This window comes from Nannobrachium achirus (assembly GCF_963921795.1).
Source record: "Nannobrachium achirus genome assembly, chromosome: 9".
Lineage (NCBI taxonomy): Eukaryota > Metazoa > Chordata > Actinopteri > Myctophiformes > Myctophidae > Nannobrachium > Nannobrachium achirus.
The window spans coordinates 20,116,982-20,261,160 of NC_137818.1; the positions used below are offsets into that span (position 1 = coordinate 20,116,982).

General features: G+C 42.6%; 3 protein-coding genes and 1 long non-coding RNA gene across 4 annotated transcripts in view; all 4 read left to right on the top strand.

Annotated features, from left to right (window-relative positions):
• The first annotated feature begins 2,778 nt into the window (after positions 1-2,778).
• LOC308291492 lies at positions 2,779-8,122 on the top strand. The gene is made up of 8 exons (XR_013962337.1): positions 2,779-2,891; positions 3,119-3,233; positions 3,898-4,098; positions 4,234-4,395; positions 4,509-4,635; positions 5,217-5,333; positions 5,777-5,951; positions 6,442-8,122. It is a non-coding gene; the product is annotated as an uncharacterized lncRNA (long non-coding RNA).
• A 5,735-nt stretch (positions 8,123-13,857) lies between these two features.
• On the top strand, positions 13,858-26,292 carry b4galt3 (UDP-Gal:betaGlcNAc beta 1,4- galactosyltransferase, polypeptide 3; the record flags this gene model as incomplete). Its single annotated transcript, XM_080732610.1, is given in 7 exon segments — positions 13,858-14,149; positions 15,218-15,453; positions 17,543-17,733; positions 18,408-18,530; positions 24,984-25,088; positions 26,023-26,170; positions 26,173-26,292. Coding segments are annotated over 7 exon segments (1,215 nt in total).
• Positions 26,293-26,341: 49 nt separating this feature from the next.
• On the top strand, positions 26,342-80,058 carry LOC308290701 (V-type proton ATPase subunit S1-like; the record flags this gene model as incomplete). The annotated part of the gene is made up of 8 exons (XM_080732611.1): positions 26,342-26,457; positions 66,683-66,770; positions 69,145-69,182; positions 71,179-71,233; positions 75,109-75,347; positions 77,849-77,899; positions 78,704-78,947; positions 79,822-80,058. The coding sequence occupies 8 exons, from the start codon at positions 26,342-26,344 to the stop codon at positions 80,056-80,058; spliced, it is 1,068 nt and encodes a 355-aa protein (XP_080588737.1).
• A 35,045-nt stretch (positions 80,059-115,103) lies between these two features.
• The window catches only part of LOC308291136 (voltage-dependent calcium channel subunit alpha-2/delta-3-like), a gene marked incomplete at both ends in the record, with an annotated part of 340,367 nt that continues 311,291 nt past the window's right edge, over positions 115,104-144,179 (top strand). Inside the window, one exon of the mRNA XM_080733078.1 lies at positions 115,104-115,151. Within this exon, the coding sequence (XP_080589204.1) occupies positions 115,104-115,151 (48 nt within the window). The remainder of the gene's footprint in view (positions 115,152-144,179) is intronic.

Consider the following 144,179-nt stretch of genomic DNA (forward strand, 5'->3'; position numbering starts at 1 on the left):
GTGCTTCAATACACAATGTCACATCATGCATGTATAATTTGGGGGGCTGCGTCCACGACCAACGTGAAACCTCTCTCTCTCTCTCTCTCTCTCACACACACACCCCGACACCACACACACACACACACACACACCCACACACACACACACACACACACACACACACACACACACACACACACACACACACACACACACACACACACACAACTAGGCAGGAAATATTATTCATATTAAAGAGATGGAAAATTCAATGGAGTTGGTCCTGAATGACTGCGACACTTGTAAGTGTGAAAGGTCACTGAAAATATTGAAAACGTGACCTTTGGGCCTAAACAAATCATGAGATATTAGAAAAACATCAAAGGGATGGTGGGGGTGATCATCACTTGGATCTCAATACATAAATATCACAACACTGACCTCATCAAACCCTACATAGTCATACATGGAGATGACTGGATCATCACCTAGATATCCATATGGAATGACAATGACTCAACATCTCATGTCACCCTCGGGGATCTCCAAATATGGGCATATATGGGCCCATATATAGGTAATGTCCATATGGACACATTCGGAGATCCCTTATGTGTCTCTCCATAGATGGAGCTGACTATAATCACCTGCCATATCCCTGCCCATATATGTTTCTATGCATATATGGAGCTGACTATCTGATCCTCATATATGAAGATCACGTCACTGATCTCATCAAACACTGGCCTACGTCATGTTGTAGTCATCAGATGGACTACACTTTAACTTTATGCATCGGGTGGAAGCAGTTTACCCTCAAATACTTCCATGTGTTCAAGGGCATGGTCATTTTAGTTCCTACAAAATAAAACAGATGAGGTGTAGTTTAGCTTATTCTTTTAAGATGCAAAAATAAATATATATGTGAGTGTACTTTTCAGAGTAGCAATTGATTGCTGTTCAGGTGACAACAGATTGAATATTAACACAATATCTTAATGCTACTAAGTCAAAGAGAGTCAGTTAGTGTATAAAACGACTGTTTTTCGGTATAAAAATGAACTCTGCTCTGGCCAGGAGAATTTGGCAAATCTTTTATGGCCTGGGAACAAGTTTATTAATGGCCAACTATTTTCCTATGTTGATTCAACCATATTTTGCTATCTGGGTAGTATCAATATTCAAGTAGTAGTAGTATTAATATGCAGCTGGAACAGGGGGTCCCTGGAGCTCCGGGGGTCTTGGGAGGGGTGGAGGTTGTGGTTTGCCAGGCAAGGACTGTGTGTGCAAAGTTTGGCATGGTTGGGGCAACGGTGGCAGAGATATGAGTTGGGGAAAAGTGTGACGTGACGGACAGCCAGCATTTTCACGCGACAGGACCAACTACATCGGACTCAATGTCAAAAATCAAGTCAGAATAAGTGTATTTTATCTGAAAAAATATATAATTGATGCTGTGTGTTTTTTTATAACATTCCTATGTAAAATAAAATCCGGATTTATTAATATAATTATAGGCTATTAATGATATTATTAAAATTATTTATAGTATGTATTATAATTATAATAGTTGTAATAATTATTGTTATTATCATTATCAATCAATTTATTATCTAATATAATCTTTGCATAAGTGTTGTTCATCACATGAGAAACAATGCATTGTTGCATCAGCAGTTACAGGGTTAAGTTCGCAAACTTGGTTAGACCAGTGACATCACACAGAGTGACATCACAGGTGCTTTGATGTGCCTGCAGAGTGAAACTGGATTGAACCGGTTTGTTTGAATTGACTCAGTGACTCACTGCCACTGCTAGTGAGTGTGAATGCAGGCTGAAGGCTCTCTCATGGACTATATTTATATCTCCTTTTGGTAGGTGAAATTTAAACAATACTTAACCACTGGATAATGTATGTTAAGAATGTTGTCTGTGGTGTTTTTGTTTGTGGTGTTTCCTGAAGGGCCCATGCTAACCAGTAGACAAATACAAAGCTAATGCTAACTGATGCTAAAGTTACAGTACATCCTAAAGGAACTGAATGTTCCAACTGTGTTGAATAACTTATACTATGCCCTTTTGATAGAAGTGGCAGTTTTTTGGTTTTGTGTTATCATAGGTGCTTTGCTGTGTACTGTAGTATGTGTGGCTAACAAAGCTAACATTAGTTAGCAATTGTTCCATGTTAGCAGCATGTGTTGTTTGTAGCTAGCTAGCTAATGTCAATGTGCTAGTTGTTCAATGGTAGCAGAGAGTGTACAAATGGAACCAAACAACTCCTAACAGGTTAATTTGGTTCCATTTGTACACTGTTAGAGTTAAGGGGAGACCTTGACATTTTAATCTGTTGTTGACTGTTAGCCCCCAAAATAATCACATTTGAACTGCATGGGGAGTTTTGGGGACCTCCCAAAATATTCACATTTTATGGGGACCCTCCACCCACCAAGCACTTGGACTGCAGTGAGCTTGTAGATCTGCTATTTTCACATTGCCTCTTTCTTATATCAGCTGACAATTTGGCCAATGTTTGACCAGTTTGTATTTAGTGTTGTTTACTTTTGATGTTAGATCTTATAGTGGAGCTGATGTTAACACCACTGACACCAGCCAGACAAAATGACACATCTGACACTCAAAGGAGGCATGTGCTTGATCCATCATCATTTGTCAGATCATTTCATTTAATTTCTGGAATCAAATTGGTTTAATTAATTGATAATGTGTGTGTGTGTGTGTGTGTGTGTGTGTGTGTGTGTGTGTGTGTGTGTGTGTGTGTGTGTAATTGATAATGTGTGTGTGTGTGTGTGTACACTGTAGGAAGAGTCCTTCAAGGCGTGTTAAAGAGGACTACGCAAATCACTGCCTTGTTTCCATACCTGGCCGATCCCTAGGGCACTTTGGGCTATGTAAGTACATAATACAAGTCTAACTTCTTTACTCCTCACTCCTGGAATTGCTCGAAAAGACAAGAGTGAGATTTCAACTAAATTTCAACAAATGTTCTATATGCTGACCCCAACAAGTTGATCGCCACAGATGTCAGACCTGTTGACCTTGATTTTAGCAATTCTCCAGACAAGGGCATGTGTTTAGTTTTTTAAGGAGAAAAATAAAACACGTTCTTGTTTTTTAGGAGCAGTATTACAATCCAGTAGATGGGAGTGGGTTTCTTGCATGGAGAGTTAAAACACTTCAAAACGAAGCCTCAGAGGGACAAAAGAAGAGAAGAAACACTCAGCCACTGACAGGTATGTGATTTTGATTATAGTTTGAATTTCACATGTTAAGTTATTTTTTAATGTGCAGGCCTATAGTGCATTTTTGCTACTGTGGTGGGCATCGCAAGGGGGTCCAGTAAAAAGACAAGTGGCCCTCTGGTGTAAGGGGTATAAACTGTCTTAACGTTTTTGAGAAACTAAACCCAACATCACATTGTAGCAAATCGCGTGGGTGCCCACTAGGCCACTTGTTCCCAAGCAGTGGGTCGGGATCCATATGTGGGTCGCAGACAATTTTTTTAACGTCCCTTATATTTGTATAAAAAAGTAGTTAGTGAAAATGGCCTAAACTAGTGAAAACAGCAGATCTACAAGCTCACAATGCGTCGCACCGCATTGTGAGCTTGTAGATCTGCTGTTTTCACTAGCTTGGGTCCTGGGCAAATGTCTAATTTCTCTTGAGCTAATAGTTTGGGAACCACTGCTCCAAGCCATGGCCCATTGGTCAGAACTAGTCCCAAGTCCCAACATACCTTTCTCCTAACCCCTACAAGTACATACCTTTCTCCTAACCCCAACAAGTTGATCGTCACAGATATCAGACCTGTTGACCTTGATTTTCGCAATTCTCCAGACAAGGGCATGTGTTTAGTTTTTTTAAGGAGAAAAAATAAAACATGTTCTTGTTTTTTAGGAGCAGTATTACAATCCAGTAGATGGGAGTGGGTTTCTTCAGCTAACGACAGAAACCCAGTGTCTTGAGGGCATCGCACTGATGATGGTCAAGGAGAAGATGAAACAGACCTTCACCCATCGCCAAACAATGGTTCATGACCCAGTGAAGTCCTCTGAAATATTCACCACCTTTACAAGATTTCTTGACATTGCAGGAATGGTATGTCGCTCTTGAACTGTCTTGCCTTAAAGTCAAACTGAAATAAAAAATGACTTTAAACAGATCACATCCCTGGTCATAGGGTGAACCCATTAAAATGTATGCCATGTTGTTTGTATTCCATCCTGTCTGCAGATACAGGATTTTCTGATGTTTGGTGATGACATCGCTGCAGAAGTGGCCTACTTACTCACTACATGCAGTAAGTCCTTGAACAAAGCTGTGGACTCGCCCAGACAGGCGACCATGTAGATCTGCTTCATAATGCTGAATCCACAACAGAAGAACTGGAAAATGGTACGCTGGAATTAAAGGAATAATACTAATGGAAGAGGGGATGGTTTTGAAACCAAAATGTAAACAGATTTTAGTAAAAATGTCTTTGTTTCCCCCCACCCTTTTATTTTCAGGATGGGACAGTGAGATGTCCTCCATCTTGCCTTATCCACCACATGCCACCCTCACCTCAAGGCCGCAACGAGACCAGGAAAGCTCTCAGCCCGACAAGCCATTGACCACCTTTTGAAGTTTATCTAGGTAAGGTTACAGTTCAATTAAAGTTTTTAAGATGGCTCACTGTACTGTCCCTAATATTCACCCTTAAAACTATACTTTTCTGAAATTATGCGATGACCATGCTCATCTGTAATCAGCGACTGCCCTGTGATATGTGTCTGCTTCTAAATCTAAATACAGAATGAAGAAATTCAAAAACTGTCCTGGGTGTTCCCAAAATTAGATGCTAAAATGACAAAAAGTAATTTTGAAATTGGAATATCTCTTTAAGTTACTCTAGACCCCCGGGTGTGTTGTTATAAATATACCCTACCCTGGCTGGGTCACCCACCATTCACAAAAAATGAAGCATAGTGTTGCAGTTGTCAATTCTGTCAGCTCATTTCTTTGTCTCACTTGAAACTTTACATTTTCTGTTTACTGGAGAGATGGGGAGAGAAGGTTGCCATTGAACAATCCCTGCTACTGAGAAAATAAATATTCCATAGCAATGGCATAGCAATGACTGTTATCAGAATATAGCGCTATTTAACACTTATTTGTTGTTACTCAACCTTTGAATATGTTGGGATTGCCATAATATTTTTTCCTCTTCATTCCAGGCATTGAACACCTGCAAGCTCTACAGGGACTTGTTGAGATGGTTGGGGACATGGAGATGGCAGATCCAATGTGAAAAGTTTATGTGTTGGCCATTGAGGTGCAAGAGCTATATCCAGGTATGTATAAATGTATTATGGATTTTACATTTTTGATGGTACGATTATAGTCCAGGTAAAAAATTGGGAGGTAGACGAACATGTTCAATATACATTTCACACTACAGTGAGAAGATTAACTATCTTAACTATATCCCATACTACGCGTTGTGATCTGTTAGAGCTAGAAAGTTAAGTTTCCTTTAGGCCTGTTTTACACTGGCAGTCAAATCCAGCCTAAATCAGATCTGAGTCACATTCAGATTGGAATCTGATTGGCTTAAATGGTCACATGGAACCAATCAGATTCCAACCCGGATGTGACACAGATCTGATTCAGGCTGGGTTTGGCTGCCAGTGTAGTCTGTTTCCATGGTCCACTTGAAGAGCAGAAACTTTGTGAAATGTGTTAATCATGGAATCTCTGTTCACTGGCTGTGGACTCTGTGTTCTCGTTGGAACAGGTAGCCATTCACCACAGTGCTAAGAAGGACTGCAGTCGCCTGTTCCACCAGTTGTTTGACAAATTCTTCACGACTGAAGAACTGAAGGATGCAGTTGTCACAGGGAGGCATGGTGTTGTTCCAGAGCTCGAGGGCAAACATATGCTGGACCCCACCAAAGTGGAAAAGATTCAAAGTAAGTTTATCTTACACTTACACGTTTTGTAAAGTATATTCCGATATACAGTATGATGTCACCATTGCATTGGTTATATGTGGGAAATAATGTGTCTGATACATTGTGCAGTAGTTAGTAAAGAAATGCTGCCCAGCTTCAACATGATGTTGCAGTGGTGAGAGTCTCTCCCAGTCTAGTCAAATACTTTTTAATGTAATATTGTAACATCCCCCACTGACTGAGCAAAGGACCGAACATGGGGACAACTAGCCCCATATAGAACCTCACTCTCCCCTGCATACCGTTGTGCTCCTCGAGATGAGGTCGTAAGCGGATATCCCTATGCCTCCACAAAAAGTAAAGGTAGTTCCATGCTCCCAGAGTATGATTTTCCATCCCGCGGTGCATAACAGTATGCAGCAGAGGTTCTATATGGGCTAGGGGAAAACATGTTTAATGTGCTATTATAGCTAATTTCATCTTCTCTGTCTCCAATCTTACGGTATAGCACCGAAGCTGGATGGAAGGCAGTATCGGTGGACTGGTTGGACAACGCTGAGGTGATTCACCGCAAGGGGAAGAGCAGGCTGTTCTTCCTGAGAAGACTGGGATCGTTTAGCCACCAAACTGTTATGCCAGGGTTTTTTTTTAAATTAATGTGGAATAACGTGCTGGGGAGGAACTGAGCGAGTGACACCTTCAACTCAACAGACTGGTGAGGAAGGCGGGCTCCGTTGTTGGGTTCTCCTTGTAGGGGGTGGAGGATTGGCCAGGGTGGAAGCTGGACACAAACTTGAAGAAATCCTCCCACCCCCTCCACCTTAAGACAGAGGAGCCGATAGATTAATCTACCCAGGACGGAGATGTGAGAGACTGGGAAAGTCCTTTGTGAATGTTATACAATGAGAGAGAGACACAGCGGTCGTTTGGACAACTGTAACTTAACTGGAATAATTGTTACTGACTGTTCCTGTGCGGCTTTGCTGGGAGTCCAGCCCATGTCACTTCTGCTTTTTTGCACTGACCAATGGACATTTTGCATTCTCTGTAAGTATGTGCCTGTATGTTACAGTTTTTTTCGATTGCTAAAACACATTTTTCAAAACTGTACGTTTGTTTCAAAACTGCACACACAAAACTCCAAACATCAAACACAAATTGCTAAACCCTGGCATCCCTTTGCAAAACAACTCTTTGCCATCAAATCTCTTAACATGTTCACAAAATGGAACTCGTGTTTTCATTTGGTAAACACAGCCATATTTTCACATGACACACACATGCATTCATTGAATAAACACAACTAGCTTTTGGCTGAACACTACCAAGCATGAACAGAACACTGAAGAGCAAAATTGAAAACACAATTGTCGAAATGGAACACACTGAATGAATGTCAATTACTCTGGTAAATGAACCAATTCCCTTTTTGTAAAATGACCCAGTGTATGCCCACTTCTCTCATAGACAAACATAAAACAGCACACAAATATGCAGACAAAACATTTTATTGACTGTAGGTCTAAAGGTTTACCCCCAAACACTCCAAACAAGCCCACAACGCGTTGTGTGCTTGTAGATCGGCTGTTTTCAATAGTTTTGTGCGATAGTCTTGTATGATGTAGCAGGGCTTTTCTTTACCAAAAGCCGTACACATTTGAAACTTGGAGATACAAGTTTTCTGCCCGACAGTGACGATATTTTAGTGATTATGTTGCGAGGAAAACGTTGAGCCATTACATAATAGCCATTTTGGTTAGAACTGACTGAAAATAACTTTGTACTTCAAGTTTAAAATTATACTAAATAATATTTGAGTGTCCAAATAAATTCCAAATATTATCAAATGATCTCGCGGCACCCCTGGACTGCCGTCGTGGCACCCCAGGGTGCCCCATCACCCACTTTGAAAACCCCTGGCCTAGAGTGCCGCATGAAGCCCTGACAGGCCTCAAAGCCCACATCTCCACAAGCCTCCTCCATGGCCTGAAGCAGTGGGACCTGGCTCTGAATTGCTCGCCTGACCCGAAAGTTTAGAGATTTGAATATTTGTGTGTTGTGGATTGATGCTATGAGATTTTATGTGAGAAGTGTGTGCAAACCTGAAAAGTGTGTCTTGTGTTTTGACAACAAGGTGATGTGAAATTTGTCTTAACCCATCTAGACCGGGACAGCGTTTTGTTTTTGAACTTGGACTTTTTTTTTCCTTCTTTTTGCAGATTTATAACCTTGTATGTTCTATATTTCATCTGTTTTGTTCTATATATCATCTGTTGAAGCAGTTCAAAGCAGGACTAAATGCCTTCAATTCAGTTTAATAAATGTGAAGATTCTAATCTCATTGTATTTTTATATTTTCACATTTTGGGAAATGTATGGTAATTTTGAACAAGATCTAGCCTTACAGTGATCAGCATACACATAATTTAAAATGTACATGCAGATTACCATTAGGTTGTTGGATGATCAGGATAAATATTGATTCCTAACATGATTCAGTATGATCAATTTATAAATTAAATCTGTGTTCTATTCCTGATGTTGATTCAACATAAAATCAACTAAAATGTGCATGCAGATTACCATTTAGATGATGGTTGAATCAATGTTGATTCCTAATGTTGATTCTACATTAAATCAACTAAAATGTGCATGCAGATTACCATTTAGATGATGGTTGAATCAATATTGATTCATAACGTTGATTCAACGTAAAATCAACTAAAAATCAGCTTGCAGAATACCATTTAGATGATGGTTGAATCATGGTTGAATCAATGCTGAAATAGTGCTTAAACACCAATGTTGAATCAATATAAAATGGCGTTGTGATTTCAGCATAGTTTCAACGTTGGTGTTGAATATTGATTCAACCGTTCTGGCCAACTATTTTGCTACGTTGATTCAACCATATTTTGCTATCAACATTTTCACGATTAAAAATAAATAAATAGCAGATCTACAAAGCTCGCAGCGCGGCACTCGGAGCCCCCCATGAACTCGGTGTTCATGGGGGGGCCCCACAGTGAATCTTTGAACCCAGGGCCCAGAATTTGGTGCGACACCCCTGTGCACATACTGTGCACAGTGCACTTGTCACAGTGCACTGCACTGCCCGCTTTCAATTTGCCCCGCTCCACAGCGCGTCATCACCCTGCCTCTCTCTCTCTCTCCTCACATACACACACACACACACACACACACACCCCACCATGTCCGTCTCACAGCACAGAGCAGCGCACCACCAGCACTTGTCCATGTTGACATCGGATGGAAACGTAGCGATGCTCTCGCGTGTCAAAGTGTCTGATGATGATGCAGCCGCAGCTGATCGAGCAGCAGTAGAAGCCGTGGTGGTCTCTTCTTGCGGTGGGATTTCTGCTCGGATGAGAGATTAGAACGAACGAGGAGGAGATCGGAGCAGAGCAAAGCACCCAAAAGCATCATCAGAAACAAGTGCGTCTCGATCTGTCTTCCTCCGAACCATCGAATGTGTTTTTGTGTGGCAGTTAGCGGCCCGTTAAAGGCTACTCTCTCTACAACACTGAAGCCCCGGAGTCTGCTGGATTTTAGAAAATGTCGCAGGGACATGCTGCTGCTGCTGGTGTGGTGGTGAGTGAGTGAGTCTGAGGCTGCTGGTGGACGTAGAGAGAGATCACATTATTGCCCCAGAAATGAAAGGCTGCGCTAGCCTGCCTGCCAGCCAGGAAGGCGAAAATTCTAGAGAAACGAGAGAAGGTCGATCAGATCAGCTGAGAAACCCGTTTAGATAAATGTCACATTGACTCACACATACACACAAACGCTGCTTCATGTATTTTGCACCAGCAAGCAACAGCATCGGAGCTGATGATTTATTTATTGCTGCTTAGCACTAGTGTGTCTCAAACATGTTCATGATGTCAGGTATTAATTACAGACCATAGACAGCACGTCGCGTACACCCGTTTGAAAAGATGTGTCGCCACTCCAGCCACTAGGGACAGATCTTGTTAGATTATTAAATACATCATTCTGTGTCTATATAACTGTCTCTGTGCTGTAATGGGGAGAGAGAGGCAGTGAGAGAAACCTTATAAGTGTCAGTGCATTGAACTGCATTCTCTCATTGCACTGCCTCCTCTAGCTCATGACATGGACCACTGTACCCTCTGTTAAACAGGGCTAGCCTAAAACATTTCACAAATGGTGAAACATTTCCAGATTTTCAAGCTCTTTGAGCTTGCGGATTCTGAAATGGGGCTAAGGTGGTAAAACTGTTCCTAATTTACCTGGGGACCCCCCCCCCCCCCCCTGCAACCCCCTTAAGGGCACCATGGGGGGTCCCTGGACCTCCCACGGTGAGAACAAGTGGCCTACATAGTATCTTGTTCACATGTTAGACATGTTATAAAGCAACTTGACCATGGCTATAATGTGATCTAAATGCTGATATTTTACATTCGGTCTTTTATCAAGTTGCTCTAGCACGCCTGGCTCTCGATGTGGGGGTCCGGGGGGACCACCATGGGAGTCCAAATCTACGGACCCTTCACGGGCCTGTGACTCTCAGAGTCAGAGTGTACAAAAGCGTACAAGTTGAATGAAACACAGGATTTTATTTTACACACTAGATTGGTTTCTCAGAGATAAATGTTAATATCAAGCGGGGGTCTCGGCCGTGGCCCCTAATAATGCATCAAACTGGTGGTCCTTGAAATTAGAAAAAGGTTGAGTATCAGCACTCTGTTGTCTAGGCCATCAAAACCGAGAAAGCGTCTGTGTAATTGTAGATATTTTAGCATTGGCTATTCAAAAATAGGAGATGTACAAGCTCACAGCGCGGCACGAAGCTTGTACATCTGCTATTTTTGAAAAACGTTAGAAAGATCTTGAAAGCCTGAGAACTGCCTAGGGATGGACATTTAATCGGGGTCATCATATTGGTATCGGACAGTGTTGGCCTTAAAATGCAATATCGATATCGAAACAATAATATATCTGTAAGCCTTTTGTGTTGATGTTTTATTCTGGGGATGATTTCAAAAGGGTCATCTAGTTGGAATATAGGACACTGTTTCGTAGGAACAGTTATTATTTTAAATACAGAATGAGATCATATCGACATCGGTTTATATCGGTCATTGGCCATGACAGCAATTAATATATCGGATATCGATATCGGCCAGATATTTCATGTCGCCCATCCCTAGAACTGCTGATTTAGGAGGCATTTGTAGAATGGGGCCTCAGGCCTTAATGGGCTACAGCAGTAGGAGCCTCCCCAGTACAGTCCAGTAGGTGAACTGGAGCAAAGCAAGTCGCACCAAAGCACAGTCTGCACTCAGTGTCCATGGCATGATGGAAATCATAATGTAGGACAGGCAGGAAATGAGAGATGTTGGATTAATTTGATCCGCTAGCCATCTTCTTCGTGCATGGGGGAAATTGCCACCGTAGAAAATCAGGCAAGCAACTAAAAATAGAAACAAACAACAACAGCATGACATTGTGTCTGTGGGTCTAGCGTAGCGTTATTGACAGGTGTTTAGCCGTTCGGCATGCAGTCAGAGCAGAGTGTGCGGCAGCTGGACGGGGTTGTTCAGACACATACTGTAATGGTGCAGTGTTATTCAATCATGTGTGTTTGGTTTGCAGAGAGCCTGATGACATGACGGGAGGCAGAGGGAGAGAGATGAAGAGCAAGCACTTCCTGGTCCACGACCTGCTCTAATAAACCCAGCAGCCAGATACAGTCAAGGTAGGGTGTGAGCATGTAGATCTGCTATTTTCACAGTAGAATCGTGGTATACAAAATGTAATGACTCAACTCTTTGTGCTCGTCAGGGTGGGGGTCTCCAGTTATAATATGATTATTTTGGGGGTCCCGGCCTGAAAAGGCTGAGAACCACCACTGGTGTAAAGCAACGCACGTACGCGCAGTGATGGAAGAAGATGTACTTGCATGTTTTACTTGAGTAAAAGTGTCATTACTGCATTTTACAGTCCTGTATTTGAAATGTATTCGAGTATAAGTATAACAGCAGCAGCATCAAAATATACTTAAGAAATGCCTCAAAATTGTACTTAGGTACAGCACACACACACACACACACACACACACACACACACACACACACACACACACACACACACACACACACACACACACACACACACACACACACACACACACACACACACACACACACACACACACACACACTGCACTCCCACACACTGCACTCCCACATGCACGTAGGCACGCACGCACACACAGAATAATGCATTGTCAACCTCAAGATGTTTACAGTTGGGTGCTACGCACTGGCTGCTATTGTGTATATCTGTCAGACAACTCTTGGATTGAACACAAATATTTATTGAGCATGAATATGAGACACAGCTGTCTTCATTTATTTAAAAATCTGACATTTTAAAATAGTAATGATACATACATGCCAAATTGATTGATTACAGGGAATGAAATGACAAATACCTCATTAAGATTTTTTTTTTTAATCAAATGAGGGTTCCGTGGCGTACTGCCTCAAATCAAATTGGTGGTCAAATATTTCTGTGGGGGTGTGTGTGGTAAATGTAGTGTCTGTGGGGTGCAAACCAAAACTAAACTGAAGAGAACCAAATGCTGCTGCCATCAGTGGGAAGAGAGAGAGAGAGACAGAGTGACCAGCTGGGATCTTTTTAAAGGGAGGACATGGGACCTCCACCCAGGTGATCCCAATCCCACCTGATTGGAACCCCAATGTCCAGCCTGCACAGCCTGACAGACATGACAGACAGACAGACAGACAGACAGACAGACAGGGGGAACCAATAAACATTTACCCTACGTTTTAACAGCGGACAACTGCCGGCGACTCTGGGCGATGTTGTTCAAAAATTTGATTATTTTCATGTTTTTGGGGCAACATTTTCCAGTTTCCACTATCACCTCATCGCCTGATATTGCCCATATAGTTGCCGGGTCCCATTGACAAATAACCCACTTCCGGAAAATACAGCCCGCTGTTGCCCGCAGTTAAAACGAGGGTCTTGTTAATCAAATGAAGTGACAAATGAAACCGACAGGGGGAAAACACAACACAGGCCCTGACAGGCCAGGCCAAGGTGCTGTGAGAACAGGTTGCCAAGACCGTCGGTGTTCATTGCGTCAGAGTCAAACAGGACAACTTCAAGCTTGCCTTCATTCAGCTTTATAAAGTGTTGTGCCATCCGTAACTTGATGCCCTCAAAGACATTTCATGAGCCCTACAGCTTAGACAGGACAGTTTGTTTGGTTTAAGGCTTCATCGTCCAATCACTCTTCAGGCATTTGTTTTGACTATTATTATGTTTTTATGGTTCCATTTCCACATCTTGCTGACATAACTTGATCTCATCCAGTCCTCAAGTAATACTGTACTCTGCAAAGCCAGCAATCAAACCATTCATTATATGTGTAATAATAACTACTATGTGTCGGCACGTGCCGACATCATTGATGATTGGCCGAATAAAAGACGTGCTGTGATTGGCCGGAAAAGAACAAAAGACAATCTGTGATTGGCCAAATAAAAGGCTCGAGTCTATGTGGCATGCGCCTGGACCAGCAGGCACCCCAGCCTCAGGTCTTTCAGAATTAGTTATTATAAGTCGCTCTGGTCAAGTTAATTGTGGTCTTTCTGCTGTTCGTTCACACAGTGTCTTGTGTGTGTGTGTGTGTTTTAGGAAGTGATGGCAGTGCTGACCGAGCTACATCGCTACTACTTCCCTTTCCTACAGATGAAGGGGCCTGTCCTCCTCCACCCCTGAACCTCCACACGGCACCACCACCACCTTACCCACCCCTTCCTCCTCCACACCCCCCCCCCCCCCACCTCTCTCTCTCTCCTGCTCTTTTCATCCGTCTCTTGTCTGTGCCTCTGGCCCCTCCTCCCCCCTCATGGCGTTGAACCTGTGTGGCCGCTCGCTGGACTCTCCGTGCACGCTGGCGCTGCTGGTGGGCTTCCAGTTTGCCTTCGTGCTCTACTTCTCGCTGGGGGGCTTCCGGGGCCTGGTGTCCGTGCTGGTCCGCACCGCCGAGCCCCAGTTCGACTACACGCGGCCGCACGACGTCTACACCAACCTCAGCCAGCTGGGGGCGCTGCTGCCGCCGCCTGCGCGCAACGCCGGCACCGGACCGCCTGGCAGCGGACCACCGCTGAGGCTCTGCCAGATCCCCTCGCCACTGCTGGGTGAGAGAGACAGTGTTCATTAGGCCTGTGCAAAAAAATCGATTCACTATATTATCGTGATGTTAATGCTGGCGATTCAATTAATCGATTTTCAAAGTTCAGAATCGATTTTCCCGATTTTATTTATTTATTAAAAAAAAAAAAAAAAAAAAAAAAAAAAGGTGAAATTCACCTGAAGGTGAATTTGGTGAAATAACCACTTTCAGTCAGAGTAAGTACAGGTCCTAAAGGAACAGTTTTAGGTCATGAGGATGTCATGTTATGGCTAAAGCTAGCACAGTGCTGTAGGCCTGCAGCACAGCGATCTTTTTTAATGTTTTTATGACTGTTGTGTTCTGTGTTTTCTGGCATCTTGACCAGGAACATGTTGTTGTAATGTTGTACCACTGGCACTTTGGCTGAAATAAATGTCAGAAAGATTGACTGACTTTATTTGGCTGCATTGATTTGAAGTATATGATTCAACTTTTAATGATTTATATTGTTTAGAATTGTTTTAAAATGTTTCAATATAAAAAAGCTGTAATTTTTGGGGAAAAATCGCAATAATCGTGATTCGAATCGCAAATCGCAGGAAAACGCAATAATCGTGATATAATCGAATCGTCACCCTATGAATCAAAATCGAATCGAATCGGGAAAAAATGAATCGTCACAGGCCTAGTGTTCATTTCGTTTACTAAAACTACCTCTTTTCACAAATAATAATGAATAGAGCACTGGTTCCCAAACATTGGGAACATTTTGGGTTGCGGACACTTTTGTATGGGTCCCTTAATTATGTTTCCTACATTTTGGCAACTCAAAACATTTACAAAAAAACATTCAAAACTAAGATTTTTATTTAAAAAAAAAGAAAAGAAACTATATCGTGATTTTTGAAAATAGCTGATCTACAACCTCACAACGTCCCAGGCAAAGGTCTAATTTCTCTTCTGGGTCTCGAGCTGAAAAGTTTGGGAACCACTGGTATAGAGGGTATGCTCTGCTCATGCATAAAGTGAATGGCAAATCGAGTGGCAAAGTGAGCGGACCCCTGATTTAAATGATTCCATTTCCCTCCTCCAGTGGGTCCTGTGTCGGTCCACCTGTCCTCTCCTTTGTCTCTGGAGGAGATCAGACAGAGGAACCCCCTGGTGACGGCAGGAGGCCACTACAGCCCGCCGGACTGCGAGCCCCGCCACCACACGGCCATCGTGGTGCCGTACCGCAACCGGCAGACGCACCTCCGCGCCCTCCTCTACCACCTCCACCCCTTCCTGCAGAGGCAGCAGATCCACTACAGCATCTACATTGTGCAGCAGGTGTGTGTGTGTGTGTGTGTGTGTGTGTGTGTGTGTGTGTGTGTGTGTGTGTGTGTGTGTGTAAATAAATATAAATAAATATCAGTTTGGGGGTCCTTCACATGAAAAGGTTTGAGAACCACTGACATAGTAGTCTCTCAAGAACAGACTAACTGAGCTCCAGTTAAGTGAAAAGGACCTTTTCTTTGACGATGGCTGGCCAGGTTGCTGACATAGAAAAATCTTAGAAGGATTCAAAAGGCACTTATAGAATCGTGTCAAAATTCTAATTTTCAAGATTAAAAAAAAAATAGCAGATCTACAAGCTTGCAGCGCGGCACTCGGTGCCACGCTGTGAGCTTGTATATCTGCTATTTTTCAATAGTTAAAGCATAAAATAATGATACACAATAATGTGTACCCGTTCTAAATGGGTATTAAGGCTTGAATTCATGGCTACTTTTTTGTTTTTGTCGCATTCCTATCCAATAATTGGATGACCGACAGCGGTTCCCTATGGAGACACAAAGGAGACTCTTTTTGTGTCTCTCTAGGGAACCATTGCCGGTTATTTTTGGGGTGAACTGTCCCTTTAAATGTCCTACTTTTTTTGCAGCATTTAAAATGAGATTTGGTTATTTGATTCTTAAATGAAGCGTTTCCAGACGGCTCTTATATAATCTCTGTTTCCTGTAAGTCGTGTAGTCGTGACAAAAGCCTTGTTCAAAAGAAATGAGCTGTTGCTCACGTCCCAAATAGTGCACCCCAGTCACCACTGTGGAGGGCATAAACCTCACCCCTGCGCCCCCTGGAGGTAGGTAGCGGTATAGTGTCTGCTTGGGAATCAGAAGGTTCGCGATTCGATTCCCCCGGCTCCCCTTGAGTTAGTGTCGATTTGAAGTGTCCAAGACACTGAACCTCTAACTGCTCCCGATGAGCAGGTTGCTGTCTTACACAGTTTCCTCTGCCATTAGTCTGAATGTAATCTACGCTTTAAAGCACTTTGGATAAAGGCTATAATATAAATGAACCATTTACCGTTTGCTCCATAGAACAACGGCGTGTGGCTTACCTGACAGAACTGTTCTTCAAACGAATGTGTTGGATTATCCTCAAGCTAACGCAATTTGAAGATTAACATGTTGCGTTATCAGTTAGGCAAGCGACATATCGAGTGATGAGAGTACTTTAAGCTTTAGAGAAGAACGGTTTGTGTGATGCTGTAGCTACACCTGTGGTTTTCAACCAGTGGTCCGGGGACCACCAGTGGTCCGGGGACCACCTGTGGTCCTTGAGAGTGTTCCAGGTGGTCCCCAGCTAAATGGTGGAGAGTTGGTAACCAAATGGACCCAAATGTAAACATCTGCATTACTTAATTTACAAGAAATCTTCACAACATTATGTGAAGAATTTATATTTTGATCAACATTTGCCTGTTATCTCTCCTATGGTACCAACATCAATACAGCATGGAATTGTGAACAGAATCTTATCCAACGATAACAAAAATCTATGTTTTGAGTCTAATGCCTCATTCACACTACAGATATATAGTTGAACGTTTTGCTTGGTAATTCAATGTAATCTCAATGGAAACCAGCTTTAAAGATGCAGGAGATGCTCAGAACAAAGCTTTGAAAGCTTTAAAGCTGGTTTCCATTGAGATTACATTGAATTACCAAGCTAAACGTTCAACTATATATCTGTAGTGTGAATGAGGCATAAGAGCCTACATCTCATCAAATGGTGGTCTGTGGCTCAAATGCAGAATAAATAATGGACCTTGATGTGATAAAGGTTGAAAACCACTGCTGTACACCAGGGGTGGGCAACTTTGATGATGGAGAAGGGCCACAATATTTTCACACTCACTCCAGGCCACAAAGCATTATACAGTACAGCCGATCTACAAGCTCAAAACACTGTGACTGCTATTTTTGCTATTTTTGAATCAATAATATATCAGCATTCTGGTATTAACCTGCGGGCCGGTGAGGGCTGCATGTGGCCCCCGGGCCTTCAGTTACCCATGTATGCTGTACACTACAGTGTATACCATGATCCTGCGCGACTGTGTGTAACCACCACCTCCCTCTGACTCTTCCTACAGTGGGGCAACAGCACTTTTAACCGGGCCAAGCTGCTGAACGTTGGGGTGCGAGAAGCCCTGCGAGACGAGGACTGGAGCTGCATCTTCCTTCATGACGTCGACCTGCTGCCAGAGAACGACCACAACACCTACACCTGCCACAAGCAGTTCCCCACACATCTGTCTGTGGCCATGGACAAGTTCAGATACAGGTAGAGTGTGTGAGACTGTGTGTGTGTGTGTGTGTGTGTGTGTGTGTGTGTCTGGAGGAATATGGAATTATTTTCCGATACCCGAGCAGCACCGAGAGATGTCGAACCATACCTGTACAAAACCTGCGGTCCCGAAATGACCGAATGACAACCTTATTATTAAGAGTTGTATTGCATGTAAACCAGTAAGACGCCTAAGGGCGAAAAGCACCATGTCTTGGCCATCTGGCCAGTGATGATTTATATCGGACCAGTTACCCATATATGGAGACCCCTGGTATCCCATAGATATTCACAGATATGGGCTTGATGACATCAGGGATCTCCATATATGGGCGTAAAAGGGATTTGGTTCCCCTGGCATCACAAGGATCTCCATATCTCCATATGTGGGCATAAAAGGGATTTGGTTCCCCTGGCATCACAGTGATGTCCCTGCTGGTTCCGACCCGGTTCAGAAGTCACTTCTTGTGAATGGACCTGGCTCGGTACCGGGTCGGATCCCGGGTCATTTCGGGGCTCGGGCCTCCCCGAAGACCTCCAGTGTGAATGGGTGAATGTAATGAACAATCATTGTAGCTTGCCAAGCCGCTATATAAATGCACTATTTACCATTTATTTACCATTTTTGGAGACATAGCAGGTATCGATGTGCATTCTGTGGGCTGTTCCAGGTTGCCGTACCCGCAGTATTTCGGGGGGGTGTCCGCAGTGACCCCAGAGCAGTACATGAAGATGAACGGCTTTCCCAACCACTACTGGGGCTGGGGCGGCGAGGACGACGACATCGCCGCTCGGTAAGGAGCCAGGGGGGCGGGGTAGGGCGGGGGAGCCGCCGGGACGCTACCCGGTGCTAGGGATGGGACGATATGAACATTTCATATCACGATTATTGTGACCAATGAAATCGCGATTTGCGATATTATCGCGATAATCAAAATATCTCCAACATCCATTATGCTGGGGCGGAACATTTGAGCTTGTAGATCGGCTATTTTTTGGCAAAGAGAGTGAAAAAAAAAGACTGTATCAAGTACTTATAACTATGTTTTACCAATAGAGGGTTTAAATGGACCGGATATGCAGCTCGGCAAATAAAAGGTGAATTGATCCCAGTGCATGACTGAGGACGATTTCACGATAAATGTAATCTCCACGATATGATTATCACGATAATATCACTTATCATCCCATCCCTACCCTGTGCATGTCCATACTATAAAAAATGCAACTCTTCGTGGTGACTGCGAGACATGCATGAGTACAGCAGCAGGCAGGAGGAAGCATGATGGTTGGTGCCTTGGTTCTTGTTTTTTTCTTTCAGTTGTAGTACTGATGACAAGCTACAGCCCACAAGAAGGCTGAGTTGGACAGTCCATCCCCGCCCACACCTAAAATATATCGTCACCCTCACAATTGACAATTTAGGCATTTAGTAGATGCTTTTAATCTAGAGCGATTTAAAGCGACAGTTTTCTTTGCTACTGTATGTTAGCAGTGCTCAAACTTCTTCATGTCAAGGACCCCCAAAATGGCTGTGGACCTCCTTGTCAAAATATTATGTTCCAGGGACCCCCCAGAAGCAAAGATTTGAGTAAAAAAATATATACAGTATATATATTCAAAGATCTGCACAGACTTTCATGATAGAAATATAGCAGATCAGATCTACAAGCTTGCAGCGTGGCACAGAGTAATGCGTTGTGAGCTTGTATATCAGCCAAAGTCTAAAAAAAGTGAGTTTTGCAGAAGTGAGTGACTATCTGTTCTGTTATTGGAAATGAGTGCAGTGGACCGTCTCCTTGGGCTATGGGATGGAAACTAAACTACGCTGTCTGGGAGATGGGATCCAAATAAAGCTGAGCCCTGTTCTTCAAAGGGATGATTTAGAGCAGACAAAAGCCTTTGATCTGCTCATATCCGACTGATGTAAACAACAACGCAATGCCTGCTTGTGTGTCTGAGAGTGAAAGTGTCCCACTTAATTAAACTGGAAGAGATTCTGAAGTGCATTTATATATCTGACTAACAGTGATCAAAAGCTTCTGAAGCAACAAATTAAATAATGGTTTGATCGTTTTAGTTTTTTTTACACAATCATGCTGTTTGTTGTGCATGGGTGTGGAAGGAGAATGCTTGTGAAACAGCTGAAATCATAAGCACATAAGAGAGAAGAAATACAGCATCCGTCCGATATACCATGGGTCTTCAACAGGGGGTCCGGGACCCCTGGGGGGTCCTCAGAGTTACTACAGGGGGTCCTCCAAATCTTTGTGTGATAGAAACTTTTTTCCTCCTTTTTTATATTAACCACTTAAACCCCTATAGCGTCCATATTTGGCAGATCTGCGTTGTGAGCTTGTAGATCGGCTATTTTCGGCAAAGAGGTTTGGTGTAGAGGGGAAAAAGAGCAGACTAAGTACAGACTGAAATGCCAAGTACAGTATTGACGGTTCAAGTGGTTAAATATCTGAAAACACAAATTGACATGAATCCAAAATACACTGATGATTGTGCTGTCAAACAATGAAACTATATGGAGTCTATGAACAGGTTGTGAGGGTCCCTGCTTCATCCTTGGCCTGAAAACATTGAAGACCCCTGCAATATACAACATGACATCTGCAGGACAGAGGAAGTGAAGAGGCAGGAACTTTAGTATTGTAATGTGTATTGGAATCAGTCCAACCTGCTTTTTTCCTTGCCTCCTCACTCTGACAAGCGGGTCTAAGTGCCGCAATTTGACCATGCTGGCCTCATGATGCAATTTGTTGGTCCTGTTTGTGCCAGATTATATTTTTCTGCCATAGTGTGTTTTCTTCAGAACACACTTTTTGCTGCTACTCCTACAAAGCCGCACAAATCGGTATAAACATTACCTCTGGGGTCATGTGATCAAGATGTATAAGTTTGATTCTTTAGATCCCGTTCCAAGTGGCTATCATGACCACGGTTTAGTGGGCCCTGGCTAGGCAACCCGGCCTGGCGGAGACCTGTGCTCAGAGGAGCACACTTTACTAGTTTAACCTTATCTACCCAGGGGAGGTTCGCTGAGCGCAGATGCTCTTTTTCAGCAGTTGTTATAAAAGCTATGTACAAATAGATCCTTTTCACAGCAGCCATATTGGCATGAAATAGTAGTGTAATGTTACTTCTTTCAACTGGTGTATCCAAGGTTGCTCTCTCTTCCATTCAGGTCGTGATGCTGCTAATGTGCACATTGGCTCACTGGTCTCTGCTACATTAATGGAACAAAGACTTCATTGGTGTCATTGATAGCACCTGTGAAGTGAAGCACGTAACATTACACTGCTATATCATGCCAATATGGCAGCTGTGAAAAGTGTCAGTTGCACATGGGGGAGGGGTCTTAACCTCGTCTTTGTGCAGCCTGGCAGGCTGAAGAGTCTCAATGGTTCTAGATGTCAGGTCCGGGGAAACACCAGCGGTCCAAATGGGGCCCTTAACTCTTGAGAGCGTACAAGTGCACTGTTATTGGTACATTTGGTTCAATTTGTACACTGTCAGAGTTATATTAAACATTCAGGAGTTTAGATTGTGTTCCCAGAGATTATTATTATTATTTTTCTTTTTATCAATGAGGTCCGTGGGCTAATACTGTGTTTCTCAACCACTGGTCCGTGGACCACCAGTGGTCCTTGAGGGGGTTTCTAGGTGGTCCCCACCTAAATGATGGAGAGTTGGTAACCAAATGGACCCTCATAGATCTTTAACTCTTGAGAGTGTATGGTTTCATTTTACGCTCTCAAGAGTTACATTATTGTTAAACATCTGCTTTACTTAATTTACAAGAAGTCCTCACAATTAGAGAAAGTAGAAGAATTGTTATTTTTTATCAACGTTTTGCCTGTCAGCTCTCCCATGGTAACACATCAAATACAGCATGGAATTGTGGACATTCACTATCAAGAAACCACACCTTCTGCTCGAGTTAAACAGACTTTATTATATAAAGTGAGAAGTGAATGTGCATGCGTGTGTGTGTGCGTGTGAGTGCGTGGATGAGGAGCCCGTGGCAGGGCGAGACTCAGGGTGGGGGAGCAGTCTTAGGAGCTGACGACCACGGGTTGCTCAGCTCGGGAGCGGCAGGTCGCTTCGGCTCCAAACGCTGCCCCACCTCGGGACTCCTAGAGGATGGAGAAAAATAAAATGTTAGTAGAGAAAACGGATTGGAAAATTAAACATTAGTATTAGTATTGAGGTATGAGGTGATTGGGGAGGGGGGAGGGATTTTTGGCTTCTACGTAGCAGAAACAAACAGGTGAGTGAATCGAAACGGGGGTGTATTTATACTGTGACGTTAACGTGCAGATTGGCTGAGAGATAAGGCCAGGTGAGTATGATAAGATAGGGAACGTGAGTGGCTAAGGTGAGCGAAGGGTGGTCTCCACTACTGAACTTACGTTGCATGCAACTTACATAAATCTTATCCAACAACAACAAAATATTCTAAGTCTTGGGTCTGAGAAGCTAAATCTCATCAAATGGTGGTCCGTGGCTCAAATGCCAAATACAAAATAGACCATGATGTGAAAAAGGTTGAAAACCACTGGCCTATATGCAATTATGCATAGTCAAACTGGGGGTCTTTGAAGTGAAAGGGTTGAGAATCACAGGTATAAAAAGTAAAAGTGTACTCTGTCAAGAAGAAGGTGTGGGGGTTAAAGTTATCAGTCCTGGGGACTGATTTCAGTCTTGAGGGTTCCATAGGGGCTATTTCTGAGATCAGTGCAGATCAGCTAAAAAAAGAAAAAAATAAAAAAAAATAAGGGTGAGGTGTAGCTTAAGATTTTAATTGGCCAGACTAGCAATAGAATACAACAGAACTTCAGAAGATACTTCTATAAAATGAAGCATGGATTGTCACACACACATTAAGTGAAGGCAGTTCAGAACTTCAGGGAAGCCCAAATATTGGTGTGCGCTGCGCGGGGACATGGTCTGAAAATATATATTTTTTGGCTTTAACCCTTGAGAAGGTGACATGTTTGATGTGGGTGGGGCTGGAGGTCTTTCTGCAGGCAGCAGCCATTAGCTTATTTTTGCAATCTTTTGCTTTCTGTTTTCATCACACTGTAATATATTCTCCCATTTCCCATTTCAGCTTTCCATTTCCCCCCTCGATACTAGACCTGTCACAATTATTATGTAATCGCCCAATCACAATTATTTGAGATTATCGCAGTTATTTAGCATAATCTTCATAATTATTTCCATTAAAAATGTTCATATTATTTTCAAACATTTTCAAAAACGGTGGAAATGGCAGATCCACAAGCTCACAACACGTCACATTGCGGCATGTTGTAGATCGGTTATTTCCACTGAATGTTTTTTTGGAAGTATCAATGCCTGTCATTTCTTTGTACTGTATATTCAAAGTTATTGTGTTACATACTTTCCAGTGTTCAACGACAAAAAACACAATTAAATCGCTAATCGCAATTATTTGCATGACAATTGATCACCATTTAAAATGTGATAATCGTGACAGCCCTACGTGATACATGCTTTTCTGTTCTTAACTTAGTTATGTTTCTGTTTGCTTTGGTTGTTGCAACCTCATCATCTTTCATGCCATCTACCTTTCCACTGTCATTGGACTTTGTCTTCTGAAGTGAGTAACGACAATGTGCTGTTATGTTAGGGCTGGGCAATGTGGATAAAATCAAATATTGCTGAAAATGTGTGACCATATATATCCCTCTTATCGATATTATGACGGCAATATAATCATGCTTGAGTGATTTAAAACTGGGTAAAGAACCACGATATTACGATATGCAAAACCCCAGACAATGATCACAATATCCATATAGCGATATATTGCCCAGCCCTACTGTATGTATGTATGTACATACATGTACTGTATACGTACTGTAGGCATGTATACTGTACAGCTACAGTATGTAGATATGTATGTATGTTTGTACTGTGTGTAGGTAGATAGGTAGGTAGGTAGGTAGGTAGGTAGGCAGGCAGGCAGGCAGGTAGTACTAGGGAGGGAGGCAGGTAGGTACAGTAGGTATTTATGGAGTATTGTTCTCAGTCGCCACGACTCATTCCAGTCATTTGGATTCCATAGAAGCCAGCATGCATTCAGAGCTTGTAGATAGTTATTTTAAATAAGCATTTGCAGCAAACCATATAATGTTAATTGTCTCAGATATGTCATACTTTGCTGTATAAAAGCAAAGGTTAAAGCATCTGTGACTTCCTCAACTGGTTGACAGTATGAACAGCAGGAACAGTATTACTAAAACGTATAATGTTACATAGTGTGTTTATTGTTTAGGAAACAGTGCTATTGTGTGTGGTCTCCTTTCACATTGTTTCCCAAATCGCACATTAGAACTTGGTCATAATAACGTTGTCAGTTGTGAGAATGTATTTCGCTTTAATCTGTGTGCTTTAAACTGTATGTAGTACTAGTTCTACACTGCAGAGACTGAGCTGGGCTGCGTACGGTTGGATCTTAAAGGGCCAGTTCACCTCTGGCAACCAGATCTTATTTTATTGTTGTTTGGGACACGATCAACACAATCCTGAGTTATTTTTTCTGTTCAATCAGTGTTTTGAGATATTTTAGTATTTCAGCATGAATGATGATGCATTTTGCATCATATGATGCAGCATGATGACTCATATGATGCAAAAGGCATCATCATTCATGCTGAAAACACTAATAAATAGTGTGTATGCAGGTCTGTCCTGATGCATCACAAACATGCACATTTTAACCTCACACAACCTGGCCAAGCTGTTTTGGGCATGCCATTATAGGCAAAAATGCTCAGTTTGAAGATTTTTCCCAAATTCCCAAACTATTGAAAATAGCACAAGCTCACAACGTGTCATGATGAGGTGTTGTGAGCTTGTAGATGTGCTATTTTTGTAATACGTCTAAAGATGAAGTACAGTATTAGGGCTTAGGTAATCAGAGTCATCAATCAAACAGGACTATTGCACAAACTGTTGCTATGGCTCACTCTGTCAAGCTCTTCTCGCCCCCTTGCTTTATTTTGTCTCAGTGAAGTAGAGTCGTACTCGTAGCCTGTCCTTTGCTTTGTGTAGCTGGAAATCCATCTAGTATTAGAATAATTACACAAAATGCATTTGATCCACTTCATGGCTGTTAATATTTTCTTGACTTCCTATTGAGTATTGTGTTCTACTGTTATGGACTGGTTCCCAATAATGCACTCATAACTGTGTTCTGTGTTGCTCAGGGTGCGTCTGTCTGGCATGAAGATAGTGCGCCCCCCTGTGGCCATTGGCCATTATAAAATGATCAAACATAAAGGAGACAGAGGCAACGAGCAGAACCCACACAGGTGAACACGCACGCACACAAACGCCCACGCACGCACGCACGCACACACGCACACACACGTTGGTATTACTGTACTTGTGAGGACATTGAATGTTTAGGAAGGCAATAAAAAAATGCAAATTTGAAAAATAGATTTCTTTCTCCAAGTTGTACTCACATGCACACCGGGAATAGACGATTCACCAGCTGACATTGTCTCACAGCGTTATCTTCTGTGTGCAAAGAAGAATATTTTTAAATTGTGTTTTTTAGCCAATAAACAAAAATGTGTCTTGTGAGCACCAGAAATAATTACCTCACAATCAATGTCTATTTCTCATATTCTGAGAGGCAAGTAAAGAACTACAAGTACACACACACACACACACACACACACACACACACACACACACACACACACACACACACACACACTAGGGATGGACGATAAGTTATATTATCGTTTATCGTGATAAAAAACACTCACGATAATCGTATTGTGGAGATTTAATGTATTGTGATATCATCCTCCGTCATGCAGTGGGATGAATTCATCCCACTGCAATTTATTTGCCGAGCTGCATATCCGGTACCACTTAAACCCTCTATAATTGGTAAAAGGTACTTATAATATACGTACGTACTTGATACAGTCTGTTTTTCACTCTCTATCAAATGTCTTTGCCAAAAAATAGCCGATCTACAAGCTCACACCGCTTGTAGATCTGCTATTCTTAGGCAACTGTTCTGCCCCAGGATATAATGGATCTTGATTATCGTGATAATATCGTAAATCGCGATTTCTTTTGTCACAATAATCGTGATTATATGACATTTTCATATCGTCCCATCCCAAACACACACACACACACACACACACACACACACACACACACACACACACACTCAAACTCACAACGTCCCTCCGTCCGTCCGTTCTCTCCCATTCCCCACAGGTTCGACCTCCTGAAGAGGACGCGTCTCAACTGGCGCTCGGACGGCTTCAACTCGCTGACGTACGAGCTGCTGTCCAAGGAGCTGCAGCCGCTCTACACCAACCTGACGGTGGACATCGGGGACGACCCCCACCTGCCCCAGAGGAAGCTGCACCACCCCGCCCCGCCGGCGCTCCACCACGGAGCAGCAGCCCCCTCCTCCCCACCACCTGCTGCCCTGAAACACAGCAGCAGGGCGGGAGGAGGAGGAGGTGGCGCGGGCGGAGTTAAGGAAACGCCAAAGGACAAGGAAGTATCCGCGCCGGCGGCAAACGTGAGTATGGCCAGTTCGCCGCTAGTCCGCGAAAGCGTCCTCCGACAACGTCCTCCTCCGCCTCCTGCCGCCACGTCTAGGAGATCGAATCGGACGGCGGTGGAGAAGCCGGGCGTGGTCAAGTAGGAACGAGACGACGTTGAAAAACTTAAACGATTGAACTATAGCTTTTGCATCTCGTTCCGGTGCAACTAGTGGGGTTTTTACCCTCTCTGTTTCAGCATAGTATGGGGAATTCAAAATGGTGGTGGACGGGTGGTAAATAGCGCAGGGAAACTCAAGCCTTTTCATTTCAAAGGCCCACCGGGTTGATATTCGTGAGGCCACAGACCCACGTTTGATATATATTTTAAAAAATGTATTAACTATGGTTTCCCCCGAACTACACTGTAAAATCCTCAGTGCTGATTTAACTCTTAAGATTGTGCAAGTGGAACCAAATGGACCACATTTTGTGTGCACTCTCAAGGGTCCATTTGGAACCCCCTGGTCACGTCTGAGAACCGACGGCGTAGCGGTGTTCCTGCTGCTTGCTAACTTAGAGAAGCGCTATAAAGGTTTTATGTAGGTTAAGGACGAGCGGTCGAAGAGGAGGCCACTTTAGCCCACAAGGAATGCATCCACGGACACCTGCTGATATATACAGTAACTGTTCTGGAGTGGCGGTCGATCCACTGGATGTCACTGTCGTTCTGGTGGCGTTGGGACAGGACTCGGGCATCTCTGTACAGGGCATACCGTAACACATTATTTTTCTCCCATAGAGATTTTTGAAAATATTTATATGAATTATTTTAGCCCTGGAACCAAGCCACCCAGGTGAATCATGGCCATAAAACGTTTGATTCCCTGTCAAAACGATATTTGAATGTTTAATGATATTACTATAATACTATATTGAATAAATATACTTTTTTTAAAAGATATATATTTTGGACACAATCAAATGCTTTATGGTAATGATTCACCAGGAACGTGGTTTCAGGTTTAAAATAAACAATTTGTATAAATATTTTCTGAAATCTCAATTGGGGGGGATGAACTGGGTTTTCTATCTGTGGCACAACAAAATGGCCACCACTGTCATGCCCTATTTGGACCGTGAGCAAGTACGGTGACACAGACTGGTCATTATCCGTTGTACCGCTCCGAAACTCTCGATGGGTAAACTACCTACAGCACATGAATCTGTGCTGTTTTCCAGACATGTTGTGAAGGCGCTGCCCTCAGCCAACGCACTCCCAGATAAACTACTACTACTACTAGTACTGCTGCTGCTGCTGCCTGTCCACCGCAACGTGCAGTGGACGGGTCATCTCTGTGCCTTCTCTCTTCTAATGTGCGTTTTATAGACTGCGACGGTGGCTTTTAGACGTAGATCTGGGAATAGTTTCGCTTGGTCTCTCGCGACAGTTACGTAAAGGTAGTGTAAGTGATATTTTTGGTTAAAAGAAACATTCTTTTATGGTTAAAAAGTTATAGTAACCCTATAGAGTATTTGTTCAGTAACAGGCATCCCAAGTGGGACCCATATGGATCCCGCGGACATTGCCCACTTGGGGCCCATGCAGTTAGCCCACCTTGTACCCATATGGGACCCATGTGGGCGTGCTGGCTGGGTCCCAAATCTCTCCATATCTTTAATAAACAGAAAATATATTTTTTTCGAATGGGTTTGCAGTTTCATCCAATCAGGATAGAGAACCCATTGTTGTGATTTTGTTTGCGTTATCACTTCCAATTTCACTCGTTTGTTCAGTCTCCTGTATGAGTAAATCTCTCTGAATTGAAATATACAGCTATTTAACATGTATTCTAAAAAGAAAATCACTTACTGCACCTTTTCATGTTAGAACAAAGAGAAACCAAAGCCGATTCCACATTGAAGAACAAACAAAAACGATTCGTCCTCTGGACCGCCGTTCTATATTTGCACGCATCGCCCAGCGTCGACCAACTCCATACGTATCGGACATTATCTAGAGTTTTATATTTCTATAGAGGGATTTTGTTTTATTTGTTTTACCGGTTTTGTTCGAACCGGTCCTTTCATTCCTGTCCTGTGCCTCTCTCTCTCTCTCTCTCTGACTTTTAATTTCTAGACAATCAAACCATATGAGAACTGAACTGTGTTTCCAAGCAAACCTAACGTGTGTACCTGTGTACGTGTGTGTGTGTGTGTGTGTGTGTGTGTGTGTGTGTGCGTGTGCGTGTGCGTGTGCGTGTGCGCGTGCGTGTGCGCGTGCGCGTGCGTGTGCGTGTGCGTGCACTTGTATTACTACTGTATACTTACGAGGGCCAAATCTCCCCACAGGTTTTAGAAATTTGAGGAATAGACATACAGTAGTGAGGACTATAGTTGTCCTAGTCCTAGAAATGGTTGTTTTATGATTGAAACATAATTATTTGGGTTGTTAGGCTTATAATTAGTAAAATATTCAGGTTAAGGTTAGGATTAGGCGTTTTAGAAGTATAGGTTTACGGGTTGGGATTGTACAATGTACATGCTTGACGCTTCTCACCGGTGTTGCGCGTAGAAAATAGCCGATCTCCAAGCTCCACAGCGTGGGCGTCAAGCGTGCGTCTTTTCAAAAAGAATAATGTTAAAGAAAAATTGAAAATATAAAGCCTTGGGTTAAAAAAACAACAACCCACGGAACTGGCTGAGGGAAATTATTTGTTTTCCATACCATACAAGCTCACAACATGTCACAGTGTGACGTATTGTGAGCTTGTACAGTAGATCAGCTATTTTCTGTTATCAGTCATTTTAAGATTAAACGTGTTTTTGAAGTGATCAAACTAGCATGAATGGTCTCAGAAATGTCATAATTATGCAAAGGCTAATGAAATCTGTGATTTCTTCAGCTGGTTGTGGTTTTACGCGGAACAGCAGCAACATACGCTTAGAACGATAATACCTAAACCTCATCATTAAACTTAAATTTTTGCTTTATTCCATACCAGTAAGACAACCTAATCGGGAGATAAGCGACCGTCAGGTCGCATGTAAAAATCGGCCTGATGGTAGAGCTAAATGGGACAGATCCATGTTGATGACATGACTGTAGACATACTGTGTAGATTTTAGGGCAAAATCTGTAGGAGCAGTGTCCAAAAAAGTGTTTTAAAAAATCAGCCTGATGGTGGCACTAAATGGGACAGATCCACGTTGATGACATGACTCTAGACATACTGTGTACCGCTTGTTTACACCTTTGTAGCTGCAGTTGAAGCCAGCTCAACTTGGAATAGATCATATTCGCCTAGATCATATTCGCCAAGCGGACATGTTTTGCATTGAAAAACTGGGGTGGCAACGGGGTGGCATTTCATTCACTTAATGGAAGATGGCTGCCGTGTAAATATGGAGCAGAGCATTTCTGTCCAATAAAATGGCACATAAACAAAGTAGACATGGCATTTATCACGTTTCAGTCCTAAAATTCCTCACAAGTATACTGTAGTAATACAAACGTGCGTGTGTGTGTGTGTGTGTGTGTGTGTGTGTGTGTGTGTGTGTGTGTGTGTGTGTGTATGTATGTGTATGTGGGGGTTGTCACGACTTATCTTTACGCCTATCTGATACCATAGACTTGGCATGATAATATGTCGACTAGTTTGAATATACACTCGTTCCATGACTAGATGTGTTTTTCTGCTATTATTACTCGTGACTTTTGAGTTTTTAGAAAGACAATATTGCAGACTATTTGCCAGTCGTGTATGATTGAGTTTGTGAAAGTGGCTGTAGTTATGAGTTATGATGACACACTGTTTCTGGCTGTAATGCAACGCAACACAGCTTTTTTTACAGCAGGGCCCAGATCTCTCACAAAAGATAGCTGCTTCGTGCTTAGGGTTGGGATCCGGAACTGGAGGAACTGGTGAGGAACCCGGATCCAACATTGAGGAACCGCAATTGGTTCCATCACATTTTGGAGCTGTTTTCAGGAACTGGGTTTTATCATTTCACGAACCGTTTTTTTTTTGGGGCGGCTGTAGCTGAGTGGTTAGGGAGCCTGCCTGGGGAGCCAGAGCTCCTGGGTGTCGCAGTTACGATTCCCGGTCGATGGGTCCCTGAGTAAGACCCTTAACCCCTAATTGCTCCCCGAGCGCCACATACTGCTGCTCACTGCTCCTAGTTGTTATAGGATGGGTAAAATGAGAGAATACATTTCACGTATGTGCAAATGTATTGTGACAAACAACTCCCCAAGGCGTGGGGCCTATATTATTATGTTATTATCACACTTTCAGCGCTGGTTATGTGGAGTTCATGTCTGCTATACAATACCAGTGGTTCTCAAACGTATCAATTTCATGGACCACCATAACGCTGAGAGTGTACAAATGGAACCGAATGGGATGTCACCGACACGGTGTGGGCTTGTAAATCTGCTGTTTTCACTAGTTCTGGTCCTGGGTCTAATCTCTCTTTTGAGTCTCAACCTTAAAACTTTGGGAACCACTGACCTATAGGAATCGTTAAAGGGAACCGTTAATGAACCAGAATCTTTACAATCCTAAAGGATTCCAACCCTACTCTTCATGCTGTGTTTTCTCCTTCATTAGTCAGAAACTCTACTCTCGATTTTATTGAATATAAAAAAATATATTTTTTTTAATAAAATCGACTTTCATAAATGGCAAGAATGGAACTCACAACGCATTGTATCACGACACCTTGTGAGCGTTTAGAATGTCTGTTTTTGCTATTTTCGTGTGACGATTTGTTCGATATACAAAAAGTAAATAGTAATTGATCAAGAACGTGGATAGGCTATTTGTGGGCCTATGGAACTCATTTGTCAATGAAGGAAAAACGCGCAGAGGAAGCAAGCAGTTTTGTGAGACTTAATTCAGTTGATTTTGGAATGCTTTTGTGTAAGGACATGCATATGGATAAATACTTATGTGTAGATACAGATGTGCCATTTCAAAACTTCACTTGGCAGAACATTGACCTTTTTAGGACCTTCTCTGGCTTCGAAGTTTAAATCTACCTATGAAGGTGGATTATGCTTTTCAATGGGAATGGAGGGTTTCTTGCCATTTGCGGCAAAATACGCTCCATTCTCCATAAAAATTAGAAAGGTAAAACGGGAAGAAACCTGTGGAAAAAATGCATTTGCAGGAAACTTTCAGGAAAAGAGCAGTAAAGCCTGAAGACTTGAAACGGCACATCTGTAGATAGAACATCATCTCTATATGTTGATCTGACAGGCACCTGTAGGACATCCCCAGTGGTGGTACAAGTAAGAATTGTTAAGTAAAAGTAACAAACGTCCTGTACATCAAAATATACTTTAAAGTACCAAATCGGCTATTTTCAAATAGACTTAAGTATATCCACAAGTTCCATGGTCCCATCGTGCATTGCGCAAAAGGTGGGCGACAGTTACGGCGTCGCAGCCAAGCCGAATGTGATCTACAAGCTCACATTGGTCGCATCTGCGACGTGACGTGAGCTTGTATGTCAGCTGTTCTCTACACGCTTACCGGTCCCACACATAATTCTACAGTAAATTCCTGCGGAAACAGGTAGAGAACAGGACTTAATTGGTCAATGTATGTTCTGTAATAATCTAAATATAAAAGTTCACTTTGTAAGTTTGTGCGTTTTTAAATAATTGTAGTGGAGTAAAAAGCAACATTTGCTTCTGAGATGTAGTGGAGTAGAGGTATAGCAACTATTGAAAAATCCATGAAATCTAAAGTAGTCATTGAGTAAATGTACTTACTGTAGTTTACTTTCCCACCACTGGAGGTCACATATCAACCAATGTGGAATGTATTGCGTTGACTCATCATAATCATGATAACATTTCAGAGCAAATATTTTTATGTAAGGGAACGTTTATTGGGGTTTACGTGGCCAATTTCTGTACGGATATCAACACATACTATTATAGGCCACGGAATTTGCTGCTGCTATTTCATTGGTGAAGTAGTTGATTTCATATCAAAAATGCTTGAAAAAAAAAGAGAAAAACATATTGTAATGTTAATTTTGTGTGGTGGTGGGATCATGTGTTTTTAGAGTGTATGGATTATAATAGCAAGTAATGCTAATTTGAATGTAATTGTATTTATTTATTTATTGGATGATTCTAGAGTTAAATGAGTCATTGTTTTTTGGGGTGATTTTTGCGATGCATATTTAATTGTTAGTGGGGCTTCTCTGCATCGTTGCATCTTGTTCCATTTTCGTCGCTGTCGGGTGGAAACCTCATATGTCCGAAACTGTTCATTTCAGGATTCAAATAAAATGAAAAATAGTCGATCTACAAACTCATAACTGCGATGTGACGTGTCACGCGTGAGCTTGTAGATGTGCAATTGTGTGCAATCTTTTGTGAATTATGAAGAAGTAAGGCATTAATTTAAGAATAATTTACAAAAGAAATCTAAATGTGGTGATACGAGGTTTCTGCCAGACAGTATCCATATTAGTTACTCAGACATTGTGCCTCAGTCATGATGACATAATCCTGTTTAGATAGGGAATTCAGGTACAACATTGTAAATTCTACGTCGGTGCCCTCAAGTGGTGAAATAGGGTATAGCACCAGCCACCTAGCTCCCAAGGAGTGAATGAAACGTGTGGCGGTGATGTGTCCTGAATGATAACGGCTCATAGCAGTCATTCACTGGCTTCCTCAGCCAATCACATCCTTACCCTGCTCTCTGTGAAGCATTCATCTTTATAGATCCCATAATGTAGAAACACTCTGTTAAGTAAAAGCCCTGCATTAAATGTTTTTAGTGCAAAGGTATTGGCATCACAATCTACTTAAAGTAATACAAGTAAAAGTAGTCGTTATGCAGAATCTTCTATTTCATGCTTTGTTTTCCTCCTCCGAAAGTGTTCAAAAAAATGTGGGCTTGTAGATCTGCTATTTTCGAATGGACTACGTATAATCGAGGGCGTCTCAAAACCATAGGCTCCACTTACTGTAAGTAAGTACTGTGAGTAAATGTTTAAATGTAAACCTTCCGCTTCGAGATAAGCTTGCCTCCCTTTGTGAAGAAAAGGGTTGGATGTGATGAAGGAGTTTGTATTTGCCCTTTACTTTCACCCACTGGAAAAACACATCTGAAACGATTTATGTAATCGTGATAGTGGTGGGCGATATGGAAAAATACAAATACATTATCACGATTCTTTTTCACTTTGGTTTTGATGGTTATTTTTCAAGTTACTTGACAACAACTAGACCGGGGGTCAGCAACCCGCGGCTCTTTAGCGCCACCCTAGTGGCTCCCTGGAGCTTTTTCAAAAATGTATTAAGGGAAAAAGATAGGGGGAAAAGTAAAACATATATATTTTGTTTTAATATGGTTTCTGTAGGAGGACAAACATGACACAAACATTCTTAACGCTTTCCAATGCTGTAAAAATGTGTAGAAAATATTAAATGTAATGCTCATTATGTATTTGTAGCTACTTAGTCATTTTGACAGTAGGCTAATATAGCTAATATAGACTTTTAATATATTATCACTGTCGGGCAGAAACCTTGTATCGCCAAGTTTCAAATTTGTATGTTTTTTTTTCTTTTCTTTTTTTGCAAAGTAAAGCCCTGCTTCATCATACAAGACTGACGCACAAAAGTAGTGAAAACAGCAGATCTACAAGCACACAACGCCGCGTTGTGTGCTTGTAGATCGGCTGTTTTCACTAGTTTAGTTCATTTTGTAAATGATAAAGACAAACAAAGTTTTGGACATACAAGGTTTCCACCCGACAACGACGATATATAGGCTTTTATAATTTTTTGCGGCTCCAGACAGGTTTGTTTTTAGTTTATTTGGTCCAATATGGGTTGCCGACCCCTGAACTAGACTCTCTGGGTTCCTTTTGTGGAGGTCTAAATTGAACTTTACAAGTATGTAACTCTGACAGTATACAAATGAAACCAAATGGACCCTTACGGGTCCATTTGGTTTCATTTGTATACTGTCAGAGTCAAGTGGAGACCTTGACATTTTAAAGTTTGAGAACTACTGATTTAGACCAAAATGCAGGTTTAAATTGAATTCTGCAATGAATCTCTGTATTAACGATTAAACAGGGTTTTGTACAAGGCTCCCTCCATTGTATCACGATATATACGATATCTCTGAAAAGGCATATCATGGAGACATTGTATCGTCTTCACGATAATTATCACCATATCGCCCACCACTAATTCGTGACCCATATCACTGAAGCAGTAACTCAAGATAGCGTTGCTGTCGTCGTGGCGGAAACATCTTATCTCCATATTTTATAACTTTTTCTTTTCGTAAAATGACGCCCCCACTTGATTACCCCCCCCCCCCCCCCCCACTACAGTGTCACACAAAAGTAGCAGATCCGCCAGCTTAAAACGCGGTGCGAAGCGATGCATTTCGAGCTTGTCGATCTGCTACTTTTGATGCTTTTTGAATTTGAATCCCGGAAAAGTAACAGTTTCGGACATATGAGGTTTCCACCCGACAGAGACGATATGTTAAACCCTCAAAGACCTGGAACGTGCCCGAGTCGCGTTAGATTCTAACCACTTTAACCATTACTTTGTGCGTTAACTATTGAAAAATAGCAGATATACAAGCTCACAGCGTGGCACCGAGTGCCGCGCTGCGAGCTTGTAGATCTGCTATTTTTTGAAAGTCTTTGAATATCTTTGACCCGATCTTTGACCCAACTTCTAAATCCTTCCTCTAAATCAGTGGTTCTCAAACGCTTTCATGTCAAGGACCCCCCAAATTACATTTATGTGGCCACAGACCCCCATCTCAAAATATGTTGTTCCAGGGACCCCCCAGAAGCAGAGATTTGAGTTACAAAAATTTGCACACATTTTCACGATTTAAAAAAGATAATAGCAGATCTACAAGCTCGCTGCGCGGCACTCTGTGCCGCGCTGTGAGCTTGTATATCTGCTATTTTTCAATAGTTAAAGCATTAAATAATTCTAGGCTTAAAAGGGTTAAATAGCCTTCTATCAGAGCATTAAATGCTATTATGTAGTTTTGTTCAGGAAATCTATAGGTTTATTGAGGAATATTGAGCTTTCCGCAAATAGTGCTGCTCAAACAAAATCCATTAGACGAGTACAGAGAGCGAGAGATAATAATAGCCTAATTTCTGGATACTTACTTAATAAATAAACTATCCACTCATATTGACTGGGTAATTTCTTAACGCATGCTACACTTTGAAAGTGTGGTAAGACTATTATTAAGGTTGGGTCCATGAGGCATTGTAACACATTCATAATGCAGTATAATGCGCCTATAAGGCTCTACATCACTCGTTATACCTGTTTACAATCATGCGCATTACCTTTTAACAAGGTTTATGTATTATCATAATTGCTGGTGGTCTTAATGCATTATGAACTCAGTGGACCAGCACATAACTACCAGGTAACACTTCACTTAAAGGCATCATAACGCGTTCTCTAAATGTGTATAATTTGCATAACTTATAACAAAGACGCTTTATAACCGACTAAGTTAGGGTAGTTATACTGTGCTGTTCCCCTGAGCTTATAATGCATTATGACCAGAGCTTATAATACAGTATGTCATAAACGTAGTTACAAGTTGTCATACATGATTAATATAAACATTTATAACGAGTGTTAAAATGCCTTGTAAGCACATTATAATGCATTATAAATGTGCTTTTAATGTATTATAGACCCGACCTTAACACACAGTATTACCGAAAGGGGTTTAAGGAGGTTGAAATCTCTACAGATTAGTTAAATAGCGAACGATTCCTGTGCTTTGTTTTAGATTTAATAAATAGGCTAGTTTTATATGGGATGTATGACAATAAATGTTAAATGCAGAAACCTCTTAGCTCCATATATTTCGTAAATGATCACTCTACAGCGTCACACAAAAGCATCAAAAGTAGCAGATCTGCAAGCTCAAAGCTTGCAGATCTGGTTCTTTTGGATGTATGAGGTTTCCACCCAACAGAGACGATATACGCTCTTAAGTCTTATAATGCAAGTGCTGTCAAAACCGATTTTTGACATTTTTGACAACATGCTTTTGTTTTAATATGGTAGAAATTATGAATTTGGGGTTCTGTTGACATGATATTGTGAAGCATAATCACGATTGCTATTAATGGCCTTTGCTTTTTTTCTATGGTTATGTTGTCCACCGTGTGACCATGAGAGAGAGAGAGAGAGAGAACATGATGTAGTTATAGGTGGTCCTCAACCGTGTCTGGATCAGGGCTCCCCAACAATCTCAAAGGCATTCGCGGCCCACCCATCTGGACCACTTAACACGGCAGCCGAGATGGTGCCAACGTGCATTTCCTTGTTGTCGGGTGGAAACCTTGTATGTCCAAAACTGTTCATTTTGTATTTATCATTTTAAACATGATCTAAAAACTACTGTAAAACGTCTATTTTCACTTTTTTGTGCGATAGTATGCACGATGAAGCAGGGCTTTACTTACTTACTACCTACACATTTGAAACTTGGAGATAACGAGTTTTCTGCCCGACAGTGACGATTTGCAATATTCGTCTGGGCCTACTAAATTTTTTCACTGACGGAAACGAAATAAAAACTAAGCCATGATGACTAAAACTCAAAATATATTTGAACATTTTTGTCAACAAATAAAAAAAACAGATCCAGTAGAACAAAAGACATGGCATTTTATGCTTGGTTGCGCTCAGTGTTGCGCTCTGAAAATGGCAGATCTACAAGCTCACGTGTCGCGCTGCCTTCAAGATGATTTCACGCCAGCCCTGATCCAGAATAGCGTTGGGGAAACCAGTGGTTTAGTGTGCTTGTTCTAGTGTGCAAAGGCCAACAACGACTGCTGTACGAAGCGATGCGACTGTGACGGACAGTAGTTTTGTGACAGAGATCAACTGATGTATAGAGGAATAAAAAAACAACTAAAAGACACATTAACCATAGATATGTGATGTCTTCCTGTATTGTTTTTGAAGAACCTCATGAACCATTGCGTCGTCCCAATTCAGAGGGGGTCAGAGTATGCAAGCATTCAGCAAAAATAGAAGATCTACAAGGGATACATACTGGACATTATGAGCTTGTAGACCTGCTATTTTTGACAGATCTGGTGTAGACGGTTGGACAAAGGAGGGGAACCCCGTTCAACATATTAACATTACCCCAAAACTAATATGTATTTGGAGACCCCCTTCTGAAAATATTCCCTGCCAGAGACCCCCATAGAAGATTGATGTGGTTAAATATATAATTTTTTCCCCCAAGATTATTTGAAAATAGTGAGCTTGTAGCTGTCTTCAAATGCTCTACATAGGGTTTAAAGTGGTTAAGCTGGCTTTGATGCCCTGGCTGGAACGCCCCTCCCAAGGACCCCTGGTGGACCCCGGACTCCACTTTGAGAACCACTGTCCTATAACACGGCAGAAAAAAAGATCTGCTGTGTTAATCTATACATTATGGTGATTAATCCCGCTGCTCCCATAGTCGAAAGTTTAAGTGTTTGTGTGCAGAGGTCCGAGCAAACGCTATATGGTAGATTAGCAGTCATATGTCCCCATTAACACACGCTATAATCTGCATATCATCGCCGTCGCGCGGAAACCTTGTATCTTCATGTTTCAACTTTTTATATTTTTTCATGTAAATGAATGCCCAACTATTTCATCATACAAGAGCGTCGCACAAAATCACTAAAAATGGCACATCGCAAGTGAACTCGTAGAAATGCAATTTTTGCTATTTTAAAATGCTTTTAATACGATAATGAAAAAAAAAATTAAAAAAAAGGGACGGTTTTGGACATACAAGGTTTCCATACCCGGCAGCGGACGATGTTCTGCACTAACCCATTACGTCACCCTGTTTGAATCGCAATCCTAATGTCCTACATGGGCCTAAAGAACAGGATTATAAGCACGATGACATACTTCTGAACAGACAGCGACAGACCCCAGCTCCCACATACTGTAGGCCTTATATGCCGTATTCACTCTGTTTCATAATCGTGAACAAGTATGAGTCACCAACCAGAATGTCAATGACACAGATTCATATTCATAGTCGATATCAGGTTATGTAACCGAGTCAGTCCTCATAGAACAATCACTGATGAAAGCAAACAGAACAAACACGCAAACCCTGCTTGTTCTGCGGTGAACATTTGGCCAAAAAATATACATATATATCTAAAAAAATTGCAGATTTGCAAAGTGTTGCGAGCTTGTGGATTGGGCATTTTCGGGAAAACAGGAGAGAGTCTAGTGTAGAGCTTTGGCTGGCTCCAGTCAGCTAAGTAAGCTCCATATTACAATAGTAATCATTGATTCATTGCTTAGAGCAGGGGTCTTCAGTGTTTTTCAGGCCAAGGACCCCTTAGCTGAGAGAGACATGAAGCAAGGACCCCCCACTACCAATGATACTAATGAAGGCTCTGTTCCATTTCATGTACAGTAGCACAGTGGTTCTCAAACCTTTTATTTCAAGGACCCTTTAACTCTGAGAGTGTACAAATGGAAACAAATGGATCCTTACAGTTCCATTTGGTTCAGTTTGTACACTCTCAGAGTTACACACCTTTTAAGGGGTCATTTGGAGCCCTCAAGGAACCATGAGGCTCCCTGGACCACACTGTGAGACCCACTGGTGGAGCAGAGTGTTTCCAGTGAGCCAACATGCACAGCATCAGCACCCTGACTCTGTTTGACCAGAATGGAACAGAGCCTTCATTAGTATTATTGGTAACACCTGTGAAGGAACTTCTCTCCAAAATGGCTGCTGTGCATATAGCCTATAGTGTTGCAGATTCAACTTTTTCATAGATTTCATAGATAGATGCATAGACTTAGTTTGACATCAGTCTATTTTCAGACATTCACTCAGTACTTAGTAAACTTGACTTTAGGCTCTGTACTTTGTCTGCTCTTTCCCCCTCCACACCCAAAATCTGTGCCGAAAATAGCTGATACAAGGATGAGCTTGTAGATCTGCTATTCTCTGCTAATGTTCCCCTCAGAATATACGGATTTGTTCAAGTGGTTAATGTAAATAAAATAAAAAGGTTCCTATAACACAATTTGGAGACACCCCTGTGGTAACTCCGAGGACCCCCTATAGGAGTCCCGGAGCCCCCGTTGAAGACCCATGGCCTTAGGGTGTTTGTTCTCCCCTTCTGTCCAGCTTTTTAATAAACAGAAAATACAGTTTCAGGTGGGTCATCAATTTTCATCCAATAAGGAGAGAGAACCCTTTTATCAGCTCAATGTTGGCGTTCCACTTATAAGTGTGCATTTCTTAACTTCCAATTACACTTGTTTGTCCTGTATCCTGACCAGTATTAGTTCTCTCCCCTGATTGGTTGAAATTGGATTAACAGTAACGGTAACACTATAATTATAGAATCTAGTCTACACTACAGCAACGATTACTAAGGATATAGAGCTATTAAATTTTTTTTAACAAGAAAGCATCCCTTAATACCCCTTTTAATGAATGGCAACAGTACCCTACAATTTACAAATTTACAATTTAACATACGTTCTTAGTCCAGAGCAACCCATACGTCAAATGCAAAGAGACAGTGTAGTGTCTCGAGTAATTTAGGATAGGTAAACCAAGAACTGTACATTGAAACTATAGGATGGCAGGTAAAAAAATTAACCTGGCATCCTTTTACAAGAATTGAGGAGGACACCCATGGAATGCGGAGTCAGCGTTCACTAGGGTCTCACTGCACACGCAATGCATATGCTCCAAATAACTCCACACACACACACACACACACACACACACACACACACACACACACACACACACACACACACACACACACACACACACACACGCTCAGCAGCAAATAAAAAGTCAAACACTTTCTCTTTTGTTGCAATGTTGCAAAAAAGGCCATCCAATTTGTATTTTCATGTACTGTAGACAGTACATATAATATCCGTCTTTTTTAATAAGACAATATTGAATCCTTGCATTTCAAACGCATATCCTTTGATATAACGGTGATATACTGACACAAGGTATTTCTAAACATAGCCTAATTGTGTGGATTACGGATACATTTGAATTAAATCTTGATCAGGGAGGTCGGGTCAGTGTATTTTTCGGCCGTTTGCGGTTCAGTTTTATTTGTGTTAACTTTTAATTCAGAACACAGTCCAAAACGGCCCGTTTCTGAATGCTGTTTTGAAGTGGCAAAACAAAACTTAGAATTAGGTATTGTAAGAACAAAATGAGACCCGGTTCGAGCTTCTCATTGCTGTGGTTCAAAACAGAATGCTGGTCGTCCAGCTGTACTAGAGAAAAAGCAATCGGTTTTGATACACGCTGCTCCTAGAGGTGGGACGTTCGCGAACGAATCAAGTCTTTTGAACGGCTCTTTGAAATGAACGATAGGATTCGGTTCACAGTAGGGAGACGTTCCTTTCTAGTGAACAGTGGTGGGAAAAGTACTCAATTTCTTTACTTAAGTAAAAATATCAATACTGCAATCAAGTAAAAGTTTGGAATGTTAATGTACTTGAGTAAAAGTAAAAAAAGTATTGCTATCAAAATGTACTTAAAGTACCAATATTAGAACGTACTCATTATGCAGAATGTCCTGTTTCACAGGTTTTCCAATGAGTAAAATGTAGAAAAATCATTTGAAAATAGCCGATCTACGATCTACTTTAAGTACATTTTGATAGCAATACTTTTTCACTTTTACTCAAGTACATTAACATTCCAAACTTCTACTTGATTGCAGTATTGATATTTTTACTTAAGTAAAGAAATTGAGTACTTTTCCCACCACTGTTCACTAGAAAGGAACGTCTCCCTTCTGTGAACCGAATCCTATCGTTCATTTCAAAGAGCCGTTCAAAAGACTTGATTCGTTCGCGAACGTCCCACCTCTAGGAGCAGCGTGTATCAAAACCGATTGCTTTTTCTCTAGTACAGCTGGACGACCAGCATTCTGTTTTGAACCACAGCAACGAGAAGCTCGAACCGGGTCTCATTTTGTTCTTACAATACCTAATTCTAAGTTTTGTTTTGCCACTTCAAAACAGCATTCAGAAACGGGCCGTTTTGGACTGTTTTGGACTGTATTCTGAATTGAAAGTTAACACAAATAAAATTTAACCGCAAACAGCCGAAAAATACACTGACCAGGTAGGTACACTTCTGTTGCAGTGTTGAGGATTTCTTTGTCAGACATGTGGATCTTTTTATAAACCAGCTGCCCGCAACCTTAAACATCGTTCCTCTCCGCTCACATGCTCTGGTGCTGTGCTGGTGCAGGCTACTTGATTTGATAGGCAATTAAATGTCACCGTCAAATATTCTGTCCCAGCCCAGCCTTGCTAAAATACATCCCCTGACAACACTGGCCACCTTACAGATTTCTACAAAACCTGTATACTGTATATCCACTGATAAGGTAGTACCATGCATGTTAAAATCATGGATATCTCACTCTTCTCATCTCTGCTTATAGTCATACAACTCGGGTCGAATACATACTATGTATATGTATGTCTATTGTCTGTTACAAACAAACAAGGGGCTAAACACATATAATACTTTCCCCCCTTAATTACTTAAGTACATTTAAGGCCCAATATTTCCGCACATCTTCCTATATTAAAATTGCCTTAAAGGAGTAGTTCACCCCCAAAATGACTTTTTTTCTATTGATTAGTCACGCCATGGAGAGTAGAGTTCAATAATATTTTTTGGTTTTTATCACATTCCTAAGAAAAAAAATTGATTCGAGTAAATTTACCCCCATTGATTCCGGATGGGGACCCGTTTCGAAACTGGTCCCCATCCGGAACGAATGGGTGTACATTTTTGTTATCACATTTTTGTCTTAGGAATGCGACAAAAAACAAAAAATATTATTGATCTCTAGTCTCCATGGCGTGACTAATCAATAGAAAAAAAGTCATTTTGGGGTGAACTACTCCTTTAAGGTGGGATGGGCAGGTGGACGAACCACGTCAAGCTCATGTCACCATGATCAGCCATAACCATATATCGCCCAACACCCCCACTGACAGGTGCCCCCCTCCCTCCCCCCTTGCCTGTGGGATTACGTGCAATGACAATTATCACCCTCCCCGCCTGGCTTCCCTCCACCGAACACGGGCCAGTTTTGTTTCTTGTAGACACCTGACAAAGCTGGTTGCACCATCATCTGGTATTTGGCCGTGGACCCCCATCTCAAAATATGTTGTTCCAGGGACCCCCCCACCCCCAGAACAAAGATTTGAGTTACAAAGGTTTGCTTTGAAAATGATGTGTTCAAAAATGTGCACATCATTATTTTCAAGATTTTTCAAAAATAGCAGATCTACAAGCTCGCAGCGCGGCAGCTTGTATATCTGCTATTTTTCAAAAGCTAAAGTATAAAATTATTCCAGGGCTTAAAGGGTTCTAACATTATGTCTCTAACATTATGTCTCCAGAGAGCACCTGCCTGCGGGGGTCTTGCTCTGGAGGGGTCTGTGTGATCCTGTCATCTTATGACAGAGGTGGTGGCATCTAGCCTCCAGTGGACTGACTGACACACTGGCCTGTTGAAATGACAGAGGGCTGAGGCAGCCTCCAGTCACCTCTGCTTACTGTACTGTACTATACTGTACTCTACTTGTGGACTGAGCATTGGTTCGACCTCCCTCTGTTCCGACCAGGTTAGCATTCACCAGCGTCGGCAGGTTAGTTGTGACCGAAGGTCGCAGTTTGCCATGAAACATGTCACAGCTTATCCGCGTCTGTGTAGACATGTAGACGTGTACATTTTATTCTATGGGTTTGCCGCTCTGACATCACGCTCTGGCTTCACTGTGATGTCACACTAACAGAATCCCTTTTATGCCCACATATGGAGTTCTCTGATGTCCTCAATATTAATGATGCCCTGTTAGAGAGATCCCTGTCATGCCAGGGGGAACAAATCCCCTTTATGCCCATATATGGAGATATGGAGATCCCTGTGATGCCAGGGGAACAAATCCCCTTGGCTTTATGCCCATATATGGAGATCCCTGATGTGTCCACATCCCTGATGCCCACATCACTGTGGCCCTTTAGGGGCGAGGTCGCTTGTCGCCCTGAGGCGTCTTACTAGTTTTACTGAGGTTAGGGTTAAGGTTAGATTTAGGTGGTCAGAAAATTGGGTGGTCGGAAAAATGACATGGCACTCTCTACTCTACTGTACTGTTCTGTACTCATTGTTGTCATCAAAAAGTACCAAAAGAAAAATACAAAATGTTAGAAAATAGCAGATCTACAAGCTCACAACGCGTTGTGACACGTTGTGAGCTTGTAGATCGGCTATATTCAAACAGCCCAGGTATAAAATAGGGCCGAAGTGGTTTAAGTATGTTTTATAATATCAAAATGCATATCTGCAGAGTAACTAGTAACTAAAGTTCTCAAATAAATGTAGTGGTCTGGTATAACGTTACTAAATATTCAGTGAATTGTGCATAACAGAAGCACTGAGAATATAAGCTACGATAAACAATGCTGTGTTGTTGTTATGGAGATGACACATCACTATTGTGACGCAGAGAAGTTGGCTATCATGGATCACACAGCATATCCCTGCTTCTTGGGGCAGCAAATGAAATAAATGCACCCACAACATGTACAGTCAGTCCACTGAGGCGCGTCAGACACAAACGCAGAGTGAGAGTGGAGTGTGATTGTGGGTCCACAACACTGGGTTACATAAAACGCAACACTTAATGTTCTGCCCAGAGTTAACATGTATACACTATACATCGCATAACATCATCAACATGTATACATGTCAAAGATATGAGAGAAATGTCTTGTGCAAGATGGTAAATGGTGCATTTATGTAGCACCTTTATCCAAGGCGCTTACATTGTGTATTACATTTACCCATTCACACACACATTCATACACCGATGGTGGAGGAAACCCAGCAAAGCACCAACCTGCTCACCGGGAGCAATTAGGGCTTCAGAGTCTTGCCCAAGGACACTTCAACACCAACTCTGGGGGAGCCCGGGATCGAACTGGGAAGTTCAAAATATAAAGTAAAACTAGCCTATGCAGAATGGCCATTTCAGAGTCTGTATCCTCTCAATAGATCTGCTACAGCTATTAAAAAAAAAAAAAATCTAAGTAACTAGTAAATAAGCAGTCAAATCATTAGTGGAGCAAAGATGTATGACATTTACCTCTGTAAACGTGTCGCTTCGCGCCGCGCTTCGAACTTGTGGATCTGCTACGTTTGATGCTTTTGTGTGACGCTGTAGCATGATCAAGTAGGGTTTAATTTACTATATATACAGTATATGGAGAGTAAAAACATGGAGATGGGAGAGGTGTCTGCCCCGACAGCAGCGATATCAAAGATGTTGTATTGAAATGTGTTTATGGGGCCAAACACTGGAGGAGTAGGAGATGGGATCAGCTGCTGTAGGGGGGGGTCATCATCAGCCATGGACGGACCCTGGCTCCCATCTCCAGCCTCCTCCTCCTCCTCCTCCTCATCTGCCTCCTGTCATCAGTATTATATTTGCAGCCTGGGTGGACAATTTCCTGGGCCGGAGGCCCTTTTCAGCGTTCAGCAACAACACATAGATCAAGTGAATTAATTCTGCTATTCTGGCGACGTGCTGTGTGGATGGAGATCTAGGTCACACTGTCATGGCTCTGTTTTTCCAGTTTTTATTTGAACCCCCTTCCCCCCCCCCCCCCCCCACACACACACACACACACACTTCACGCCCCCCCCTGTATGAAATAACATCATTCAAAACCTTTGTTTTATTTGAAATTTACGCCAAGGTTTTTTTACGTCAAATTTACGTAAAATAAAAAATGCTATTTGGTGCATTTTTTTTTGTCATCTCTGGGAGTGTTAAACAAAGGAACCAAATGAACCCGGGTCCATTTGGTTTCCGTTTGTAGTACTAGCCACTGTTATAGACCCTTTCAAGGGGTCCATTATTTAATGTACACCCTGATGGTCCCCGGACCCACCGTTGACAAACACAGAGATCTAGGTCAGGCAGTCACGGTTCTGCCCCCCCCCCCCCCCCCCCCACACACACACACACACACACTCTTGCCGGTCGTGAATAAAATAATGTCAACATCTTCACGTTCCGCCTCTTCCACAAGTCTGACCTTGACATTCGCAGGTGATTTTCCACAGATGAGGTGTGTGTGTGTGTGTGTGTGTGTGTGTGTGTGTGTGTGTGTGTGTGTGTGTGTGTGTGTGTGTGTGTGTGTGTGTGTGTGTGTGTGTGTGTGTGTGTGTGTGTGTGTGTGTGTGTGTGTGTGTGTGTGTGTGTGTGTGTGTGTGTGTGTGTGTGTGTGCGCGCGCGCGTCTGCCTTATTATGTGTGTCGCGCATGAGATGCGTGTGACATGCATGCATGCAGTGGTGTTGGATGTTGGTGGTGTTTGGAGAAGGCTACGTAATGATCAGAAGCGATGTAAAAAAAAAAAGAGAGAATGGCCCGCTGTCTATACTTAGGGTTTGCCTGCAGCTATGTGTGTGTGTGTGTGTGTGTGTGTGTGTGAAAGAGGGAGAGAGAGAAAGAGACAGAGAGAGGGAGAGAGATGGAAGATATAGAGAGCACAGGAGTGTATATGTGGGAGGGCGAGCATTGAGAGAGAGAGAGAGAAAGAGAGAGAGAGAGAGAGAGGGAGAGAGATAGAGGAGGATGGATGGAGGGAGGGAGGGTGGGAGGGGTGCAGTGTGTGTGACGCACGCTGATCCGCTCTGCCGCGCCGTGGTTGGCTGCCGGCCGCCGCCACTCACAGCACACGGACCCTGGGAGCCGGGCTGTGGTGTTGAGCTTTTTGTTTTTTTATGCCGTGCTGCTGCTATAGTGTAGCAGAAGCAGATTATGAAGCTGAGCTGGAGCCGGAGCAGCTAGCCTCTAGTCTCCCCTCTCTCGTTGTCTCCATGGCCGCACACGCACTCCTCTCTCTTTGCTCCCTCCTAGCCCTGCTGTCCGCTCTCTGCAGCCGGCCCGGACTCGCCCTCTCCTCCTCCTCCTCTTCATCCTCCTCCACCTCCTCCACCTCCTTCACCTCCTTCTCCTCCTTTGAAGACGAGGACCAGGAGGCGCTGCCTGGACTCCCCTATGACGAAGTGCCTGAGATCATAGACAGAAGGTAACCAGAAAAAAACAAGGAACCGCTGCTTGCTGCATATCTCTCCTTTGTTTCATCTTTCTCCTCCTCTCCTCCACCTCCCTATATGTGTGTGTGAGGTGCTGGGGGGTGATGATGATGATGATGGGGAGGGGATGCAAAGAGGGGGGTAGGGGGGGTGGGGAGAGAGGTGGTGGTGGTGGTCAGAAGCAACGCAGGGATGCTGATGATGTGCTAAACCCGGCTGGGTCTGTCTGTCGTTGGTTGATAGTTCGTTCGTTCCCTTCTCCTCCCTTCCCTTTTTTTTGGGGTGTATTCTTTTGTCTCCCCGGCTCTACCCTACCTACCTACCTACTCCTCTGGGGTGGATCACAAAGCCGCAGACACACACACGCGCGCGCACACACACACACACATACACATACACACACGCGCGTACACGCACATGCACGCACGCACACACACCCCAGCAGCAGCAGAACAACACAGTGTTGGCGTAGCAGGAATAAAAAAAAAGAGAAAAAAAAAGCGCCGCTGCTGCCTGCAAAGCACCGTGTTTGTGTCTCAGCCTCCTCGTAAAGCCTGCATCAGACGCTGCTCATCGATCACGCATTGGTGGCTGTTGTCTTCTGTGTGTGTGTGTGTGTGTGTGTGTGTGTGTGTGTGTGTGTGTGTGTGTACGGTACAGTGTTGGTCTGGTAGGCAGGCAGGCAGGCAGGCAGGAGGGGAGCTAAATAAGGCTGGGGACACTGGAGGCCTGAACAGGCGAGGGGGGGAAGGAGACAGAAAAGATGGGGAGCAGCAGCGATGGGAGTAGGTAAACAAGGATGGGACAGCGGGGAGAGGAGGAGAGGAGGAGAGGGGAGATCAGGGGAGAGGAGGAGGAGAGAGAGGATGCATCAGGGATGGTCTACTGGGGTCTGTTTACTGATGCAGTCAGAGAGAGAGAGAGAGAGAGAGAGAGAGAGAGAGAGAAAGAGAGAGAGAGAGAGGGAGAGAGTGAGGTAGGAGAAGGGAATTCTACCCGGCCATGTCTGCATAATGCACATGCAGCCTCCTGCAGGTCAAATCTGGATGAAATATTCAGCGCCCCCAAAAAACCCAGAGGGGCACACACGAACACACACACACACACACACACACACACACACACACACACACACACACACACACACACACACACACACACACGCACCACTGTCAGAGGGGAGGGGGGAGACGCGGCCAGCAGCAAGGCCCCTTTGTGTTGAGGGCTAATGCCTGCTTGGCTGCGGACACAGACAACGATATTACGTGTGGTACATGTGGTGCCAAAACAATGAGAGAGAGGCGCGGGGCACACAGCACAGTTAGGGAACAATTTGTGACATTTCAACAGCATAAACGCCATGTAAACGCTACAGTGTACAGTCTGTACACATTACTAATATGATATGATATGCTGGGTTACTGTATACTGTGTTCTTTCATTGCCAGTAGAGTAGACGTTGATATGATTTATTCTCTCGTATTGGTTTCTGTTGCGTGTTTTGAGACAGACAGGTGAAACATCTGCAGTTTTGTGAGATTGTGACGCCGGTTTTTAGACTTGAAACGAAGACAACCAAGACACTCATAGAGATGTTGAAATCTGGAAAAACCACAGCTGTTCTGGTGGTAGAACATTTGACAAAAATGGCCGATATACAGCACTGTGCAAGCTCGGATGAGCTTTTTTTGTTTAGCCAAGATAATTGTTATAGAGAGAGGAAAAAAGAGGGGGGCCTACTACAGATCCCTGTGGGACTCCAGTCAACTTCAGTCACATAGGGATTAAAAGTGGTTGTCTGTCTTTACTTGTCTGTCTTTACTTGTTCGCACAACAATAGAGTAACACAACAGCCGTACACGTTGTTCGACACTTTGGATTTAACCCATTTAGGCTTAGAATTATTTAATGCTTTAACTATTGAAACATAGCACATCTACAAGCTCGCCACGTGGCACCCCCGTGCCGCGATGCAAGCTTGTAGATCTGCTATTTTTTTTTAAATCATGAATCTTTTGGCAAATCTTTGAATATATCTTTTTAACATTTGTAACTCAAATATTTGCTTCTGGGGGGTCCCTGGAACAACATATTGGGCCCGTGGGCAAATACGTGTAATTTTGGGGGATCCAAAAAGTTTGAGAACCACTGATTTAGAAGACACTTGCACAAATGTTCAGGATTTTTCAAAAATAACAGATCTACAAGCTCGCAACGCGGCACTCGCGCTGTGAACTTGTATTTCTGCTATCTTTTAATAGTCGAAGCATAAAATAATGGTTAAAGTGGTTAAAATCTAAAGTGACACAGATTTGCGTTCTGGCCTAAATGGCTTTTAATCTGCCGACCGTCCTGATCCAAACTCTCCTGGTTTTGTGTTGTTCTCTCATGTCTGGTGTGTGCAGATAGATCTGATTGTGATCTTCCCCTCTCTCTCTGCTGACATTTCATGTCTGCCAGTACACAGCAGGGAAGCTACACTGACCCGCCTAAACCCTATATATTGTACTTAGGGGTCCCGCAGGGCTCTATACTTGGTCTCCCCCCCACTCCCACCACCAAATCTCTTTGCCTGAAATAGCCAGGGGTCGTCGCCATGCTGGCTTGTGGATGTTTTTGTGAAAACATTTATTTTTCCCACAAACATACAAAATGATAATAATATTACCATGAACACATACATCGCTAGCCCTGAATGACCATAACAGGTCTGAGAGTGTTCAAATGGAACCAAATGGACTCAGAGTTAAGGGGTCCTTTTGAGAACCACTGCACTAGTGGATTCCTAATATACCATAGTGTCGATAAGTTTACATATTCTGAAGAAAACCTGGAGACTTGACATTCAGTAATTGCGTCTTATGATCAAAATATGAACATTATAACATAACATTTGCCACGGACAAGACCAAGTCTTTGCCACGGACACATTTGGTTGATGAGCCCCCTGGAAATAAGCCGATCTACAAGTTCTACCACTATTTTTCGCAGTGTGTTCGTGGTTAAATAATTGGTCTTGTGTTCCCTTCATCAAACTCTGGCACGTAACTCCGTACGTAACAGTTTCCGGTCCCCAGGGTCCACACTGATCCAGTCTCAGTTCTGACACTCTCTATCTCTCTCACTCTCTCTCTGAAGACACGGTTATGTAAGAGCTTGTCTTTCATTTCGAAAGCCCTTTTCATTCCAGATTCCTGGTAGCGTGGAGGGAGTGCTTCGTAACGTCATGATAGAAACACAAAGGAGAAAAGGTGTCATTAGATGGCTGCCACAGCGAGGCAGGAGGAGGAGGAGAGTGCTTTAGCTCTAATAGTGGTAGCGAAGGTATTGAGTCACAACATATAGTACTACAGTATCTGTGACAAAATATCTGGTCAGGGATTGCATGCGTGCCCTTTCTCCCTTCCCCGTCCAGGACCAATAATAGGGCTATATAAGCCAGAAACCACACACATCAAATTCAATAAAACTAATCTGATAGGGCCATGCTGTGCTATGCGTTTTCCGTTTCTCCTTGGCATTGAACGACCCCGTTGATCGAAATACCCCTTGATAAGAAATTGACCTAAAAATAAGAATTTAAAATAGTTATGGCTTTCTGATAGAGGGTGACCGCTATAAGAAAGACCTTGGATGCACAGATAAGTTGAGTGATTTAGAAAATATAAAACATGTCGTGTTTACCAAGTAAAATTGTATTGTATACACAGTAGATTTCTTTTTCCATGATTGATTGCTGGAAAGCAGATGCATTGCAACTTACAGGTCTATAACTCTTAGCGTGTACAAATGAACACTCGTAGTTGATATTGAGTTGAAGAATACTCTATAATATATACTGTATTCTAATGTACTTATTCCTTGTAAGGACATGTTATTTTGTAGAATGTCTTGTACCACCAAGATATGAATCTAGACTTAAAAACCCATCATTATAAGCACAGTTTCAACATTCACCACCTACTCAACAAATTAGTCCAAACAAATAATAATGTCTAAAATAGACTTTCCTGTGGAAAATCACCACACTGACCCATTTATAAAAACATTTTTTGGGTCAAAAGTATTTAAACAAATATATTGTACTTATTAGGATCACAATAAAAATGTCTATAGTTACTATCAAATAAAGACATCAAATAAGGAAATAATGTTGCCATTGACCCAGTGTTGATTTTGACAGCAAATCTTGATTTAGTTTTAGTCAGTCTTAAAAAAAGAGACAAAAGATTTTAGTGTTGTTCTAGTCGACTAAATATCATACGATCTTTGTCGATAAATCTACAGTTGCTTTCTGAAAATAGCCGATCTACAAGCTTTCAACGGGTTGCAGTACGACGCGTTGTGCGCTTGTAGATCTGCTGTTTTCAGAGCGCAACACCAAGTGCAATCTATACAGGATCTCTTCTCTACTAGTCCCTCCCTAACATTTGAGTCTAGTTTTTATTTGCTGACGAAATTACCAATATATTTAGTCATAGTTTTAGTCATAGCGTAGTTTTTATTTTGTTTTCGGTAGTCCACAAATATTTTTCGTTATAGTTTTAGTCGATGAAACAAACACTACAGTCAGCTGCCCCAGACACAGCTTAAGGGCTTCTGTCCAGACTTTCTGTTGGAAGATGACTACCACCAAAGACAGATTAATGAGTACAAGCACCTGGCTGTTAATTTTAGTCTAAGGTGCTTGAAGACATGCAACCACCACCAGGAGAGATGCAACCACCATATGTTTGTTTGTATGTTTGTTGGAACCACTTGTTTAACAGTTTGTATCAACATGTTCCTATAAGCAGCGATGACATTTACTGAAGAATTTCACTAGGTTTTTAGTAATTGTTCTCCATTGTACGATATACAGTATAGTAACTCACGGTGTTGGGAAAGTTCACTTTCTACATGAACTAGTTCAAAGTCAATGCAAAGACGAGACGGCGTGCGACCAGGCGCGGCGCGAACAAGCTGAACAAGCGCCGTTCACAAACACCTGCTATCTTTCAATAGTTAAAGCACAACATAATGCATAATAATGCGTTCCCAGTTCCCCCTATGAAGAACATTCATGGGGGGCCCACAGTGAATCCTTGTACCCACAGGGCCCAGAATTTGGTGCGACACACCTGACCCAGCCTCACGTGCATGGCATGTTGCCTTGTCCCTTCAGTTCGCCACATCTTGACAGTCCCACGTTCTCATCTCTTACATTTTCTCTTACTTATGTTGCCAGCACTTGCACAATCAGGTAGGGAACTTCAGCCAATCACCTAAACTGACACAAACATGTTTTGAAGCACTGCCAATCAGTGAAGCCGACGGGTCATGTTGGCCAATCAGGGAAGCTGATGAATACATTCCCTCCAAAACACACAGTGTATCAGTGCGTCCTCTGCAGATACAGTGCGTCCCCCACAGACCCGCGGTCAGACACGGTACAGATTGGTCTATTTGTGATTTTTGGTTCAAATTGCCATTCGGCGTGGCACAGCTCCAGGTCATAACACACACACCAAGTTTTAGGCCGTTCATTTGGACGCTGTCTGAGTTATGCCTGGGTCAGACACACACACAGACACTACTAGGTTTCGTGAATAATAATAGAACGTGACTTATTTAAGATTAATTTAATCTGTATATTCATTGCATAAATTGTAGTCCACTTGTTCTTACTTTGTGAATATCATTAAAAATATTGAGATATGACCCAAGTGTACACTGAACAGGATCCCTTCTTCTGAAAGATGCAGGATCCAACAAGCTTTTCAAGGCAAGGTTGCAGGGCCAAAATATCTACTTTTAAATTTAAACATTTGCACAAGAAGCCTATAGCCTTGTAGATTCATTTGCATTGAATAGTTAAAGTTATGTTCTCAATTTTAACCGATATTGTCCAGTTATTTGTGTTGATTTGTGTAACAAAACTGGGATTGTAAAGAGCACATTGCTATGCAGGGTCAGTACACACATACTGTATGTAGGGTTGTCACAATTACAAATTACGATTAACGTTTTAATTGTGTTTTTGGCATCGGACATTGGAACTGAATAAAAAACGTGATTTCCGTTTGCCTTGTAGGCTTCGCAATTCAAAAAATGCACCGCGAAGATATGACAGATAACTTAAGAGATAATATACAAAGAAAATAACTGACATTTCATAATTTTGTACGTTCATAACATTTCAATGGCATAAATAATGGATCTACAAGCTTACGATGCGTCACAAAGTGAGCTTGTTGATCTGCTATTTTTGGGGGAAATGGATGAACATCTTTCAACGTGGAAACTGTTTAGACGATTATGCAAAAATAATTGCGATTATCTCAAATAATTGTGTTTAGGCTGTTATGTAGTAATTGCAACAAGCCTAGCTGTATGCTGACATAATGCAGGGCTATTTCCCCGCCGTGAATTAATTACTGTTGCAGGAATACGCAAGGGCTTCACAAAGGGGGGAAAGTGGGACTGAGTTACTAGGGCCCAAAGTCTTGACTTAAACCCTTCTGATCCTTTGGGAGCAGAGCCTTTTCCCCAGGGCCCAAAGTGGAGGGGCCTTAATTATTTTATACTTTAGCTATTGAAAAATAGTAGATATACAAGCTCAAAAATAGCAGATCTACAAGCTAGTAGATCTTCTATTTTTGAAGTCGTGAAAATGTGTGCAAACCTTTGAATATATATATATGTTTTAAGCAAACATTTGTAACTCAAATTTTGCTTCTGGGGGGTCCCTGGAACTAAATATTTTGAGATGGGGGTCCGTGGCCAAATACATATCATTTTGGGGGTCCTTCACATGAAAAAGTTTGAGCACCACTGACATAGAAAAATAGGTTTTTCAAAAAACCTTAGAAGGATTTGAAATATTCAAAGACTTGCACAAATGTTCACAATTTTTCAAAAATAGCAGATCTACAAGCTTGCAGCGCGGCTGTGAGCTTGTGGATCTGCTATTCTTCAATATAGTTAAAGCACATAATAATGCGTTCACAGTCTAAATGGGTTAAACCCCCTCCCCCTATGAAGAACATTCATGGGGGCCCCCCCATTGAATCCTTGTACTCAGGGCCCAGAATTTGGTGCGACACCCCTGGGAATACGCCGTGATGCTGCTGCCAGGATCATGCAGTAGTAAGTGGTAGATTATCTTGGTAAAGAGCGTGCAGCATTAGATACCACTTGATCCAGCTGACACTCATGGCTTCTGATCTCATGGTCAAATTGAACAGGGGGGGCAGGCTCTGAGCAGTGCCTCCGCGAACTCTGAAAGCTTAAAGTAGTGAAAAATAGATCTACAAAGCTGCGACGCGTTGTGAGCTTGTAGGGTTCTGTAATTATGAGTGCATCTCTCCACTCTGACATGTCTCCTTTCCGACATGTCTCCATTCCGACACTAACCCTATCTCTAACCCTAACCCTAACCCTAAACCTTAGGCCCATGGGAGTGTCGCCACTCCGACAATAAGAAGTTAATTTCGGAGTGGCGACATGTCGGAATGGAGAGAGCCTCCCTGTAATTATGCCATGGATCACTAATGGTCCATGGACCACTGGTTGAGAAACAGTGCTATAAATTGATCTTAAGCTTTAAAATGTTTAAAGAAATTATAATAAAAAATCGAACCTCTGTTCGAAGTGGAGCTGTGTGTGTGTGTGTGTGTGTGTGTGTGTGTGTGTGTGTGTGTGTGTGTGTGTGTGTGTGTGTGTGTGTGTGTGTGTGTGTGTGTGTGTGTGTGTGTGTGTGTGTGTGTGTGTGTGTGTGTGTGTGTGTGTGTGTGTGTGTGTGTGTGCAACAGCGCCCCTCCCTTAACATGTGTGGCCAGAAAAGGTTACTGCAGGCTACATACCCGGAGACAGACAGACAGACAAACAGACAAACAGACAGACAGACAGACCCACACACACGGCCACGTATAGGGAGCTCCACACAGCTCCAAAAAGGAACGGTTCTGGACATAAGAGGTGTCCACACAGCAACGATAGTGATCCATGCATAGATAAAAAAAATAAAAAAAAGCAGTTAACAAAGAATGTGGGAACTATTGAGTATTGATCTAATAAGCTAGCATCTGCAGTGTGGGACCAGGCTATTACTGCTGTACTGTTGGAAACCACTCTGAAACTACATTTACCAGATCACTAACTCGTCCACCGCGAGAGACACCTAAATTACATTTTAGCTGTGCCGTAAAAAAATAAAAAAATAAAGTAATGCAGATTGTTGAACTAACTCTACTTTGAAATAGTAGTTCAACCGCATCCCAACGACTCTGTGAAATATTATCTGCAGCCGGGTTCTTGGAATTTAATATGGGGTATGATGCAAAGAGAAATATCGCATCACTATTGCAAGGCAGATATTAATGGCCCTCTGTGGCCACAGTTGTAGGCCCTGCAACTTATCTGGTGGCTAAAGATGCGGGCGGACATGTAAACATGAATAAATGTGTCGCCAGATTGCTGCTGATATTATGCACTAAATCAGAGATTGTTGTCAGCCTCTTTCTATTTCAAGGACCCTCGGTTTAATTATGCATTCGGCCACGGACCTTCATTTCATACCTTTGTTTTTTATCTCCCGAGTCCCGTATCTACACAGTAAAATCCTCAGTAAAGTCATTTTTTTACTCTAGTACAAATGGAACCAAATGGACCCATAAAAGCACATGCTCAGAATTACAGAACCGCTGGTTCCTAACTAATTATACGCGTTGTGAGCTTGTAGATCTGCTATTTGAAAGAAGAAGAAAAAGAAAAGGTGATTTTTGAATGTCTTTGAAACATTTTAACAACACAAATCTTGTATATGGCATAAGATATTTTCTGATGGGGGTCCATGGACAAATACACATTAATCAGGGGGTACTTACCATGAGAATGTCAGAGAGCCACTGGTTTAAACAACATTTTAAAGTCTTTGAATATTTTTAAAAACTAATATTTGTGACACAAATATTTGCTTCTGGGTGGTCCCTGGAAACAGCATATTTTGAGATGGGGGTCCGCAGTCAAATACATGTCATTTTGGGGGTCCTTGACATGAAAAAGTTTGAGAACCACTGATTTAGAAGAAGGATTTAGAAGATCGGGTAAAAGATCTTCACAGACTTGCACAAATATTCACGATTTTTCAAGCTTGCAGCGTGGTGCCACGCTGTGAGCTTGTATATCATCTATTTTTCAGTAGTTAAAGCATTAAATAATGGTTAAAGTGGTTGAAATCTAAAGTAACACAGATTTGCGTTCAGGCCTAAATGGCTTAAGAAATTAGAATAATCCGTAATTGAGGCAAAAGCTTGAAATAATGGTGTGATATTGAGTGGAGGCCCCAGATGGTGCGTAGACGTAGTATTAGTGGGCCAGCAGAGTCACAGAAGAAGACCTTGTTTACAAGTTTAGGAGAGCAGAGCAGACAACCACGCCTTCTCTATCTGCACACAGCAAAAACCTCAGTGTCCATTTGATCCAGAAAAAACCTGTCAGGAGTTTAATTAACACCCAGGATTGTGCCGTGTGCTCATTATCCCACTGCACAGAGAGAGAGAGAGAGAGAGAGAGAGAGAGAGAGAGATACAGAGAGAGAGAGAGAGAGAGACATAGACAGAGAGAAAGACATTTATATGGTACTTTTTCTAACATTTATAGTTACTTATACATTTATTTATAGTTATTTATAAATCTCAATACTACATTTATTGTACGCTATATTGTTTTCCATAATGTGGAAGTTCAATGTTACATTTTTGAGCAAAACATGGCAACTTTGTGGTTTTGAATTCACACCTGTGTGCGTGTATGTTTGTGCTCACGCACGTGAATGTTTTTATTTATATTTCTTTCCAGGCAAAACACCCACATGTGTTGGTGCAGATCATGACATGTAATGTGCACGCCTGCGTGCGTGCGTGCGTGCGTGCGTGCGTGCGTGCGTGCGTGCGTGCGTGCGTGCGTGCGTGCGTGCGTGTGTGCGTGTGTTCACTGGGAATGGAGTGGTTTCTTGCCATTTGCAAGTTTCTGCAAAAATACGCTCCGTTCTCCATAAAAATCACACCCGTGTGAACTGAGCGGTGGTTTACCCCCCCCCCCCTCCCCCCTTCCCCCCTGTGTGTGTGTGTGTGTGTGCGTGTGTGTGCCTGGCCTGGCCTGAAAACAGCGCCCCTCCCTTAACATGTGTGGTCATAAAAGGTACTGTAGGCTACATACAGACAGACAGACACGGACGGACGGAGACAGACATACCCACACACACGGCCACGTATAGGAGCGTTGTGACCACCGCTCAAAAATTAGAAAGGCAAAACAGGGAAAGAAACATAGAAAAAATATTAGCAGGACATTTTCAGGAAAACAGCAGTAAATACTGAGTTGAAACGGCACACCCGTAGCTCAGTGGCAATGCCCCACACGAGAAAAATCCTGCTCTACAAGTTTTATAGGTTTCCTATTTTCCTCGCGAGTAGAGCAATGTAAACCTGTGTGTGTGTGAGACAGTGTCGGTGAGACAAGGAGTGCTCCTGGCATGGCTTGGGTTATATAAAGGGTCTGCTTCAGCACCCAGGCACCGTGTGACAGGCTGAGCCAATGGCGGGACGGGGACCGCAGAAGGGCCCGGGTTGCTGACCTCGCGGAAACTGGCACGGGAACAAACGGGGCTCGGGCTGTAGTTAGTGCTCACACACACACACACACACACACACACACACACACACACACACACACACACACACACACACACACACACACACACACATACATACACACACACACACACACACACACACACGTGCGCGCACATACGTACAGAGTCTTATCGTCGCTATCGGGTGGAAACCATGTATGTCCAAAACCTTTCCTTTTTTTGTTGTTATTTTAAAAACGATTTAAAGTAGTGAAAATAGCCGATCTACAAGCACACAACGCCTCGCAACGCGAGGCGAGGCGTTGTGTGCTTGTAGATCTGCTATTTTCACTAGTTCTGTGCGACAGTCTTGTATGTATGATGAAGCAGGGCTTTACTTTACGAAAAAAAACGTGCACATTTGAAACTTGGAGATACAAGGTTTCTGCCCGACAGTGATGTTATTATACAGGAGCTCATCTGGCCTCGTTCAGCCAGCTGAGACCTGGGCAGGTGCAGAGGGGAGAGATGCTGTGTGCATGGGAGACATTGTGTGTGTGTGATCGTGTGTGTGTGTGTGTGTGTGTGTGTGTGTGTGTGTGTGTGTGTGCGTGTGCGTGTGCGTGTGCGTGTGGATTGGAACAAACATACATGAACATCATGGTGACCTTTGGGGGCCGCATGGGGATACTGCTTGCAGTAGTGGAAAAAAGTACTCAAATCCTTTTTTGTACTGATAAAAGTAGAAACAATTTACACGGAAAAGTCCCAAAGTAGTTGGTATCAAAATATAGTTAAAGTACAAATGTAAAAGTATTCATTATGCAGAATGTCCCATTTAACACGTTTTCAAATGTAGGCCTAATGGCCTATCACTTGTATAAACATATTTTGAAAATAGCCAAAATACATATAGGGCTGAAGTGGGTAATGTATGTTTATGTTTTGTAATAATAATCAAAGTAACTAGTAACTAAAGGTTTCAAACAATTGCATTGGAGTGAAAGTGTAATATTTCTCTCAAAATTTGTACTTGTGTAGATTACTTTCCACCACAGATATTACTTGCTGATATTGGATGTTATTATTCCACCATTTTAAAACTATATACTGTACTTAGTTTCTTTTTACGCCCTTTTCTCCCCAATTTAGTCATTATGCCACACATTAATTCCTCCCCACACACATTTCTGTGTGTCATCACTGCTGCTGCATCCTACTGGCTCACCTGCCAGTGAGGAGCCCCCACTGGGAGGACATACTCCTCCTGACCAACCCTAGGACGTGCAGTGACAAATATCATGGTCTCCCTCCCCCAAACACAAGCCAATCGTGCTTATATTGACGCTCGGCGAAGCCGAATGTACCACGGTGGATTCAAACCCCTAGACTCCCAACAGTGGTGAGCAGGTACTTTACCACTGGGAGTCCACCAGGGCTCTATACTGGTGCCCCTACCTTTTTTTTCCACTTCTACACAAAATATTTTTGCTGAATGCTCACCCCAGAATAGGGACCCCAGCGTTCATGTGATAACGTTTGTTTATCACATGGCTTGTTTGAATGGTTTATTCTGATTGGTCAATCACTGAATTCAGTGGTGTGTTATCAAACATATAATTTTGCGAATGTCTGTCTGAGTGAGTGAGTGAGTGAGTGTCTGTCTGTCACAGCGTTTCTCCTCAGTGGCTGGAGCAATTGATCTGAAATCGCATCACCATAAGCATATGAACACACCTGACATAACTGTGAAGCCCGTTTGTCACTTTCACAAATCGTATGCTGTATATTAGCATTTTTATGGTGTATCTACTATCTATTCTGCATCTAGCATGAGGCACATCTATTCTGCATCTAGCTTGAGGCAAAATGTTTAACCAGCTCTGTGTGTGTGTGTGTGTGTGTGTGTGTGTGTGTGTGTGTGTGTGTGTGTGTGTGTGTGTGTGTGTGTGTGTGTGTGTGTGTGTGTGTGTGTGTGTGTGTGTGTGTGTGTGTGTGCAGGCAGGCGGGTGTGTGTGCAGGCGGGTGGGCGGGCGGGCTGGGGGGGGGGGGGGGGGGGAACAGTATCTCTGTAGCCATTAAACGAAACGGGTTTCTTACATTGATGCTCCTACATCATGCAAGCACCAGTTAAAGTTACTTTCCATCCCTCATATACTGTGTGCACAGTGCACATCCCATAACCCACACACTGCACATCATTTTGGAGCTCATATCTTTGAACGGGTAAGGGCTAGTTCTGAATAATAACACAATGGGCTCTATAACAGACCTGGCTGCGCTGCTTGATTTGTATGCTGTATCCAACATCCATGTAAACAAACGGACAATGTCATTTACTACTAAACGTTGCTCGCAAGAATGTTTATTATTATTTTTTATTAAGTAACTGAGAAATAGAAGATGCCGTAACCGAAAATATATTCTATTTGATCAACACTTCCTTGTTTTCCGAGGCGACCATGTTGTGCTGGGTGGACGGCCAGCGCAACACTTATACAATACTTACATTACCTTAAGCAAGCCAAGGAAATACTTGATTTCATTTTTCCTTTTGGGTCATTTTATTAATGTATTTATTAAGTTAACCGGCGCAGCGGCAATTATCCCTTGCTTAACATCCGGGCTGGATTGCATTTGACCACCTTCAACCTGGTATCCCTATTGTTGGCATGTAATTATATAGGCGAAAATAAAGTGGGAATTCTAAACTTTGTCTTTTTTAAATAGAAAATTGGCTATTCCCGCTACGTGCGAGACACCGTCTTTGCACAAAGTGAATATAGGGCTTAAAGTGGTTAAGGCACTATAACCGTCAGACTGGCTCTCACACTATAGTGACGTCTCAGTCACAACTGCCAGCTGCCGAAGGCACCGCTCAGGCTCTGTCACACTGACTCAATCACACACACACACACACACACACACACACACACACACACACACACACACACACACACACACACACACACACACACACACACACACACACACACACACACACACACACACACACACAGGACTCATCTATGCTAACACACACTCTCCTATACCCGGGTTTAATTGAATTGAATGTAAGCGCCTGGGATGCTAACCCCGGGTCTCTCCCTCGTGGAAAGCCAACATTGTAACCACTAGGCTAAAGGGGAATTCCCCCTTTGCCCCGGGGGGAGACATCAGGCTTTTGGGGCTCTGAGCCATTACTGCTACGTACAAACACATTCATCTTAATAGAGACAATACATGCTAGTAAAACAGCATGGATTATGCCATTTCATGATGGCACAACCTATTAACCTTAAAGGACTAGTTCACCCCAAAAATGACTTATTTTCTTTCAATTACACACCCCATGAACTCTTGAACTCATGGAGATATATTTTCTTTGTTTTTGTCGCATTCTTGAAGCAATCATTTGAAGACCGGCCGAGAAATGTCTAAATCTATCAACTTATGGGGACATTATGGCCTTCAGAAGTGTAGTAGTACCAGTAAGAGGGCCATGTGAGAAATGAGGGGTGGAGGTTGTGAGTTGCCATCCAAGGAGTGTGTGTGCAAAGTTTGGCACTGGATAGGGGCAACGGTGCGGAGATATGAGTAGGGCAAAAGTGTGGCGTGGCGTGACGTGACTTGACGTGACGTGACGTGATGTGACCTGACTGACTGACAGCCAGCCGGTGGATATTTTGATAGTAACTGTGACCTAACGGTCGCAACAAGTACGCACACACACACACACGCACACACGCATGTGCACACGCACACACACACACACACACACACACACACACACACACACACACACACACACACACACACACACAGTTAGGCTGGCGCATAGCATACAGGTTAGCTCACCTTCATGTACCGTAGGTCGTGCACTGTCTGTATCATCCGGCTCACACTGGCGTTGTGCACTGTACGTCCATGACACGGCACCTCAGCCCATGAGAACCGTCCCCAGACGTTGTCATCCAGCCATTCATTATCTCCTTAATTAGTCTCTCCCGTGTTTAGTCGACTGAGCGTTAATTCACATTAATTTGATTTCCCGGGAAAGGCCCCGTAGCTTAACGATTAATTATACTATCGTACAACAGAGTGCGGCACCGGCACGCAGTGTTGGAACTGGCTTGATAAAATCCATGTCTCTGCTTCTTGTCACTGTCGGGCAGAAACCTGGTATCTCCAAGTTTCAAACTTGTAGGGTATTTATAAAAAATGTTGTGGAGAGGACGGAGCGTTGGCAGGTTAGCATTTCACCAGCGTTAGTTTTATCGCCATCTTGTTTTTAAAGAAGGATCTGTAATCTCTGTTCTATGTTTGATAAAAGATGATTTAATTATTCTGAGACTCTGCAAGGCAGTGGGCATTTGTTGCTTTTGTTTGCATTTGTTGCTTTATGCCCAACCTATTTTGGGCAGATTAGCAAAATGTCAAAGCGTCGAAATCAGTCAATTTGATTCTTTAAAACTGCAAAATAGCAAAAACAGCAGATCTACACTTGGTGTATAATCAGGTGTTTTCGCTCGTTGTTTTGATTGATTGATTTTACATGTGGTACAGTAAGACGTTAAGGGCAAGGCTAAAAGAAAAACACAAAGAAATGAATGCAAACACTAAAGGAGAACAGGGCAGTGGATGGCACCTCCTTCCGATACTTTGTCATTTAACAACAACGTAGGGAGCTTAAGTGGTAAAGAAAATATCATATTGTCTTTACAAATTTAACCCGGACGATGAAATATAAATCAGGCCTTTCTCCCAGAGCCGCCTGTCTCTAGGTGATCTGAGGTTCTGAACCCACCGTCAAGTCAAAGTCAAAGCCTGAGCTAGTATTGACATTGAATGACTGGAGCCTTGATGAGAAATTAATGGACTCCACTCTGTTGCTATGATGGATCAGAGCAACACGGAGCTTGGCTGTCCTTTACAGAATCTATGGAACGGGGGATGAATTAAGATCTGGTCGATGTGAGAATATGTTATTTTCTATTGACTTAATAATAATGATGTTTAAGCTCTATATTCTGATAATGGGGGTGTAATGAAGGATACAGTCATTCAATTTCAACATCCATATGTGTTCAAATATTTGCTAAATAGTTACTGTATCAAATTGAAATCATTTAATTGCAAAACAACAGTACTTATGGGTCCATTTGGTTCCATTTGAGAGAGTTAATAGTCAGAGTTAATAGTTTGAGAACCAGCGCTTGGGTGGCTCAGTGGTATAGTTCCTGCCCACCACCGTGGGTCATGGGTTGCGGTGTGTCCGGTTTTGTCGAGCGTCTACATGAGCACACTTTTCCCGTGTTCTGGGGAGGAAGGGTGATATGTGTCACTGCACGTATACTCCTACAGGCTGGGAGCAGGGAGAGTTGGGCGGGAGGAGTAGGACCAGGGGTGTTGCACCAAATTCTGGGCCCTGCATGGGTACAAGGATTCACTGCTGGCCCCCCATGAATGTTCTTCATAAGGGGAGGGGCCGAGGGGGTTTAACCCATTTAGACTGGGAACGCAGTATTACGCATTGTTTTGTTTTTCAAAAATAACAGATCTACAAGCTCACTGTGAGCTTGTATATCTGCTATTTTTCAATAAAGGCTCCTTTTTTACTATTTTGAAAAATTATTTATATTATTATATTATTATAGTATTCCGGTTCCTCCGTTTTCCTCCCGAACCCTAGTTGGGTGTGTGTGTGTGTGTGATCATTTGAGATTGACAGGCAGTGATGGGGACACAGGGGGGAGGGGCAGGCTTCGACTTGTTTTGAAACACAAATGGCTTGTAATCATAATTGCCCTTGTTTATCAGTGCGGGCCACGGCCCATCATGTATCACACAGTGGAGCTTTAACCTTGAAGCACTACATTTGATTAATTGGTCAATTGCATACACACACAACTAAGAAAGATTAAACACTGTACAATCCACTGCGGTCATATAAAACAAGAACGTAGCACCGCAAGCGTTAATTGAAATAATCAATTTAGTTGATTATAAAAAAAGATAATCAATAATCCAATTTTAATTTAAAAACTGGTGCCAGTGCCGCTACTCAGGAGCGATGCAAGTTGGACATCGTCTCTTGTTGGGTGGAAACCTCATATATCGAAAACATTTCAGGATACAAAATTCAGAAATGGCAAAAGTAGCATGGATCCACAAGCTTGAAATGCGGTGCGAATGTAGGTCTGCTACTTTTGATGCTTTTGTGTGGCACTGTAGTGTGATCAAGTAGAGCAGTGGTTTTCAACTAGTGGTCCTTGAGGAGGTTCCAGGTGGTCCCCAGTTATATCTATACTATAATTTTGCGAATGTCTGTCTGAGTGAGTGTGTGTGTGTGTGTGCAGGCGGGCGGGCGGGCGGGCGGGCGGGCGGGGGGGGGGGGGGGGGGGTTCTGGCCCTGTTACAGATGTTGTCCAAAAATCATGCAGATCGGTACACAGTATCTCTGTAGCTGTTAAATGGAACGGGTATTTCTTACATTGATGCTCCTACATATTAGCATGCAAGCACCAGTTAAAGTTACTTTCCATCCCTCATATACTGTGTGCACAGTGCACATCCCATAACCCACACACTGCACATCATTTCGGAGCTCATATCTTTGAACGGGTAAGGGCTAGTGATGGAAATTTGGTAACCAAATGGTCCCTTATAGATCTTTAACTCTTGAGAGTGTAAAATGAAACAATTTTACGAGTTCAATTGTTGTTAAACATCTGCAACAAGAAGTCTACACAATTAGAGAATGTAGAAGAATTGTTATTTTGATCAACGTTTGCCTCTGAGGAGTTTTGGGTCTGAGAGGCTAAATCTCATCAAATGGTGGTCCGTGAAATAATGTACCCTGATGTGAAAAAGGTGGAAGTAGAGCGTTAATTTACAAAAAGAAAAGAAAAAATAGACTGGAGATTCTGCCCGACAACAACGATATGCATGCCCCACCCACTATTATGCAATCCCTGTTGCACTTGTTGTACCCGTCGTCCTACTACTGGCAATGTAGTCAGATGACGTCAATTAGCGTTCCGGGCGACTCAGGAGCCATTGAGATCCGTGCCACACCAGGACACACCGTGACTTTAAGCTCTTCATCTCATTGTGAACGCACCGAGCGTCTCTTGGTCGTCCCACTGCCCTTCCCTCCACCTGGCAGCCCTCCACCATAATCCCAATCCATCTGCCAAGTTGGCTGGCACCGAACTGCACAATATGGCCCAGGTGCAAACTGTACAGCAACCAGAGTGGTACATAACTGCTCCCAGGCTGCTGCTGGCACTCGTACATGTATCTGTCGAATTAACCCCAAACAATGATTTTGTTTAATTAGTAGGCCTCTACAGTATACTCAGGGGCGTCACAAGGGGTAGGAAAGTGGGACTGAGTTACCAGGGCCCAAGGTGGAGGGGCCCTATAGTAACTTTAGCTATTGAAAAATAGCAGATATACAAGCTCACAGCGCGGCACCGAGTGCCGCGCTGCGAGCTTGTAGATCTGCTATTTTTGAAAAGTCGTTAAAAATGTGCGCAAATCTTGGAATATGTATTTTTTAAGCGAACATTTGTAACTCAAATTTTGCTTCCGGAGAGGGGTCCCTGGAACTAAATATTTTGAGATGGGGGTCTAGCTGTGGCCAAATACATATCATCTTGGGGGTCCTTCACATTAAAACGTTTGAGCACCACTGACATAGAAACATACGTTTCTTGCACACATTTTCAATTTTTTTTCAAAAATAGCAGATTTACAAGCTTGCAGCGCGGCACTCGGTGCCGCGCTGTGAGCTTGTATATCTGCTATTTTTCAATAGTTAATATTCATGGGGGGCCCGCAGTGAATCCTTGTACCCAGGGCCCAGAAGTATACTGCTACCATAACCCGTAGCTGCTAATTCCATATACTCATATACTATTTCGGTGCTGTTGGGCAGAAACCCAATATCCCCATATCTTAACTTTTTTGTAGTTTTTTTTTTCGTAATTTAATGCCCTACTTGTACAGTACAGAGTCACACAAAAGCATCAAAAGTAGCAGATCTGCAAGCCTTTTTAGTTTGTCAATCGGCTACTTTTGTACAGTTTTGGACAGTTTCCACCCGACAGGGAGAATACTATTTGCAAATACATTTCTGTCTTTGAAAGAATCCCCCAAAAGGCAGCAAATCCCACATTTCTTATCAATGGAGGACATATTGGCGTGTTTCGACTAAGAGCCTTCATCATGCTCTGACGAAGGCTCTTCAGCTGAAGCGTTCATTTATTGTCGTGACTGTGACCAAATAAAAAAAAAGTGGAAATGTACGTACTGAGATGTTACCTGACTTTCGTCAGATGGTGGCAGTAGTGCGTAGGCTACCGCTCTACTTTACCATCCGAGTTCTCTCGCTGGGAGTTGATAACACTCGTAAAGCCCCGGGCCGGACCAATCAGCGGCAGCTACGGGCGGGCTCTGAGCGGCTCTGAGCCAATAGAGTCTGATTGCAGACCACGTGGAAACCCAGGAGGCGGATTCTGGGTGGAACGTCACGCAGACAGGCCAATATGAGTGGTTGGAGTTGGCACTCCCAGACTGTGATAGACAGACGGCCCCATCCAATCACCTGCTAAATAAATTCAAAAAATGGCCCGCCCCTTACATCGAGGCTGCCGGAGCAATCCCAGATGGATAGTTAAGCAGAGCAATACGCACTGCTGCTATCATCTGGCGCAAGTCAGGTTAACTGAGATGTGCTGCCTCATGGGATTTTTTTTTTGGGTATACTGGATTTTGGGTCTGATTAGCAGTAGCACTCCACTGAGAAATCCCATTGTTAATGTGCAACATTCTTTCTCTTTGCCAAAGTTATGTGACAGGTGGCTGTGTAGGAGAGGTTGGTTAGTAAGTAAGCCTTGCCGAGCCATGAGGCCCTTAGGGCAGGGTTCCGGTGAGGCAGTTCCATGTACAAGCAGTGTTGATTTCGCAGGCTAAAACTCAGGGCCAGATTAACCCTGTCTGTTGCCACAGGGCACTCGCCCCCCCAACGGTCAATGGATGATGGATTACTCACACCATGGAGAGTTGAATTCATGGATATAATTTTGTTTTTGTCGAATTCCCTAGCCAATAATTTAAGGAGACTCTTTGTGTCTCCAGGCTCTTTGTGCCCCATAGGAAACCACTGCTCATCATCCAAATTACTGGCTTAGGAATGCGACAAAAACTACAAAGTAGAAAGAAAAAAGAAATAGTGGGTTGAGCTGTCCCTTTAAATGTTCTCAAATAGAAACTTAAATCAAATCATGTTTTTTTTCAAATTCGCACCTTTTTTACCGAATATAGGTCAACACATCTGTAATCAATGGTCTAGGATCCTCACAGATCAGTACCGGCGGCTACACCGTTTCTTACCTTCCCTGTTCCCACAGCCACCAGCCCCCCCTCGCGCTCCCACAGGTCTTAGTTTTGTTTGGCGCTGGCCTACTCTATAAGCTTATTATAACAGGCTTGCGGTGGTCAAACCAACCCAGATCTCCAAGGACAACTCTCCCCTCCCCCCCTCCGCGCTGCCGTAGAGAGCAGCAAACGCTGAACCATCACAACAAGGAAGACGAGGCCGGTATGCAGCCTCCGCTCCCTAAGCCCATTGGCCCGGAGATTTACGTCTGTGATTAGACAGTTAAATGGATGGGGCTGGGATTAGCTAGCAGGAGTCCAAGGCTACTCAGGGTTTAGACGGACGGGATGAGAACACGATGGACGGCATAGGCGGAGTTTCACATTTGCCCTAGGGGGGGCAGCTTGTGCAGCAACATGTCAACAACATGTCAACTTATCACACTGTCCAACTACTGCACGTCTTACTGCTTACGTCTTAAATGGCTACAAAATATTTTGTTTAATGCAGGACAATAATTATTTTAATTTAATTTAATTTTTAATAAGGTAATATCAGTGAATAATAATACTTAAAAAAATAGATATTTTTACATTTTAAACTCCTTTTTAATTTTAATTTTTCAATTTTTTGAAAAATATGTGTAATCTTTGAGTACAGTCCGGATATTGCAGGTATGTTCAGGTATATTCATAGCCAGAAATGCCAGGGGGGGGGGGGGGGGGGGCAGTGCACTCCCTGCCCTCCTATAAACTCCGCCCATGGATGGACGGCAGACACGTGGTGGAGGAGAATGGGCAGTAAAGTCCTCCTTCCTGGTGCTGTGACGGTCACTCCTACTTTCAAGGCCTTGCCTTGCCTTGCCTTGCCTTGCCTTGACTTGCCTTCCAACCTGTGTTAATTTTGGCATAGTCTTAGGCGATTAAATACCAGCCGTGTCGCAGCTGGCTATTTTCAGAGCCCAACACCGGAGCACCGAACCAAACATAAAATGACTTGTCTTTTAGTTCTACTGGGTCTCTTCTCCATGCACTTGTACCTAGCTTTTATTTTTATTTTCTGTTTTTTAGTTTTCGTCAGTGAAAAAAAAAACGAGTTTTAGTTGACGAAATGAACAATGCTTGCAGCACCAGTCCAGTTCAGGCAAGGCACGGCACAGCACGGCACGGCAACAAAAGCAATCTAGTTTGTTTAGTTTTAGTTTATATACTGATTCATCAAAACATTTATTTATCCTGGGGGGGATTTCCTACTAAAATCTATAATTTAACCAAGAATCCCAATAGGTCTTCATCGTCCCTCAACTCTACCTATTGCTTTGTTTTTTTCTTAAACTATTCCTACATTCTTTTAATTCATCATCACATTTATTCCAAAAGTCATACACAAAGGCAATTCAAAGTGCTTTACATAATACCGTAAATATGCATGATCTGTCAACTACCGTAGTACAGGTAGATACTCAAAATTAATGTGATAGAAATGCAGTTTTTAATCGGCTTTACTGCATTATCATTGTAGCTTGTAGGTTTCGAACTAGGGGTTTGGTATTTTACAGGGTAGATGAGATTAAAAACTGATTTATACCTAGTCATGCATGCGAAGGTGAAAATAGACGATATACAAGTACATACACATATACAATATGACCGTCATAGGCTACAACAAAATGTACATTTGACAGTCCCTAAGCGTGCCGTGAGACCCAACTTGTACACTCTGTCCCTATCGAAAAATTATGCCTGTGCTTTTTATTATCGGTGACGGTGCTTGCTGCTCCTCTACTGTACATATACTGCAGACAAATGAACCTCAGAGAATATGAACTAGCCATTCCGTTTACGGTACACACAGCAGTTTTTAAAAGAACCTGTTCAGAGGTTTCTCTGCAGCCAAGACCTCAGTGTGCCTATAAGCAATTGTCACAGTTTGTTGCTGTCGGGTGGAAACCTCATATGTCTACACCGTTGCTTTTCAGGATTAAAAAATACAAAAATAGACGATCTGTACAAGCTCAAAACATGTCGCGAATGCGATGCGTGAACTTGTAGATCGGCTATTTTTTATGCTTTTGTGAGACACTGCAGTGTGACTAAATAGGGTGTTAATTTTCGGCCCTGACAGTGTCACATTGTTACACAATCAGCTGATCGCTTTAGCAATGATTTGAGATGAATCTGTATGAATTAATCTGTTGGAAATCTGTTTCATTTAAAAAAATAGCAGAAATAGCTGATCTACAAGCTCACAACGCTTCATGATGCAGCGTGTCGAGAGCTTGTGGATCGGCTATTTACAATAGCCTAGATATATTTATTTTTAAATTAAATTAGTAAATATAGCCTTTTTGATTACTGATACCAGTCATTGTCAGTCGTTTGTTTATGGCAATTAAGTCATTTGTCACACAACATGTCTTGTGTGTTTTTGTTGCTGTGCAGAAATGTAATTTCTTATTTTTTAAATGTTATTCTCAAGGACACACAAACATGTAATTTCTCATCTATATGTTCCAATTATCCAAACCAATGTTCCGATGATCGAACATTGTGGCCAAACCACAATGAAATCATAACTGTTGGTGTACGATGTGAAACCGTCAACTAAAATAAGCGTGTCTTTGTCTTTGTGTCTCCACAGCAGAGAGAACCCCAGACGGGCGACGAGAGTCACATCAAGTGAGTGGCAACGTGTTCCAGATGATTTGCTGTGTGACGCAGGAAGAGGCCTGATTCAATCAAACCTGCCATGATAATTGCAATGCTGGCCTGCTCACTTTGACAGCTTTGACAGACGCAATCTCATTGTTAATGTTCCACACATAAGCCACGATTTATGGTTCGTCGTAGGACCGAGGCATTACATACAGTAGGGCAATGTAGACATATATTCTGTTGCAAGTAAAAGTCTAGTTTAATTGATTGATTGAAGAATTTATTAGAAGTTTGCATAGGAAAAGGTACAGTTTCGTGATGGTACAGTTCACTGGTACAAGGTCAACTAAAAGGATAGGCCCAAGAAAGCACATGGCGTGTTTAAATTGAGATCATTTTTTAACCGTATAACATTGAATGACAGACAGATAGAACATAGTACTATGCTAAGGATATCATCAGAAAAAGAAATATATAATAATAAATGGTATAATTTACAATAAAGAGGTCAAGGGAAGGTTAGGATAGACACTGCAAAATAGATGGCATTTACAATAGAAAGGTCAGGGGAGGTAAGGATAAGTAAGCCTTGCCGAGCCATGAGGCCCATATGACTCGGCCGAGCCATGATGCTCATATAGGGCAGGAGCCTATCTCCTGTTTCTGTAGCGTGAGGCAGCTTGATGTACAAGTACACCCCCTGGACATGACGCTAGTATGTCACAGGGATAGGCTATGTTTTCATTTAGTAGTTGCAAGTAGCGGGGACTGCCCATAATTCCGAAGGTTCATTGTTCCGAAGGTTCATTATTAGTCTGAATTTAGTTAGGGTTACTGAGGTTAAGGTTAGGATTAGGGTTAGAGTTTGGGATAGTTTTCTTAACAAATTCGGACTAATGAACCTTCGGCACAATGAACCTTCGGAGCAATGCCATGGCACCGCAAGTAGCTGCCGCTTCTAAGTGGCTTTTCAGTGCTGTTTTAAAGGAAGGTATGGATTTACACTTCCGTAATTGTGAACATCCTTGATGTTTTTTGATCTTGGTGGTAATCAAAATTGACTTGAGTAAAATTAAAAGAAGTACCAAAACTAAAAGTGCTCAATTTCAATTAGAATGGAGCGGTTTCATGCCAGTAGAGGATTTCTTAAAAAAACGCTCCATTCTCATTGAAATGCATTGGCGGATTCCACTCTCATAGGTATTTTGGTTTGTGGGCACCCTTACACATGTTTTCAAATGTATAAATGTAAATGTGGTTAGTGTGTTTTGTAATAATAATCAAAATCTACAAAGTACTGTAACTAGTAACTACGGTTTTCAAATAAATTGTAGTGGAGTAAAATTACAATATTTGCTTCTGAGATGTAGCTAGTGGAGTACAAGTTAAAGTATTGAAAATTAGAAATACTCACACAATTATACTTAAGTACAGTACTTGAGTAAAATGCGCTTAGTTACTTTACGCCGCCACTGTTGGCACTGTATGACATCAGCCAATGCTGTACTACTTTGTATTACAAGTAGGGAGTAAAACTTGCTGCGTCTGTGTTCAAATATCTCAGAGACATTTATTAACTTGGCTTTTGTCACAACATCTAGACAATAAAAAAAAAGAGAGACAGAGATGATTTAATTGTCCAGTAAATCCCTTGTTGCTGTAATATGATAATGACACTGTCTCTCATGCCTAAAACTAAAAGTGCTGATGACTCAGTGTGGTGACGCAAAACTACAGAAATAGAGAAGAGCCTCCGTAGTGTTTAGATGCAGGTGTTTGTGGCCTGTTTTTTCGTGTGTTTGTGTGTGTGTGCGTGCGCATGTGCGTGCGTGTGTGTGTGTAGGAATATATTAGTGCCAGAGAACACTGCAGTGTGTTTACGATGTGTGTTTGTTCACAGATATAGGCTAAGCTATCACGATGCATTGTCTGTGTGCGTGTGCGTGTGCGTGTGTGTGTGTGTGTGTGTGTGTGTGTGTGTGTGTGTGTTTTCAGCTCAAGATGGCGTGGGTTTACAAAGTGAAGAGGTTCGTCTGACGCCTGAAGATGAAAACCCACTCAGGAGAATACTGCAGGTAGACTATGACTCTCTTTCCCCCCCTCCTCTTAACCCTTTCTCTCCATTTTCTCTGAAAGTATTCTAGATCTACAAGCTCACAACGGGTCGCGAGCCCCGTTGTGAGCTTGTAGATCTGTTTTCTCATTTTCAAATAGCCTGAGTATTATAGCCTGTATATCCCATGAGGCTGAAGTGGTTAATGTATGTTTTGTAATAATAATCAATAACTACAAAGTGACTAGTAAATAGTAAATTTCTAGTACAGTACTAGAGTACACACGCACACACACACACACACACACACACACGCACACGCACACGCACACACACACACACACACACACACACACACACACACACACACACACACACACACACACACACACACACACACACACACACACCAGCCATTCCATGACCTTGTACGTGGGCATATTGTAGGGTTCACTCACTGAACAGAGGTAGAACTTCTTGCCACACATACACACGTTAGCTCCATTGTTCTTGAAGAGTCATTGGAACCATATGTTACCAGCTTCTATAATTACTGGGCCAGTGGTGGATAGAATATACACAATTTAGAAATAGACTACTCCATCAGGGGGTCCAGGATTCCTAGGGGGTCCTCTTAGTTACCATAGTGGGGCCCAGACAAATCTTTGTGTGATAGGGTGGAAACATTTGCCAAAAATAGCACGTCCACAATCTAAATGGGTTTGGTGTAGAAGGAAAAAAAGAACAGACTACTGTAGGTAAAAGTCAAAGGTCAAGTTTACCAAGTATCGAGGGTTGAAGAACATATTATAAGAAAAGATCATAAACAATCCAAAACACATTAATTTACACTGATGATAATGCTGTCAAACAAGTCTAAATAATTTGTTATACAGTATATGGTGGGGGTCCCTGATTCACCACTCTCCCAGCTAAATACAAGGTCTGTTAAGAGGATTTTAAATCCAAGAAAGCCTATGGCTTGTTTCCATTGTGGTCCTTTGTACTCAAGTAAAGGTCCTGTGATAAAAATTGTACTTAGTTAGTTCTCAGTTATATTCCACCTCTGCTAACAGGCTTACACTGGTGTCATATCTATGACAGCAATCTGAGATCCCAGAAGTTCTTTTTTTTCACCACTACTATGACAGTGTCATACTTTAGACCAGAGATTCTAAAACTATGGGTCAGGACCCCATGTGGGATCACAGGAAGGTGAAGGTGGAGTCGCACATTGATAACTGAGAAAGTTAAACAGCATTGATTGATTGATTATTTTATTAGACAAAAATGGAGAACAGTAAAGTATAGTCAATACAATTGAAATGTAGTACAGTACAAGTACAGTTAAACACCCAGCCTAAAAGGAACATCCCAAATAAGACCTTTTACAAATAATACTATTAATAAATAATACATTTTTTACGTTGGAAGCCCTCTGTATTTAATTCATGGACAAATGCATCCTTAGCATTACGTCTGTTGATTTGTTTTTAAACAGACATTGATACGTTAGCTACAGTAGATCAGATTCAAGGTTTATGATTATTTATGAACCATTTGCTTGAATCACTGTTAGTCCAACCACAGTACCTGTTATACTGTATGGTCATTGTCAGTTTATATACTTTGTGTATAAATATTGCTGGATTATCCCTATGCACTGTGCATAACTGCATGCCCAGTTCAGTTTCCCATAGCTTTGTTTTATTGGCAGGCATACTGTATTTGAACACTTAAGGTGTTGGACTGTTGTTTCCAGTTCAAATCTGCTGCCGAGCCTATCAAACAAAGCTATGGGAAACGGCAGTGGTGGTAAAAGTACTGTAATTCTTTACTTACTTAAAAGTAATACTGCAATTTGAAAATAGCTGACCTACAAGCACACAATGCGTCACGATTGTCCATAATGTATATAGGGCTGCTTGAAGTGGTTAATGTATGTTTTGTAATAATAATCAAAATCTACAAAGTAACTAGTAACTAAAGTTTTTAAATAATTGGAGTAAAAGTACAATAATGCCTCTGCGATATAGTGGAGCAGAATTAAAAGTACTGAGAATTGGAAACACCCCAGTAAAGTAAAAATACCTAGAAATTATACTCAAGTACAGACTTGAGTAAATATACTTAGTTACTTTAAACCACTGCTGGACTCAGGACTATGGTTATGCACAGAGCCTATTCTCTTCCATGAGATCTTTCTAAAGTAAATCTATGATCGCCCTCTAGAGGACACTCAAAGAATGTCACACAGCTGCTGTTGGGGCTGCTGTCTGCCAGGTATAAGGCCTAACAGAGCCCAGCTTTCACGCTTACAGTACAACTTAGCTCAGAGCTTCCTAAACCCTGCGTCAGAGCAGGGTTGTCCCTGACTTTTCCGTGGCTATTCCCCCAAAAACCCTGGAGGACTGCCTCTGCGGACAACTGAATGCTCAAGTTTAATGGAAGTTGTGTTCTGTGAGCATTTTGAAGCAATGGTTCTCAATCCTTTTCATGTCGAGGACCCCGCCTAAATTAATTATATTTGGCCGTGGAACCCCTTCTGAAAATGATGTTGTGCCTGGGACCCTAATACGAGATTTATGTCCTTAAAATGTTTCAAAAATCTTTGTCAAAATTTGTCAAATTAGTTTCTAGACTTTTTGAAATTAACAGATATACAGGCTCAGAGTGCATCGTATAGCCTATTAGGTGAAAGTGGTTAAACTGATTTTAAGGGGTCCCCCTAAGGACCCTTGGTGGTCTCCGGACCCCACTTTGAGAACCACTGTTCTAAAGACATTAACCAGGCAGGCTTCTGATTTCCGAGCTGAATCCTAAGCCTGCGGGTCAATGAATACAAGTGTGAAACAAGGTTAAGCTATTAGCCCGGGCTTTCTGTATAGCCTATAGGGTTGGCTTTAGCCCAGAGCTTAACAAATACAAGTTTGAAAGCCCTCTTGAGAGCCTTTTTTCCCTCCTTCCTTTATTCTGGTGAGGTTTCACTGTTTCACTCAATCATCTGTTACATCCAGCAGTGTAAAGTAACTAAGTAGATAAGTAGAGTTTGAGGTATTTGTACTTTACTTGAGTGTTTCCAATTTCCAATACTCTTACTTCTACTCCACTACATCTCGGATCCAAATATTGTACTTTTACTCCACCACATTTATTTAAAAACTTGAGTTACTTTGCAGATAGGAATGATAATATTATAAAACATTGCCTACATAAACCACTTTATCCCGCACTTTAGTCGCATCACCACACATTGTGCGCTTATAGATCTGTTATTTTCTCCTTTTACTTTTGGTACTTAAAGTACATTCTGATGCGTTCATACTTCTACTCACGTACATTTAGAATTCCAGACTTTTACTTGTAAGGGTGCCCTCACACCAAAATACCTATGAGAATAGATTCCCCGTTCCCCAATGCATTTCAATGAGAATGGAGCGTTTTTTTTTTTGTTTTGTTTTTGGCAGAAATCCTCTACTGGCATGAAACCGCTCCATTCTGATTGAAATGCATTGGCGGAATGGGCAATCCACTCTCATAGGTAGTAACCTAAACCCTAACCCTAACCTCAGTGGGGGTATTTCTAAGGGGAGGCTCTCTCAATTCCGACATGTCGCCACTCCGAAATTGACTTCTTATTGTCGGAGTGGCGACACTTCCATAGGGGTTAGGTTTAGGGTTAGGGTTAGAGATAGGGTTAGTGTCGGAATGGAGACATTGTCGGAATTTCTAAGTAGGGGTGTTTCTGAATAGAGGGCTGCCCCCGTTACACCACTGGCAGTATGGATACTTTTACTTAAGTACAAAATGCGGTTATTACCTTTTCAACCACTCTCTCTCTCTCTCTCTCTCTCTCTCTCTCTCTCTCTCTCTCTCTCTCTCTCTCTCTCTCTGCAGCCGTTTGGCTGGCACCAGACCAGCATGCCGCACAGTAAGAGGAAGCTGCTCCAGTCGTTGATGGGGCCCTACGGCCCGCTGAGCGTCTCCTACAACGGGAAGACCTGCATTCTGTTCAAGGCCAAGCGGCTGGCCATCCGCTACCGCAACCACACCTTCATCGACCTGACTGAGAGGGTCTTCAGCCCCAACTCGCCCGTGGACACCAAGGGCTCCATCTGCACCAAGGAGAAAGCCACGTGAGTCAACTTTGTTTTGATTGATTACCTAATTGATGGATTAAAAAAAAGGTACAGGCAGACACAAAAAGCAAGTGGATCGTTTCTATTGTGGTCCAGGCAAGTGCACACGTAGACATCAAAGGAGGCTTGAGCCCCTGCTCTTTTAACTGTCTGTAAAAAGTGCCCTCTCCAGACCATGAATGCAGTTTTTACTATGGAATGCAAATGCCCTCTTTCCATGCCATACCTGAAGGCAGCATTCAAGAGAATTGCCTTGTCCAAACTCTCCTGAACTTGAATGCAGCATATTACGTTGAAAGAATTGCCCTCTCTGTGTAGAAATCCATGCCGTACACCACATTTCCAGTATTGACTTATGTTTAGTTGAGTGTGGTATCTCAAGCACCAAAATAGCAGTCTGCTATTTTCGATATTTTCACCAAAAAGCCCTTAGATATTTCAGCCCCTGCCTCTCTAACATTCTCTGCATGTCCCTGTTGTGGTCCATGAAATATTGGACACACTCAAACGACTGGACAAAACAATGCAACAAAACAACAATATAGAAACAGAATATCAACAGATTAAATTCATGATAGTGACATAAATGGTGGAAGGGGGGGGGGGGGGGGCATATGGAGGGTGTCACAGGTAGTGAGCTGTGTACAACCCTGGGGGAGAATTGAGCTAAGTCCAATTAGATTGGTAGTGGAGCCATGTTTTTAGGTCAGCCTTAAATAAACCTTAATGAAGAAGCTAGAACTTTCAGGGCAGTTAGTAGAGCGTTCCACTGTGCTGTGGCGGCATAGTAGAATTCATTTTCACCCTTAAAAGTCTTTTTTGTTTGTTTATTGTGTTGTGAGCTTGTAAATCTGCTATTTTCAGTGCACAACACCGGAGCGCAACCAAACATAAAATGAATGTCTTTTAGTGCTAGTTCTACTGTATCTCTTCTCCTAGACCCTACTTAAGATTTTAGTTTAGTTTTTACTTGGTGATTAAATTGTCAATATATTTAGTCTTAGTTTATCTTCATACAATCTGCACCATCGTCAGAGAAAAGGGAAAAACTGCGCCCTCTCTGTTTTGTTCCTTTACATTTGTTCTTGAGAGATTAATATTCGCGGTCTCCTCTAATGCAGTGGTTCTCAACCTGTGGGTCAGGGGGTCCCCAAAATATTTTGGGAGGTCCCCAGAGGATTAACTTAATGCACAACATTGTTTTCCCTCTCAACAGTAAACAGACCAACATAAAGTTTAAGTGTTTCTAAAGTGCCCATTTAAGGACCTTTTAATACCTCTACAATGACAAATTGAACATTGGCCAAATTATCAAATATTAGAGGCATAAATTGTAGAAAATACCATTTCTGTCTACTTGCTCTGTGTCTCAGAGGGCTGTGGACAGTTCAGAATCCCTCCTACCAGTGGACATCATCGATGGGGAATTCCAAGCTAACTACAGTAGTTTGACAAGTACTTGGGAACTGCTCCTTTGAGTATTTTTGAAAACCAGACCCATTGAAACTCTTTATTCCACCTTGAGCCGTCCTATAGCCTAAATAAGTGGTGTGGGGTTATTATAGGTGAGACCTGGGGTTCATTTGTGGAGTGAGACGAGTGAACAGAAAGGGTTCCCAACAACGGTAAGTAACTGTGTAGCTGTGAACACACGACTTGAGCAGGGGGCTTATGGCTACCGTGTCTGTTTGTGTATCTAGATGTACCAGTCACTACTACCAGTAAGACGCCTAAGGGCGAAAAGCGACCTTGCCCTAAAGGGTGAGGTCGCACCATCTGTCTTGAGTTGACCATAAATGGATTATGTTAGTATGGTTCTCCTAACAGGGCATCATCTGGGATACATTCCCTTTTATGCCCATAAATGGAGATCCCCAACAGAATCCCTTTTATGCCCATATATGAGTATCTGACATCACTGCGATGTCACCTGTGATTCAGATTCAGATTACTTTATTAACCATTGTGTAATACACATAGGAATTTGCTTTGGCATACTACATTTTTGCATTCAAACAGAACGCAACACGTATTCACCACAGCAGCCATGGGCGGTGCTATCTTGGTTGTCACATTGATGTGTCAGGGGGACCACAGTGTCAGGCGTTACCCGGTACAGACAGACAGATACGGTCAAGATGTGACGGTTCAGATAGTAAACTGCGACCCATGGTCGCAATAAACAGAGCTGTCCGGTGGACACCTCATGTCCAAAACTATTGCTTTCAGGATTCAATTTTCAGCTTTCAGTCCTACAAGTTCAAAACTTGAGCTTGTAGATGCTTGCTATTTTTGCTACCTTTGTGTGACACTGTAGAATGAAAAAAATCATTTGTTTATGAAACAAATAATAAAAAGTTATAATGTATTGTGGAGATAAGAGGGTTCTGCCCGGTAGCAATCATAATATACAGTATATGCTGATATTCTAGTGTGTTAAACGCATTACTCACTTAAATATTATAACACATTTGACCCTATGCTTTGTTGTTTCACAGGCTTTCTTTAATGTTTGGTGATGTTGAAGATTTGCGAGGACTAGTCATCAGGTACAAACATCTCTGTTACCCTCCAATGGTTCTTCATCATCTATGTAATAAAAACATCATCATATCTATCAGACCTCTGCTAATATTCGAACACAAACCAAAAACAGCAGATCTACAAGCTCACAACGCATCACATCCATGATGCATTGTAGAGCTTGTAGATCAGCTATTTTCAAAGTATTTGGGCTTTGGGGCACTGATGGCCAAGTGGTTAAGGCAACTAAGGAGCGTACCACATACAGTACATGTAGGCTTTGATGTCTGACCAGCGTGTCCAGGGTTCGATTCTCGATTTGCTGCATGTCACTTCCCGACTCGATCCCTGTTTCCTGTCTCTCGAAACAAGGCAGAAAAGTCCCACAAATATCTTAAATAAATAGTTAAATTGGGCTTATAATGGTTTAACTCATTTACTGCCAGCTTTATTTATTTATTTATCTCTCTCAGCCATAGAATCAGGGGAAAAGATTGGCCAGTTTCGATAATCCCATGTAAAGTTGGATCCTGTTGAATGCAGGCTGTGTGTGTGTCTCGCACACACACACACACACACACACACACACACACACACACACACACACACACACACACACACACACACACACACACACACACACACACACACACACACACACACACACACACACACTTGTGAACAGCACTCTCTAGTGGCCAACAGTGGACTCTCCTCAAACTAGTCTTAGTCAGGGAGGGTTATGTATAAGGACTCTCGTCTACGTCCCTGGCAGTAAACAAGTGAAGAACTACTGTAGGTTTAACCCTACTGTATTATCCTCCCACCAGGCTCCAGATGTCCAACACCTTCTACGAGGCGGCGGGTCAGAACTGGTTCACCCTGGACAGCGTTCACATCCACTACAACTGGACCCAGGAGGCCACGTTCAACGCCAGCGAGGTGTACGCCCCGGCCACCTCCTCCTACCACTGTCAGCACGTCAGCAGCCTGCACAAATACGACACTCTGCTGGTTCCCAGCGCCCACACCGACACGTCCGCTAACTGGCACATCACCTTCACTGACTTCCAGGTACACTTTCTCCCAGTCCCATTCTTGGGTTGTCCCATCCATGAATTTGAAAACATACAAATACGTAGTGAAAATAGATGATCTAAGAGCTCACAACGCGTCGTATTGGTGAGCTTGTAGCTCGACTACTTTCACCAGTTTGGGTCCCAGGAAGACTTCAAACTGGGACTCCAGCTAAAAAGTTTGGGAACCTTTACATTTTACCCTAACCCTCAGTTTGATACGCATTCGGCTAATTGGTTCCTAATATCAATGATTTAGCTGTGGACCCCCCCCCCCCCCCCCACACACACACACACACACACTCTAGCATTTTGATCTTTGTCATTCAAAGTCTGAAGGCTTGTCTAAACAGTCACTTTAACCTGCTTAGCCTGTTAAACCCTATATTTTGTTGACCGCGAGGTCCACCAGAGGTCTGTCCTTGGCCCACTCCTGTTTTCCCTCTACATCAACTATTGAAGTGAGCGGTGCTATTTTGCTATTTATGAGGTCATTTCATTAAGCGTCCCACGGAGCTCGGCCAACCCTGGGCGTACAACAAACTTTGAGCGCTTTGTGTCAAGATGTAGGCCAGATGTAGGCCACACTTATGTCCCGGACAAAGCCAGATGTTGGAGCTTAACTGCTTCCAGGAGCACCGCTCCAAAAAATTGACTACCTACAAGCTCACAATTTGGGCTTCTAGATGCCTTATTTTGTCCAAAATGTTTGCCCAGTGTGACAATACAGTTCAAGTGGCTACCTGTCTCCACACCTGCCTGTACCATTATTATGTTTATCTTTCCGGTATTCCGAGTATAAGATCCCAGTGTCCTTTTCAGTTCAAGGCTAATAATCACGTCTTTCCATCTCCTCTCCGTCCGCCCCCCAGATCCAGGCCTTCAACGTGCAGTCCGACAAGTTTGCGTCGCCCAGCGACTGTGCCACCTTCCTGACCCCGGCCATCCTGATGGGCCTGGTGACCTCTCTGATCCTGCTGCTGGTGCTGGCCTACGCGCTGCACATGGTGGTCCACCTCAAGCACATCGACCGCTACGAGGAGCACAAAGCCACCGTCTACTTCCCCCGCAGTCCTGAGGCCGAGCTGCCGGACAAGAACAGCCTGTGAAGGGGGAGGAGGTAGAGAGAGAGAGAGAGAGAGAGAGAAAGGAGACGGACGGTGGGGGAGAGAGAGAGAGAAAGAAAGGGAGAGAGAAAGCGAAACCGTGGGAACCGAGGGCCAATAAACAAGGGGGCTGCAAGTGGATGGAAGAGAAAAGAAAGTATCCTCGACAGATACGTGTTCTACGAAATGACATCGAATTAACATTTTTGCCTGTTCATATGAAACCATCTATTAAGTGTTACCTACTAAAAACGAGGACTGTTGCTTGGATACTTTTTCTTATCTCTTCATTGGCCTGCATCTTTTAGCATCCATGTTTTTGTACACGGCTACTGGATGTTTTGTCCTCTCTCCCCCCACCCCCCCGACCCCTCCCCACCCCCAGAGGCGTTTCGTGATCTCTGTGTTCAAAGGTCAAGGGTGGCCCTGGGGGCCCTGAAGGGCAACAGCATATTTCGAGCCTTTACCCCCTGCCAGGTGTTAGAAAACCCTCAACAAGCTGGCCACTGTAGCTAATACCGCTAAGCATCCGATGTTTCCTGGTTAGACCTCTGTGTGGCTCATGAGTGTCATATTACAAGCTTCTTTCCAACACACATCACACCTTTCCAGCTTTCACTACAGTGTATTTCTTCCGATACCGCTGCAAGGAATATGTATTTAAAAACAGCCAATTTTTATAAGCTGAAGTAGCCGTATTAGCTGCATGCTCTGATAAGTTGATCTACCTGGGCTATCACAGTGTCTCCCTAACATCGTTTGGTATTGCGGGACAGTCTTGCATGAGTTGCAGCTTGAAATAAATACGATCTGGCATAAAGTAGCCGAGGGCTTAGCGATGGGGGGAAAAAGCTTTTTGAGTGTCACGGAACGTTCTATCACCTGGCTGGAGTGAAAGGACCAGCACTTTTGGCCCTTCAGAGCCCTCTGGAGACCTCTCACCCTTAAAAAACTTGGACAAAGACTGCTGCTTGGGACTTAACTGTGAAAACAGCCTTTTTACAGACCAGCCAGACAAAGGGGGGTCGTGGTAGTGGTGGTGGTGGTGGGGGTGGGCAGGGGGGTTTCTCCAAACTTAGCACAACACTTGTTAGCTGCGTTAAAAAGCGCTAACAAAAAACTCTTAAACAAAGACTAAAAACAAGGACCTATGCTGCACAAGACGGCCCCGTTGCGAGGGCGAGGAGGAAGGTGAGGAGGGTAATTAATGCGGGTCTGAAAACAAGGATGACACGACTCTGAGAGTCCGAACGTTTTAAGGACGTTGGGGAGGACGTGGTCCTCCCTCCACACCACTGGGGTTTGACTGCCAAAGTGAAGCTACGAAAGGAGTCGCCATGACACATGGTGGAATGAAAGGCGGAGCGACGTGTGTGTGACGAGGTTTGATGTAAAAGCTAGACATTATCACAGCAATGTAAAAAAAAACAGAAAACAGAAAAAAAAAACACATTCATGTACAGACGTGTCATTCTGAGGAGGTCTTCTTTTTTATATTACAATGTAATCATGAAATACTATTAGATACAGGACGACTATGCTAATCCTCATAACCAAAAAGGATATACAAAAGCTGTAGATAACATTAAGATCGCTATATGATCATAGCTGTTTACTATCTTCAGATATTGCACAAACTAATAAACATAGGAACAAGTAAGACAATTGTGCGATGAGGATTGGTTGAAGGTATCAATGCATATGAATTTTTTCTACAAAAAGTATTAACATATTACACTGTCTGTCTTATATTTGTCTTGAACTGGGCCAGACAATGTTGTCCAGTTCCATCTTAACTGTAAATTACAGTACAAATTCCTACCATAGAAGGACAATACTATGGAATGCCGTCCGCCCTCCGGAACATACAGTATAGAGGTCATTATTATCCCAGAAATCACACTAGCAGCAGTTACAGCGTCAGTAAGTCACCCTTACTGGTTAAAAAAAAATAAGAAAAACACTCAGCATGACAGTAAATAGATATCTTAACATTCGATATGGCAGTTCTGTCAATCTGTAGCAGTGTGAAATGTGTTCTTTGGTCATAAATGTATCCTACAAACTATGAAATGAGTGGAGGCGGTTTGTCCATGGGCCGACTGTTGTAGATTGAACAATAAATGGTATTCAGAGGAAATGGTGTATTGATATTATCACTTGCGTTGTTGTATGGTCATTTATTTGGGGGGAGGAGGAATGTTCTTGATACCTTGTGTTATTTTATTCTTTGCTCTTCATACAAAACGTTTCATCATGTACTGTACAGTATAATCTTCTTTTTGAACAACTTATTATTTCCACTGCCCCTCAAGCAAGTCATTGTCAAATTCCCCCCATGAGTAGGACAGTCCCTGTCACTCAGTGCCAACCCACACTTTAATCTTGAGGAGGAAACTCCAACATGGAAGTGATTACCGGTGTGGCGATTATGGCAATTCTGCAAAAATAATTGCAACTAGAAAGATTCAATTTTGGAAATTGCAAGTGTGTGGTTGCCATGACGTAAGTCACATTTGCAAATGAATTCTGTGTTATCATTAGAATTTTCCTCATGTGAAGCTTGACCAGTCCTCTGGAGTTTACAAAGTAACATTTAACCAATGACCAAGCAACAAAAACTTGTTGTGGGGCATACAGCTCATATTTGTTATAGGCCTACTGAACTTATATTCTTAAAGGTTTTATCCATCTGTTTCTTTTCTCAGAATAAAAAACATAAAAGTGACATGGGCATACATCACCGACTTTTATAAAGTTTAGCCAATGATAAAGCAGCAAAAGCTACTTTCAGCCAATAGATAAACGTTTTTCAACAGGAGAGTGCTACGTACAGTAAAGGTGGTTGCACACTGCTGCGTTTTTCAGGCCGAATATCGGGGTGAATTTCGGAGCGGGTGAATAAAAAAATCAACCTCACGTTATGTCAGTCACGTTTGCACACTGCCGCCGTTTCGCGCACCACTCTGTCCCTTGCTCTCTCTATCTCTCTCTCTCCTTGCCCTGAAAAACGCATTTCGCAACGAAAAACGCAGCAGTGTGCAACCAGCTTAAGGGTCCATTTGGTTCCGTTTGTACAGTTGTGATGCTCCTTGTATAGCACTCTGTGAGTTCCTTTAGGGGGGTATAAATTGACCCATACAAGTCTGTAACTCTGACAGTGTTCCAATTTGTACACTGTCAGAGTTAAGGGGAGACCTTGAAATTTGAAAGTTTGAGAAACAGTGGTATAGCAGATGTGAAGTCCACATACCAGCACTGACAGTGTGATATCGCGGTTCTGGAATCGGTTCTAAATGTGACGGAACCGGATTCTGGTTCCTCAATGTTAGATCCGGTTCCGAATCCCAAGCCCTAGCAGTGACACAGTCCCCTGCTGCCAGCTTCCCTCCCGTGAACACTGTGTGGAACAATGGTGTTCTCTGTTCTGACCATACCAGAGCTGGGACCGCTGATCCTGACACATGAATTGTTTCCTCCTGCCCTTTGTTTATAATGCATTCCTTTTATTATGTGTTAAATCAGTGGTTCTCAACCTGTGGGTTGGCACCCACCACATGATTTTGAGGGGGTCCACACACACGCACGCACGCACGCACGCATACACACACACACACACACACACACACACACACACACACACACACACACACACACACACACACACACACACACACACACACATATATATATATATTGTATAGATATAGTCAAACTTTGGCCAAATTGTCAAATAATATAAGAAAGGGTCAAAGGTTTTGAAAATACAAGCTCACGCCTCACGTTTGACTCTGTAGAACTGAGTCAAACTGCATTATATGCCTCAACCCTTATATTCCAAGTGCTTGTCAGAGCAATTCAAATCATTATGATAATTTTTGGGGGTCCCCAGTTCAAATATGTTTATTTTGGGGGGTCACGGTCTGAAAAGATTGAGAACCTTAGATCATGTTAAATTATGTGCCCATATACCGTGGCTCTTCCTCTCAGTGCCCAGGTCTCCTTCCAGCTCGGGCCTGCTCTGTGTGTCATGCCCTGGGCACCATCTGCTCCCCTCACACCACTCTCCTTTCACCCACCGTGCCAGCAGCCCACACTGGGACAGTTTAACTGTCGGCTCCTGTCCAGTCCCACAGCTCCATGCTCACCCCATAACAGGAACGTGCGCACATAGACAGACATCAAAGGGGGCTTGAGCCCCTGGCCTTTTATCTGTTTGTAAAAAGTGCCCTCTCCAGTCCAGACCATGAATGCAGTTTTTACTATGGTGAAAGAAATGCAAATGCCCCCCTTTCCATGCCATACAAAGGCAGCATTCAAGAGAATTACCTTGTCCAAACTCTCCTGAACTTGAATGCAGCATCTTTTGATAGAATTGCCCTCTCTGTGTAGAACTCGATGCCGTTATGCATGCCACATCTCCAGTATTGACTTGATTATGCTTAGTTCAGTGTCACTGAAAATAGCCGACTGTTTTTGATATTTTCACCGAAATGCCCTTTTAGAAATTTCAGCTAAAGCTCTAACATTCCCTGCATGTACCTGCCCCATAGCCAATAATTTAAAAAAAGGGAGTAAATATACGCGTCCCATCACAACACTGCTGCTATCAGTATTACCACAGAATCTATGTACAGAGTCTAATCCCCAGTGGTGGAAGGGTACTCAGGTTTTTTGTTTTACTTATGTAAAAGTAACACTTCTCTGGCCTATATTGTTAGGGCACACACACACACACACACACACACACACACACACACACACACACACACACACACACACACACAGGGCACCACACTTTTATCCTACCTATGAGGGTGGATTCTGCCAAAGCATTTCAATGGGAATAGAGCATTTCTTTTTGCAGACATATGCAAATGTCAGCAAAATAAAAGTGCGGTGTGACTGTGCCCTAGGGTGGTTCACCCCCAAAATGCCATGGAGACTTGAGTTCAATTATATTTTTTTGTATTTGTCGCATTCCTAAGACACAATTTTGATTCCCAAGGAATGAATGGGGTTAAATTAAGCCTGTTAAAGCCTAAATTAAACCTGTTAAACATTAAAATAACATAATGAGACCGCAAATTGCATGGTTTGCAACCATACAAAGCAGGCTGTGCTTACATTATGCCTACATGTACATGCTACGTCCAGTAGATGTCAGCATAGTGATAAACATTCTGCTATACGCTCTGTTGAGCTAGTACTAACAGCTGCTTCTCAAATCCTCCCCAAAACAAAATCGACGTCAGCGTTACTAATGTAAGATGTGTGGCCAAATATGCAATAGTTCTGATTCTTCACCAACATTAAATGTAAGTAACTGTAAGTGCATAGCTAGCCTACAGCGGAAAACAATCAAACTGTGCCCCCATATTCATTCAGGGTGCAATATTTGTCACCTGTGTGTGTGGTTTGTTGTGGAGGAGGTCCACGCTTATACAGGTAGCTAAGCTACTAGCTATACAAACATATCCTTTACAAATGTGTGCCTTTGGAAGTTGGAAGTCACAGTCTGGCATGAATAGTTTACAATGAACAATTTTAACTATTCTCCTTATTGCAAGCAACACCAAATTAAACAGGAAGGTGGGCATTGGCACTATAGGGATATCATATCTGGGCACCATTTTGGGGGAAGATTGGACACTAGAGAATAATAATAATAATAATAATAAACTTTATTTATAGAGCACTTTTCAAAACAAGGTTACAAAGTGCTTTCCAATGGCAGAATAAAATACAGTGCAATAAAATTCAATGAGATAAGACAACAGTAAACAGTAGCATTTAAAAGATAAACAACTAAACAAAATAAGTAAAATAAAATAATAAAAGAAAATAGAACATAATACATAAAAGGCTAATTAAAAGTCTTGGTGTACAGGTGAGTTTTCAGTTGTGACTTAAAAGAAAACAGTGACGTAACTAATCTTAGAGCCTCAGGCAGGGCATTCCAGAGCCTGGGTGCCCGGACCGAGAAAGCACGGTCACCCATGGTGACAAGATTCGTTTCTGGGACTTTTAGAAGAGCCCTGTTTGAGGACCTGAGGCTGCGCCCTGGGTTATAGTCCTCCAGCATATCAACAATATAGCTGGGGGCTAGGCCATGTAGTGCTTTAAAAGTAATCAATACAATCTTAAAATCTATTCTAAAACTTACAGGCAGCCAGTGAAGGGAGGCAAGGACAGGTGTAATGTGGTCACGTCTTCTGGTGTTGGTCAATAATCTGGCTGCGGAATTTTGCACTAGTTGAAGACGGGAGATTGTTTTTTTGCTGAGACCAGAATACAGGGAGTTACAATAATCTATGCGTGATGAAATGAAAGCATGAATGACCTTCTCCAGGTCTGAATATGAGAGAAATGATTACATTTTTGCAATATTTCTAAGCTGGAAAAAACATGATTGTACTACCTTGGTCACTTGAACATTAAAAGATAAATTAGAGTCAAACATAACGCCTAAGTTACGGCCAGCACTTTTTTGTGACAAATTGCCAAGCTGTGACTGAAAAAAGGGGGTGGAATGTGGGGGGCCAAAGAGGAGGATTTCGGTTTTTGCCTCATTGAGCTGGAGGAAGTTCTGGGACATCCAGCACTTGATGTCAGAGAGACAGGTAAGTATTTGGGTTATATTGTCTGTGCTGCCAGGTTTGAGGGGGATGTACAGCTGTGAGTCATCTGCGTAGAAATGAAAATTAATCTTGTGTTTACGGATGATATGGCCAAGTGGGAGCATATATAAAGAAAAAAGTAACGGGCCCAAAATGGAGCCTTGGGGGACACCAGAGGTCAGGGGGACCTGAGAGGATTTTGCCTCCCCAATCACCACCGAAAAACTCCTATCGGTGAGGTAGGAGCGCAACCAGCCAAGAGCTGTATCCCCGATGCCAACCCAATTTTTCAGGCGGTCAATTAAAATAGAGTGATCCACGGTGTCAAACGCAGAGCTAAGATCTAAAAGTAATAAAATCGAACAGTCTCCATCGTCAGCAGCACGAAGAAGGTCATTTGTGACCTTTAAAAGAGTTGTTTCCGTGCTGTGACAGGCACGGAAGCCAGATTGAAAATCCTCAAATACATTATTAAAATTCATAAAAGAGATCAACTGATTGGACACAATCTTTTCTAAAATTTTGGATAAAAATGACAAGTTAGAGATTGGCCTAAAATTATCTAAAACTGAGGGGTCCAAAGTTGGCTTCTTGAGGAGGGGTTTGATTAGAGCAGCTTTAAGACTGGAAGGGAACAGACCAGTGGACAGAGAGCAATTGATAATAGTTAAAATATTAGGTCCAATTATATGTAAAATCTCTTTAAAAAAATCTAAAGAAGAGTGGGCACCATGCCTCGGAAGACTACCAATACAGGCATCACACAATGCCCATAATAATCTTTCATTCCATTATTATGCTATGCATGCCAGACTTCAAAGTATTCCTGTTTTGGTGCCTGGATTTCCCACTTTTCCGAGGTCTGGTGCCCACTCTGCTTTTGGTGCCCACACACCCTAGTGCCCATTCTTCCGATGTGTCCAGTTTCTCCTCTGTCCCATGTTTTGGTGCCCACCCTTCCTGTTACCCACCAGAATACAGGGCATAGCAATAGTTTTACAAAACACATTTATATCAATTATTTTAAGCCTATAATCAAGCCATCCACGGTCCTTAATAATTATTATTAATCATTTATATATATATATATATATATATATATATATATATATATATATATATATATATATACAACATTTGTTTAGTGGTTTTCAATGTTTTATTTTCACAGAATTAAAGTTTTGGTTATGGTAGTTATTCAACAGGATCCTGTGTGGCTTGATTCTAGGCTTAAAACAATTGATTTAAATATTTTGGAAAATCTCCATGGGAAAAATGAATGGCCACTGCTAAGGTTGGGAAATATATTGAAAATATATCGATATCGAGGTATCAACATGAGAGGTATACATATCGACGAAGACGGATTGAAATGAGGTGCATGTGTCAAATTAATGAATAGACACACTGCATGCATGTAGCACATGCAAAAAAGCAGTCCATCTTTAACCAGGTGTGGTTATTTCAACAAAAAACTATATAATGCAATTGTTTTTACTAATATGGTGAGTAATATCGATACTAAGGTATTCAACAACGTTATCGAAGGTTGCCCTTTGTTTATAATGCATTCTTTTTATTGTGTGTTAAATCAGTGGTTCTCAACCTGTGGGTTGGCGCCCCCTACATGATTTTGAGGGGGTCCACACACACACACACACACACACACACACACACACACACACACACACACACACACACACACGCACGCGCACAGCCTTAGCCACTGCTATGCCCTACCCTGCCAAATAGCCTAAGTCTAGCTAGCCTAACTGTTGTGTCAACTAGCCATATACTGCTCTGTTTCTTTGTCCTCTACCTGGGTGAACGCTGATTGGATATAATGTAATTGCGACCGAAGGTCGCAGTTTATTATGAGAAACGGCACATCATTTCTCCGGCCGTCCGGCTGTCTGTCTGTCTGGGCGTGTACGCTTTTTTACAGTCCATGGGTTTGCCGCTCTGACATCAATGTGATGTCAGGGGAACCACACTAACAGAATCCCTTTTATGCCCATATGGAGATCCCTGATGTCATCAATATTAAGCCCATATCTAACAGGACTTCATATGGAATGCCCATATATGGAGGAAGACAGCCCATATCTGTGTGGCTGGTTCTACTGACAGGGATTATCCATATATGGGCATACAAAGGATTGTATGAATGTATGATGTCAGATGTGATAGACTTCATAGGACTTTCACATAACACATAACTGAGTAAGTGTTTGGGGTCTCACAGCATATCTCCAATCCATATACATGTATCTCCATATATGGGTAACTGCTCCGATACATCACTGGCCAGACGGCCAAGACATGATGCGACTTCGCCCTTTTGGGGCGAGTTCGCTTGTCGCCCTTAGGCGTCTTACTAGTATACACACACACAAACACACACACACACACACACACCACACACCACACACACACGGAGAATATATTGCATTCCGCATTTACATTGTATGCATTACGCTAAAGCACTTGAATACAGAACAGACAACATATTGTAAGTTGAATTACTGTATGCCTTGATGTTGCTTCTGTGTTTTGTACTCACTAAAATGTGTCACTTCTAAGAGAGGCCTCTAGATGTCAGTGTGTGCTTGTGTCAAAGTTTTACAATATCTTGATGTTGTCTCTACACTATGCCTCACATTAAATGAATAATCATGCATAAAATGAACCGCACATAATGTGGCCTATATAATATCAAGTCAATTATCATAAAAAAGCCAATTGAAACGAAACATTACAAAGCAATGATTACTTCCATTGAGAGCGATAAGTAATGGCTGTTTAAAGATGCTGATTTCAGCACCATGGACAGTGCACATGGATAAACGCCATCGACATTAAAAGCTCTGCGGCAATTTGAGAGTTTAGTTCTGAATGCCTTTCTTGCTTAAGAGCATGAAAAACTCATCAACAGCCTCTGAACAGACAGAGGGGGCCCGACGCCGCCCCACGCTTCGGCAAAGAAAAGACAAAAGACTTTTATGTGAGCAAACTTTCCTCACTAACTCACATAATTCGGTTCCTCCCCCCTCCGCTCCTTCACAGAGAGACACGAACAGAGGAGCGGAGGAGTGTTTAGTGTTGTGCTTTTTAATCTTTCCCCACTCAGAACTCCAGAGCGAGGATCCTCTGAGTGCTCAAAGCCGGGGATTCGGACTTTGTGGCCACAGCCTGCGTGGAGACAGATAGGCCCGCCTGTTTTATATGTAAAGCTGCCAGCCAGAAAGCACATGGCCCACAGGGTATTCCACACAAGGCTTTTGTTGCGGCCAAAAACTGTGGCGGAGACCCTGTGTCTAAGCGGCTTTGCATTCTGGGAGCAGAAGAGATGGGGAGGGACGGGTGCGGAGGCTTGTGGGTAAAATTGGACCCGTCCTCCGGAATCCATGGCCATTGACTTCCACGCGGCACACACACAGCTGGATGGGCTCCGGATGGCAATGCAACATATCGCTGCTGTCGTGTGGAAACCTTGTATGTCCAAAAGTTGGTGGTGGGGAAAGAACCTGTGTTCAATTGAATCCAATGTAGCCATTAGTTAGTCGTGACAAAGCTTGTGTTAATACTTTTTATTGGTTATATACTCAAAAAACCCACAGACAGACGTATTATACCCACTTTCACTTTCACAATATTTTGAAAATAGCAGATCTACAACCTCACAAGATTGCTATTTTCACTATTTTTGCACAACACCTTTGTATACAACAAAGTAGGGCATATGATAAAAACATAACACATTTTAAACATGGAGATACTTCCCCAATAGCAATGCATATGAAAGAGTCGCCGCAAAAGTTGTAGCAAGGATATTTATTTAGAAAAAAAATAAAAAAATAAAATAGCGACCAGAATAGGGATGCTGGGGGTTAACAAAAGTGGCATTTTAAGTTTTAAGAGAATTTTGATTATCGCGATAATATTGTTAATCGCATTTATAATTTTTATGAAATGGGGAGAGAGAGACGGGGAGTGACACGCAGCAAAGGTCGTCGGGATCGAGAGTCGAACCCGCAAAATGCTTTCACAGCATTAGCAGCCTATAGGTGCCCGGGCCGCTGCGCCAGCTGTTCGGGCCTATTGCAATTAATCGTTGCCAGAATAATGGTGACATCATGTCATTTTCATATCGTCCCATCCCTAGTCAGAGGTGAGGACTTCTCTCTCTCTTTCCCTGTGTCTTTGTGTCTCTTGCCCTCACAATTGGCTTCTCTGAGGCTAGTCTGTTGAGCGAGCAGTGGTAAATAGTCCAGAGAGATAATATACTGCCGCTTTTTTCAATGAGTGGGATTATTCTGCATTCAGTCACTGCTTTGGCCCAATGGGACACTTTGTGAGTTGAGGGCACGTTTGGTAAATCAGCTCGTCCGTGCAACATCACAGCCAAGGCAGCAAGACAATAAAAAAAGCTTGTGGGCTCTGATTTCCACGCCTATCTATCCCCATAAATGCTGTGGATGGCCTAATTTTTTTCCCTGTTTGTTTTTTCATTGCAAATTAGTTTGCTATCAACAAACCGTCCGAGGCAGAGAGGAGCTTTGGTTGTTTGGCTGTTTATGGCATTCATAACACATCAGTCAATCTGCAGGACAGTGTTGTTGTTGGTTGTCGTATAAATGTTTGTGGAGTGTTTTTTGAGGTTTTGTGGAAGCGTTCTTGATCATTGCAAGACATTTTCATTGCAACAATATGTTTTCTTGCCAGCTGTCTTTGCTGGTGTGTGCTTGTACTTCAAAAACCTCCAAGAAAAGGTAGCGTCTTACTGTATCTCCACCGTTTGTCACATGATTGACATGCACTGCAGCGCTAACCGGGGGTAAGCAGGCGGTTCAGAGTCTGCTTCACCCAAGTCGTAATTTCCTGTAACGCAGGAACACACGGCTCTGCCTCTCCAGGCAAAAGCGCTAGCCTTTGAAGAATGACTTGAAAATATACATTTTAATAAGGTGCACCCAGCCGCTCAGACGACGACAAGCCACCAACCAGTGGAAGATAAAAATGGCAGATTTCTGAAATTAGCTGATGACGGAGGGGAGTGAAATGAAGGAATGGCAGACGGGGGTGGGTAGACATGTTCACGGCAAGGTGTTGTCGTTTAATTGAAGTGGCGGCCGGGGTATTCTAAAAACGGAATGAGATGCTTTGGGCCAAACGATTACGATGCATGTTGTGTATGTGGAACACTTCTGCAGCATTTCTAATCTGCTGCACATAATAATGTGACTATTAACGGGCGCCTTTGTCGGTCGCTTGTTAACTTCTGCACGTAGTGAAGCCACTTCTCTCTCCAGCAAGTCATTTCTGTGGATACCGTCAGTCATTTTTCACTGTTTGTTTTGAAGACAGACAGAAAAACAAATGGGACATTTATAATGCTCAAGACCTTCACTTTCACACATATTGGTATATTGATTTTTAGTATACTTAGCATGTATGCATGACATATGATCAGTTTTGCCAATTTGCCATGTCCCCCTTATTGGGCTTGTTTTTTCCATTAAGTCACTTGCAAATGTAGTAGTAGCGGGTTGCATTTTTTGGGGGTTCGTTTCTAAAGTGTAGTTGCTTAATTTTGTATTCAATATTTTGGGAATAGACAATCTACAAGCTCACAATGGTTTGCAATGCGTTTTGAGCCTCTAAATCTGCTATTTTCAAATGGTCGCTTCTTTTTTAGCTTGTTTTCGTAGACCTCTCCGCCCGCTGGTTTCTCTCGCAAGATGTGGCAACGCTGCGAACAACGTGCCATGGGTTTTTGAAAGGTTGGAAGTTACTGTTAAGTGCTCGAATACCAAAGTGCTCCCTCCTCTCTCTCTGTCTTTCCCCTTGTCGCCTTTCCCTATACTCCTCCTTTCCCGTCCTATTTTGGGATAGGGTGCCTTTAATTATGCATGTCATAGTGCTTTTTAGAATTGCTGCTATCTGTTTCAGAAGAATGTGTGTGCGTGTGCACGCATACTTTGTTTTGGTCACTGATGTATTTGTCGCTCAGTTAGGACAGGGCTTGTGTTTGTTTAACTGGACTCACCATCAGTGAGAATGTACAAACATTCCTGTGTCAAACCTTCCATGTTTCAACTCTGTAGCCTACTGATAATGCTGAAATGGTTTCCTGTTGAAATAAGCTTAGTCTTTTCATGGATCTCCTTTTAGTAGACCTTGTACCAGTGAACTGTACCGTCATGAATCTGTACATTTTCCTATGCAAACTTCTAATAAAGCCTTCAATCAATCAATCAATCAAAACCTGTGCACATCTCTCTGCTAGATGATGTTGTTGTCAATGAAGGCTCCAAGGCTCTGTTTCTTGAAGTGAACTGCACTTTTGACTCTAGTTTAGAGGAAGCTTTTATGACTGAAGTAATTAAATACCAGACACTATAGGTTATACTGTAGGTGCAATCTACTTGTGTTTATCTTTGCCTAGCCTAGGACTGTAAGACATGTACCTGCCACATACCCCCATAACTCTGAATCCTTTGTAGACTCTCACAGTTATCAATCATTTAGCTTGGGGACTCCCTGGAAACCTCAAGGACCCTTGAGGGTCCCCGGACCCCACTTTGAGAACCACTGCTGTAGACCAAGATGTATTGCAGATGATGATGATTCTTTATTGTCCATTCTCATGGAAATGTGTTTTGCATCATATGCGCCAACAACAAGTAATAAGCATGGTTTGCACCGTGCAAAAATAAGATCACGTTTCTGAATCAAGCTTAAATATACAGTAAGAATAGATATAGTACGGCATCATGTATCAGATAAAAAGTGCATTATGACACAAATAAAACTAGGGCACTACTAGCAGACAAGCAGCAATCCAGTATAATCGATGTTCGGTCAAATAACTCACAAATAGATTGAAACCACTATTTTATTTATATAAGATTACATTTTATCTTGGTGTTCCTTTTTCTCCCTGCTCAGCACATTTAGACAACTACAATTAACCATTAAGAGCAGGGAGATAGATAATAACAACCCCCCATGGGGAACAGAACTATTAGCAGAGCCCACTTGTGGTGCATGGTGGGAGCAAACGGGCTCATACCAACAGACCAGACTGAGGCGTGTTTAAATAACCCGCCAAATTGGTCGGCTGATTGCTGATGCATGGGTCTCAGCTCAACACTATTTGAACCCAATACAGACTGTGGATGACAGTTTTGTTTAACTCCTTCAATTTATTTTGTCTTCAAAATGAGTTCAAAATGATTGGCTCATTGATTCCTGATTGCAATTTAATTATCACATAAGAAAAGAATACTTTGGTGTTGGAGGTTGCAAGATTTTGCAAGCCTAGCATGGTCAGACTAATATCACTGCGTAGATATTAGTCTGGAATCTCTGTGTGGTAAAATGTACTTGTAAGGGGTGGATAAAGAAAAGCCTCTGGTATAAACCCGCCCCATGTTTGCATACTGGCCCCTGATTGGTGCCCTGCAACTTCGGGGGCAGCGAAATCCAATCACAACCGAGCAGGGTCAGACTAATCTTTATATATTCTTTTCTTGTTGTTCTAGTAGATAGGTCTGGTTTCCAGGATAAGATTTTGCCACCCACATTGATATATGAAAAAAAAAAAAAAAAAAAAAAGGTAACCTAAACGGCTAAACCTATACACTCATAATTGTGTACAGTTCTCAGGGTGAGCAAGATGGCAACAACAAGTGCCTCTGCATTTAATGTTCCTAGCAAAGCAGTTCTGTTAGAGAGTAAACAAACTGCCGCTGATTTGTGGCCAGGCTGTCAGCCATTGATCTCCAGCAGGAATCACTTTCAACCACTCAAGCACAATAGTGAAAATAGCCTCTGCTCCGCCACGTTGGGCCTATAACACCTAACACCTTAGCTGTTTCTAAACCCACGGAAAACCACAGCCTCTTGTGGGGGATTGCTTTATATTATTATGGCCCCAACAAATCTGCCCGTTCCTCTATTCTCTCATCCCATGCTCCCATGTCGTCTTCCATTTACTCGCCTGTCCATCTTCATCAGCCTTCCTTCCTCTCCCCCCCCCCCCCCCCCCCACACACACACACTTTCCCCCCATCATTGCTCTCTCCGTTGCTGACTCTCGCATTTTTTTCCCAACCTCTTCTCCTTGTTCTTTCTGTCTGCTCACCTGTGTCTCACCAACAGGCACGTGCACACATAGACATCAAAGGGGGCTTGAGCCCCTGCCCTTTTATCAGTCTGTAAAAAGTGCCCTCTCCAGACCATGAATGCAGTTTTTACTATGGTGAATGAAATGCAAATGCCCCTCTCTATGGAGAGAGGGGCATTTGCATTTCATTCACCATAGTAAAAACTGCCATACCTGAAGGCAGCATTCAAGAGAATTGCCTTTTCCAAACTCTCCTGAACTTGAATGCAGCATTTTATGTGTAGAAATCCATGCAGTATGCCACATCTCCAGTATTGACTTGATTATGCTTAGTTCCGTGTGGTATAACGCACTGAAAATAGCCGACCTCCAAGCTCTGCGACGCGTTGTGAGCTTGGAGTTCTGCTATTTTCCATATTTACACCAAAAGGCCATTTTAGAAATTTCAGCCCCTGCCTCTTCTAACATTCTCTGCACGTCCCTGCTCACCAACCCCCCCCCCCTCCCCTTTTTCCTTGTCCTTTGCTTTCACTCCATTGTCACTACAATCTTTTGCCTTCTCTTTCTCTTCTACTTCTTTTTTACTCGTTCCATTCCCTGCCTCTCCACCGCCCAGGCTCTCTCTCTCCGCCGCTGTGCTTTGATATATGACCTAATTACTTGGTTAATCGTGGCTCTCGTGGCAGTGATGACAAAGTCTTGGAAGGTTCATCTTGGCTCCTCCAACACACTTCGGAGGCTCTCATCATCATTCCTCTCTGACATCTTGCCAGGACTGGGCCAGGATTTTCTGTCTGCTTTGATTTGATTTGGAGTTAATGAGGAGTTTTAAAACCACAACAACTCAAGAGGAGTATTTACATGACAAACATCCCGGAGGAGGATAGCACTTTAAAAAGCACAACTTTCTTAGTCCAAAGTGGTACTTGATGGCATTAAAACAAACATCAATATATCACAGAGACAGACAGACAGACAGACAGACAGACAGGCAGACAGACAGGCAGACAGGCAGACAGACAGACAGACAGACAGACAGACAGACAGACAGACAGACAGACAGACAGACAGGCAGGCATAAAGCATTTCTTTATTAAAATGCAAACACAATTTCATATTTACAAATAAAACCACAAACAGATGTACTACAGTAAGGTCCTTGCACACTGCTGCGTTTTTCGGGCAAATATCGAGTGAATTTCGGAACACTTAAATACAAAAGTCAACCTCACCTTATGTCAATCACGTTTGCACACTGCCGCCCGTTTCGTATTTATTTTCGGATCAGGGTTGATTTTTTTCTGATTTTCGCAACTGTTGCTACTGAGTCCCTTGCTCTCTCTCTCTTTCCTCTCTCTCTCCCTGGCCTCCGGATTTCCAAAATGCAACGAAAACACGCAGTGCAGTGTGCAACCAGCTTTAGTCAGTATTACACTGCCAAACAACATTAAAAACAAATATGTGAACAAACAAGCCTAAAGTCTAATAAAATAATAATAATGATAATAAATAATTAAAAAAACAATTTTTTTAACTTGTGTTTCAAAGCTTGCCTTGTCTGACCTCTGTTTAATTTTTAGACTCAGTGTAGAAAGACATTGTCAAAAGCACAATAAATATGCAACTACGACATTTATGCTTGGGAGATTATTTTTCAAGTGCAGCAGTCACACTCATAAGCAAACCTGCAGATCAATATTATAGCCTGACCGATGCCAGCTGTTTGGGTCCGATGCCAATCCTAATTTTGGAGAGTCCCAGACTGATAAATAAGAAATACAAATAAAAGAAAGATAGAACCTTTACTAAAATATAAAAGAAGATGGAATCCGGAGGTGATGCGGTAGTATGTTTCTTGCAGCATTTATTCAAAGAAGTATCAAAAACAAAGTCCAGGACAGCATAGAATCAAGTAGAAAAGGACACAGGGTCCTAAGCACTGGCCTATACCTCACGGCAGGCCAGGCTCAACTGAATTCCAACATCAAGAATAAAGTGACCTTAAATACAATTTCAATACACAAATCATGGCCTACAGACAGACAGATTGGTTCAAACAGGACTGATCAAAGGACACAGTGATACAGTAAATATAGCATTGATCAGGCAGGGAACAAATAGATCAAGAGAGGTTTACATATAGGTGTGACATCCTCAAGCCAGTCACAGCAGATTGCAGAGTGACAGATGGTCTGGAGGAGACATCATTTTAGTGTTTAAGTTCACCTTGATATTAAACAAACTATTACATGTTTAAACAAAGATATCCTATTTATCACAGACAACTGGGATTGCTGATGTTTACACCAATATTTCTTCAAAAACTGCAACCTTTTTAATCCATTAAGGTTCCTTTTTGAAAACACTTGACTTAAAATATAATAGCACAAATAACATTCTGATGGATGAAAATTAAACATACATGAACATGAGCTTGTAGATCTGCTATAAAAACAACCGATAATGATGTATGCCCAAAATAGGGATGCCAGGTTGAACGTGGTTAAAAATTGGGAAACATCGGCCGCATAATTGCAGCCTCCTTCTTTTGGCTAATCATCTGTTTCCATCTGTTTCTGTTCTATCCCATCTTCCTTGGCCCCTCCACCTCAGCCACCTGCATTTCTTATCTCACTGAATCCATAAACCTCCTCTTTGGCCCTCCTCTTCTCCTCTTGCCTGGCACCTCCATCTTCATCATCCTTCTCCCAATGTCGGAATTATAATCAAACTTTATTATCACATCACATTACACGTAACTTGGGAGACATTCTTAATTGTGCAGGCCCATCAATCCATCCCTCCTCTGCACATGCCCAATTTCAAACCATCTCAACTTCGCCTCTCTTGTCTTATCCCCATACCTTCTAACGTGGGCTCTAATCAAGTCATTTCTGATCCTATATCGATCCTTGTCACTCCAAATGACAATCCTAGCATCCTCAGCTCTGCCACCTCCTGCTCCTCCTCCTGTGTTTTCAACAAGTGCCACCGTCTCCAGAGCCGTGCAGCATGGCTGGTCTCACTACTGTCTTATACGTCTTCCCTCTCACTCTTGCTGCATACCCTTCTGTCACAAATCCTGACGCTTTCCCCCATCCGTTCCACCCTGCCTGCACTCTCTCCTTCACCTCTCCTCCTCCCCATCACTTTCGGCATATCATCATTATAGGCATAATTGCAGTCGATCGGATGTGCATAAACTGACGTTGTCAAAAAGAAGTTAAACCACAGCCTATGTATCGGTTCAGGCTCTAATCAATATAGCAGTTCAGTGAACTGGGCATGCAGTGCCTGAAATTATCTGACAGGCGCACACTGAGGGTGAGTGAATGAGTGTATAGTGTATCAGTGGGGTATGTTTTTTCAGCCGTAGCATCAGCAACAAGCAATTAACACCTGTGATCAGGGACGTGCAGAGAATGTTAGAGCGGCAGGGGCTCATTTTGGATAAGAAATTGGGAAAATAGAGAATCTACAAGGTTCGCAACGTGTGCGTTGAGAGCTTGTAGATCCGCTATTTTCGGGGGCGTGACACTCTTTAGCTACTGAAGATGACATGGATTTCTACACAGAGGACCCATTATTTCAACGCAGAATGCGGTGTTCTATTTCAGGAGAGTTTGTGAAAAGGCAATTCTCCTGGATGCTGCCTTCGGGTATGTGTTTACTTTGTACTAGACTGGCCTACTCGGGAACGAGACAAACTGAGGAATGCATGCCCCCACCCAGTTATGCAATACCCCTTGTGTCAGAGCACAATTGTATCAGCGTTTCTGGACAACCAGATCCCCATATATGCCTAATACACATGAGCATATTGGTTGGATCAGTGGTTCTGGCCCTGGCACTGGGCACCTCACTCACTCCCTTGGAGTCCTCTCCAATGCATGTGCTCAGTTTGAAGTCGGTCGGTCTCATACAGCACATGCGCATGAATGACCATGCGTGGGAATATCGGTCGGATCGTCAGTTCGTGCCAATCCCGAACTAGTTCGGCTTTATTAGCGTATCGCAGAGTGCCGATCCCGAACTAGTTCGGCTTTAAAAAAAAAATAAAAAAATAAAAAAATAAAAAAATAAATTTGAATTTTTTTTTTTTTTTTTTTGGACCCCATCAAATCTAGTGAACATGATTTCAATCGCGATTTTGCATGTTCCACCCCCATACAACCCCATCTAACATACAGGGCAGCCATGTTTGTTTACATAACATGTAAAACATAATGGCGATTATCTCAAGAATGCCTGAACGGATTTCCAATCGGATTTTTTTGTTTGAAAGCTGTGAACAAACTGCACAAATCCACTCCAATGCAATCCAGGATTGCATTGGATTTTTTAGAGCTCATTCTTCTCTGTTTTTTTCCCATGCATGAGGTGTGCAAGGTTTAATCATGGCTAAGTTGACGAAAATAAGGCTTCTAAAATGCTTGGTAGCCAATAGCTAACTTCAAGCTAACTTCATCCTCTTCCTGTACATGCACAAAGGAAAGTGTTCAGGCAAGTCATGGCTGCAGGGCTTCTGCATATACCAGCATATCTCTATGGGATTTTCTATGGCCACTGGGCGCCCTCTAGTGGTGACTAGGGTGGCACTCAAAGAGTTAACGACCAGATCTCCATATATCTCCATATATGGGCGTATCGGTCAGATATAGGTCTTCACCAGGTCTGACTCATACAAGCAGTAGGCTTCGCTAATACTCAAGCAGTGGGAGTCACAATCATACAAAATACAAGGAAAAACAGCTGCTAGTAAAAATTACATGTCCTGGTTCCCACTTGAGTGTCTGGGCATAAAAATACAGTACAATAATTTGAAAAAGCTACTTAGACCTGTGTCTCCTTTCTTGTGTTGCAGTGAGACCGGTGCCACGTCACATACAGCACAGAGTGACACCGGCCCTGAAAAGGTAAACCTATTATTTGATGGTTCAGTCTGAACTTGGTGGCTCAGTGGAGCGTGTTTTGGGATTACGTGAGGCAAATGACAAAAGGAGAGCATTTCTGTTAGCGAAGCATGTCTCGTGGCTTTTCTATTGTGTCATGGTCTTGCGTCACCCGTATCGATCCAGACAGATTAGAACCTTGTTACTCCCAGCGAGACGGAGACGGCCAGTTGGCTGCATGGCGCAGGTCATAGAAGTATGGTGTAATTTATTTAGAACAACCAGTGGTTGTAACTATCAATATTGCAATGTAGAAATACTCTAAGTAAAAGTCACGGAATTCACTTTACTTAGTAAAAGTACAAAAGTATTGGTATCAAAATGTAGGCTACTACTATCAAAAAGTAGAAAGTATTCATTATGCAGAATGTCCCTCAAGTTTTCAAATATGTAAAATGTATGTATACATTGTGAGCTTTTAAATCGGCTATTTTCAAATGGCCGAAATGTACAGTACTGTATATAGGGCCAAAGTGGTTACTGGTTAATGTATGTTTTGTTTGTTTTGTGGAGTAAAAGTATAATATTTGCCTCCGCGATGTAGTGGAGTAGAACTAAAAGCACAGAAAATTGGAAATACTCCATCCAGTAAAGTCAAAGTATCTCAGAATTGTATAAGTGCAACGCTTGAGTAAATGTAATTAGTCACCACTGAAAACAACATTTCTGTCTGTGCTCACATATACACATAAATACACACGTGAGTCCCCCACCGCGCTTGCTTGCACACACACACACACACACACACACACACACGCACACACACACACACGCACACGCGCACCCACACACACGCACGCACAACACGGTAGCAATTAATCCTATACCACCAGATTAGGCAATAAGGATTATCTTGATTCCTCCTAAAATAACATGACATTATCTTCCAGTTTTGTGTTACCCATTGCCAGCGACAGCGGGTCACTGATAATAAAGGGCATCCCTTAGCCAATTTGGAGCCTGCAATCTTCCACCAAGCTAATTCACTTTCATAAATGGCTCAATGTTCTGATCCGTATCTCTAAAGCACAAGAAAATGGCTGCTGCAATAATCGCTCTAAATTGCAATTATGCTCACTAATATGCATTCTATTCTGCGGAAATCTTTTTTAGTGACAAATTAATCCTTGGTGTCCCTCGAGAAAGCCTGAAGCACTCCGTCTTAAACCTGATTTATACTTTGTCATTGGACAGTGGTCCCCTGCACAACAATTAGACGATTAAGCTTCACAATGTGAGCTCATAGATAGTGGTGTTCATTTTGACAGTACATATTAATTTAGTTTAGATTTTGTTTTTTAAATAAAGTCATCTTAGTCATTCATCTTTTTTTTAATACATTTTCAGTGTTTTTAGTTTTAGTCATAATTTTTTGTCATCTAATTCTTTTGTTTTAATCTACTTTTAGTCGACTAAATATCATTTGATTTTAGTCAACTAAATCTACAGTTGATTTTGTTTTTTTGGCAGGCCTGGATGGTGCAATAATGCCTGATTTTACACATGTTTTCCTGCTTGCTACAAACCAAGTACAAACCAAATATAAATGTGATCTCCATTAGTCCATCCATAACATTTTAGTCTAATTTTTTATTTTATTTTATTTTTTGATTAAATTGACAATATATTTAGTCTTACTTTCAGTCCTTTTCAGTACTTTTAGTCATCATAGCTTAGTTTTTATTTAGTTTCCGTCAGAGAAAAAGGGTAGTCGACAAGCAGAGCATTTTTTCGTCATAGTCTTAGTCTACACAATGAACACTGGTAGTTTGGCTATTTTTGGCACAGGACATAAATTAGGCATCAGTACATTGCGTCATCAGTCATCACCCTCCTCTGGCTCCAACTTCCTCACAGATTGTCTCCTCTTTTCTTTCTCCCAGTCTTTTTACCTGCTCCTTTTTGCTGAACCGGCTGTTCCTTTCTTCCCCTATCGACCGCTTGTCAGAAGATGCAGGTTGCAGGACCTCAGTGACGTCCTCTGTCTGTCTCTATGTGAGCTGCTGTATTGCTGTGTCTTCGTCATCGAGAACAGAGATTCTCAGGCTTTTTAATTTCAAGGACCGCCAGTTTGATATGCATTAGGAGGACACAGACCCCCATTTAAAAGGATTTTAATCCATATTCCCTATCTCAATTTTTTTGCTACCTCTGGGACCGCAATCTCTCAATCTTCAGTATTTTTACAGTCTTTGATTGCCTCTCATTATCTTACCATCCGATTTCCTCTTATCACATTTTTCCCTCATGCTGTTTCTCAGTGCAGCCTTTTGTGACACAGATGCATGTTCAGTCAAGGAACAAGCCCACTGGATCAGGAAGGCATTTACTGCCTTAATCACTTATTTACTCACTGACACTTATACCAGCAGGAGACTTTAACTCATTGACTGCCACTATTGATATTTCGACTTTGGACTTTTCCTGCCATGCTTTTCAGAGATTTTCACTAACCTTTTAAAATTCACAGAATATTCCACAAATATTCCACGCTCTTGGGACTGCTCAAAAGATACGCACGGTTATGCTAGCTTGGAAAAGAATCCCTGTCCACTTGTGTTGATCCATTCCAAAGGAACATTCGGAATATCTCTGGAAACTCGTTGTGAAAGTGAATGAGTTTTAATAGGGACATAGACCTAAAGAAGTTTCTCACCCAAATTAAGGGTGCAACAGCTAATCAAACTAATTGATTTAATTGATTATAGAACATGATCGAAAACCTCTAGAAGATCGTCTATGTTCACTATATCTCTACTGTATTATAGACTAATTACCCCAAATTATTTTCAACACATTATACATGTGGCCTGAGAGAACCCCCTTGACCAATTGTTACACCCCTTCCAGGAAGCCTAAAAAAAACCCTCTTCCATCCATTGTTCGACAAATCAGATCACAGCTCTGTTCAGCAACTTCACGCCTACAGGCAGAGACTGAAACAAGAGCCGGCCAGTGAAAAAGACGTTCGAACAATTGGATTCTATGCTACAAGACGGCTTTGATCACGTGGACGTAGTATATGTTTCGGCATGCCTCTGGGATTCTGAATAATGTCACCAAGTTCTCAGACGTAGTCACTGGTTTTTATCAGTAAGTGCATTGAGAGATAAGATGAAAAAGAGATATACTTTATTAATCCCCCAGGGGGAATCTCGGGGTGTTACAGCAGCATTGATGATACAGTTCGGATTTATCCTGAAAGCATTCACTTGCAGCAATGTTTGCGATGTTTGGGTAAAATAATTTTCCTGACTAAAACTAGACTAACATGTCAACAGTTTTTATTGACTAAAACTAGACTAACTAAAATGACGTTGTCTTGGAATAAGATAAAGACTAAAATACTCGACTTTTAGTCGACTAAAACTTGACTAAATAAAAACAGGATGAGGTTGACTAAACATGATAAAAACTAACAAGGGCGATTGAAACTGGACCAAGACTGACATTAAATAAAAATGGGTCATAAAAATTAACACTACCTCTACAGAACCATCAGAAGGCCCAAGCGAGAGGTGGAGGGAGGTCTGTTCAGCTCTCCAGGGAGCTGAACAGAAGCGTAGCCAGTGCTTAATATAATAACGTCTCTGCTTAACGATAGATGGAGAGGCACTCGGGCAGCAAAGTCACCTTCCCCCAACAACCCCTCCAAACTCTTCCGAATGTCCACTGTTGGAGCATCAAAAACCGCATGCACATTTCTGTCTAAAGTCTCTCATTGCTAAACAAATTATTACTGGGGTTTACTTTGCATCTGTATTAGGCCTATCGTTTGTGATCAACTTTCTAATGAAAACCATACATTGATAATAGTTGCATATTTGTAGCCTATTTTATCCATGTACATTTTTCTTGTATTATGGTGCAATAGCTATTTAGACCCCCCCCCCCCCCCCACCACGCAAATATTATGCGCACCAAAAGTTTAATTCCTGGCTACGGCACTGGAGCTGAATACGTGTTTCGCTCGTACCAAGACCAACAGCACCAACCAGTCAGTCAGCACAAACTGTGGAGGCCAGCCCATTAATCATGTTGGATGCTGACATGCTGTAAGGCCACTGGCCCTGACAGCATCGCAGGCCGCGTCCTCAAAACATTGCATGCAGAATGCAGTATATTGCATTTGCGGATATTTTCAACCTCTCCTCTCTCATGGCTGTGGTCCCCGCCCGCTTCAAGAAGCCGACCGTTTTGCTGGTCCCCATGCACTCGAAAGTAAAACGTCTCAACAATTGGACATCTGTCCCCCCTCACCTCAATTGTCACCGTCAGTAAAAGCTTTGGGTGGATAGTGAGGGCCTACATTTGTTCCATGCTGCCTGCCAGGCTGCTTTGGCCATAGCAATTTGCACATCGTCAAAACAGATCCACCGACGACTCCTCACGCTGCCTTCTCTCACCTGAAGGTGACGAACAGCTGATGTGTACAAAATAATATGCTGTTTGTGGATTACAGCTCAGCACAGTACCGTGGTTCCTGCCAAGCTCGTCTACGGAGCTCATCACAAAGCTCAGAGATCTAGGCCTCTATCTTTTTAAAAGAGGTGTCCCTGGAACAACATATTTTGAGATGGGGGTCCGCGGCCAATAATTTTGGGGTTGGTTGACATGAAAAAGTTTGAGAACCACTATAAACATTAGGTTTTTCAGAAAAAAACGTAGGATTTAGAAGACACTTATATAATCTGGTCAAAATATTCAAAGACTTCAAAGAAATGTTCAAGACTTTTCAAAAATAGCGCACTCTGTGCCGCGCTGTGAGCTTGTATATCTGCTATTTTTCAATAGATAGAGCATACAATAATGGTTGGATTTTGGACTTCCTGTCAGACTGCTCTGATGTGGTGAGAATAGGCGTGTCATGTAGCATGCATAAAAACCGACACCGATATTTTCCAATATTACATTTTTATGCTATTACAGTATCTGCGGATAATATCGGCTCCTCGGCCTACACATTGCTGAGGACCTCAAATGGGCCACACACACCACACACGGCCACGGCAAGGCAAGCAGTGGCAAACTATAGAGCAGTTTCTGCATGTCAACCATCTGGCTATTGAATAACCGTTGAGCCCTGTCGCCATGTCGTCACACATTATCACTTATTGTACATATGACTATGAATACACTCCACTACTTCTGCACTGCCACTTATATACATACTTAAATGTTTGATACAGTATCTGCTGCGACTGTAAGTGATGTCTGCACAAGAGGCCATGTGGTTCTATAACAGCTGCTATTTATATCTGCTGCATACTGGCACAAGAAGAATATATTGGCCTCATTTAATTTGACCATGCACCTTGAATTTACAATTTTATATTTGATGTGTCTTCAAATAAAAAAATTGACCGAAGGCATATTTCCGCTGTGGTTTCATAGAAGTTGAACAAAAGTACATTTTACTCTTTTGTACCTATACAGAAGACAAACTGTAGCAATAAAGAACCAAGAACATAGAAACACCTTGTTTCTTTACACTCTTTTCTTGACTGTTGCAAGCTTGTACAAAAATATATATATATTTCACACATTCTTTTAAACCTGTAAACTTGTGATGTGACAATAAAGTTGAAGTTGGAGTTAGGATCCAGTCTTACATGAAGTGGGTATTTCTGAACTATGACAGTGCAGATTTAATTTCAGTCATGCGGACAATGGCGCTGCATCTAATCAAAAACAGACGTCTGTTTCTCCACTAGCGCTGATGGAAGATAAAAGTCTTGCCGTCTCATTAATTCAATTACGACGGGTATTTATGGAGCAAGGTGAGCTCCAGGGCCCCAGAAATGGGGAATTATTTATTGCCTACATGAAGTTTCCCGGGCCCTAATGGGTCTTGGCCCCGTCACTGTCCATTTGTATCAGAAGAGACACGAGACAGACGTACAAGCTTTGAGCTGCCTCTCGAGCGCAAAACACATAAGCAGCCTAAACACACACAGACTAAAAGCCATGCTTCTGCTAACTGTCAAAGGATCAAATTAAATAACCTTCTCACATAATCTAGTTCTAGTGCACGGTGAGGTTAAACACACAAGACCAAGTCATGCATTGCTGAATTAATTCCTTTGTTATTCAAGCTACCTCTTGTAAAGTGACCAAGCTACGCTAAAAAGCTCTCTTTCTAAATAAGTGGCTAGCTACACTTCTACGGCTGTCTTCGTCTTCCATGTATCGTCGTCAAATATCCGTCTGTGTCGTGTTGATTTTGACGGCAAATTCTGTTTAGTTTTTGTCATATTTTAGTCACCTGACATGTTAAAGTCTATATTTGATTTAGACTAAAATGTACTTTTGGCGGGCTTCGATTGCGGCTTGAAGACCAGCTATTTTGGGTCTGTGACACCAGCGCGCACCCGTCATGACTTGTCTTAGTTCTACTGGATCTTATGTTACAGTCAAGCCAAACCCACTTCACGTGGTCTCCCCCCTGATCTTTTGTTCTCTTAATATATTAAGACCTGAGGACCTGATTCTATAAATGTCCTAAGTGAAAAATGTATTTTGCTATATTAGTGGCTGCCCCTCAGAATTATATGTATTTGGCCGCCGACCACAAACTCAAAATATTTTGTTCCAGGGACCCCCCATAAGCAAAGATTTGAGTTACAAATGTTTGCTTTAAAAAAATATATGCCTACATTCAAAGATGTGCACAAATTGTCACAGATTTTTCATTTGAGGATTTGCACAACTTTTCACGATTTTTTCAAAAACTAAAAATCAGCAAGCTCATGAGCTTGTATATCTGTTTATTTTTTTAATAGCTAAAGTATAAAATAATGGTTAAAGTGGTTAAAGTCTGATGTGGGTTAATATATAAAGTTGACTGTGGTACTAACGAGTTGCTAAATATACAAAATAACTGGTTTTCTTGCGGTCAACCAATGGAGATCTTATGTTGGCCATGTGGTCTGCACTTTATGGCAATCATAAAGCACTGAGCACTTTTATTGGTCCACAAAAGAGGCTTACTTAGAACACAGAAGTCGTATTATGGACCAGCTCAAGAGAGACACTGGCATCACAGCCATAATAATAATAATAATTATTATTATAATAATGACTTTTCACAGATCTAAATACAGTACAACGTGGTCTGTTAGTGATCGAGTACGCACAGTTTAACCACTTGAACCCTGCTGGCATGGCATAATGATAGGTGAACATTCGCCAGAGAATAGCAGATCCACAAGCTCACCTGACCCTGTAGATCGTCTACTTTTGACAAAGAGATTTAATAATAATCTTTATTGTCCCAGAAGGGAAATTTGTCTTCACAAGTCTGTTCAAACAAAGAAACAACACATAACCATATAACACAACACAAACATATCACAAAGACAGATCATCAGGACCCCACTATGCACAGAAAACCCTCTTAGCAATGGGGGCGAGGCAGATTATTTGGCAGAAATGCCAATGGCTGAGGGGACAAAACTCCTGCTGAACCGAACCTTGTGCCACTTCAAGGATCTGTATCTTCGCCCAGATGGGAGATGGCAAGAGGTCGAAGAAGTGATTCAGAGGATGATCAGTGTCATTTATTATTGAGAGTGCTAAGCGTGTGATGGCCTTATTGTTCATATCAGCAAGTGTGGGTGTGGGAAGTCCGATGATCTTGGAAGCAATACGGGTAGGATATATTTGGTGTGGACGGGAAAAAGTGGGGACCTAAACAAACCAGGGGACTCTGTCAAATATAGGGTTTAAGTTATTAAAGACAGTTGGACTGGTAGTTTGGTCATTGTTCAGGTCAAGACCCTGGTAGCCTGAGGAAACTTCTATCAGTATGTGATGTGTGTTGTAAAACAGTGGTTCTGCACCGCTGTCTCACTCCCCAAAATGCATATTGTGACTTCTTGGGACGGACATCCCAGTCAAAAGGTTACTAGAAGGTGGTATGTTCCAGTCAAGCACTTCCACACTCCTGTAGGTGAGTGAGTCGCCGACTCGCCGTGCCGAGCGTTGCGAAGTCTGCTTGAGCCGACTCAGTGCCGTTCGAGTCAATGTCCCAATAGCGACAGAATCGTAAGTCATATCCACCCTAGTTAACATGTGATGTATTTGCATAGAACACGATTGATTGAACAATGAAATAAAATACAAATAAAAAGCTCTGAAAATGTGCTGCCCTCCGACCCATCTGGCCACTTAACAAAGGCTGCCTGCCGTGTTATATAAGTGATCAGACAGGTCAGCCGCGGTTGCCTCCAAGAATTTCAAGTGCAGGGCCCTGATCCAGAAAAGTTGTCAATAATGTCCCTGGCCTGCACCAAAGATAGGCTACTGTAGGTCTACATTTCTGTATGTATTCTTCCATGGAACTGGGACTATGAACAGTCAGCCATGCGCCCCAAAAACCTTGTGCTGGAGTGATGGAATGGGAAGGAGACGAGATAGGAGAGCAGTGGAGAAATGAGAGGTGTTGTGGGTGTGTGAAAGAGAGAGGGAGAGATAGAGCAGAGGAGTGGGTCATTAATCCCTTTTGATGTTCTTTCCTCTGATGTCAGCATGGGCAATTTGCTCCTTTATTCACCAGATAGCACTGCTATCTATCTGTCTGTCTGTCTGTCTGTCTGTCTGTCTGTCTGAATATAAGCATTTATCGATATAACCACATACTGTTGGAACACAACAGAAAACAAGCCCACAGGGGCTTTTTGTGTTATCCTTTTAGCGTCATTGTATAATCGTTCCACCATACTAACCAACTTGGAAACTGTATTCAATCAATACAAAATAGAATTTTTTCCTAATTGTTTCTGCACATCTTGTGTTAAAATGGACTAATGGGAGGGCGGCGGGCCATAACCATACCACGGCCATGTCAAATAATACATTAGATTTACATAGCGCTTCAAGGTACCCAAAGTTGCCAAAATACAAATAAAAAAACTTTATTCAAAATAGTAAAAAAGTTTAATAAAGCTATACTGTGTAAGTTGCTCAACTAGTCTAGTGGTCAGTAGTGTATTGCTTTTTTCAGCAGTTTTTGCCTGGGGTCGCCGCGGACCACCGGAGCGGGGCTGCAAAACCACCGCGACCGGCTGCAGCGCGCCGATACGCATCCGTAGAGGTGTCTCACGTTCCTATGCAACCAGGCGTTGGGGAGTAACAGTAAACACTGCTGTTGAAGCAAGCTACTTCCTGAAGAGACGGCAAGACGCGCTGTGATTGGCCGGTAGTGTATGATCCGCGCTGTGATTGGCCGGTAGTGTATGATCTGGAGACAACGTATACAGATGACGTAATTTTGCCGCGAAATGCAGCCCCTGTCACTGCTCACTGGCTCAGTAAAAACATAATAAAGAAAAGGCTTTCGGGGCTGAAATTAATGGAGTGGGTGTTCTAAAACTTTAGCGATTTAATAGTTAGGACAATTTTAAGATTAGTTTTATTGGAAAAGTTACATCGTACAGCTTTAAAAGGCTAAAAAGAACACAGGACAAATTTAAAATAGCTGAGAGGGAGAGAAGGCTTAGGAAGGGAAAGCAAGTCTAAAAAGGTGACTAAAGGTCACTATGACAATAGTCCATATCAGCATGCTCATATATACAGTAGTCATTTTACTAATTACATCAGGGATCTCCATAATGTGGGCATATCTGTTGGATCGGCGGTGCGAAGTAGCCGAACTCTAGACCTCTAGTTTGCATTAGCTCTCCTCCCCCTCCCTTCATGGGGTCCTGGTATAATTACTGTTGGGTCATGGATATAATATGCAAGCATTCTGCTGAATGCACACGGATCTGGGCTCCCCCGCTGCAAAGAGATCTTTTATTCGATACTTACTCTCAGGGGTGGAAGAAGTACTCACATGGTTTTACTCAAGTAAAAAGTAGGTCTATCAATACCACAATGTAGAAGTACTCGTAAAGGTCCGGTATATAAAAATGACTTGAGTAAAAGTGCAGAAGTACTGTGATCAAAATATAGGCCTACTTAAAGTAACACAAGTAAAAGTACTCGTTACGCAGAATGTCTCATTCCACAACTTAATGTGTAAAATGTATAAAAATCCTTTGAAAATAGCAGATCTAAAGCAGCTCACAATTCAACACATTGTGAACTTACAAAGTAACTAACTAAAATTCCCAAAGATTGTCGTGGAGTAAAGAGTATAATATTTTCCTCTGAGATGTAGTGGAGTAGAAGTAAAAGTACTGGAAATTGGACATCCTCAAGTCAAGTAAAAATACCTCATAATTGTACTTAAGTACAGTAGGCCTACTTGAGTAAATCTACTTAGTTCCTTGACACCACTGGCAGTGGCTGCATGATGGGCTCCCCCGCTGCAAAGAGATCTTTTATTCGATACTTACTCTGGGGGTTTAACCCCATGCCATGACTCACTTTACTGCAGCTGTTCCACTGTCAACTTTTAGGCCTATAGCACACTGTCAACTAAAATGACCCCGGTTCACTCTCTGATGTCTATATAGGAGTGAGTACTTCCATATGATAACACAGACAATCTCGTGAGAAAATTTGCCTGGAGAATAAAAAACTCGCATTGATTGGAAGAATCAATTGAATGACCGCGTCTGACCTTTCTTTTTTTTTTCTTTTTTTTCGTAAGGGCATCATGGCTGGCCAGCCGCTTTCTTCACTGGGTGACTGAATGACTCTGTGGCTCGAATTACGTGGCTGTCTCTAATTGAGGAAGATGACCAGAGAGAGAGGGAGACAGAGAGAGAGAGAGAGAGTCAGCTGAATATTGGTGTGTGAGTGTGTGTCTTGTTACATCTTGCATTTTCACTGTTTAGTGATCTGCATTCTACCTTGGGATGATTATTGAATATATCCCATATGGGCATACACACACACACACACACACACACACACACACACACACACACACACACACACACACACACACACACACACACACACACACTGCACTGCAACTAAAAGATGCAATCCTTCCAAATCAAAATGTGCATTAGGCTTAAATGTGGTGTTGTGGAAAGCCTTACAATGCCACGCATTACACGGCATGTAGGTATGAACTACAGGGGTAAAAGCCCTCATCCGCGGGGTCGGTTTGTCTGAGTATAGCCTGCATTGTATGAACCCACTTTGGCAAAGAAAAGAAGCCCATCTCCACACACTGTCAAAGTGACTTATCATGTTGCTCTTCCCTCCCTGCTGCCTATACTATTCGGTCACAGCAGCCACGTCTTTAACTCTCTCTCTGTGTCTCTCTCTGTGTCTCTGTCTAGGGCTGTCACGATTATGACATTTTACATGACGATTAATTGTCACTCAAATAATTGCGATTTACGATTTAACTGTGTTTTTGTCGTTGACAATTACATTTCTGTTTGGCTTGTAGGCTTTGAAGTTGCACATGGCAGATATGACACATAACCTAAATATACAAAGAAATTACATATTTGTCGACTTTATACTTAAGAGGGAAAAATATTAGTGGAAATAGCCGATCTACAAGATCGAATCTTTTGAAAATGATCATTTTTCAACATGGAGACGATTGATGATTTTGACAAAATAATTGCAATTATGTCAAATATTTGCGATTAGACGACTATGTAATAATTGTGACAGGCTTACAGTATGTTTTTCTCTCTCTCTCTGTCTCTCTCCCTTTCTCTCTCTGTCTCTCTCTCCCTCTTGGAACAGCATCTTTCACCAGCTCTCGCCTCAGTGAACGGGACATACAAGTATAACATGACTTGATGTGACATGAAAGACGGAGGCGAGCTATTATAGCCCCCCCCCCCCCCCCCCCCCGGTCATATTATTATAGCTCCACAGTGAGGTCACAGCAAGTGTGGTGGTGGTGGCGTAATTCAGGACAACGACTAGAAGCAGTGTGCTGTGGGCGCTCATGGGGGTTCTATCCTCCTGCGTCATCAGTGCCCATATGTGGGGTTGGCAAAAGGGCCTTTCTGGTTGGAGTTTGCATGTTCTCCCTATGTCTCCTAGGGTAGGTACCCTCACAAAAAACATACAGTAATCCTGGTCTCCCCAGCCAGGGTGCCTGATGGAGGGGAAAGGAACTGGTTGAAATAACATGTTCCTTCCACGCGCTACGACCAACCCCTGGTGAAAAGAAGCAACTTGGACTCATCATGCATAGAAGATCAGTCCGTTGCTCTCCCCAGGTTGGCAGAGGGAGTGTAGCGCCCAGGATTACATTAGATAATTGACACCGGGTGAAGCAGTGCTCTTCCAAGCACAGGTCTCCACCAGGTCAGGTATAGGATATTGTGGCCTCCTGGTCGCGCTATAATAGGCCAATGTGAAAAGGGTGCCATGTCTTCTCCTGCCTTTCACGGCAATCGGACACTGGCACTTCATGATTTGAGGCATTTTGTTCCAAAAATGTGTTTGGCTTAAGTTGACCTGAGGGTGGCACTATAACTATTGATCACATGAATATAGAGACACTGTCTACCGATTTGCGTGGTTTTTGGACAAAATCTGTAGGAGTAGGCCTACTGTATAAAAAAAAGAAAGGTTTAGCAAAAATTGGCCTCATGGTGGCGCTAGCCGCTAGAAGAGGCCCATGTGAGAAAATGTGGGGCAGAGGTTCTGAATTGACATCCAGGGAGTGTGTGTGCACAGTTTGGCAGCAACCGGCCAATGGTGCCGGAGATTAGATGGTAACACATGGACGGACAGGGTGCAAAACATAGTCTCGGCCTAGCTCTGGTCCATCGCGTCACCTCCAGTGACGCTCTGACAGACCCGTCGGCAAATTAATAGACCCTACGAGCGCTCAACTTCAGTCAAAATAAACAAAACTACTTCACTACTCACCAAACAAAAGGTAGTTTTGCGTTGTTGAAAGTCTATTCTCCACGGGGGTGAGCCCCTGAGCACCCCACCCAATCTGAAAAATACACTATTTTTGTCATGAAATAAAGTGCATCCAACTCGACCGCCGCTTAGCGCTTATTTCCGGGTTGTGAACCATTGTATCTGCGGTGGCCGCTGGGTGGCTCGAGGTGGGTGCGTTTTATTTCATGACAAAAATAATGTATTTTACAGAGTAGGTGGGGTGCTGAGGGGCTCACCACTGCGTAGCTCTGGTCCATCGCGTCACCTCCAGTGACGCTCTGACAGACCCGTCGGCAAATGAATAGACCGTGTCTTCTCAGCCCCTACGAGCGCTCAACTTCAGTCAAAATAAACAAAACTACTTCACTACTCACCAAACCAAAGGTAGATTTGCGTTGTTGAAAGTCTATTCTCCACGGTGGTGAGCCCCTCAGCACCCCACCCACTCTACAAAATACACTATTTTTGGCATGAAATAAAGTGCATCCAACTCGACCGCCGCTTATTTCCGGGTTGTGAACCATTGTATCTGCGGTAGCCGCTGGGTGGCTCGAGGTGGGTGCTTTTTATTTCATGACAAAAATAATGTATTTTACAGAGTGGGTGCACCACCTACTCTGTAAAATACATTATTTTTGTCATGAAATAAAACGCACCGCAGATACAATGGTTCACAACCCGGAAATAAGCGGCCGTCGAGTTGGATGGTGAGTAGTGAAGTAGTTTTGTTTATTTTGACTGAAGTTGTGCGCTCATAGGGGCTGAGAAAACGCGGTCTATTCATTTGCCGACGGGTCTGTCAGACACTGGAGGTGACGCGATGGACCAGAGCTAGTCTCGGCCGTGCCTTTCGGCCTGGCGGAGCCAATAAACAGCGTTCTCCCCGTCAGGCTGTTCCCCCCTCTCAGCGAGGAGAGAGAGAGAGAGAGAGAGAGAGAGAGAGAGGGAGAGAGAGGGGGAGAGAGACTCATCGCATCACTCTAAAGGAGTAGGCGTGCTCCTATACGCTGCATCGTTTTATGATCTGCCTCGTTTCCTTAAAAATCTCTCCACTCTTTAGAAATACTGTCTCTCTCTCTCTCTCCTCCACTCCGCTCCACTCGGGTCTCGGGGGAATGAACGAGGCACACACAGGTGCAGCGGCTCCAGTTCGCCACGCCACCACCACCGCCGCTTAAAGGACTTTGCTGCTGCAGGAGTCGAGCTCGAGTTTCAAGCGGACGAGCAGCCTCGGAAGTCGGCACCGAAAAATCAAAACAAACAAAGCATAAAACAGCATACGCACTTTGGACAAGTCACTCACACAACGAGGCATCTTTACGCGCCGCGCGCATCCTCTTTCCTCCGTCTCCAAAAGGAACCGAGGCGCGTCGTTCCCGCTCGGGTCGCTCGTTCACCAAAAAGGGACGAGGACAGGCTAAAAGATGTTGCCATGATCCATTTTTTTAGTCAAACGGATTTATTTTTAACATTTTAATTGTTATTTTTTGTATACTTTTTATTCTTTGGATATTTTCCCCCCGAACGCACGAGGGAGAGTCGACCATAGGCGACGTTAAAGGTGGAAAAGGAAGGATAATAGAAAGCCCCGAACTCTGTCTGTGGCGTGCGCGTTTTATTATTTTATTTCGGGAGCTTTTCAAGATGCAAGTGGAGCAGAACTCGGCGGTCGCGTGTGTCTTCCTACTAGTTTGCTCAACTCTGGCCACCCGGGTTCCCGGCGTGGGGGGCTCTCACCAAAGCATCCCCCCTTCTGTGTGAGTATACTAGGCTAGACCACAGCGAAATTGTGCCTTTTTACACAACGATATAGCCCACACACCACGCATTTAAGTTTCTGCCAGGGCATGGATAAAATATGCTACCCTATAGCATCAAATATTGAATATGTATGAAACGGCTCAATGCCCACAGTAGTCATTTACTTTGCCAGCGAGCGGTGCACCCTCGCTGTATACTGTATCATTATTGTTTGTCTTTAAATATGAATTGAATACACAGGAACCCAATGGAAACAAGCCACAATATAATTATATATAGTGCTTTCTTGGGGTTATCCTTTTTGTATCCTTTGCATACAACTGCAGCCTACCCCTGTGCTTTTCTTTGCAAACTGTTAATACAGTATTCATTCAATCAACCAATCAATCAATTTAACAAACCAAAGAATTTCTCCACAATATTTAGTGGCCTAGGCATACATTTATATTTTGAATATTATGGCTGTGTGAATGCGTTATAATAATAATAAGCATTGATAATGACATAATAATAATAAAACATTGATACGATGGCAAACATTTCACTGCTTGAACCTGTAAGAGGAAGTGAGTGAGTGTTGTTTCATTCAACTGTTCATGTCCATCTCCGTTGTGTCTCCCTTATACAACAGGCTATATCTCTCACAAATGCATAATTTAATATTGTCTGCTCTTGCCTCTCTCTCTCTCTGTCTCTGTCTCTCCGGCTGTGTTTGTGTTGGACAGGGTGAAGCTATGGGCCTCTGCGTTCGGAGGAGAGATGAAGTCCATCTCTGCTAAATACTCTGGCTCCCAGCTACTGCAGAAGGTGAGCAGCCCGGTCAAAATGTCAGCCTGTCACTATAGTACAGTGCAGGCACATGCACACGCACACACATATATACATCAAAGGGAACTTGAGCCCCTGCCCTTTTATCCCACTGTAAAAAGTGCCCTCTCTCCAGACGATGAATGCAGTTTTTACTATTGTGAAAGAAATGCAAATGCCCCTCTTTCCATGCCATACTTGAAGGCAGCGTTCAAGAGAATTGCCTTGTCCAAACTCTCCTGAACTTGAAAGCAGCATCTTATGTTGAAGGAATTGCCCTCTCTGTGTAGAAATCCATACCGTTACACCACATCTCCAGTATTGACTTGATTATGCTTAGTTCAGTGTGGCTTCAAACACCGAAAAGAGTCGACCTCCAAGCTCAACGCGTTGCAGCGTGATGCGTTGTGAGCTTGGAGGTCTATTTTCTATATTTTCACCAAAAGGCCCTTTTAGAAATTTCAGCCACTGCCTCTCTAACCTTCTCTGCACGTCCCTGAGTACAGTGGTTTTCAACCCTTTTCACATCAAGGTCCGTTATTTATTCAGCATTTTAGCCACGGACCACCACTTGATGAGATGTAGCCTCGCTCTCATACCCAAAACTTAGAATATCTTGTTATTGTTGGATGAGATTTTGTCCACAATTCCATGCTGTATTGATGTTGGTACCATAGGAGATATACAACAGGCCAATGTTGATCAAAATAACAATTCTTCTACATTCTCTAATGGTGTAGACTTCTTGTAAATTGAGTAATGCAGATGTTAAACAATAAATGTAACACTTGAGAGCTTAAATGAAACCAAAAGGACCCGTAAGGTTCTGTTTGGTTTCCATTTGGTTACCAACTCTCCATCATTTAGCTGGGGACCACCTGGAACCCTCCTCACTGGTGGTCCCCGGACCGCTGGTTGAAAACCACTGCTGTAGTAGAACTTGACCGTTCCACAACTATGACATTTTGGTCAGCGTCTTAACAAAGGCAGAGTGCAGTAACTACGTTTTCGAATTTCACCAAAAAATGGGTTTAAAAGTGTTACAGCTTATCAGCCAAATGAGATAAAGATATAAAAGTGATATTACACTGATTGTACATCTGTTCTTGAGGTAATTGTTCATCCCCCAATATCAAGAAGGCTAATTTGACCGTTGGGCGACACAAATAAGTCGGTGTGTCCCAAAACGTAGTTACTGCACTCTGCCTTTGTAGGGCAGTAATTGTTGTAGATGGTTTGAGAGGCGGCAGTGTCTCACGAGGTAGAGTGGCAACTTGGGAATCAGATCGGTTCCTTGGTTTGATCGCTTGCTCCCCCTGGGTAAATGTCGAAGTGTCCTTGGCTTGAGCCAGACAGTGAACACCTAACTGTTGTTGTGGCCATTGGAAACCAATGCAAGCTTTCCAATGTGTGAATATGTTGTGAATTGGTCAATATAATGCACATTGTAATGTGCTTTGGACAAAGGCGCATTTCCATTCATGATCCGTTTATTAGAAGGACGTCATAACTCCCTCTCTATATCCATGGTGCAAGTCTTCAGGATTGACAAGTGTTTTTTCATATCAAAACAAATCAAACATGTCTTCTTCCCTTAAACTGCAGTGTCGCTTTCTTTTTATATTGCCTTAGTATTTGCCCAGTGATTTTTAGAACTCCTTTTTATGTGAGAGCGTTGTGAATTTGTGACACTTGAGCTTGGAGGATCCGTATTCATGAGGTGAAAAAGATGATACAAGAGACTAAGAGAGTATATTTAACAAAAAAAAAGAAGGAAATATGTAATTTTCCCCTCCCTTTCAAGCTGCACGACCCGTGTGCCTTTTAGCCACTTGAAAGCAGGTAATGTGTGCAGAGGCAGACCTGGCTGGCACAGGGGGGGGCGGGATGGGAACATGTGCTTTCTTTTTAATGGCTGTCCTTTCCTCTAGCACCCAGTAGTGGAGACTGACACACACACACACACGCACGCACGCACGCACGCACGCACGCACGCACGCACGCACGCACGCACGCATGCGCGCGCGCGCGTTGTGCACGCACAATCGCACATGCTGGGGGCAGACGGTCACACAAAAACACACGTAGAAAAAGGTAAGGTACAGAATAATTTTATATTGCTAAGCAACAAAACGCTTTGCACATGTTCAAACACCCTCTCTAACGGACAGATTTATACCTGGGTCGCGCCATAGACGGCAGAGGTACAAGCACACGTGCGCGTTGCAGCGCGACGTGCACGTGAGCTTGTAGTTCGGCGATCGTTGGTTTGCGCAACACCACTTGCGACAAAGTGCACCAAGTATACCTTGCCACTTTGGAACACAAACATTTATTCTTCCCCTTAAACTGCAGTGTCGTTTTCTTTTTATATTGCCTTAGTATTTACCCAGTGACTTTTAGAACTGCTTTTTTATGTGAGAGCCTTGTGAAATTTGCGACACTTGAGATTGAAGGACCCGTATTCCTGAGGTGAAAAAGATGATTAAAGTATATTTGACCCATTATGACTGGGAACGCATCCATGTCACACTGAAGATTTGAACCACTTCAACCATTATTTTATGCTTTAACTATTAACAATAGCAGATATTCAAGCTCACAGCGCAGCACCGAGTGCCGTGCTGCGAGCTTGTAGATCTGCTATTTTAGAAAAATCGTGAACATTTGTGCAAGTCTTTGAATATTTTTGACCCGATTCTATAAATGTCTTCTCAATCCTTCTTCTAAATCAGTGGTTCTCAAACGTTTTCATGTCAAGGAACCCCAACATCCCATTCATTTGGCCGTGGACCCCCTGATCTCAAAATATGTTGTTCCAGGGACCCCCCCAGAAGCAAATATTTGAGTAACAAATGTTCGCTTTAAAAAAAGATACAGTATATTCAAAGACTTCAAAATCAGGATTTTTCAAAAATAGCAGATAGTGCCACGCTGCGAGCTTGTAGAGCTGCTGTTTTTCAATAGTTAAAGCATTAAATAATTCCAGGATAAATATGTTAAAAATATAGCAGTTTTACATTTGAAGGTAGTGCAGCCCGCACCACCTTTTCCCTCCATCTCCTCCTCCTCTTCCACCTCCTCATCCTCCCCTATACTCAACCTCACAGCGTAGCTTTAGTAGGATTCGCGGATGCGATGGAATGCAAATGTTCTCGTTCTAGTGTGCGGAGGTCAGGCGTAATTGGCAAATGGATGATGGTCGGATGATGGAGAAAGTGGCTAGCTGATGCTGCTAACCTCTCAGAGCTTTTTGAGAGACATAATGCGGTGCTCACGCACGCACGCAGCCAGCGTTTCTGGTTTCTGGTGTGCGTGTGTGTGTGCTTGCGTGCGAGTGCTTGGCTTTGCACAGTGCAAGCGGGGGTTGCACGGGGACGCGATAGACTGTTGTGTTAAATCACCCGCGCGCTGATGTCATTACTCACGTTGGCCAAGTCGGAGAGCTCTCTGCCTTAGAATCATGTCGCTTTACAGCACATCGGTTACGGTAAAGAGAGTACCGCACATTTAAAATTCATGTACGGCGTCGGTTATAGCACGACTTATACATGTATTGCAGGCAAAGCATGCACACACACGCACACACACACACACACACACACACACAACTGTATTATGCAAACATCATGACAGATATACACACACGCACTAGACACTATAGACCTGCGCTCGCGCAAAACCGCAGCAGTGGGATTTCATCAGCCCGTAAGCAGCGATAAAGCCGGTAGCACGGTGCTATCGGGTTGACAGGATAAAAACTGTTCCCCAGCAGCAGCTTCCCTCCCCGGCTTTTTTTTTTCATGCCTCCCGAAATGAAGCAGAGATAACCCTCCCACGGAAAAAAAGACAGCTCTAGCTGTAAGAAATGCAAATGAAGGCCGCAGGGTTAATTGAGCAAAGAAAAGACTGGGAGACCTTTTTGTCTGGAAAGTGCATCTTCTCACCCTAATCCCGGTGTCTCGTTGGTGTAACCGCGATCTTCCGCTCACTCGTTCGCCGTGCCCACTTACCGGAGCGCAGGGGGTGTTTCGTCTCAGTCAGGGGGAAACCTTGCATGTCCAAAAAAATGATATACTTTTGATGCTTTTAACGTGATGCCATAGTATGATCAAGTAGGGCAGTGGTTCTAAATCAGTGGTCCGCGGACCACCAGTGGTCTGGGGACCACCAGTGATCCTTGAAGGTATTCCAGGTGGTCCCCAGCTAAGTGATGCAGAGTTGGCATCCAAATAGACACTTAAAGATCTTTAACTCTTGAGTAAAATGAAACCAGAGTTACATTATCATTAAACATCTGCATTACTTGCATTACTTTACAAGAAGTCTACACAATTACGGATTGTAGAAGAATTGTTATGATTTGATTGGCCCATTATCAGTCCTATGGTAGCCCATCAATAAAGCGTGGAATTGTTGACAAAATCCTACCCAACGATGACAAAATAATAGTTTTGTATCGAAAGCCTGAATATCAGAATATCATGGTCCGCTGCTCAAATGCCAAATTAACAATGGACCTAGATATGAAAAAGGTTGAAAACCACAGAAGTAAGGCATTTATTTCAGAAACAAAATATGGAGATAAGAGGTTGCTGCATGCGCTTTATCTCACAGGCCTCGCATCCACGCGGGCGGCTGCCTGTGCGCCCACGCAGAAAGGTAGCCCTGGTGTCGGAGGTGCGTGTCACGCCACGTCATGTCGGCGCGATGTGTTTGTTCGCTCCTGTCTGACTCGCAGGCCATTGCGGGAATGCTGCCGCTGCTGCTGCATGGCATGGCATGGCGGGGAGAGGAGAGGAGGGACCGCGGATAACCCTGCAGCATTCATGCTTTTAAAAAAGAAGGCCCGGGAATAAGTGACATGCACTGATAGAAAGGATGTTGGCATGGAAGAGAGAAGGCCTGTGTGTGTGTGTATGTGTGTGTGTGTGTGTGTGTGTGTGTGTGTGTGTGTGTGTGTGTGTGTGTGTGTGTGTGTGTGTGTGTGTGTGTGTGTGTGTGTGTGTGTGTGTGTGTGTGTGTGTGTGTGTGTGTGTGTGTGTGTTTTCTCCGCCTCAGGCTGTGGACAGATGGACTCAATCTCTGTGCAGTTATCTCTCTGACCCCGTAGTGCCCGATTTTATCATGCTTTGTTGCTCGCAGGAAAGCGCAGATCTACAAACTCACAATGTGCTGCGGTGTGACACGTTGTGAGCCTTGAAGATCTGCTGTTTTCTGTGCAGCAATGTATGAATTAGGCATTGCACATTTTCATAAAGAACCATATACTGTAACTTCCCATGGGACACGCACGCACGCACGCACGCACGCACGCACACACACACACACACACACACACACACACACACACACACACACACACACACACACACACACACACACACACACACACACACACACGTGCACACAAACAACTCTATACTTGTACAAAGTACCAAATTGTAAGGATATAGTGTAACGTATACATTAACAACCTATGTTATGCATTTCATTTGTTGCTACAACAAATGTAATTATTTGCTAGTTTGCCCAGCCTCAGCTATTCATTTCAACGCAAGTTGCTCAGTGATGTTTGAAGCACCCGGAAGACTGCTGGAAGTAGTAGAATTGGCCTAAAAATTTAGGCCAATTTTGCAAAAGTTTTGAGCACCGAGCAGGCGCACTAGGATTAGCATATGCTAGCATTAGCATACACACGCGCAGTAGAGTTTAACTGCACTCCCAGTTTTGACCACCAGGTGAAGGCTGCTTCAATGGTCTACTGTGGTTCTGGGGGCTTGGTTGTGCGTAAGTGTTCTTCACCCTCCCCTTCTCTTCACTCCTTACTTCAATTCATCCCCCAAAATCTCTCTCTACGATATTATCGCGATAATCAAAATCCATTATTCTGGGGCGGAACATTTGCCCAAAAATAGAAGATCTACAAACTTTGAGCTTGTAGTTCCGCTATTTTTTGTCAAAGACATTTGATAGAGAGTGAAAAAAGACTGTATCAAGTACGTATATTATAAGTACCGTTTACCAATTATAGATGCAGCTTGGCAAATAAAAGGTGAATTGATCCCAGTGCATGACGGAGGACGATAATCACGATGAATTAAATCTCCACGATGCGATTATCATGAGTGTTTTTTATCACGCTAAATGATAATATCGCTTATCGTCCTATCCCTAGGCGAAGGCTCCTTCAACGGTCTACTGTAGTTCTGGGGGCTTGGTTGCGACGCTTAAGTGTTTTTGCGTAAGCGTTCTTCACCCTCCCCTTCTCTTCACTCATCCCCCAAATCTGTGTCTCTCCCCTTCCTCCTCCCTCCCCCACGCACTTCCTGCTTCCATCGGAAACGGATCCTATTTCAAGGTTAGGCTCAGCTCAAGCTGCTGCCAGGACGGAGCTTCAGGGGATGTGTGTGTGTGTGTGTGTGTGTGCGCGCACGTGCGCGAATTGTGTGCTCGCGCGTGTGTGCTTTTGGGATTAAAGTTGGAGGATTTATGCCTGATTTATACTTATTTACGTGCTGGTGTTATGCACCGACAATATAGCTGATCTACAAGCTCACAGTGGATCAGCAAAAAGATAGGAAAAAAGGCTAATCACGGTCTTAAAATGTTGATGTCCACCCAAGTATAGTAATACGATCCTGTATGTGTGTGTGTGAGTTTGTGTGTGACAAAGGAAAAAAGCGATCGACCGATCAATACGTCCTTTAGACCGTTATGCAAATCAACTGTCAGCAGTATATTGTAGTTAATGTGCACACTCTCAGCCTTCCTCACACTCACGCACGCACACACATATAGACGCATGTACCGGTACACACACACACACACACACACACACACACACACACACACACCCACACACCCACACACACACACACACACACACACACACACACACACACACACACACACACACACACACACACACAGGAGGCCTCTGCCTGAGAGACACATTAAACATCTCTCCCACTGGTGGTTAGAATTAGCTCAGTGTGTGTTTTCGACTCGACACCGTTATTGTGTTCAGATCTTTAATTTCATGTATCATTGAACAGCCTCTCCACAAGACGGCAACGATGGCCGCGTCCACGTGTGTGTGCTGTGTGCTTATTTGCGCTCGCTCGTGCACTGTGCGTCCGTGTATGTGTGTCAGTGGTGTAAAGTAACTAAGTGTATTTACTCAGGTATTTGCTTAGCTGGAGTATTTCCAATTTCCATGACTTTTACTTCTGCTCTACTACACCTCAAAGGCAAATATTGTACTTTTTACTCAACTGCAATTATTTGAAAACTTGAGTAACTAGTTACTCTGTAGATTTTGACATTATTACAAAACATACATAACCAATTCAGCCCCTATATGCATTGCGGCCATTTGAAAATAGCCGATCTACAAGCTCACAATGTGTTGTGAGCTTGTGGATCAGGATTTTTTTTTGTGTGTGTGCGTGTGCATGCACCTGTGCGTATTGGTATGCATCACAGTCGTGTGTCTACTTAAGGTACGCTTAATCAGGCGCACATGCAGTCAACAAACAGAAAGCAGTAGATGGACGGCGTAATGATGCGTGACAACACTATGCTAGCATCGATTTGTGAGGGTGAGGGGTGGACGCCATACAGCGTGTTTGTGTGTGCGTGTGTGACAAAGTGGAGACTTTGTCAGCGTTTGTAAGTATAGGTGAGCGGTGGTGCACGTGTGTGTGTGTGTGTGTGTGTGTGTGTGTGTGTGTGTGTGTGTGTGTGTGTAATCATATTGCAGACATGAACGCTGTTGAAAAGGCATTAACTGGTCGCAAGAATCCCGTGATCAGACTTGCGGTAATCTTCTGCCGAATAAGAAGGCGTTCCAGTGCTTTGGCCGCCCCATTTTCTAATAATAAACTAATCCACAAAACTGATGTCATTTGTAGTATTGTTGACATGGCTTGAGCACCTTGTTTTGGTACACTGTAGCTTTTAAAGATTCTTTTTGCCTTTTATGCCTTCATTGAATAGGACTTAGGACAGTAGACTGACAGGAAATGGGGGAGCGACCATGATGGTCATCCGGATCGGGAATCGAACCAGCGACGCCGCCAGGCAACCATGTTTAAGTGGTATGCGCCCGGACCAGTAGTTATAAATCAGTTGTTCTCACGCAAAAAAATAAAAATAAATAGCAGATGTACAAGCTTGTAGATCTGCTATTTTTTAATAAAAAAATTACTCGGATGCTTTCCCGGTTTTAATGGGCAATGGACTGTACTCTTTGAGAAACTTTTTTTAAATCTAGTTTTTAATCAAAAACTATTTGATAATAACACAACGCGTCAGCAGGGAAAAGTCCTTATCGATGCATCAGGTTTATTTATTTATTCACTTATTTATTTTCATCAGTGGAGCCAAGACTGTTTCATGTCTGTCTATTTTCGTGAGAAATCTATTTTTTGCGATGAATACACACGGAAAACTAGATTTCAAGAGCATGACTAATTGTCTACTTTTGAAGCTTGCATTTCATTTTTCATTTTCATTTTGGATTAATTACACATTTGGCAGACAACACGGTGCGAGAATGAATCTCTCGCTGGGTGGGAAAACATGAAACGGGGATGATGAATTGTTCCATATTTTCTACTCACCACCTCATGATGAAACACATTTGTACTTTTAATTTGATCTGGCGGTGGATTTTCAGATGTGTTCCATTTAACTTGTCAGCTGCCTTTATCATTATCTTCAAAAGGTAAATGCTCTTCCAAACAAAGAAATTAATGTTAGTTATCCTATTGAAACCGGGAAAGCATCTGTGGAATGCGCATTTGTAGAATCTGCCTCAGGTCTTAATGGGTTAAATTAAGTATGTTTCAAGTTTTATTAGAAAATGTCATTGCATAACAGTATGACTTATGATGTTTCTCACAATCCAAGAGGACCGCTCTATTAAAAAAAAGTAAAAGTAAATCATCAAAGATCAAAACACATCAAACTATAAAAAAAAAGTTTTGATTACTTCTGGTAAAGCGTGTATGCTCTTGGGAGGAACAGCATCTAGTGGCTTTGCATGTGACTCGCATGTTGTGTGAGTGTCCTCCCATTTCTTAGATTGTAGTGATTAGTGTTTGTAGACACATAGACATACTGTAGAAAGCTAGACGACGCCTGCTTCGGCGTCTGTAAAAAAGGTCCAGGCAATTCTTTAGGCAAGCCTCCCCTCTTCCGCGTGTGTCACAGAAACAGAAGTTTGCTAGGCCAATCAGAGGCAGGTGGGGGCGGGTCTTTTCGAACGCAGCTCTCAAGAACAGCTGAGCCGCGCAATATCAGGAACGCTTGCTTTGGCAATGTAAACAATCCAATAAATTGATTGTGATTTTAGGCCAAAATCTGTAGGAGCAGTGTCCAATTTTTTTTTGGAAAAATCAGGCCTCATCCAAGGAGTGTGTGTGCAAAGTTTGGCATGGATAGGGGCAACGGTGCCGGAAATTAGAGTAGGGCAAAAGTGTGACGTGACGGATAGACAGACAGACAGACAGACAGACAGATGGACAGACAGCCGGTGGAGCTTTTCATAGTAACTAGACCACATACTGTAGGTACCTGACTGAGATCTAAGCAGCCATAATTATGCAGCCCTATATTCATATGGCAAATATTCTATTTTGTAAAGGCCAACATCGATATGTGTCACATATCCCTAACATAAATAGGCATTTTCAAATGATTTGCAAATTGCAATTGAAAGAGTTAACTGTTCTCATTTTGCTTTCATGTTGCAATCAAATACAGGACGTGTTAGGCTAGGCTATTTGTGACACAATTCAAGCTATTACAATTTTGCAATTGAAAGCAATATTAAATGTAGTACATATGGAATGCACATCTCATGGAAATTAAATGTTCAAAGTTGAACCTCTTGTTGACCACAACATTGATTTATTTCCATCCATACTGCATATTTCTGACTTCCTTTGATCTTTTCAGGCCGCCAAATTGGTTGTTCCTTTATGTTTGTCTCGCGCATGAAATGTCAAGACATGGGGTGCCTGACACTTACATTAGGACCGGCGAGCCTTTCCTTGAATTTTAATAGCCTCTTTCATTCACAATGTCCCCCTGACAATTTATAGTGTGAGTGTAGCCATTTCTGCAGAACTATTATTCCAGAAATGGAAATTATTTCCTTTATCATGGTCAGTATCATGGTCAGTATCATGACAGTATCATGGTCAGTATCATGACGTTATCATGGTCAGTATCGTGTCAGTATCATGTCAGTATCATTGTAGTATCATGGTCAGTACCATGTCAGTATCATGGTCAGTATCATGTCAGTATCATGGTCAGTATCATGATAGTATCATGGTCAGTATCATGTCTAGTATCATGTCTAGTACCATGGTCGGTATCATGTCATTATCATGGTCAGTATCATGGTCAGTATCATGGTCAGTATCATGGTAGTATCATGGTCAGTATCATTGTAGTATCATGGTCAGTATCATGTCAGTATCATGGTCTGTATCATGGTCAGTATCATGTCAGTATCATGGTCAGTATCATTTCAGTATCATGGTCAGTATCATGGTCAGTATCATGGTCAGTATCGTGGTCACTATCATGGTCAGTATCATGTCAGTATCATGGTCAGTATCATGGTCAGTATCATGTCAGTATCATTATATTTTTTAACCATTTATTCAGAGACTAATTTGAACTTGGTTCTTTGGCTTGATAAAGCTTTAGTCAACTACGTCAGTAAAAAGTAATAGGTACGTATAGGTATTAGAAATAGAACTGAATGAGCGTAGTCTTTGTTTTCCTGCTAACCTTAATGCACGTCATGTTTGTCTATCAATGTCTTCCTCTTTTAACTGTATGGAGCCTGTCTGATGCCAGATCTTTTGCGACTGATTCCGAAAAACAAATTTTACCTAAAAATATAATAATAAAAAAACAAGCTCATAACGCGTCATTGTGACGTGTCATGAGCTTGTAGATTGGCTATTTCTGAACATAAAAAACAAAAAAAGATCTGTCACCTATAACGACATGCACGAAATAGGGACACCATGGACACTTGGGTTATATAATTGCCGAAACCGAATGACTGATTTAGTCCGAAAAGTCAAATATGATTTATCATCCAAACCGATACACGGGTCAGGCTCTCCAATTAAATGTGACGTTCTCCTCCTCCTCCTGCCCTTTCACTCTCTGCTGATGCCCTCCTCCTGACTGTTTCATTATCGTCATGTCTTCTACTTTCTCTCTTCGTCATTGTTCGCTCTTGCTTTCCCTATCCCATCAACTCTTTGTGCACCGTGTTGGAGTCTGTGTGTGTGTGTGCGTGCGTGTGTGTGTGTGTGTGTATAGACATTGTGAGGACAGTTTTCCCGGTGCTCACAAGCTCAAGAGAAATGGATGCTTTATGGCTAGGATTAGACTTTTGGAGGTTAGGTTTAGGGGTCGGAATTGACTTGAACATGATTTATACTTAGAAAAAAGAAAGGGTCTGGGTGTTCGGAAGTTCAAAAAAGTAGGCTATAGCGAAAGGTGCTCTTTTGGCTTTTTGGAAGATCTGCTAGTAAGGTGTATGGTTAAAAAAGAAATTAAAAAATGTCTTGCATAAAGTCGCTGTCCTAAAATGTTGATGTCCTCACAAGTATAGTATTACTTGTGTGTGCGCGTGTGAGCGTCAGGGACGTGCAGAGCATGTAAGAGAGGCAGGGGCTGAGATTTCTAAAGGGCATTTTGGTGAAAATATCTAAAATAGCATACCTCTAAGCTCACAATGCGTTGCACTGCGACATGCTGTGAGCTTGGAGGTCGGCTATCGGTGCTTGATATCACACTGAACTAAGCATAATCAAGTCAATACTGAAGATGTGGTGTAATGGCATGGATTTCTACACAGAGAGGGCAATACTTTCAACATAAGATGCTGCATTCAAGTTCTGGAGAGTTTGAACAAGGCAATTCTCGTGAACGCTGCCTTCAGGTATGGCATCGAAAGAGGGTATTTGCATTTCTTTCACCATATTAACACATGGGAAGCCAAGGTTTCTAACATTTCTAGCTGTTGCTGCTGCCGTCGTTCACTTACGCTTTAATTTTGAAGAGCCTCGGACGTCCACTGACGATTGAGGAAGAAGATCCATTTGTTTACAAACGCTCGCTAAACTAAAATCCACACCGGGGCCGACCATCGCGGTAAAGTGTCGCCGTGAAAACAGGCAGATCTCTGCTTCCCTGGCGTTCTTTGCACCTTATTCATAGATAAAGCTGTTTTTATGTTTCAGCCTAGAATGGAAGTGTATGTAGCCTAGATCCTCCATTTTGTTTCTCTGCGAGCCACGGTATGACGTATGGACCAGGGTCTTTCACAGGGTACACAGAACGGATGCAGCTGCATGTAACCAAGTTAACCCTTTGTCTCGTCTCTCAACGAGATGACTAATTTTTGGCACAGCGACCTCCAGTGGCCGTATCTCGTTACTGAACGAGTTTGCCTCCCAAGTTGTTAAGAACTGCTTTCGTGGTCTGGAGAGGACCCTTTTTTACAGACGGATAAAAGGGCAGGGTCTAAAGCCCCCTTTGATGTCTATATGTGCATGTGCCTGGTGTGCGTGTGCGTGAAGCATAGGGTAAAAACTGTGTGTGAACGTGCCAATCGGGCTGCCGAGGTATGGGTGACGGGGCTTGTGGACGTCTTGGGTGTAACAGTGTGTCAGGGAGCGGAGCGAGGAGGGGGGGGGGGGGGGGGGGGGGGGGGAAGAGATGGCTGCAGATTAGGTTTAGCTTTGGGAAAATTGAATATCTGTCAGGTTTGGTTCTGCCACGTAGCCATGAGACGGAGGGAGGGAGGGAGGGAGGGAGGGGAAGGGTACTGATGACTGTCCCTCCACCCCTACCCTCCCCACCTTGTCTCTCTCTGTTCATCTCTCCTTCTTGTTCCTGGAAGCCTCTCTTCTTGTTGACCTCCCAGATTTTAGCACAATTGTGGAACATTTTAAGCTTAATACACCTTAGTTCAGGGGTCTTCAACGTTTTCAGGCCAAGGACCCCTTACTTGCCTTAGTTGAGAGAGATATGAAGTAGGGACCCCCACAACATTATCATAGATTCCATATGGTTTCATCGTTTGACAGCACGATCATCAGTGTATTTTGGATTCATGTAAATTTATGTTTTCAGATATTTAACCATGCGAACCGTCAATACTTAATAAACTTGACCTTTTACTCTGTAGTCTGTATTTAGTGTGCTCGTTTTCCCCTCTACACCAAACCTCTTTGCCAAAAATAGCTGATCTACAAGCTCACAACGCCTTGCAGTGCGAGGCGCTGTGAGCTTGTAGATCTGCTATTTTTGGCTAAACTTCTCAGAATATGGACACTATAGGGTTCAAGTGGTTAAATTAATATAAAAAAGAAGAAAAGTTTCTATCACACAAAGATTTGGAGGACCCCCTGTAGTAACTCTGAGGACCCCCTGTTGAAGACACCTGCCTTAGTGCATTCCTTGAAGAGAGAGAGAGAGAGAGAGAGAGAGAGAGAGAGAGAGAGAGAGAGAGAGAGAGAGAGAGAGAGAGAGAGAGAGAGCGCTTCTTCATCTCTGTCGATCTCTCATTCCCTCTTTTCTTTTTCCTTTTGCCTTTGGCTTTTAAGCACAATTTTGCAACATTTAAGCTTCATGCTGCCTTTCTGAGAGAGAGAGAGAGAGAGAGAGAGAGAGAGAGAGAGAGAGAGAGAGAGAGAGCGAGAGGGAGAGTTACAGCATTAGCAGCCAAGAGTGCATCCAGGACTGTCATCCTTTCATGTCCTCGCAGGCCAGCTTTTTTGGCCAACGCACACACAGCCCGGCACGGCGGTACACTCAGCGCTGTAATTACTGCTTTGTTAAAGTAGAGTAGAGAGAGGAGCAAGGAGAAAGCTCCTGTGAAATACCAAGCCTCCCATGACACCTCCTTGCCTCTTTTTTAGAAACTGTAGAAAAGCCAGCAGGACCCAGAGAGTACCAAGCCCTTATTATGCTCCCAGATTAGAGGAGACTAAACTTAAATTCTCTAATAGCACAGCTGCTGATGGCGTGTTGTTGCCATGAGTCTGGTTTTGTTAAGAACTTAGTCGGATATGGGGCGGAAAGTCAAGACCGGGTTTACAACTTTTCTTGTCTGTGTGTTTTTGATGACTTGTGCAGTGCTTCCCCCCGGTCTTGATTTATTCCCCATCCTTATGTCTGCTGCTTGCCAGTGTGGAAAAAAGAAAACAAAATCATCTCGTTTAGAAATTCATTTTAGCAACGTGAAGAAGTTTACTTACTGTAGTTTCCCCCCCAGTTTCTTAACTTTACACTCAACTTGGAACATGCAGTATATAGCGGCTACTGACAGTATATACGCTAGCGGCTACTGTACATTGTGAAGCTTAAATTGCTTGCGCTGGCAGGCAGGCACCCAACAAGTGTTGCCAGATTACAAGAGAGAAATGATCCGTGAAGGTCTGTGAAAACAAACCCAAAAAGAAGCCACTACAGGTCACATGAGCACTTTAAACCATCGGCTATTTGCTTGTAGATGCAACATGTTATTTTCCCCCGAATCCTGAAGGAAAAAAGAAACAAAGCAAAACTACTAATACAGTAGTTACAAGTGGGAATTTACAGAAAAAAAACAAGCCCAAAGTCGCTTATAAAAAGCAGACTTGGCAACACTGACGCGCACGCACGCACACACACTTGCACCAGCACACGTTATACTGTATACAAATATACAGTGTGCTCACCTTGTGCTCTCTGCTGCATGGATGATTAATGTGAGCGCTGGAGATAAATATCCAGTGTCAGCTGTCATGGACTGCTCACTGCTCAGGTCTGGCTCTGCCTGTGGATGAGGAGGAAACACCAGCCTGGCTGGATGGGACATTAACCCATTAAGGACCTGAGGCCCATTCCACAGATGCCTTCTAAATCCTAACAGTTTTCTATATCAGTGGTGATCAAAAACCTTTTCATGTCAAGGACCCCAAAATTCTGAAGTTAACATCTTAAAAAATCTGTATATACAGTATATTTCTGAAATAGCAGATCTATAAGCTCATAGCGCTGCACAAAGTGGCACACACACACACACACACACACACACACACACACACACACACACACACACACACACACACACACACAAAACGGTGTACAGCGTGTACCACTTATTACAAGCAACTTTTGGCTTGCTCTTCTATAAAGTTGCTTGGAAATATAACATTGGTAGTTGCGGTATAATTGTGGTATAGTTGCGGTATAGTCGCGATGGGACACGTTGTGAGCTTGTATTGACCTTTATTTCAGGGAAGAATCTTTTTTCAAGGACTATTTTTAAATAGCCAATGTATTAGGCCTATATACCTGTAGATGTAATGGTGCCCCTTTTTACCTGAAACAATTTCTTTGGGTCTCTCTGCCATCAATTAGATGCTCTATTAAGTTGAGATAGTCCAATTTGAATTTTGCACAAACAATTCATATACATTTAGATATGTGCCAAATTTGGGCCATTAGGCAATTTTAGAGTTAATTTTATTGATGCAGTTATCTGTCAAATAGGTGCAAAAACATCACAATACTGTAAATACTCAGTCGCCCGTTAAAACATTAATTCACCCATTTAGTTCTCTCTAAAGACAAAAAAGGATGACATTTTTTATTCTGGTCAGCACAAATTGTAATTTATTTTACAATTACTCTGCACTCCCAGAGTAGATAGTCTTTTACTATGCTATAATAGATGCCTAGTGCAAAAACATGTTATGTTTGAGTTGCCTATTGTGCCAAATTTGCACACACAGGCATTGCCAAATATCTACGCATGACAATTAGTGAAGTCAGATGTAATCTTTTTTTTTCTTATTTTTTTTTAGCACAACTTACTTGCTTGTTTCTCTCTCTCCAAAATCTGGCAACACAGACGTGCGCCCGCAACTCTTAATTATGACGGATCGCGCTGCAGAGTTGACTGCGTGTGCGAGGGGAGAGAGCGAAACACCGGCTCGTTTGGCGAAGGGGCGGGACTAATACTATTAAGCACACTTAGCGTGTGCGCCACTGTGTGAAGGACTGTTTGTGAGTCGCTGCTGTGTCCATCAATCATTTCTGCCAGTCGGTCTGGCCCCGCCCCCGTGTGCTGTAGGTGAAGTTGGCCTTAATGAAGCAACAGACAGACTGAACAGAAAAGAGCGGACATCAGGACCATTATGACTGCTCTCTCCATCACGCACACTATTCTTTTCTTGTGACAACTTCTCTTTTCTTTTCTGTCGTCCTTTCCTCCTTATTGTTTTTACACCATATGTTTTTACACCATCTTGCTATGTCCCTCTTCATCTTCATCAGTGGCGTAAAGTAACTAAGTACATTTACTTAAAGTGGTACTGTCACCTAAAGGGGTCACTTTAAAAAGTCATCTAAAAATATGAGTTAATATTTTTATGATGTCATTGTGGGAATGCGCAATCATAAGCCAACAATCAAATTAATTGACTGTACTTAGACTACTTACTGTAGTGGTCAGCTGTTGTTGGGGGGCGAGGGACAGATTACACTGTGACATGAGTTTCAGACTATTTCAGACCGTTTTCAGAGAGACCACGTGACCTACTGTATCATACTATTATAATTTTGGGGCGTGTCAGCAGGCCTTTAAGTACAATTATGAGGTACAGTATTTGTACTGTACTTGAGTATTTCCAATTTCCAATACTTTTACTTCTACTGCACTATCTCGGGTCTAAATATGATGAATGTTTTTGAAAACTTTAGTTACTACTAGTTACTTTGAAGATTTGGATTATTATTACAAAACATACGTTAAATACTTCAGCCCTATATACATTTTTGCCATTTGGAAATGTCTATTTTCAAAAATGAAATGGGACGTTCTGCATAATAAAGTAAATAACTTTACTCAAGTGCATTTTGAATTCCGGACTTTTACTTGTAACAGAGTACTTCTACATTGCAGATTTGATACTTTTACTTAAAGGGGAAGACCACCCATTTTCAATATTGAACTATGTCATTAATATACCTTAGAGGAGTTGTGTGGAAATTAAAAAAAAGTTCCCCCTCTTCTGTGTTGCCTAGAACTGGAGGATTGATTTTGGGGTTTGTATTGTAAAGTACAATGTGTGATGTCATCAAGTTGTAATTTGCAATACAAACCCCCAAATCAATCCTCCAGTTCTAGGCACACAGAAGAGGGGGAACTTTTTTTAATTTCCACACAACTCCTCTAAGGTATATTAATGACATAGTTCAATATTGAAAATGGGTGGTCTTCCCCTTTAAGTAAAAAGTACTTTTTTCCCAACCCTGATCTTTATCAAATTCCAATGGTTGAATTCCATTGTATTATGTTTTAATTTGATTGTGAAGTGTGAATGTTTGGAACCCCGTGAAACGGTGCGGATTTATGGGGATCCGTAATAAACTATAAATCAATAAACAATCTTTATTAAATCTCTCTCCACGTGGGTCCGTGGCTAAATTAATTTGGGGGTCTTTGACATGAAAATGCTTGAGAACTACAGCTCTAAAACACCATTACGTGCAATTCCCACTGAGCACTATAACTATAATATAACCAACATGGAATATTGAATATTTTATTAGTCACAATGAACAGCATCACATACGTACAGTAGTCACGTTTGAGATGCAGCACGGCACAGGTACCGCTAGACATCCCGAATAAGGCCTTTTTTCGGTCTTGTTTACGTCAGAAGCTCTTGGCACTCAATTTACAGACATACAGATCCTTCTTGAAAAATCTGAATATTGTGTAAAAAAGCATTGCAGATGCCATAGCACCCCAAATCATAAGTGACTTCGGAAACTTTCCACTGGACTTCAAGCAACTCTGACTTCAGAAGGTTGACATTTCTATTATAAATCCTTGTTTTGAGTGGTCTCGTGTAACATTGTAATATTTTGAAATATGGACTTTTGATATTCATGAGCTGTATGCCATAAAAATTCAAAGTTTTAACAAAAAAGGTTTGTAATAATTCACTGAATGTCCAATGTATCTAGCATATATGAAAGTTTCAAGAAATATATGAAAGTTTCAAGAAGATTCTTGCCTGTCTTATGGGAGAAGTGATGCCTACCTTCTCCTCTTGCCCCCTGAAAGGTGAATTTTCAGGGCCGTTTTGAAGGAGGCCAGCGATTTACATGTTTTAAAGGAAATAGTCAAGGAATTCCACACGTGAGTGGCAGTGTTGTAAAAGGAGAATTTTCCCATATTTGTACTATGGTTTGTATTATCAAATCGTTGTGCGCTCCCTCGAGTGTTGTGAGCTGTGGGTGATGCTAACTTTTTGGAGGTGTTTTAGTCAGATATGCGGGCACTGTGGGGGTTGAGGGCAGATTAGCATTGACTATTTTGAAAGTCAGTCCCATTTTTAGTTGTTTAAACCTGTTTTCTACATTGAGCCATCCTAGGCTCGCAACATGTGTGGAGGAGACATGGGACATGGGCACAAGAAAGATTCGACTACTTTTCGACCTGGGTCGAGAAGTAGTCGAATCTTTCTTGTGCCAACTTTTCTTCTCACCGTTGGTATTTTTTTTTTATCGTTTGTGTGAACTCAGCCATCCACTTAGTCCACTTAAAACGAAATCTTTATAGCCTAGTGATAGTGCTCAGTGTGAATGGCCCTACAACAAATAACGTTTGACTGCATATCTGGGTCTTGTTTTCACAGAACTCTGCTTTCCTCCACAATCGGCTATTTTCACAATATTTATCTGTGGAACCAGAGTCAAACTACTGTAAATGTAATGCCTCAACTACTACAATACCAAATGCTTGACAGGGTGGGTGGTTCCCAATTCAAATATGATTATTTTGGGGGATCTCCAGTCCAAATATGATCATTTTTGGGGCGTCGCCAGTTCAAATATGATTATTATGGGGGGTCGTGGCCTGAAAAGGTTGAGAACTAACTGCTTTATACTGTAGACCCGAAGCAGTACTGAAATACGACAGGAAGCCAGTGTAAATCTGACCTAAGAAATGGACTGATATGATAGCAAGACCTGAGCAGCAGCGATCTAAATCAACTGCAGCGTTCTGATCGATTTTCTCTTTTTTTGGGGCGGGAGACCTGTAAAGACACAATAACAGTAGTAGTAGTCCAGCCTACTAAACATAAATGCTCAGACATAAGTCCATTAATCATTGCATTTGTTGACTGGAGACGCCGTTGGAGGGCTCGTCTGAGGACGAGGTAGAGAGAGAGAGGGGTGGAAACTAAATTGTTACCAAATTATGTCCAACATTGTTACCTTGTGGGATTCATGTGAAAAAGTAGCACAAATAGCAGATATACAAGCTCAGAGCATGCCCTGATGTGGCACGCTTTGTGCTTGTGGATCTGCTATTTTCGTTACTATTGTGTGACAATAGTGTATGACAAGTTGAAACAGTAGAAATATTAACAGGACAATAAAATGACAGAGAATAGGAGGAAAACAAGGATATAATTACAGTGCGGAAGAAATAAAATACAAAAGAAAAACACCAACAGAAATAACCTCCCCTTTGTCACACAGAGAGACACACAGCATCCCCGGTCGGTCAATCTTCTATTTTGTATTGGATACATTGGTAACTGGATATCAAGCCCTATATTGAGCATTGGGAACATTCTGCTTTAGCTGCGTTTTACAGAGAGCCCTGTGCTCTCTCTCTCTCTCTCTCTCTCTCTCTCTCTCTCTCTCTCTCTCTCTCTCTCTCTCTCTCTCTCTCAGGGGCGTCAATTGGGTATGGCAGGGGTATGCAGCTGCCAGGGGGGAAATAAAAGTGCAAATAAAAAAATGCAAAATTTAACAAAATTGTCACTTTAACAGGGTATTATAATTATATTCTCCACACTTTTATTCTCACCATCTTGACAAGATGGTATATTCCCAGGTTCCGCAGGTCAGCTGCACAGGTGCAATGCATTATTGTTAATTGTGGCACGTTTACTAACATGCTAAGTTTTGCTGCACTTGAACAACCATTCGGGGCTGCCATATCCAGCCCAAGAAACCGCAGAAACTGACAAAAAAACTGACAAAAAAACTGACAAAACTCGTTTTTTTAAGACATTGTGAAAATAGCCGATCTACATGCTCACAACGCCTCGCAGCGCGAGGTGTTGTGAACATGTAGATCTGCTATTTTCACAATAGAACCGTGTTATACAAAATGCAATGCCTCTTTTCCATGAGGACTCCCATCTTTGCCATACCCTAGCTTTTGCTGAACTGACGCCACTGCTCTCTCTCTCCCTCTCTCTCTCTCCCTCTCTCTCTCTCTCTCTCTCTCTCTCTCTCTGCCCCATGCAGTGCAACCTCCTCATATTTCTTTGTGAGGCTGGCAGTTCTCCCAAAGCCAGCTCATTGTGACAACAAGCGTCCTTCCTCCATGCAGTTCACCTTCACTTGGCACTGCATTTTTTGCACAAAAAAAACCTGAACAAAAAACAGGCTTGCGTTTTGTGGGCTGGCTGAACTCGACCCAACTCGGCCCCGTTAGGGCTGTCACGATTGTGACGTTTTGCTTGACGATTAATTGTCGCACAAATGATTGCGATTAGCGGTTGAATTGAATTGCGTTTTTGTCGCCGATCGTTATTGGAACTTTATGAATAGAAATGACAGTTCTGTTTGGCTTTAAGGCTTCATAAACAAAAGGTGCACAGGGCAGATATGACAAATAACATTTAATAACTTTATACTATAAAAAACACGAATAGTGGAAATGTCTGATCTACAAGCCCAAAACGCGTCACGATGCGACACATTTTGAGCTTGTAGATCTGCCATTTCCACTATTTTTGAAAATCTTTGAAAATATATTTACATTTTTCATCGATTCATCGATTATGACGATTATCCCGATTATGTAAAAAAAGTGATTATCTTGAATAATTAAGATTACGTGATCATGTAATAATTGTGACAGCACACACACGCACGCACGCACGCACACACACACACACACACACACACACACACACACACACACCCGCACAGTCGCCCACACACAGACTCTCTCCTTAGATGTCCTTTCTCTGCTGCAGTCTCGGACAACAAAGTGTTGTTGTGTGTTGGGCTGTGTTTACAGTGAGGTATAGAGCTGTCTGCCTCCGTCTGATTGTAGTCTCACTCTTATCCACGTCTCCGGACCGGCCTGCAGCCAATGTGATGATGATGACACCACAATAATGCTAATGCCTGACTTAATACTTGGCTGCATGTCAGTGTCGTGCACGAAAACAAACCTTCTGTACAAGCTCACAGCGTGTCGCAGTGTACCGCTTAGTGAGCTTGTAGATCATCTGGTGCGAGACACCAGGATTTAAACAAAGTGTAGGCTAAATTATGCTTCAGCAATCTGCCAAACCATACTAGTTAAATGCAGAGGACAAGAATCTATTAGTATTGATTAACTTCAATCGCAGGCTGAGAGGGAGATGCTCAATGCTGCCGTAATAATTTGAATAGAACATAAAATATCCTATGTATTTAATCTGAGATATAATATTTTGTATTTACCGGTAGATACAGCCTATTTATTACTTAAAACTGACATACGTGTAAAAATGAACGTACTTACGCAATAGCCAGACGATCATTGTACAGTGTGTAAGGCATTCTTTTGTGTTTACCTTTGCCTGTAGCCGTTTACTGCATTTAATTTGCATTCAGACATGTCCGTCAAACTTGTACCGTCTGCTGCCGAAAATATCTGGTACCGTAAGTGGGCCACTGGTTTTTGCCAATTTCATTGTGAGCACAGTGAAATTGGAATCCAAAGTGCAACCTTAACCACAATACATTTCTGCTAGTGAGGATGAATGTTGCCTTTATTCGTCTCCGCCACAACGTTTTGTTCCCTCTCACTCCCCTCTCACCACTTTCACGCCGGGCTGAATCAATTTGATTTTCGAGAATCAATTTGAGCCTCCGTGCGAGAATGTACGGCGCGGAATGGGGAAGCCGAGCACATTGCAGGTGCAGCTAAGCATGAAAAATGTTTCCCAAAACTCCTGGTGAAACCCAAACTCATGGCCCGGCAGCCGGTACAGATAACACTGTGGACTATTAGTCAGTTCCATCGGAGAAGATTACACCTTGTTCCTTGGTGCTATTATGCTTTCTTGCTGAGGCACACTAGTTTCTCCCAGAAATGACAGCGTATTGATGGTGGAAGGAGAAGTGCCTTCCTGAGGTTGTTGGCTGGAGGACTGCAGGGGCCGGGACTATAAAATGTGAATGTTTCTGACTGAGTCACTCCGACTGACTCATAGGCAGGGGCTGCTGAAGGGGCGGTCGCAACCCCCCCACCAGGTCCCCTAAGTCCACCCAAACAGTTGGGTCAGGACCAATTTGTGGGTTACGGACACATTTTTATGGGTCCCTTGATTTTTTGTTAATTAATTTTGTCAAAACATTTACGAAAAACACTCCCTCAAAAGCTACGATTTTCACGAATAAAAAATAAATATATAAAGATGTTTCAAAGTAGGCCTAATTTAATTAATAAATAAAATAAAATTATGAGAAATTCCATAATTTAGAAAACAAATGTTCAAGAAGTTGTGAAAATAGACAATCTGCTGTTTTCACTAGCTTGGGTCCCAGGCAAACGTCTAATTTCTACTTTTGGGTCTTGAGCTAAAAAGTTTGGGAACCACTGCCCTAACCCAATCAAATTATTGGCTTTAGGAATTTGACACAAACTAAACAAAGCTCCATGAATTCAAGGTTTCATGAGCTGTGTAATTGATCGAAAATAAGTCATTTTTTGGGTGAGCTACTTTAAGCAACATGTTATTATGTTCTGATGGGGGAGTTGTGCCCTACTGTGTCAGACTCACAACGCATGATGTCCCCGGTCTCGTAAGATAAGACGCATCGTTGAAATCAATTATGTTTTCATCATCACAGCCAAGCCAATTACAGTGTACAATTAGAGAGAGAGAGAGAGAGAGACTTAAAACTCCTGTATCTCGTATCTTAGTGCAAACCGTAGTTTAGTAATTCATTTGTGGTTAAAACTCGTCAATGTGTTTTGCAATAACGTTGCTGTCCATGGTACTGAAGTGTGGTAGTATACAGTATGCACTGTAGGGATGGGACGATATGAACATTTCATATCACGATTATTGTGACAAAATAAATCGCGATTTACGATATAATCGGCATAATCAAAATCCATTATCCTGGGTGGAACATTTGCCAAAAAATAGCAGATCTACAAGCTCACAACACGTCGTGTTGCGACGCGTTGTGAGCTTGTATCGGCAATTTTTTTGTCAAAGACATTTGATAGCGATATAGAGAGTGGAAAAAAAGACTATCAAGTACATATATTATAAGTATCTTTTACCAATTATAGGGGGTTTAAGTGGTACCAGATATGCAGCTCTGCAAATAAAAGCTGAATTGATCCCAGTGCATGACGGAGGACAATAGCACGATAAATTAAATCTCCACGATATGATTATCGTGAGTGTTTTTTATCACGATAAACGATAATATCGCGTATCATCCCATCCCTAATGCACTGTGTGTGTTGGCATACACTTGGGCCATATGTCAAATCGACCGGCTTCATTGGGAATCGTCTGCCTGCATTTTTCTAAGAGATATGTTATATAGTTTAGTTCTTATATTAGTGAATTAATTTCTCCATTGACTTGAATGCGAAAATGCAAAAAAATAACTTTTTCCAAATATGGAGATGACTGACAGATGACTGATGTCATAGACCACATGCAAAGCCTGCGGAGCTACAGTACGTAGTTCTGGCAGGCAACTCAAAGGAGCGCCAGTTGGGGTGCCCGCTGGCCTACCGGTCCAGGTGCATAGTACCACATAGGCTCTGATGCTTGTCGCGGGTTCGAGTCCCGATTCTTCTTGCTGCTGTTCTGCCATCTTGCTGCTGCTGCTGCTGCTGCTTTGTGCTCTGCTCTATGACGTTATGTTGTGCCCCCACGACCACCCCAGCACCCAGTTGTGGGCTCTTTTTATATGATTCCCTTATATCGTCGTTGTCGGGTGGATACCTCGTATCTCCAAGTTTCAAATTTGTATGTTCTTTCGCAAAGTAAAGCCCTGCTTCATTGTACAAGGCCGTTGCACAAAAGTAGTGAAAACAGCAGATCTACAAGCAGTAGATCTTGTAGATCGGCTGTTTTCACTAGTTTAAATCATTTTTAAAATGAAAAATGCAAAACGAACAGTTTTGGACATACAAGGTTTTCACCCGACAACGACAATATACTGTATGCTTACAGGGAATGAATGAAACTAGACAGAGCTGTGACGCCAATATGCTTATAAATATGTTTTGCTCGATATATTTATGCTCAATAGATATATATCCAAGTAAAACGCCATAAGGCTGAGAAGCGACCGCCAGGTCGTGCTGAAACAACAGAGCTTCTGGCAGTGCACAGAGACAGACACACAGACGCACACACAAACAGACGTAGCATTTCATGTGAGAGCCAATCAGCGATGCGCCACAGACCCATGTGAGTGAGTGTTACACCTAATGTGTTTACTTACAACTTTTTGTGACCTGCCTTCATGGATGGAGTTGGAGGGAGGAACTGAAGTCGATAGGTAACGAAATGTTGTGTATTAGCGTGACACACTCACTGACAGTCGGACGGGCAGACATGAGGTGGACGTTTTCATATTAACTGCGACCTGACAGTCGCAATTGAATCCAAGAGTTGTCGGACTGAACTGCTAAAGTATCGTACAGATTATGCTCCTAGGACCTATACAGTATAGTGGCTCAGTTGGGGTTTTGCTGCTCTGTGTGTGTGCGGGTGCGTGCGTGCTGACTGCGGTGGCATAGCGTGGTACAGTAGCATGGCATGGGGGGCACATTGAAAAATGGTGGCTATTAGTGAGAGGAGGCTTTTGGCACCCGCTCTGGAGGGCAATGGTGCATACACAACCGACGCAATGCACCCTGGGAAAGTCTCCTGAGCATCGCCAGCAGCAGTGCCATTAGACATTGTGTGTGTGTGTGTGTGTGTGTGTGTGTGTGTGTGTGTATGTGTGTTCGTGCCTGGACATTTGTGTGTGTGTGTGTGTGTGTGTGTGTGTGTGTGTGTGTGTATGCAAGCTTTTGTCTCAGTGTGTGTGCGTGCGTACGTATGTTGAGTGTGCAGTTAGCGCTAACTGTTTTTCTACTGTTGTTTTCTGTAGCCCTCAGGCAGGCTTTTAAACAGCCTGTCATTCACTCACCCACTGAGGGGAGGAGATTGGAAGCAGGGAGGTGGAGGGTTGATCCGAGTTAAGCTGTGTGAGTAATGCGTACTTCCAGTAATGTAGAAATATCACATCAACACTGTACAGCCACCCATAGCAAAGATTGTTAATTAAGGAAGACACACCATCCCAATCGGAGCCACATGGGACACAAATCCTGCAAATGGTCTCCTAAAGCCGACATCATAGTCGCCTGGGCGGTGGAAGGCTTTACACCGCGGTGTAGTCTTTTCGAGTCTTTTTGAGTCATGAAACGACAACGTTACGTCATTCCTCGCGGTGGAGAGCTTTACACCGCGAGTCCCAACACATCTCTCTGTTTTTACTATCAGACAGACAGGCTCTACACCCCGTTCACTGATTGGTCGACCTGAACGGAGTTTGCGTCTGAACCAGAGGGAGGCGGGGGAGGACTTCACCGTGGGCCCCGTGACTATGATGTCCTGCACTTATTTTCTGACTTGAGGTGGAAAGCTTTCCACCTCAAATTTGCGGTGGAGAGCTCTCCACCGTACACTCTGATACGGGCTTAAGTGGGAAAATCTCTTGAAAGTTTTTGTTCACCGGTGCTAGATCCCACGAGAGGGTGTTGCCAGTACAGAGAAAGGTCGATAATAGGAGTTGATTTTCTCCTGATTTGCCTCTCTGAGAAAAGAGGGTTTTAAATGAAAACTTGGGAATATTGTGTGGCTTGTGACGTTTGGGTCCAATATTTAGTTCAATGACCATGGGGTTTAAGAATGGTTCAGAAGCTGTGTTCACGTTCACACTCCCACTCCCATCCAACCTGCCCCCATCTCCAAAGGCGTCCGCTCACTTGACACAGATATGGGAAGTAAACCAGAGATGGGATGTCTTGCTATTTCTGTCTTGGCCTGTAGTAAGGATAGGTACCAGGAAATCACTATTTACATCTTTTTGTCTGAGCTTCTAAAACAATAATGTCAGAGGATTTTTAAGCCTGATTTATACTTCTTGTCCTACAAGCCCACAGTGCATCGCATTTGAGCTTTGTTCTCAGTATTTCCGGCTCAGGCCAACATCTCAAACATATTTTGAGATGGGGCTCCACAGGCCAAATACACATAATTTTGGGGGTCCTTGACATGAAAAAGTTTGAGCACCACTGACATAGAAACTGTTAGGATCCAGAAGACATTATTGTAGAGTCGGCCTCAGACAGAACTTTGGACTGTCTGTGCCAGACGTCTTCTCTTGACAAGGCCATTGTGTGCTGGCCTTGTCCGTCAGTCAGCCAGTTCGTCTGCGACGGAGGCAGGTGGCTATTGGCCAGAGACTGATGTGGCTGTGGCCCTTCCCGGTGACAAAAGAACACTCTCTGTGTTACCCCTATTATTATGGCCCAGTCTATATCCCATTATTCCTGGGCTCTTCTCTCTAACCCCATGATGGAGTGGTCTATCACGGCCGTGTGTCGGTGTGTCTGCGCGGCAATCACGACCCTCCCCATCCATTCCCTGGGCATTGATCCAGCTGTGAGGTGTCTAACACAACGTTGTGATCAATACCATATTTGCCCCTTCATTGATCGATTGTTTTATGGTGATGGCATGGCGGGGAGGGAGGGAGAAGTGACTAAACCCTCTCTCTCGTTTGTGCTTAAAGATGTCTGTTTTTACGTCTCCGTGAGTTTCATTTACAACAGGGCCAGTGATTTATGTTTTGTGTGTGTGGTGGCGCACGCAAGCGCGTCTCTCTGTGTGTGTGTTGTGAACAGTGGTGGGGAGTAACTGAGTACACTTACTCAAGTACTGTACTTAAGTAAACCTTTCAGGTATTTTTCCTTTTCTGGAGCATTTCCAATTATCAATACTTTTACTTCTACTCCATTACATCTCAGAGGCAAATATTGTACTTTTACTCCACTACAATTAACTTACATGTCTTTAGTTATTAGTTACACTAGAAGCTGACTCGGAACAATGTAAATAGGGAATGAATGCCCCGCCCTTTAATGCAAACCCCATTATACCTGTTTTCATAGGACCCATTTTGACCATCTGTCTGCCTGTGTCCATTTATGCCCATATATGGAGATATCTGTATCTGTCTGTCTGTCTGTCGGCGTCCATTTTATGTCCATATATGGAGATCACTGCAGTTATAGTTCTGGGTCCATTTTATGCCCATATATGCCCATATATGGAGATATCTGTCTATCTGCGTCCATTTTATGCCCATATATGGAGATCTCTGTATCTGTCTGTCTGTGTCCCTTTTATGCCCGTATATGGAGATCTTTGTGATTCTGCGTCCATTGTATGCCCATATATGCCATATATGGAGATATCTGTTTATCTGCGTCCATTTTATGCCCATATATGAGATCTCTGTCGCTTTTTGCCCATATACTGTATGAAGATCTCTGCACACACAGTACCGGTTGCGGAAAACTCTGATGTCAGACATCAGCTCCACATACGGGCATTCATTTTATTCCCATATATGGAGAACGCGCGTGCCGGTGGGACGAACGGTTCTCGAGGTAGGCGGATTACATACATACATACTGTACACACTCACAGAGATTTTTTTGTTGACTCATGTGGCGTACGTGATGTCAGAGCCTTTTATGATGTGATGTCACAATGAGTCAGCGCTTGCGCCGATTTCCTACGGAACAGCCTGATGTCAACAATCAGCCCAGCATAAGGAGATTCCGAACGTTTCGTGCCGGTTAGGGAAAACCGCATGTCGAATCTGAAGCCGGTGGGACGAACGGTTCTCGAGATACGTGGATTACAGACAGACAGACACACACGCAGACACGCAGAGACTTCTCGCATTTATAGATAGATTGTAGATTTTGATTAGTATTACAACATTCATTACCCACTTCGGCCCTATGTACCATTTGGAAATAGCCGGTCTACAAGCTCACAATGCATCATGATGCGACGCATTGTGAGCTTGTAGATCGGCTATTTTCAAAAGATTTCAATACATTTCAAACATTTTAAAACTTGTGAAATGGGACATTCTGCTTTATGAGTACTTTCTACTTTTAGTACAGTTTTATATATATATTAAAATACTTTTATTTTATACTTACTCAAGTACATCTTGAATTTGCAGACTTTTACTTGTAACATACATACAAGTATTGATACTTTTACTTAAGTAAAATAATGAGTACTTTTTTCCATGGCTGTAGTGTTTGTGAGGTGGATCTCCAGGGAGTGTCTCTGTGCCACCAGATATGGGACCCAGACCCAACGTGTGCCTTTTGAGGCGGGGAGGACAAGCGTGGGACCCAGACCCAACGTGTGCCTTTTGAGGCGGGGAGGACAAGCGTGAAATTAATTGTTCCACTTCATCTCCGGCCAGCGTTCTCTTCTTCTGAGGGAGTAATTTGTCGCCTGGCGTATGGGGGGGAAATAAGGCTGTGAGAGAACGAAGGCGTACTGCATTGATTCTGTGTTTTACCGGGAGATTCTGAGATGCTGGGAGTGATTTCCTGCCAGTGGTGTAAAGTAACTTAAGTACATTTCCTCAAGTACTGGACTTAAGTTCAATTGTGAGGTATTTTTTTTGTACTTTACTGGAGTATTTTGAATTTTCTACTCCACTACATCTCAAACGCGAATATTGTACTTATTTGAAAAATAATAGCTTACTTGTTGATTATTGATTGATTATCATCACAAAATACTCCAGCCCTATATTTGGAAATGGCTGATCTAC